Below are 104,425 nucleotides of genomic sequence, written 5' to 3' on the forward strand. Positions count from 1 at the left end.
ATCACCCTCACCTTGACCTCCCTCCACCTATCGCATTTCCAACGCCCCTCCCCCAAGTTCCTCCTCCCTACCTTTTATCTTAGCCTGCTGGACACACTTTCCTCATTCCTGAAGAAGGGTTTATGCCCGAAATGTCTCTTCTCCTGTTCCTTGGATGCTGCCTGACCTGCTGCGCTTTTCCAGCAACACATTTTCAGCTCTGATCTCCAGCATCTGCAGTCCTCACTTTCTCCTCAAAGAAATATATAGTACACTACATTACTTTGGCACCATAGAGCACAGTGGCTCCTTCAAAGTGTCATTTCTCGCAGAAAGTACTAATCTCCCACACCACTCTTTGTTTGAATTTGTACATTCCACACTATACCAAAACAGCTAGAACAGAAGTATGAATGCTAATCAGATTGAAATGCCTCTTATTGCAAATCTGTAAATCTAATTCACATCAATAACCCAAGAGTTGTAACTTGGGGATTTCAACTTACTTGGAGTCTTTTCCAATTTAGCCAGCTGTGGTCCATCTTCACCTACAATTCTATATTAGCTGTCAAAAGTAGTTAACCAGTACTGTAAATACTAGCATGTTCAATAAGTACAATAGAAGACATTGCAAAAGGTGATGAGAAAACAAAGGTCAATGAATGACTCGTGAGTAAACATAACTACATTTTTATAACCAAAGATATGAATTGCCACCCCGCTTTTAAAGATCTGATGTCAAGCATTCATACATAAAGGCATAAAGTTAAAAAGTGGTTTGTATCCAGTCCAAAAGGAAAATGAAATGTAGTTTACAGTCCTTTGAGCATTGTTGAAGTATAAAGATTTTAACTCAAAACAATTATCAGTAGTCCAGGGAAGAGCATAGTGATTCAATTTAATTTAAACATGGTCAAAAAAATAAGGGGAGTTGACAGGCAAATCTTCATGACTGGCTAGTTCTCACTCCATTTTAAAGGAATAGATAAGGAAATTGATGATTTCTAGATTCAGGAATTGTGCCAAGAATTGGACTAATCGGCAAAAGCCTATTCTCCAGGGCATTACAAATAACAATTCCTACTTAAGTAGATATTTGCAATTTACACATCATTCCAAGCTTAGTCCTCAATAATTCTTGGTCATTTACAGCAGTAAATAGCAGTAGTAGACATGATCGGTATGGACTTGTTGGGCTGATGGGCCTGTTTCCAGACTGTAGGGATTCTATAATTCTACAAAATAGACAATAGTTGGGGGAAGAGGGGTTGTAAGGGGCAGATTTTTTTAAATAAGGGTATTTTTTCAAATCTTAAACATATTGGAAATTAAGGATAAATTAAAACATTCACCTCAAGTTACAACAGATCTGTCAAAAGGAATATGACTACTGAACGAGGCTGCAGTATGGGACATGCATCAAATGGCAACCAGGTAGTCAATGCTTGGCACATTCAATGTAGTTTGAACTACAAAATAAGCTTTTATTCGAAGATGCCTAATTTAGTTAAGTTTACAGCACTTTCTGAAAGCTAAGTAAATTATATTGCATTATTACTAATTAAATCAGTTTAATATGTTAAACACACTTAAGTCACTAGCTTGTATCTCTGAACATAAAAATACAGGTCAATGATTGTCCTTAAATACGAAACCAGTCAGTCAATCAAATGTGCCACGCCTTCCAACATCTAATGACTCAACCATATGAATGCTGGAAAATAGATCACATGCCTATGCTCACAGTTTTTCAATATTTATTTAATAAGGCCATTTTCCAAAGTGTAAAAAAGGCACCATTCCAGCATTGTCAGATGACTTAATTGGCAATAAAATTAATTAATAAGTCAGCATAATGAACTAGAAAAGTTTTTAGTCACAGGATATAGCATTACTGATTAGGCCAGCATCATTGTCCATCCCTAATTTTCCTGGAAAATATGGTAGTGAGCCACATCCTTGAGCTGCTGTGATAATTTTTCAGGGGGACAGTTGCTGATGAGGGGGCACGCACACACACACCTGTTAGGGAGCATCTGGATTTTTTAACCAACTGATCGAATTATAGTGCCATTGCTTCACTAAGTCGGGATGGTGTGTAATTTGGAGGGAAATTTGGAGGTATTGTATTCTCATGAATCTGCATCACTTGTACTTCTAGGTGCTAGGGATCACAGGTTTGGAAGGTGCTGTGGAGACCTGGTGAGTTGTTGCAGTACATCATATTGATAGTGTCAGCACTATCAATCTATTCGTTTTTGAAGGACTGAATTTTTATGGTATAGATTTGGTGACAATCAAGCAGGCTGTTTTGTCCTGAATAGGGTTGAGTTTGATCAGTGTTGTTGGAGTCAGTCAAAAGGTGGAGTGTATCCACCACACTCCTGACTGTTGCCTTTTAAGATGGTGGACAGGCTTTAGGGAGTTTGGAAAGTGAGTTACTCACTGAAAATTCTGAGCCTTTGACATAAATGTTGCTACAAGAGCATGAGTATATATTTTAGTAAAATCTAAACAAAATATTCTGGATTGAAGCTACAAGTTAACAGACTGAGAATTACTTTTCTGCAAAGTTTAAAACAGTTCAACAAACAGCCAATTTCTTTATTTCTTTTATTTAAGTTATTACATGAGCAAAAGGACCCCATTTCAAGGTAGATTAATTACTCAGCATAACAAATGTCAGACCGAATCTTATGAACACTATCCAGAAATTATATAAACTACAAATTTTATGAATCTCTCTCAAGGACTGACACTTTACGATATGTTTTCTGCATATTATAAAACCACATTCTTAATGTGGCCAAGTTGCTTATTAGTGAAGTGCTTATTGCACTTGTATCATGTTTAAGTTATATGTCTATTAATTAAAAATGTAAATGGTAGAATTAAGAAAATCAGAAGATGAGAAACAAACAACAAACCAGAAGTTCTTGCAATTATGTTGAGATACTCTGGTACAGTCTTGCCTTTAATTACCACACTCAAATTTCTCAGAATTCAATGCTCAGAATTATAGTTCAGTTTGGAATGAAAGGATTAGAATTATAATCATAGTAGATAATTATTCACGCTACTTCCAAACACAGGAATAAAATCAAATAAGCATACTTGAAGTACAAACATGGCAATCAGTATAGGTCAAGGGCAAGGATAGGTTAATATTCAATGTGCACATCCTCTGATGTTCTGCCAAACAGCAAAAAATAAAAATCTTAGCCTTTTCTCCTTAAAGATGCGAATTGACGTGCTCTGGATTCCAGCATTTACAATTTATTCTTTTCACATGCACAGTACCTGACTGTGGGACAGAAATTTATGAAAACATCCTCTAGTGTCTTCCTGTATATAAATATTACAACATAAATATAGTGCAAAGTGATACAGTTGAATGATCATACTCTTCCTTACACATATCTAACTGGTGCATCTGATAACTAGTGAGTAGCAAGGAAATTGTTACATCAAGCTTACAAATTATCCCGCACTGTAAACTTCTTCTGCACTGTTTTCTCCAGCTATCTTTTGCAGATTCAACCAACTTTCACCTGAACACATTTATTCTACAGGACAAAATGTACACACTATCAAGTTCTGTAAAATCTGTTCTCAGGATGTGGGTAAATACTGGCCTTGCCAGTGACATTGCCTAATCCTAACTGCCCTTGAAAAAGGTAATGATAAGTTTCTTTCCTAAACTGCTTTTGTTGATGTGATGAAGACAGTACCTCAGTGCTGTTAGTGTATTCCAAGATTCTGACACAACATTTAAATATTATGTGACCAAGAAACGATAAATTTAATTCCTCAAAAGTACATAAATAGATAAACCCAAGGACAAACATACGTTCAGAGGCTACTTTTCTCAATTACATTTTTCCATTATGCAATAATCATTTAATATCCATTCACAACTTATGTAAATCCAGCCTTTTAATTTTCACTTTCCTTCAAGCTTTCAGATTCAAAATTACAAGTGCGAAATAAGTCAGGCATTTAAAAATCAAAATCAGCGGCATATGCACTTAGATTAATAAATAATGCCCATTTATGCATGAACTGTTTAAATATGATCATTTGGTATGCAACAATACAAGTGATAACTCATTGTACCTCAAGGGAAACTCTGCATACATCCTTAAGACAAATACATGTTTTACATAAGAACTTCAAATGACCTAGAGAGGATTTCTAGTTACAAGCATATTTGGAAGCAGGTTAAAAAAAGTAGCATTTTCTCACTTGACAAAAAAATGCTTTCATACAAAAGTAATAGCAAACAATATACTAATGGAAAAAATGTATCCACTAAAGGATTTCTGAAGAAAATATATCTTGTAAAATAAACAGTATAGGTAGAAGATCACCGCTACTTCCAGCGAGAAAGTATTTGAAGCAACTGTTTTTTAAAGCTTCAAGAGAGCAGCTAATTCAGTTTTCAGAATCAAAGATTTTCTGAACGTCAACAAAAACCTGAAAAAAAAAATCAAGCAAAATAAATTCCAACTTAATATCAAACATTTTCAAATATTGGCCATTAAATACATGCAAATCTATGGCACTATAATGTTGGATCACAGATCTTTCAATGCAAAAGGGAAAGAAGAAATTTAGTCAGCTCAAAGAATAAAAATATTTGCTCTATGTCAAAGAGCAAATAAAGAGATTAAAGAGGTTAACTAACTGCTGTACACATTGCATACCTCATCAACACTTTTGGCACCATCGACTCTTCTTACTTTTCCCTCTTTCTCATATTGGTCTATAATGGGCTTAGTAGACTGCATGTATGTCTGAATTCTGAAATAAAAATAAATATCAAAAGCAGAAGACAATTCTTTATAAACAGGATAAAGAATGGTCATTTGTACAAAGTGCTGAATGACCTCCATTTGTGCTGACTGGCTACGATTCCATGAAAGAAAGTTGAATTTCTACCTTTTTAGCAAACTCTGGACATTGTCATCTGTTCTTCCACTGTCTTTTCCTCTTTCAAGGCAACGCTGTATACAGACCTTTGGAAACAAAAACGTTGTAAGAAATTAAGTTTGGTTTACATTAATGTTCAATATTAAATGACAAAAAGGGATATTAAAAAAAAGAGAAAATAAGAAAAACACAGACAAGATGTTCAGGCTTTTGAATACTTTCCAAGCTTTTAATCATAGTTATTCTAATGATTGGAAGATGGAAGGCTAGTGAACACAGAAGCAGAAACCTCTCGCTGCAATGAGAAACAATGCCAAAAAAAATCAATGTGATATAGATTTGAACACAGCTTTAAAAGGTGAACATGGATATTTAAATTGCTTCATTCATGTTTTTCCCAAAATACTTCATTTGATTTAAAGTCTATTACATTACCGTAGTAGCTTAAATATTATGTGAGAATCATTTATTTTACAGTATAATTTTAAATGAAAAATGAAGTATTTTGGACTTTTCACTTCTATTTTGTTGTCTGTGAAAGAACTTGCTGTGTAGTCTGATCGGTGCTATCAATGCATTTGGAATCCTGAAGATTATCTTGACTTAGCACCAGATCATTTTTAAAAATGAAATTTTCATAAGGCATGAGCGTCACTGGCAAGGGCAGCATTGATTACCCATCAAAGATGATGGGAGACAACTGTCTTGAATCATGCAGCTTGTGTGGTTTTGGTACACTAACAGTTGTTAGGGAATTCCAGGATCCAGCCAGCAATGACAGAACAACAATACAATTTCAAGTTAGGATAATGTGACTTTGAGGGGGAGTTGGAGATACTAGTGTTCCTATTCACCTGCTGCCCGTGTTTTTTTAAATGGGAGGGAGTGCAGATGTGGAATATACAGATAAAGATGCACTGAATTGTTGCTGTCCATTTGTGCAAAGTACATCATGCAGCCAGGGTGTGATGGTGATAGAGTGAACAAAAGTTTAATCTGGTAAATAGGGTGTCAGTTAAGCAGACTCGTTTGACTTAAATGGTTTTCAAGCTGTTTGGATATTGTTGAAACTGCTTTTATCTTAGGAAGTGAAGAGTATTCTTTCACACCACTGATTCGTGCCTTGTGGACACCAAACAGGATTTGGGGAGTAAGGAAACATGTTATTTTCTATAGAATTCCAGACTGTGTGTGTGTCTGTCTGTCTGTGTGTAGTTTCTAGTCAATAGCAACCCTAAGATGTTGATGGTGGAAAATTCAGCAATGGGAATTCCAGTAAGCATCAAGAAAGATTATTAATTCTCTCTCGCTAAAGATTGTCATTGCATCATATTTCTATGACACAGATGTTACTTGTCGCATATCAACTTAAGCATGAATGTTGTTCAGGCCTTGTTTCAAGCAGACATTAACTGCTTCAGTATCTGAAGACTGATGCATAGTATAGATCAATCATCAGACAGAAACCTCAGTTCTGATCTGATGATAGAGGAAACATTCTTGATGACAAACAAAAAATGGTTGGGCCTAGGATACTACTGTGGAACTCCTAAAGCTGAGATGATTTGCATCAAAACAAATGAAGAATTGTGCCTCCCCCACCATGGTTGCAATTCACTTTAACTTTACTAAGACTTCCCAACACCACTCGATCTAATGCTGTCTTGAGTCAAGGCAAGTCATGGGCTGGAATGAGATCCAAAGCTGAATAATCCTGGCAGACCTTAAACTGAGCATCAGAGAGTAGGTTACTTTTGAGCAAGTGTCACTCATTAGCATTATTGCCAATACTTCTTTTACATGAGACTGAGGGCAGAGCAATTGGTCAGATAAGATTTGCCCTCTTTCTTTCATGGATAAAGAAGAGATAGGTAATTTTCCACATTGTGGGGGGGGGGGGAAATGTGCAGGTAAAGTTTTGATTAGTTCTGGAATGCATTTCTTCAGTATTATATCTGATATATTGTCCAGTGCCACAGCTTTTGCTGCATCAAGTGAGTATTAACAAAGAGGAATTCATCCAGAAATCATCAGGTTTTTATGGACAGCTTTTCTCAAGAATAGCATCAAGCATTATTGCTTCACTGTTGCCCAATGTGTTTTAGACGATTAGCTCAGGAAAATACTATTAAAACATACAATACACTAAATTTACTTTTCTGACATACTTCTGCCTACTTAGCAACAGCTTTAGAAAACATGCACGAGTGTCACCAGTCCTGCTCAGGATATTTTTCTTCATTCATAGATCTGTTCATTCAATTACCTCATTACTACAGTCAAAAAAAAGGACAAATTTCACATCAGCATGATCATTCATTTGTTTGTTCCACCCATTGAGATTGTCTGTGTTTCTCGGAAATCCATCAATAAGAAATGTATTCTTTGCAGCATCTTGAGCCATTTTCTCATCCATTGCCTGCAAAATATACCAGAAATGTAATGCAAACATTTTGTCAAACTAATTTTGCATAATTTGGAGACGCCGGTGTTGACTGGGGTGTACAAAGTTAAAAATCAAGCAACCCCAGGTTATAGTCCAACAGGTTTAATTGGAAGCACTAGCTTTTGGAGCACTGCTCCTTCATCCACCTGATGAAGGACCAGCATTCCAAAAGCTAGTGTTTCCAATTAAACTTGTTGCACGACAACCTGGTGTTGTGTGATTTTTAAATTTTGCATAAACATTTTAAAAAATACATTCAGTATGACCAAATCAATTGGTCAGAGCTCCAAAATACTTTGCAAATTTCTCTCCTTTTTTAATTTCAAAAGAAAATGTGGCTCTTTAACAGGAATATATCCTGAACATACCCTGAACTAATACAATTCTATCAGTATGGAACAAAGATCATTTAAGCATATAGGATAACTGGTTAATTATGAATATAAAACAAGAAGGGAGTGGTGCTTTTTATATTTAACTTAAACATTCCTGAAAGGTGAAGTCTACAATCATGTATACTTAGTTTGATGAGTAATAAGCAATATCTGGCATGGAAGAAAACTGTTAGTTTAGTACTGATCATACAGCACTGTCAAGATATTAGTGCAAGTAATACGTTTGTACTTAAAATTTAGATCTTTAAAGCCCACTGTACATTTTGTATAATAATTATCCAAGTTACAATTCTTTTAAAAATAAACCTTCCTGGGAAGAGAATGGTTGTAAGTAAATTAGATATTGCATGAAGGGAGAGAGGTTGAGAAGGAGAGTCCTTCATGGTAACCTCAGACAGTGCAGGAATTGAACCATACTGGTGGCATGACATCCAGCCAACTGAGCTAACTAACCTCCACCAATTTAAGAACACTACAAGAGTGAAACAAGTTAGCTGTTGTAAGGCTTATTCTTCCTCCCATGGCAGCTGTTGTAATCAATATCTACAACAAATGTTCCCTTTATCTATTGACAGTAAATTCTGGCCAAATAAGGAAGATTAAGTCCTTGCCAAATAAGTAAGACTGTTGTATATTTTTCATGGCAAGTTCATTACTATTTCATTAGTAATTTTAATACCAAAATCTTCTTACAGAACAATGTATATTGGTAAGTTTTCAAATGGGACCCACTGTAAATATTTAGCAGGTTAACAATATCAATTCGTCGATATTTCAGATTTACCATCGACTTTCATTTCAATTGCAATCTTATTTGAAGATAATCATTACGGTCATAAAGCTGTGGGTAGGAGTCTTTGCAAAAAGAAGCTGTGCTTGCTGACACCATAACTGAAGGAATTAACACCCTCACAAATTTACACTGTCTGTAATGTCAGTGCTGGACTAGGGCAGCTCTCAACAATCCCAGAATGTCTTCAGTGGATTCAGTAAAGAAGATTAAATATAATCTACTGTTTTGAAGCATTACTGTTTTTAGGCTGTAAAAAGTTGTCCTACCTTTTTTATAAGCTTGATAGTTATTTCCACTGGAACAATTTTTCCTTCTTTAATGTAACTGTCAATCAGTTCTCCATACTGAGTACCCTCTTTGCTTTGTTCAGAACGAAGTAGATCACCAGCAGATAAGTGAGTATATCCATATTTCTGGACAATATAAAAAATAATTAATGATTACAAGATTTTAACATATTACATTCAAATAATATAGTGAAAACTTAGGTAAACTTCAATATCACAAAAATTGAAAGCCAAGTGCAAAATACCTTGCAGAGATTTCATGGAGATAGATTTTTAAAACTACTGCATGGGCATAAAATCAAACCAAAGCTACAGCTGTCATTCAATTTTGGCAATATACTGCACTCATGATAAAACGCTATTTGAAAATATTTCTCAGAAGTAATATTACTTAAATATAACATTAGCAGTATGCCATCAAATGGACAGAATTCCTAATTTTATATGAGTAAATCTCCTAAGGTATTGTACCTGGGGAATTGAAATTAAATATAAATTTTGAAGTGAAGAAAGATCAAAAAGAAGGAAATCATTCAAGTGGGATGTTTAGGCATAATTTGATCCCATTATAAAGTTATACTGTATGTCTCTATTTTTGTACTTCTATTCAATTTTCCACTGTCACATTTGATATTCCAACTCAATGAGTGAATCAAATATTTTAGACCCATACTAACTGAGAGACACCAAATTTAACATAATGAAATGCCAAGTAACATGAATTAAATGTTGCAAGCATCATTTCAAGGCAACTGAGAGAACACAATTTCTACCCATACAGTTGCAGGTTTGTGATGCCACTGCTAGGTGAAGACAATAAGCTGAAAGCAGACTGGGACAATGAGAAGTCAGAGGAGTAATGACGTGCCCATAGGCAAAGTAGGCAACAAGGACCAGTTCCTGAGTAGAGTTAACACAGTGTTCCAGATGCACAATGACATCGCCAATGGCACAGACTTTCTGTTTCAATGTGATTTCAAGCAGGCTATACGGTTAATAAAAAATAGTTAGAGTCATAGAGATGTACAGCATGGAAACAGACCCTTCGGTCCAACCTGTCCATGCCGACCAGATATCCCAACCCAATGTAGTCCATCCTGCCAGCACCCGGCCCATATCCCTCCAAACCCTTCCTATTCATATACCCATCCAAATGCCTCTTAAATGTTGCAATTGTACCAGCCTCCACCACATCCTCTGGCAGCTCATTCCATACACGTACCACCCTCTGCATGAAAAAGTTTACCCTTGGGTCTCTTTTATATGTTTCCCCTCTCACCCTAAAACCTATGCCCTCTAGTTCTGGACTCCCCGACCCCAGGGAAAAGACTTTGTCTATTTATCCTATCCATGCCCCTCATAATTTTGTAAAGCTCCACAAGGTCACCCCTCAGCCTCCGACGCTCCAGGGAAAACAGCCCCAGCCTGTTCAGCCTCTCCCTGTAGCTCAGATCCTCCTACCCTGGCAACATCCATGTAAATCTTTTCTGAATCCTTTCAAGTTTCACAACATCTTTCCGATAGGAAGGAGACCAGAATTGCACGCAATATTCCAACAGTGGCCTAACCAATGTCCTGTACAACTGCAACATGACCTCTCAACTCCTGTACTCAATACTCTGACCAATAAAGGAAAGCATACCAAACGCCTTCTTCACTATCCTATCTACCTGCGACTCCACTTTCAAGGAGCTATGAACGTGCACTCCATGGTCTCTTTGTTCAGCAACACTCCCTCGGACCTTATCATTAAGTATATAAGTCCTGCTAAGATTTGCTTTCCCAAAATGCAGCACCTCGCATTTATCTGAATTAAACTCCATCTGCCACTCCTCAGCCCATTGGCCCATCTGGTCAAGATCCTGTTGTAATCGGAGGTAACCCTCTTCGCTGTCCACTACACCTCCAATTTTGGTGTCACCTGCAAACTTACTAACTGTACCTCTTATCCTCACATCCAAATCATTTATGTAAATGACAAAACGTACAGGAGCCAGCACTCCACTGGTCACAGGCCTCCAGTCTGAAAAACAACCCTCCACCACCACCCTCTGTCTTCTACCTTCGAGCCAGTTCTGTATCAAATCGCTAGTTCTCCCTGTATTCCATGAGATCTAACCTTGCTAATCAGTCTCCCATGGGGAACCTTGTCGAACACCTTCTTTTGCATAAGTGAAATTTGACTAGATCATCTCAAACAATACAAATGTATAAGCTCTACTTAAGGCATTGTTGTTTGGTGCTTGAACAAACTAAAAGAAATTAGGTTATTGACTAATTTATATTGCCTGGAATTTACTCTTCTCTCACTTATATGCTACACGTTCAGTCAGAAGCTTCATAACCTATCAATTAAAAATAAATATTGAATGTAGATAACCCTGGCAAGTACAGCATTTATAACCCATCCTTAGCTGCTCTGAATTAGATACAAGGGAGTGGCTTGTTAGGATTGTTCAGAAAGCAGGCAAGTCTACCACAACTGTTGAGTCATATGTAGACTGTACAAGGTAAAAATGACAAGGTTCCTTTCTTAAAGGAAGTCGTGAACCAACTAAGTTTTCAAAATCCAAATGCTTTATGACCACTTTTCACTGACAACAATTTGGACCATACAGCAATATAACATAAAATATCTCATTCACTGGAAAAACAAACAAAATTTGGCATCAAGCCAGATAAGCCAATATTAGGGAATATGATACAAAACTGGGGTGAAGAGGTGGATTTTAAAGAGTGTCTTAAAGTAGTAAAGAGGCAAAGAGATTTAAGGATGGGTCGGTGTGGACCTGTTGGGCCGAAGGGCCTGTTTCCACACTGTAAGTAATCTAATCTAAGTGCTCCTTGTTGGCAGCTGAAGTCATGAATTCCAAAGGTAGAACAATTAAAATCATAACTGTTGACGAGGCCAGAATGATCAATTACCTTGGTGGGTTGAATGGCTGGAGAAGATGAGGGGAGTGAGGTCATAAAGGAATTTGAAAATAAAGAAACAGTTTTAAAAGCTGGGAACCACCTTGGATCAGTGATCAAGAAAGAACACAGGCACTAGTGTTTTGGATGGCTGAAAGGTTAGAAAAAGTGTTGAATATGACAGCACAGTCAGGAATGCACGAGAAGTGCAAGTCTAGAAATAACAAAGGCATAGCTGAGGTTTTCAGGAACACATAAGCTGAGGCAGAGGTAAAGGCGATGACTGAGTGGTAAGAACAGGGAGTCTCAGTGATGGCATGATTGTAAACAAAAGTTCATCTCAAATTGAATGTGAACCATGTTTGTAAACAAGTTGGTTCAATTACAAACAGTTACAAGAAAGATTCATGGAGCTGTACAGCACAGAAACAGACACTTCATGCCAACTGGATATCCTAAATTAATCAAGTCCCATTTAGCAGCATTTGGCCCTTATCCCTTTAAATCCCTTCCTATGCATGTACCCATTCAGATGCCTTTTAAATGTCATAATTGTACCAGCTTCCACCACTTCCTCTGGTAGCTCATTCCATACACGATCCACCATCTGTGTAAAACAATTGCCCCTTAAGTGCCTTTTATGATGTTCCCTTCTCAACTTAAACCTATACCTCTAGTTTTGAATTCCCCGACTCAGGAAAAAAAAAGACTTTGGTTAGTCTCCCCATCCATGCCCTGCATGATTTTATAAATCTCTATCAAGTCACCCCTAAGCCTCCATGATCCTGGGAAAATAGCCACAGCCTTTTCAGCCTCTTACCGTTGCTCAAACCCTCCAACCTTGGTAATATCCTTGTAAATTTTTTCTGCACCTTTTTAAGTTTAACAAAAGGTTCCTATATGCAGGGAGACTAGAACCGAACACAGTATTCCAAAAGTGGCCTAACTAGTGTAATGTACAGCTGCAACATGACATCCCAACTGCTATGCTGCTGCACTGACCAATAAAGGTAAGCTTACCAAATGCCTTATACACTACCATGAGTAGATAAGCAGAAGGCTGGAGGAACACAGCAAGCCAGGCAGTATCCATGCAACCTGGCTTGCTGTGTTCAACTTTGGATTCCAGCATCTGCAGTTTTTATTTTGTCTCTTCTTCACTACCCTGCCTACTTGTGACTCCTCCTTCAAGGAAGGAATGCACCTACATTCCAAGGTCTCATTTTTTGGCAACACTCCTCAGGACTCTACCATTGAGTCTATAAGTCTTGCCCTGATTTGCCTTACCAAAACGTAACACTCCACATTTATCTAAATTAAACTCCATCTGCCACTCCTCGGCCTTTCGGCTCATCTGATCAAGGTCCCGTTGTACTCCGAGATAACCTTTTTCTGTGCCCATTACACCACCAATTTTGGTGTCATCCGCAAACTTACTAATCATTCCTCCTATTTTCACATCCAAATCATTTAAATAAATTACAAAAAGCTGTGGTCCCAGCACCAATCCTTGCAGCACACTGCTGATTACAGGCCTCCATGTGAAAAACAACCTCTACCACCACTGTCTGTCTCATATCTTCAAGGCAATTTTGTATCCAAATTGCTAGCTCTCCCTGGCATGTGATCTAACTTTGCTAACCAATCTACCATGTGAAACCTTGATGAACACTTTGCTGAAGTCCATATAGACACATCCACTGCTCTGCCTTCATAAATTGCCTTTGACACTTCTTCAAACACTCAATCAAGTTACTGAGACACAAAGCATGTTGACTATCCCTAATCAATCCCTGCCTTTCCAAATACATGTAAACCCTGTCCCTCAGAATCCTCTCCAATAATTTACCCATTACTGACATCAGTGAGGGAGTCAGTGACTTGGGAACAAAGCCTATTGTGGGAATGAAAGACAATTACTTCAGACTTCTCAAAATTTAATGAGGATTTTTTATACATTTAGTATTGGAAACTGGACAGTCTGATAATTTAGATACCAATTATTCAGTTCCAAATTTGACAAAAGTTTCTGTCCTTTAAACAGCCAGTATGCAGAAGTAGAAAAATACAGTTGGAAATCCTAAACTACTTTGCAAAAAGCACATTTACTTTTTGGAAGTTAACCGTACATAAATATTTATTAACCTAACCAATGACTCAAAACCTCACAGGTAAACTCCTTTAAAATTTGCAGTCCCACCCAATCTTCTCCTTAAGTTAAGCACTCAATAGAAAAATGCAACCACATATAAAATTAGAATTGCAAAGCAAGTTGGATATGGCTAAATTATTACATGAATCAGTACACTCCTTAATACTTGCTCACAAAATTAAAAGCATGTGTTTTTTTTTAACCAAAATGTTGTTCCCTGAAAGTATTATCAAACTGACAAACAAGCTTTCATTTTTTTGGATGCATCACAATTAAAGTTCGACAATTTCAGATAATAACCTCTGCTTCCTAATGTCCCCCATCACCACTCTGAGACAGCAGGTGAGGGTAATGATTTTATACCTCCTTCAGACTCACTTGTTACTTAAATCTATTTCCACCCACTTCCCTTCTACCATTTAATCGCCCCTATCTTTCACCCAATTACGGTCCCTTTCCGCGTTTTCTGTCCAACCCCTGCTACTTTAATTACTCAAAACCTCTACATCTCCATTTCTAATTCTGATGGAAGTCTGACGTTAGCTACCTCGCCACCTACGCTGCCAGAACTCGAGTAAGGATTCTAAGTTTATTCCAAATTAAATGATGGATCGGATTTATATAATCATTAATTATTTTTACAACTTGCTATTTAAATCATATCCACCCTATTCCATTTGCTTCCGGCTTCGTTCACTTTCCCGGACAAAATATCGAGTTGCTCAAGGCCTCGCCAGTACACTTAGATTAGAAATGTTCATGCGAAATTCTATGACACAATCAAATCACCCCACTCCCCGTTTGAGATCAAAGGGAGTTTTCAAGTGAATGGCAGTTCCACTCCTTTCTGAGTAAATGGTTCCAGGACATGCATTGCTCTGGACCAGGGGCTGCTTTACTACATGATATTTTCAACCCACCTTGACGATTTTGACGCACTGAGTCCCTTTCCCGGCTCCTGGCCCACCGAGGACAAAAACCACTTTGGGCTTCATCATCAGCAATTTCCGAATTAACGCTCCCCAACAAGAAATAACCATGCACCAGCCCGGATCTTCCTCACTTCTCCTGCCGATAAAGCGGAGGTACACTTTTAAAGAAAAGAGTAATATATAATCAGTAGGCTATTGCTTTCTTCCTCTGCAGCATAGACACAAGCGCCTTCTGACTCAAATCGCACGACGGAATGACTGCTTCCGGGAAAGAACTCCACGCAAGCAATAAAGCTTTGTTCAGTTCAATTCAGGCAAAGGGAAGGTTGTATTGAGTACTCGCAAGCAACGACGTCGTTTTAAAACTACAAACATTGCGATTACAACGAAATCGATGTTACTTTCAAAATATACCTATTATAGAGTCGTAAAGATGTATAGCACGGAAACGGACCCTTTGGTCCAACTTGTCCATGCTGACCAGACATCCGAAACTAATCTCGTCCCATTTGCCAGCACTTGGCCCACATCGCTGTAAAACCTTCCTCTGCATATACCCATCCAAATACCTTTTAAATGTAATTGTACCAGCTTCCATCACTTCCTCAGGCAGCTCATTCCATACATACATACACCACCCTCTGCGTGAAAAACCTGGCCCTTAGGTCCCCTTTAAATCTTTCCCTTCTCACCCTAAACCTATGTCCTCTAGTTCTGAACTCCCCCAACCTAGAGGAAAGACCTTGTCTATTTATCTTATCCGTCACTGGCATTGGAAAGATTTTAAAATAATTATTTGGTGGTTCTCCAAGAATTGGGCTGGAATTTGGAGATACTTTAAGTGATTATTACATTATATCAACAGAACAAGATGATTCCTCCATTCACACATAATTGCATGTCATGTTCAATACAATAGATAGTTCCACACTGGGCAAGAAGCCGCATCTCTACAAGGGAGTCACATGAGAAAAAAAGCCTAAAAATCCGACGTCATTAGAAAGAAAAAAAATCTGGGAAATTCCTCTCCAAATGAATCAGTCAGACAGATATCGTCCAAGAGACCTCTCTGATCCTGATTAATGTACATTCTCATTCTCACAGGTGATTTCCGTCCTAGCCAGAAACATCCAACTTGAAGCAGAGAATCAGTATGCAGCAGCCCGCTCCACAGGTCTACTGTTCCACAAGAAACAAAACTGGTAGATGGTCCACACTGAGGGTACTATATGCCAATGCTGGAGGGTGTGAACATTTATCATGGTAGATGGGATACTAATCAAATGGATTGTTTGGGCATAGATAGTGCCAAGCTACTTGTTGGAACTGCGTGCATCCATGTCACTAGGGAGCATTCCATCACACTCCTGACCTGTGCCTTAGAGGTGATGGAAAGACATTGAGAAGTTGGAAAGCAAGTTGTTCGCTTTGGAAATCCTAACATCTGACTTGGCCTTGTAATCAGTTTGTGTGACTGGTCCGAGGTAGTCTCTGGTCAATGATGACTTTCAGGATGGGATTAAACATTGCTAATAACATCAAATATCAAGGAGACTGGAAGTCTGTAATTGGAGATGGTCATTGTCTGGTATTTACGAGGCACAAATAGAATCATAGGAGATGTACAGCACAGAAACAGACCCTTCAGTCCAACTCATCCATGCCGACCAGATACCCTAAACTAATCTAGTCCCATTTGCCAGGATTTGGCTATATCCCCCCAAACCCTTCCTATTCGTATGTCCATCCAAATGTCTTTTAAATGTTGTAATTGTACCAGCCTCCACCACTTCCTCTGGCAGCTCATTCCATACATGCACCACCCTCTGCGTGAAAAAAACTGGCCCAAACCTAAATGTTTCCAGGGCTTACTACACAGACACAGGCTGCAGAGCAATTGTGAATTGAACAGAATGCTGTGCAATAATTAGTGAAAAATCTCTATATCTAACTTTACAATAAATGAAAAGTCATTGATAAAGCTTTTGAAAATAGTTGAGCTTGGTACACAATGACACGGGACAAAGTTGATTGTGGCTGTCAACAGCCACAATCACCTCCTTTTGGGCTGCACATGACTCCAACTAGTGAAGAGATTTCCTGTGATCGCAATTGACTAAAACCTAGTCAGGCCCGTTATGCCATACTAGGACAAATGCCACCTTGACATCAATGGCATCACTCTCATGTCACCTTGGAATTTAGCCCATGTTTTTCATGTAGACCAAGGATCTAAACTGTTCTAACACTTCTGATTGTGACTTTAATCTTCTCTCATCTATTCAGTTGGAACTAACTGTTCACTAATCTACTTCCTTCTCATCTTATAAAGCTTGATCAAATTATTACTTAATCTATTTTTCCTGATTAATGACCAGCTCTTTCTGTATACCTTGCTAACTAAGATGCTTTAAACTGAGAATTTATTTTGTGACTCTCCATTGTATCCTTTCAAAGTCTCATAATTACCCAGCATGTGAGAGGACTGAAAATTGACACATTGTTGCACTGAGGTCTCACCAAGTGTACAAGGACAAAAAGAATACATTCGCTTTATAGTAAAATAATTCTACAAATATATCCAGCACCATATTCACTCCAGCCATTGCTTTATGAAACCGATAATGTTCCTTGCAACAGAATTACTAAAATGCTTCCTCTTTCCACCCGAAAACTCTACATGCATTTAGTTCTTAAGTATAACATTTCAAATTTTTTAAAATGAAAATCAGTCAGCAAAAGGCTAAATCTCTAGGAATCACAGTCCACAAGCAGAAGTATGGTGCACAGAAATCCCATGCTGCCATGGACCAAATTATATTCAATATTTCAAGTCATTATCATGTTTGGAATTAGTAAACTGAACTTAGAAGAGTACTTAGAGGTATATACATCAATCTACAAGTATTATTCTGAGAAATGCACTACAACTTATCAAGAGGAGCCCCTGGCCTTAGGGGCTGAATTTGTTTGCATGTATTTTTTTCCCCTGCAGTTAAATAGGAACTAAATACTTTAAATTAAAAGGTCACTGTTGCCTCTTGAGCTTTTACCAAACCCTAAATGTCTTTTGCCAGCTCTTAACTCTCAGAGCTTATGTGGTGGAATATAGAAAGATTTCCCTTATACAGACCTTTCACATATGACGCATTACATAAAAGACCAATAATCAATACATGAGCTCAATACTGCTAACATGTGATGACTTAATTGTACAAAGTTTATTGAATGAGAATAAATAATTCATTTAAAGAAACGGAGATTGTTTTAACTTGTAAATGACAATTTTTTAATAAAGTATTGCATGAATGTATAATTTATTTGCTAATATATTGGCATAAATTATACACAAACACTTAATTGTGTTATTTGGATTTATGTCAGGTTAAGGTAATTTGCCAGTCTGTGAAGGATCATAGGCATTGTGCTCTATGTTAAACAAAGGCAAGTGGTCATCTAGTGCAAGTGCCACCACCCTGCATCAAATATGAGGCAGGACAAAGATACACACTTACATGAACAACCATAACCAATATAAAGACTGAATCTATGCTGTTAACACCATTCACCACCACACTCTCACCCAAATGATTTAACTGGCAGTCACAGGTAATATAATAAAATAGCTGACTCTTCTACCTTGCCCCTTCTAAAGATTGGTCAATCTTCTTTTTGACATAGACGATTTTGTTTTGCAATTATAAAGACATATTGAGGAATACCAGCAACAGCTCCATTGCTGACATAAGCAGTGAGGTTTGACACAAGCATTAGCATCACCTGTGGTTCTACTCCAAATATAATCTTGAGTGAAAATTAGATTGTCTACCCACCATCCAGAGTTATAAATGTCTAGCATCATGATTTTAGACATGTAAAAATCCGAGGGCAGAAGATACATTTTGTCTACAGTATAGCTATGATTTTCCATTACCAGAAAGAAACAATTCAAATTATTCCTATTGAAGCATGTTATTTTGACAATTTTCTGTCCTACTAGACTTTTACAAACCTTTAATCACCATATTTCGGAACAGATAAATTGGAATTACCCAACTGTGGAGATGAATTTAAAAGCAACTCTCTTCCAATAGGCTGTGGCATTGCCTGTCAAAACTTATCTCAATTTAAGATGCACTTAAAATAACATGCCATTTGTTCGACCATGATTTGGTTTGGAAATATGGGTTACGATTAGTTTACTTAGTGTGGAAACAGGCCCTTCGGCCCAACAAATCCACACCGACTCTCCGAAGAGCAACCCACCCAGACCCATCCCCCTACATTTACCCCTTCACCTAACACTACAGGCAATTTAGCATGGCCAATTCATCTAATCTGCACATCTGGACTGTGGGAGGAAACCGGAGCACCCGGAGGAAACCCACGCAGACACGGGGAGAATGTGCAAACTCCACACAGACAGTTGCCTGAGGCCGGAATTGAACAAGGGTCTCTGGCGCTGTGAGGCGGCACTGCTAACCACTGTGCCACCGTGCTGCTCAAGGTTATATTTAACTACTACTAATCTTCAAGATGAGGAACTATTTATCCTGTGATTGATGGTAACATCAGTAAAGAAAATAATATTAAAATTATATTGATGAAGTGACTAGTAATGAGAAGCAAAGTTTAGCCAAGAATGCTCCCTGAGGGACTCCTACTTTGGTTTTGATAACAAAAATACTCATATCATGACCCAATATTTTAATTATCTCAGGTCACCATGTCGCTCATAGGTACCCAAGGTCTGTCATCTTAATCAGGCTAAAATGTCTTATTTAGAAACCATTTTTAGATTTTGATGATCTCCAGCATAACAGCCCCGAAATGCTGTCCACCAATAACAATACACAAGTCAGGAATGTGATGGACTCCTCATTTGCCTTGAGGTGTGCAGCTCCAACAACACTCAAGAAAGTGGACATTATCCAGGACAAAAAAAAAAGCCCGCTTGATTGACACATGCACAAACATTCACTCCTTTACTGATGCACAGTAGTTGCAGTGTGTACCATCTACAAGATGCACCGCAGAAATTCTCCAAGGCTCTATGTATAGAAGTGTTTCAAGGTGCTATCTGCAAGCCATTTGCTTTCCTGACTTGGAAATATATTGCTGTTCCTTTACCATCATGGGGTTAAAATCCTGGGACTCCCTCCAGAACAGTTTTGTCAGGAGTACCTACACCAAATGGTCTGCAGCAACTCAAGAGGACAACACACTTCCACATTCTCCAAGGCAAGTAGGGATAGGCAAAAATGCTGACCTAGCTAGCAAAGCCCAGGTTACTTAAATTAATTTTTTTTAAAAGTTTAATTTCTGGTATTGAAAATACATTTCTTTCATTTTTACTTTTCTTATTAACATATTCCAAATGAGCATACTTCATGTCACAATTTGAAAACCTCAGTTAAGAACGGTTGTAGCTCTGTAATAGCATTGCTTACATTTTCACCAATTAGATATAAACCTATTATTGTTAGAGATTTAAGTATGTTGCATGCAGAAATAAACAGATTATTTCCTAATGCATTTACAGTAATGATACCTTGTTTAAATTGCAATCTCAAGCAAGAATTGAGAGGATGTTGGGGTTAAAATGCACAGCAATTCACACCATTCCCAAAACAAAATGTTTCCAAAAAGAATAAATAACTTCTGCAAATCAAAACAATGCAATAAATATCTATCCATTTGGCAATTTTAAGTCTGTAATCTAATCTTCTTGAATTTTAAACTCTTGATTAGATAAGTCACTTGTAATCATTCTCAAGTGTTTCACTATTCCACCTATAACTATTTGCAAAACACTCTGACCATGAAAGTGAATGGGGGGGTTCAAGAGGGCAAGAAAAGAATAAATTGCCCCAGGAAGGCATATCTTTCACATACATGAGGTTCTTTGCTGAATTAGAAAAAATGGATGATATAAAGATTGCAATAGAAATTAAAAACTGTTGAACTATTCAGAATGACAGAGAGAATATCAATGTTTTCAATTATTACTGTGTAAATGAAGATCTATGATGATTTTAGACATTTTCTGATCAACCTATTCAGAAATGTATTACACAACTCTGGAGCAAGTGTGATTTGAACCCAGACTTTCTGGTTCAGGAGATAGGGACATGACTACTGTGCTACACGAGTCCTTGAAGTATATTTCAGGAATGGCAATATTATCACTTGGAACTTTTTCACACAGAGGGTGGTGCATCTATGGAATGAGTGGCCAGAGGAAGGGGTAGAGACGGGTACTATTACAATATTTAAAACTCATTTGGATAGGTAAACGAATAGGAAGGTTTTACAGGAATTGGACCAAACGCAGGCAGAAGGGATTAGTTCAGTTTAGGATACCTGGTTGGCATGGATGAGTTTTGCACTGTATGACTCTAAATGCATTATTGTTTCATTATTGACTGACCCATAAACAATTCGTTACTCTTCGATTTTGTTAGCACACAACCACTTAGAATCTGCAGTTCTGAAAGATTGAGAGAGGAGGAGACAAGACAGTCACCAGCCTCTAAAAGAACAGAAGAGATGATGTCCCAGAGATACAGTTCACCAGCATAGTGGGGGTTAGGGGTGACCAAGTATGGGGTGTCCGGGAGATGTTCCCTAAAGCTCTCTGCTAGGAGGCCTGGAAATGTTCCCTACAGCGCTCTCCTACACCCGCTTCAATCAACCCCACCGCCCTGTGGCCCAACATTTCAACTTCCCCTCCCACTCGGCAGAGGACATGCAGGTCCTGGGCCTCCTCCACCTCCGCTCTCTCACCACCCGACGCCTGGAGGAAGAACGCCTCATATTCTGCCTCGGAACACTTCAACCCCATGGCATCAATGTGGATTTCACCAGTTTCCTCATTTCCCCTTCCCCCACCTCACCCCCCCCTCTCATTTATCTCTCCACTCTGCAGGCATCCTGCCTCTATTCATGATGAAGGACTTTTACCCGAAATGTCGATTTTCCTGCAACTAAGTAGAATGCCCATCCCGGGGAGTCACAGACACTTCTCGTAATCTAGAGAAGCCCATGTAAAGCAAATGTCACTGGCTGATCAAACTTGAACTCCAGATTTCTGAGCTCAAGCATTGGCTAGTCACAGAAGTGCTTCCACATGGCAGAGAACTAAGTGGATAACATATTCAGAAAAGTAGTCACTCTGAACATTAGGTGCAAGTGGATAGATAGGGAATGGATAACCACTAGACAGTCAAAGAAGGACAGCATTGTGTGATGGGAGTCACCAGCAGTCCTCTCACTAAGTGGTTTTCCACTTTCAGTATTGGTGAACATGATCAGTTCTTGAAAGAGTGCAGCAAGAGTCAAGCTTGTGGCACCACATGTGGCCTAAATATGCAGGTAGACAGGAAAAAGAGCAGAAGGGCAATACTGATAACAGATTCTTTGGTTAGGGCAATAGAAAGATGTTTCTGTTGTCTTCATATGCCTCAAGGATTCCCTGGTGCTGGGGTCAAGGATGTCACTGAATCACTGCAGGATATCTTCCAGGGGAAGGCAAACAGCTATAGGCTGTAGTCCACATGATGTAAACAACATGGGCTTGAACAGTGATGTAGTCACTAAGTAAAAAATTAGCAAGTAGGAACTCAAAGTAGTTATCTTCAGATTAACCCGAGCAGGCAAGTACAGAAGCAGGAAGATAAGACAGACGAAAGCATGGCTGAAATGTGACAAAGGAGGTAGGGCATTAAATTAGTGGGACTGACTCTGGGGGAAATAGAGTTTTGAATCACAGATCTATACAGCACATACAGTCCAACTTGCCCATGTTGACCAGATGTGAAACTTGAAAGGGTTCAGGAAAGATTTACAAGAATGTTGCCAGGGTTGGAGGGTTTGAGCTATAGGGAGAGGCTGAATAGGCTGGGGCTATTTTCCCTGGCGTGTTCCAGGCTGATGGGTGATCTTATAGAGGTTTATCAAATTATGAGGACATGGATAGGGTAAATAGGCAAGGTCTTTTCCCTGGGGTGGGCAATTCCAAAACTAGAGGTCATAGGTTTAAGGTGAGAAGGAAATATTTAAAAAGGACCAAAAGGGCAACATTTTCATGCAGAGGGTGGTGCATGCGTGGAATGAGCTGCCAGAAGAAGTGATGGAGGCTGATACAATTACAACATTTAAAAGGCATCTGGATGAGTATATGAATGCGATGTGTTGAGAGAGATATGGGCTAAATGATGGCAAATGGGCCTAGATTTATTGAGGATATCTGGTCAGCTTGGACGAGTTGGACCAAAGGGTCTGTTTCCATGCTGTATAGCCCTCTACGTCCTAAATTCCTCTAATCCCATTTACCAGCATTTGGCCCATATCCCACCAAACCCTTCCTATTCATGTACCCTTCCAGGTACCTCTTAAATGTTGTAAATGTACGAGCCTCCACTTCCTCTAGCAGTTCATTCCACACGTGCAACACCTCTGAGGTCCATTTTAAATCTTATCCCTCTCATCTTAAACCTATACTCTCTAGTTTTGGACTCCACAACCCTACCTATGCCCCTCATGATTTTATAAACTTCTATAAGGTCACCCCTCAGCCTCTGACAGTCCAGAAAAATAGCCCCAGCCTATTCAGTCTCTCCATATAGGTCAAACTCGCCAACCCTGGCTTCATCCTTGTAAATCTTTTCTGAACTCTCTCAAAATTTCACAACATCCTATAGCAGGAAGCCAAGAAGTGAATACAGTATTCCAAAATCCTGTACAACCGTAACATGACCTCCCAACTCCTATACTCAATGCATGGACCAATAAAGGCAAGCACACCAAAAGCCTTTTTCAATATCCTGTCTATGTGGGACTCCACTTTCAAAGAACTATGAACCTGCACTCCAAGGTCTCTTTATTCAACAACACTCCCAAAGACCTTACTATTAAATTGTATAAGTTCTGCTGTGACTTGCCTTTCCAAAATACATCATCTCACATTTATCTAAATTAAACTCCACCTGCCACTCCTCTACTCACTGGCCCATCTGATCAAGCTCCTTAGGATTGTCCAGGCTGGACAGGCTGAATCTCAACACAGCTTGGAGTGTATTCAGGGAATTTTGCTGTTTTGTTGTGTATGGAAAACACAAGAAAATAACAGAAAGTAATACACAAAGTGCTGAGAGAGGCAAATAATGCTTAAACAGAAAATGGTAAGTTAATTGGTGGATTCAGGAAAGGAGAAAAATTAATGAAGTCTCCATCAGAGTTTCACTGCATACATGTGAATGCATGGAGCATAGTTAATAAGATTGGCGAGTTACAGGCATAGATTGCCTTGTAGGATTAATGCAACATGGCAATAATGGAGATCTGTTTTAAGGAAAGGTAGGTTATCCTTGGTTACAAGGTTTTCAAAAAAGATAGGAAAAGAGAAAAAAAGAGAGAAGTGGCATTTTAAGGAGACCAATACAGTACTGGAGAAAGAGGATGTTTCAATTGATAAAATGGAATTGATTTGGCCAGAGCTAAGGAATAAGAAGGTGGAAATTACTTAACTTACTGTAAAAGACAAATCATCAAATAATGAGAAGGATTATATAGTGAACCAAATCCCATAGAAATGACAGAGGTGTAAACATCATAGGGCAGTTATAACTTTAATCACCCATATAAAAACTGGGTTGATGATAGTGTAAGGGGTAGCAAGGGATAAGCATCTTGGATTCAACAGAATGTCCCATTGCAGTGTGTGACCAATCCAATAAGAAAGGAGGCATTGCTTGGTCTGGTTCTCAGCAATGAGGTTGGCCAAGTATATCAAATGACAGTGGGGGACTATTTAGGGGAGAGTGATCATTGCATCATAAGGTTAGGATGATGGTAGAAAATGACATAAAAACAGAAAATGCTGGATAAATGCAGTGGATTTGGCAGCATGTGTGGAAAGAGAAGCAGAATTAACATTTCAAGTCTTGTATGACTTTTCTTCAGTCTTATTAGATTTAATGTTAATTATTCCTCCCTCCATAGCTGGTGCCAGACCTGTTATAGAGATGTACAGCATGGAAACAGACCCTTCGGTCCAACCCGTCCACGCCGACCAGATATCCAACCCCATCTAGTCCCACCTGCCAGGACTCGGCCCATATCCCTCCAAACCCTTCCTATTCATATACCCATCCAAATGCCTCTTAAATGTTGAAATTGTACCAGCCTCCACCACACCCTCTGGCAGCTCATTCCATACACATACCACCCTCTGCATGAAAAAGTTGCCCCTTAGGTCTCTCTTATATCTTTCCCCTCTCACCCTAAACCTATGCCCTCTAGTTCTGGACTCCCCGACCGCAAGGAAAAGACTTTGCCTATTCTTCCTATCCATGCCCCTCATAATTTTGTAAACCTCCACAAGGTCACCCCTCAGTCGCCGACGCTCCAGGGAAAACAGCCCCAGCCTGTTCAGCCTCTCCCTGTAGCTCATATCCTCCAACCCTGGCAACATCCTTGTAAATCTTTTCTGAACCCTTTCCAGTTTCACAACATCTTTCCGATAGGAAGGAGACCAGAAATGCACGCAATATTCCAACAGTGGCCTAACCAATGTCCTGTACAGCCGCAACATGACCTCCAAACTCCTGTACTCAATACTCTGACCATGAAAGGAAAGCATACCAAATGCCTTCTTCACTATCCTATCTACCTGCAATTCCATTTTCAAGGAGCTATGAACCTGCACTCCAAGGTCTCTTTGTTCAGCAACACGACCTAGGACCTTACCATTAAATGTATAAGTCCTGTAAAGATTTGCTTTCCAAAAATGCAGCACCTCACATTTATCTGAATTAAACTCCATCTGCCACTTCTCAGCCCATTGGCCCATCTGGTCCGGATCTTGTTGTAATCTGAGCTAATCCATTTCGCTGTCCACTACTCCTCCAACTTTGGTATCATCTGCAAACTTACTAACTGTACCTCTTATGCTTGCATCCAAATCATTTATGTAAATGACAAAACGTAAATGGCCCAGCACCGATCCTTGTGGCACTCCACTGGTCACAGGCCTCCTTCTGAAAAACAACCCTCCACCACCACCCTCTGTCTTCTACCTTTGAGCCAGTTCTGTATCCAAATGGCTAGTTTTTCCTGTATTCCATGAGATCTATCCTTCCTAATCAGTTTCCCATGGGGAATCTTGTCGAACGCCTTACTGAAGTCCATATAGATCATATCTACTGCCGTGCTCTCATCAATCGTCTTTGTTACTTTTTCAAAAAACTCAATCAAGTTTGTGAGACATGATTTCCCACACACAAAGCCATGTTGACTATCCCAAATCAGTCCTTGCCTTTCCAAATACATGTACGTTTGCCAACCTCCAGTCTTCCGGCATCTCATCTGTGACTATCAATGATACAAATATCTTAGCAAGAGGCCCAGTAATCACTTCTCTAGCTTTCCACAGAGTTCTCGGGTACACCTGATCAGGTCCTGGGGATTTATCCACTTTTAACCGTTTCAAGACATCCAGCACTTCCTCCTCTGGAATCTGGACATTTTGCAAGATGTTACCATCTATTTCCCTACGGTCTATATCTTCCACATCCTTTTCCACAGTAAATACCGATGTAAAATATTCATTTAGTATCTCCCCCATTTTCTGTGTCTCCACACAAAGGCCGCCTTGCTGATCTTTGAGGGGCCTTATTCTCTCCCTAGTTACCCTTTGTCCTTAATATATTTGTAAAAACCCTTTGAATTCTCCTTAATTCTATTTGCCAAAGCTATCTCATGTCCTCTTTTTGCCCTCCTGATTTCCCTCTTAGTATACTCCTACTGTCTTTATACTCTTTTAAGGATTCACTCGATCTATCCTGTGTATACCTGACATAAGCTTCCTTCTTTTTCTTAACCAAACCCTCAATTTCTTTAGTCATCCATCATTCCCTATACCTACCAGCCTTCCCTTTCACCCTGACAGGAATATACTTTCTCTGGATTCTTGTTATCTCATTTCTGAAGGCTTCCCATTTTCCAGCCGTCCTTTTACCTGCGAACATCTGCCTACAATCAGCTTTCGAAAGTTCTTGCCTATTACCGTCAAAATTGGCCTTTCTCCAATTTAGGACTTCAACTTTTACATCTGGTCTATCCTTTTCCATCACTATTTTAAAATGAATAGAATTATGGTCACTGGCCCCAAAGTGCTCCCCCACTGACACCTCAGTCACCTGCCCTGCCTTATTTCCCAAGAGTAGGTCAAGTTTTGCACCTTCTCTAGCAGATACATCCACATACAATAAGGTGATCATCCCTTTCTTATTTCTCAGTTCCACTAAAATAACTTCCCTGGATGTGTTTCCGGGAATATCTTCCCTCAGCACAGCTGTAATGCTATCCCTTATCAAAAATGCCACTCCCCCTCCTCTCTTGCCTCCCTTTCTAACCTTCCTATAGCATTTGTATCCTGGGACATAACATTTTTTGTGATTATTTCAGATTTCCAGCATCCACAATATTTTGCTTTTATGAGAGTGAGAAAAGTGACATTTGTCAATCCAGAGCAAGATTAATCAACATTGTGGAAAACGGAGAAGAACAAAGGTGAGTCAGTTACACTGGAACCAAAGGTTGGCAGGAAATACGGTGGCTGAACAGTGAGCTGTGTTCAAAGCGCAAATGATCTGAGCACAGTCAAGGTCCATTCTCAAAACGGTAAGGACAAAGAAGTCCAGAGGTTCCTGGATGGAAATAGAAATTAAACAGAAAAAGTGTGCTTTGTCAGGTGTTAGGTAATAAGTACTTTTCCTGCGACTGTACCAAGCAGACTATGGAAGGTTCAAAAGGGAGCAGAGAAACAAACAAGGATTATGAAAAAGAAACAGGCAGTTAACATAAATAAATCAGAGTCTTCCATAGGCAAATTAGTTTTTAAAGGGAATTACAATGAGGAGTAGGGTTGATTAAGAGGATTTACAGAGACCAGAAACATAGCTGAGGAATTAAATGAATAACTTGCATCTGTCTTTACTTATGAAGCAGATGCTGTCTTGGCCACAGTGACCGAGGAGGAAACTCCATTATTAGAAGGATTTAAAATTGGAAAAACTATATAAGTATCAACACTTAAAGCTGATAAGACATTTGAACTGGATGAGCTGCATCCCAGAATATTTAAGAAAAAGAGGAAATTGCAGCGGCATTGACAATTATTTTTTGATCTTTCCTGTAATCACTGATAATGCCAGAGGATTGGAGATTTGTAAACATAATGTCCTTGTTCAAACATAAATGTAAACTTAGGCTAAGCAATTACAGACCAGTCAATTTAACTTCAGTGGTGGACAAACATATAAAAACAATTACTCAGGACAGAATTGACAGTCACTCGGTAAAAAACAGGGACTGACTTGGATTAATTAGCATGACAGTAAGTTAAAATACTCAAAGCTAGCACAGACCTGTTAAGCTCCAATGTGCATTGTAACAATGCTTTTAATTCTGTTTTTCCAGTGCAATTGGTTGGATAAAAACACTGGTTCCATGGCAAAAATCCTACAATTTACCATTAGCCCTTTTGGACACAGACTACTGAATCAGGAACACACCACATGGCCTCCTTCTTTAGAGACCGCAATTCCCCTTCCCACATGGCTAAAGATGCCCTCCAATGCATCTTGTCCACATCCCGCACCTCCGCCCTCAGACTCCACCCTTCCAACCGTAACAAGGACAGAACACCTGGTGCTCACCTTCCATCCGACAAACCTTCGCATAAACCAAATCATCTGCCGACATTTCCGCCACCTCCAAAAAGACCCGACCACCAGGGATATATTTCCCTCCCCACCCCTTTCCGCCTTCGCAAAGACCGTTCCCTCCGTGACTACCTGGTCAGGTCCATGCCCCCCTACGACCCACCCTCCCATCCTGGCACTTTCCCCTGCCACCGCAGGAACTGTTAGGGCACTTGAAACTTACAAATTAACCAAGAAAGACCTTAAGAGAGAGCTAAGAAGAGTGAGGAGGGGACAAGAGAAGTCTTTGGCAGGTCAGATCAAGGAAAACCCTAAAACGTTCCGTAGGTATGTCAGGAATAAAAAAAATGACTAGAATAAGATTAGGGCCAGTCAAGGACAGTAGTGGGAAGTTGTGCGTGGGGACCTATCCATTCCACCCTTCCCCCCGACCTATCACCTTCATCCCCCCCCCCCCTCACCTATTGTACTCTATGCTTCTTTCTCCCCACCCCCACCTTCCTCTCACTTATCTCTCCACCCTTCAGGCTCTCTGCCTGTATTCCTGATGAAGGGCTTTTGCCCGAAACATCGATTTTACTGCTCCTCGGATGCTGTACTCTTCCAGCACCACTAATCCAGAATCTGGTTTCCAGCATCTGCAGTCATTGTTTTTATCTACTGAATCAGGAAGTCATGCATTTAAGCCCCTTATCCAATGTCTCAAAACAGAGTATATATAGGAAATTACAGAGAAATTGCTGTATACTGCAGATGGGATTAAGGTAGCATCAGGTCTCCCATGTATTATACTCCAAAAAAAAGGCAGGGAAAGATAAGCCCACAGGTATACTGACACCATTGTGAGAATGAGGATGCCTGACTAGCTCTGACCACAGTGTGAGAATGTACCAATTGGAAAAGTTCAGGATTAGGTTGGGCTAAGAGATCCACACTGACCGTCCGAAGAGTAACCCACCCAGCCACCTACCCTATATTTACTCCTAACTATTATACCAAACATAGAGCCAATTCACTTGCACTTCTTTGGATTGTGGGAGGAAACCGGAGCACCCGTATCAGACACGAGAAAAACGTGTAAATTCCACACACATAATCACCCGAGGCGAGAATCGAACCCGGGCCGCTGCCGTTGTAATGCACCAGTGCTAACCACTGATCGACCGTATCACTCTCCTATATTCTTACAACACTCCTATGACATGATTTCTTCTGAATCGGTATTCAAAATAGACATCTCCTATTTCATGCACATAATGAATGTATCTCCGTTCCTCTTATTTCATATCAACTTAATAAAGCTACTATTAAAAACATATAACTTGATTAACCAAAAAAACTAATTAATTTCGTTACCTTTCAACAAAGGCAACAGGCGCATGCGCACTGGCCGATTGCGTTTTATGACGGTTGAATCGAGCGCCACGCGGCGGGAAGGGGGGTTTGTTGATTGGACAGGGCGGGAGGAGTGGCGCGTGATTGGACAGGGCGGGGTGAGAGGCGGGTGATTGGACAGGGCGGGAGGATAGGCGCGAGATTGGACAGGGTCGGGGAGAGACACGTGATTGGACAAGTTCGGGGGAAGAGGCGCGTGATTGGACAGGTCAGGGGAGAGGCACGTGATTGGTGCTCGCGCAGCCTGTCTGGACATTGGCGCCATATTTACTTTTGAATGATGGCTGCAGAAAGTGTTTGTTAACGGTGGCGGAATGGGAGGGGTGATCAAAGTGTCTTGTTGCTGTTGCTGTCGGTGTCGTTGAGAATGGTTAGGAAATATTTTCACTAAGGATCGTGGTATATTGCCGGTGATCGAATTGGTACAAACGAGCAGCAGAGAGTCCGTAGGAAAGCCTTCGGGGTAAGGGGCGGTGGCTGTAGGTGTAGCGGCCTTACGTTAGCCTTTTAGGGCTTTTTAGGAGACGGGAAAACCGATTGTGTTTTCAAGTTAAAAATCACGCAACACCAGGTTACAGACCAACAGATTGGAACTTCAAATGAACCTTTTAGACTAAATCCCAGTGTTGAGTGATTCTTAACTTTGTCCACTCCAGTCCAACACCGGCATCTCTACATCGTGTTTTCAGGTTTTTATTTCTGTCACCGTGAAGGCATTGTACTCGTAACTCAATTTTGCCACAAGTGCTAGTATTGTTGTGATGAACGTCCCTTGTGAGGCTGAACTAAAATTTCCTGGGCAACTAAAATGAAGTTGATAGGTTTAAATTAATCAGATATTTGCGCTGCAGTATCAGCGTGTGGATAACTTCAAACTTGTCAAGTCGCTCTCATTTTGAATGGAATGCTTCCTTTCTGAGTCTGTTAAAAGTGAGGTTTTTTTTGGAAATATTGGTGCTGTTCTAAATCTGAAGTCGATCTCTGCCAAGCAAGTGAAATTTACATGTATTTTTAATTTTGATATACTCGGGTGTTCTATTTAATACCACTACCTGTGTTGTTATGATTTGGAGATGCCGGTGTTAGACTGGGGTGTACAAAGTTAAAAATCCTGTGTAGATTGACTAGGATCAATACTTTTCACATTTCAAAACATATTTGAGTAAAAACTTTTTGTATGAAGTGATTATACTACAGCTTTCTTAATTTTCATTCATTATGAATGGAATTCCAAGTAAGTGGTATACCTGTAGTGGGGTTTTAAACTTAATCTTTGATGTACTTTAAGAAATATTGCAAATCTTAGTGTCATGAATCAGGAAAATTTTGAAGAAAGAATCCTTGAAATTCTGTTATTGCATTAGCCGATTTGGGTGGTGGATTTGTCATTTCAATTCTTAATTCTGTTGGTTTTAAGAAAAGTTTTTCTAGTGTCTCAAACTTTTAAGTTGTTGCACTTCAGTGTGATGTGTGGAAAATAAACTGATTTTTAGATATATGAGAAATTATGAGCTATGTAAAGAAGCTGAAAATCAGAAATCAACTTTTTATTACGATTTCCACAGGGCATGTGACCAACTAGGTACTAATTATGCAACTATTATGAATACTCTGTTACTTTTCTTCTGTTTTGGCAGTGCTATATCCAAAACAAGTATTGTCTTCTGTCCCACCAAATATGCAAAAGGATTTGAACTTTCTATCCAGTAGCCTTAACGGTAGAGACACTGATTTGAGATTCTAATGTTGCTTGAGTTGGGTTTTTATGTTTTTGTTTAGATGTCACAGTAGTGTATGTGTTTGTTCTGAATTTTCTTGTATTCTTCTAAAAGTTTTGAGTGACGTCTTTGCCATTGATTTATGCCTTTGCTATGAAATGCTTTTGTACTTTACATAACATTTGGATTACTTTAGCAATTCAACTATGGTCTGAACTTTATCTTTTTGTTTAAAAGTGCAAATTTGAAATAAATGAAAATGCAATATTGCATTATTTTAAAGTTTGAATTATAAAAGATTGTCAACATAATTTGTATATGTTGGCTGCAAACATTAGCACAGCTGATTTGGACAGATTGATTTTAGTAAACCAGCTGTGTCTACTATGCAAAAATTACTTTTGAAAAATATTGTTTCATTGGACTCAGACTTGTATCTGAGGTACAGTCTATTGCTAACTTAAAGGTATTACATTTTAATGAGTTAGTTTATTGAATGTTGTCTCAATTCTTGTACTGCAAGCTTTGTTTATTTTTAAATTTAAGGTTTTGGCTCAGAGTAAGGATTAATTTTTCTATGTCTCTCACCTTCTGACCTTGTTTTTAACCTTTTTAACCAATGTCGTCTTTTAATATCAGCCTTGACAGTTGCCACTTTAATGACACCAAAAAGATTGAGTTAATTTTGACAATGTAACCCTGCTTTACTAATGTAGTGATTTGCTGATCAAGTTTTGAGCCCACAATCTTCTGACTCTTGTGTAACTGAACAAAGGCTGGTTTGCATGGATTCATAAAGAGCAAGTTATTGTTGAACTCGTACATGACATCTTAAGTAATGCCATACCTGTATTTTCAAAAACATTTAACAAATTGAACTCAGTTGTATACAATATAAGTATTTAGACATGATGAGTAGGGAATAGAAAGCAGGAGTAAGTGTGCTATATGATCTCTAGAGTGGAAAGGGAATCCGCAGTTACCTTTCTTGTTTCTAACTATGCTGAAGCCTGCTGATATGAGAGAATAGCAATCTGAGGGGAAACTGTTAGATTCAGTGATAAGTGAATGCACTTCCTTCTAAAGAAATGTGAACCGGTAAGTTGTGGCCTAGACACTAAGGAATAAGATTAAGAATAGAAGTACAATGATCTATGGCTCAGTTAATATTGAATGCAGATATGTTACTTTTAAAGGATTACTATGTGATATTGAGGGCTAAGCAAGAAAGTGATAAATGTTTATTGAATAGAGTCATTGATTGCAGAAAAGATGCACCACAACAGAAAATCTTGTCATCAGTGGCTCAGCAGCATCACATCTGTGTTCAAGAAAGTTGTGGATGTCGGAGTTCCAATATGCTGTCTGCCTCAACAATGTTTACTTTTTCTCTAATTAACACTGCTGTTTCTTTAACTTTTTGTAAGGTTTATAATGATCATTGAATTCCTTGTTTTTTTTGGTTTACTCTTTTGTAATTATTTTTAAATTTTCTTACGTGTGCTCTTCATTCTATCTGGTAAATGTCTCTATTTTTACTATTATCTTTACTTCCTTTGGGAGGTTGAGCTTTGGATGTTCTATCTTTCCACTTTTGTTTTGAGAGATGCATGTGGTTTCTATCCAAAGTATTTCAACAATAAAGGCCTGCAATTGCTTCATTAACTGTTTCTGTTCATGCATTACTCCAACCATCTGTTTAATTCTGTTTCAAAGCATGGAAATTGATCTCTTTTTTTTTCAGTTGGATGTGTTTTGTTGAACTGCTGTTTGTTCATCAAAGTACCAGGTGAACAAACACTAGTTTGCTTGCTCTTCTGCCTGATTCGTTCCTGTTATTCAACGTTTTTAAATATTTTCTAACCTACCTGCTCAGAGGTGTGATTACATGCTTATGAAGCAGGTGGGACTTAAATTCTGGCCTCTGGCTCAGAGGTGAGTACATTTCCACTGAAAATTCAGCCATTCTTTTTAGAGAAAGATCAGTCATTGAATGTGTTCTCTATTGAGCACAACTGTTCCCTGTATCTCTTGAGCATGTTCTTAAAAGGACCATGGATTTTCTTTTTTTATACATTTTCCGTAACTACATTCAAGCCAAATTATTTTGTGATCACTATTGTCCAGATGTTCTCCCACTTCAATGTGTTCCACATACCCTACACAATTTCTTAGAGTTATAGTCTGTTTCCTTGCTTTGTTGGGCTAAAGCATACTGATGAAGACATTTCTGCAGTAGAAGCTTTAGGAGTTTTTCACATCCCTCTTCTCCCTTTCTGTTTTTCATCTTATCTATTTTGGCATAATTGAAGCACTCACTTTATAAAAGTAAACAGTTTGCTCTTTCTTGGGATATGGGCTGCTTTTGTTGCCCATCCCAAATTGTCCTTTGAAAGATGAACCTTGGCGTGCACTTCACGATTCTGTTGGGCCAGGCTTCTAATGTAATAACAATGTAGGAACAGAGATTTCTAATTCTCTCTCATAGATCCCGCAGGTGGTGTTTCCACGTACCTATTACCTCTTATCCTTCAGGGTGGTAGAATGTGCTGTCAAATGAGCCTTGATAAATTTCTGCTATGAATCTTTCAGGTGGTGCACATTGGCAGGTTGCTTTGTCTTGGGACTTGGGCTTATGCATGAAACATTGATTTCCCCTGCTCCTCAGTTGCTGCCTGATCTGCTGTGCTTTTTCAACAACAAAATTTTCGACAATGATCTCCAAGATCTGCAGTCCTCACTTTCTCCTGGTCTGCTTTATTCTGCATGGTGTTGCACTTCGGGCATTATTGGAGCTGCATTTATCCAGACAAATGAAGAATATTTCATTGTGCTGCTTATTTATACCTTGAAGATAGTGGAAAAGTGGCATGGGATGGGAAGCCTGAGGTAGGATTCTGGCAACAGTATGGCATGGGCTGGGAAGCCTAGAGTGGGACAATCGAGCTGGCATGGCGTGGACAGGTATAACCTAGAGTGGAATTGTAGCAGCAGAGAAGAAGAAGTTGGACTTTTATCTTAAAAATATAAAGATAGATACTTAATGTGAATGGCACCTATGCATGGTGATGGTACATACTTTTTAACTGTTTTATCTTGAATACATGTGTCAATAAGTGAAAATATTTTCTACATTATGTCATAAAGCTGGTTACTATGCCCTTGAGTTTTTTTCAGAGGGAGTAATTGGTTAGGCTCCAACTACGCTGGGTTTGAAAGGATTATTGGGGCCCTTTTTGTTTGCTTCTAATAGATAATGCCTCCGGCCTAAGGCTTTCATGCCGTGAAAAATATTGTTATAATCAAAGGGGAATGGCCAGCTAGGTATGTAGCTAGTCTTTGTTTAGATTTGAGTTAGTTACAGCAAAGGATGTGTGAAACAGGTTGCTGAACTCTCTCTTCTGACTTTGTAATCTGCAAGCTTTTTTGTCTTTTTTACTCTTTGTGCTATGGGGTCTGTTTATTTATTGGGACTGTTGCAAGTATTTTGGAACAGCATCATTTAAGCCTGGAAGGTCTGTCTGGTTTTTGGATCGGATACGTTATTCAGGTATCAGAACTTGTGGCTTTTGCTGTTTCAAGTACATCCAACCATTTCTTAATATCCCATGGAGTGAATGGAGTCTGGAATCTTGAGGTAAACATAGATCATCCACTCAGCACTTCTGGCTGAAGGTTAAGAATGTATCAGCCTTGTCTTTTGTATTGGTTCTCCCATCATTGAGTATGGGGGTATTTGTAGAGCCGCCACCTCCCTGTGAATTGTTTGATTGTCCATCACTATTCATGACTGGATGTGGCAGAACTACAGCGCTTGAACCTGATTCATTGGTTGTGGAATTGCTTGGCTTGTCTATCATTGTGCTACTTATGCTGTTTGCACCAGTAGTCCTGTTTTGTAGCTTCACCAGATTGACACCTTCTTTTAGGCACAATTGGTAGAGCTCATAGCATGCCTTCCTTCTCGTTCCATTTGAACCAGGACTCATCCCCTGACGATGGTAACAAAAGAGTGAGAGTTATGCTAGGCATGAGGCCACAGATTGCATGGAGTACAGATCTGGTGATTAAGGTCCACAGTGCCTTGTAAATGAACAGTCTTGAATGCTTAATCTGTTTGATGTCTATCCCATTTAACATGGTGCCGAACCACAATGGAGGCTATTTCCAACATGAAGATGGAACTTTGCATCTATAAAGGTCACTCTTTTACTGATATTGTTATGGACAGATACACCTATGGTAGGCAGGTTGGTGAGACTCTGGTCAAATGCATTTTGCCCTCTTGGTTTACTTACAACCTGCCATAAATGCAGTCTGGAAACTATGCCCTTTTTGTTGACTAACAGCGGATAGAGTCCATAGTGTCACTAGAGGTTTTGAAATTTCCCTACATAGAGTAGCAAGGATATAAAACTTCCTTCAAGTGATGATCAGCATTTGAGTACTGATTCATCAGCTGAGGAGGCTTAATACATAGTAATTTCCTTGTCTATGTTTGACATGATGCCATGAGAATTCATGGGGACAGAAGTTCATGTTGTTCCAGAAATCCCGAACACCCTCCCAACTGTGTATACTACTGTTCTTTATTTGGGAGAACGTGAGGACTGCAAAGGTAGATGAACCATCCCCCCACCCCCACTTCATCTATCGATCGCATTCCCAGCTACCTTCTTCCCCACTTATCTTGCAGCCCCCTTGGGCCACCCCTTCATTCTTGATGAAGAGCTCATGCTCAAAACATCGACTCTCCTGCTGCTCGGATGCTGCCTGGCCAGCTGTGCTTTTCCAGAACAACACTTTTCGACTCTTTTATTTGGTCCACTTCACTTTGTCTATCCTGCTAATGGGACAGGATATATCAGAGGTGTGGAGTATTGTGTGTAAGGTTTGGTTCTGAGAATGTGGTTGTAGCCTGTTGCTTGACCAGTCTCTAACTCTCCCAATTTTGGTCTTGATCCCCACGTATTAGTGTGGAGTAGCTTGCATGGTTGATAAGGCTGTATTGCCTGGTGTTATAGTTGAAGGCAGGATTTCCACTTGATTTGTTCCTTTCTTTGAGATTTTCTAGTGTTTGACACAACTGAGTGGTTTGCTAGATTATTTGAAGGCAGTTAAGGGTAAACCATACCTCCATGTCTATGGAGTCAGGATGATCATTTCCTATTCTAAATGACATTGGACCTTTATTGAACTAGATGTGTTTGAGAATCAACAATATGTTATTCGACTTCGAATTCTAAATCTGGATTGGTTACAGGAGACCACAATGATACACCAAGAAGACAATGTGCACTCTAATTCCAATGTCAAAGAATGTAGAACTTTTTTTTCTCAATTATATTTGCCTCAAAGGAAAAAAGAATTGAGGTAGGTTTTGCTCACTGAAATGGAAGGTTCACTTTCAGACGTTTTGTCACCATATTAGGTAATATCTTCAGTGAGCCTCTGGACGAAGCACTGCTGATTCCTGCTTTCTATTTATGTTTGGGTTTCCGTTCTGGTTGGAATGCCGTGCTTCTAGGAATTCTCGTGCTTGTCCTAGGATGGATGTGTTACCCCAGTCGATGTGGTGTCCTTCCTTATCTTTATGTAAGGATACTAATGAGAGAGGGGTCATGTCATTTGTGGTTAGTTGATATTTATCTATCCTGGTAACTGGTTTTCTGTCTGTTTGTCCAATGTAGTGTTTGTTACAGTTGCATATTATTTTGTAAATGGCATTAATTTTGTTTGTTGTCTTTCATTAAATGATAACTAAGGCTACTAAAACAATAACTAAAATTTGAAGTGTTGGTCTGAGCCATCTTTGCGTGCCATTGTGGGTTTTCTGCTTTGTAAACAATTGACAATGATATTTAAACTGTGACATGCATTATTGCTTGATTTTAGGTATGAATATTGACGTGAACTTTGAAAACCTTTAGTTGTCATCAAATGGAGTTTTTGAATAATACTGTCGAAAGCCAGTTGGTCCAAAGGTAAATTACTTGTTGAAGAGTTACTATAGTTGATTTAACCGTTTGATTTTGTGAGACATTTTCTGAAAGTTTATGATCTTCACAGACCACTAGAGCGGGGAATAACTCCTTTCAACTTTCCCAAGACAAAGTCAGCATTATGGGATCCAACACCCCTTGATGATTCAATAAGCATACACCTAACTTATTATAGGTATGATTTGCAGATTATTTGCTTGTCCATTTTGAGATTATCTTTTGACTTTTTAAATAATCTGTTTATTAATGAGCTTAATTTCTAACAGTTTGAATTTATATAGCACTGCATTATTTGTAAATGCATTTGAGTGCAAAAACAAAGATGACTTGAACTTTTGAGATGCTAGTTTCTAATAGTTCAAAGTATTTGATCATTTCCGAAATTACGGAGTGTTGACTATGCTTTTTTTTGGTATTGAATTGTTTGGAAGGTAACAGATTGAAATATAATACATCAAAGTAAAAAGATATAGGAAATATAGAAAATAGGAGCAGGAATAGGCATTTTGTTCCTTGAGCCTGCTCCATCAGTCAATATGATCATGACTAAGCATCCAACTCCAGTACATTTGTTCCCACGTCCTCCCATACCCTTTGGTCCATTTTTAGCCCTAAGAACTATATCTAACTCCTCCTTGAAAGCACTTAAAGTTTTGGTCTTTACTGTCTACAGCAGAGAAGTCTACAGTTTTGCCACTCTGGACAGAAAAATAAAAACCACCTCATCTCAAACATACATTTCCGACACTGTATCCTTAAACTGTGACCCCTTGTTTGTACTTCCCAGTCATTAAGAACATCCTTCCTTCTCATAAGATTAAAGCTTTTGGGTTTCCAATTTTTGTTATTTTTGATCTCCAGCATATGTGGTTGCATTTTATTTTGACACCACTGGTGAACAGTTCCTTTTTTTAAAACCAATAAAGACACAAACAAATTAGAATAACTAAGCAAGGCAATGAATAAAAGTGAAAAATGCTGGCTGAGACATTAATTGGTACAGAAGTTTGCTTTTACTTGGAATGAAAGTTAAAAGAAAACGCTTGTAGGAAACCAAAGGTCAGGGTGAGGTTTGCATAAAAATGTGGTTTACTCATCTGCTTTTGGCCTTACCGATGTATTTATCACAACTAGAGCAGTGAGTTTGCAGTAACAGGTTGGAGTGGTTGCACACATTACTGGTTTGTGTCCATTGACTGTTTGTTTGGGATATGGCCAAAATAGTGAGCAATAATGTCTCGAAAGTTTTGTGAATTGTGATCTGGCCCTTACTTTCTAAACAGCCAAGCAAAACCGTATCATACAGCATGGAAACAGACCCTTGGGTTCACCAGTCTACAGCAACCAAAATCCTAAACCAAACTGGTCCTACTGCTAGCACTTGGTCCATATCCCTCCAAATGTTTCTTATGCATCTACTTGTCCAAATGCCTTTTAAATGTTGTAAATGTACCCATATTCACTGCTTCCTCTGGAAGTTCATTATGCACATGAGCCATTGTGTGTTTTTATTTTTAAATTGCTCCTCATGTCTTTTAAATCTTTCTTCTTCACCTGATTTTGAAACTCCACCCTAGGGAAAAGATGCTTGCCATTCACCTTATCTATACCTGTCATAATTTTATAAACTTCTGTATGGTCACCCCTCAACCTTTTGTGCTCCAATCAAAAAGTCCCAGCCTATCCAGCATCGCCTTAAATTCAAACCCTCCATTCCTGGCAACATCAGCTCCTCTGTTCCATGGCTCCTAAATGCATCCACCTTCCTGGCAACAGATGACCTAGATTGTTTGCAACCTTGGTGTTACATTTTAATAACTCACAAGGTGAATGTATTTACACCATCAGTATCCCCTCCTTGCACATCTAGAATCTGGTCATGCCACTGCCTGCCCACTGAGTCATCTTTGACCCTACGCAAGCTTGAGTTCATTCAGGTTTCTATTCCTGTGTTTGCACCTAGTTATCTTTTGACCTATATTGGCTTCTAGTTAAGCAAATCTTGAAATTGTTTTTCTTGTTTTTTTTAAATCATCTTCAACCTTAACCTTCCTAGATATCTGCAGATCTGCCTTTCTCTTGCCTCTTGAGCATCTCCGGTGTGAATCAGATAGAAATGTGAAATATCTTCAGTTGCCAACACCCTAAGTTAAGGGATTGGAGTCCTGGAGATGGACTGCATGGAAACAGACCATTTGGTCCACTCGTCAATGCCAACCAGATATCTTAAATTAATATAGTCCCATTTGGCCCATATCCCTCTCAACTTCTCCCATTCATATATCCATCCAGATGCTTTTTAAAAGTTGTAATTGTACCAACCTCCTCCACTTCTTCTGGCAGTTCATTCCAACCTCTGCACCAACCTCTGTGTGGAAAAAGTTGCCTGTTAGGTCCCTTTTAAATCCTTCCCCCCACCCCCTCACCTCAAACCTATGCCCTCTACTTCTGGTCTCCCCAAACCAGGGAAAAAACCTTGTCCATTTATCCTGCTGATGCTTTCCGTGACTTTTTTAAAAATCTCTATAAGGCCACCCTTCCGCCACTGATGCTCCAAGTAAAATAACCCCAGCCTATTCAGCTCAAATCCTCCAACCCTGGCAACATCCTTGTTGTGAAACTTGAAATCAGAAAAGATTTACATCTTTCCAATAAGCAGGGAGACCAGAATTGAATGTAATATTCCAAAAGTAGCCTAACCTGAAATTTGTTTAAGATGCTCCCTAAAACTTAACTCTTTGTCCAAACGTTTGGTCATCATCTTTAATACAGCAGCTCCTATGTAGTCCAGTACTTAATTTTGTTTATTAAAACTCTAAATCTACATGCAAATCTTTATTTTGAAGGCCTTTTGTAAATAGAGGTCGGTATTTTCTAACATAAGCACTTTTTTAAAAAATGTTGTTATTGTCTTTTCCTTCGTTATTCCATCTTTTATAAACTGTACACATTGCTGTAAGACAACTGAAGTATAGAAAGTTTTTAAAATTATTTCTGAAGAAAAGTTCTGTCACTGCATGTACACTACTGAGAATTATATACCACTCTACAGAAACCCGAAGCTGCTTGTGACAGAAAAGATCTTGCGTTTTGTCCATCGTCATGCCAAACAGAGTGGAAGAAAAGTATTTTCCTGTTTTTTACTAGGGTCATTTGTTGTGGATGATGGTAAGTCCATTATGTTCATTTCTTTAAAGTTTTTGAAGTAACCAGTGAATCTCTTGTATTAAGTCTTGTTTAATGACAGTGTTAGGAAGTTTGTGCTCTGTCTTTAAATTTTAATATTAAATGTTCAATATTTTATATATTTATACTTGTGTGCGCTAATTTTGCCAATGTTTATACATCAAAAGTCTTTATATGTTATTTGTATAGTGCTTTTCATGGCCCCAGTTGCCCCAACCCGCTTGACTGGCACCACATCCATGAATACTCGGAACTTCCACCACCTCTTTTAATGCACGCCTTCTACACATGCGCGCACATGCATGCACTTGCTCTAAATTCCCTTCCCTATATATTAAATCATTTCCTCACTCTGACAAGGGTCTGAAATTAAGTTGGTGTTCATAATTTGTGCAAAGCATGTGAACCCAAGCTGAGTTTCTTGACCTCTGATCCATGTCCTTGCTAAGACCACTAATGTTCTACAGCTTCACTCACATTCATGTCTTTTAGACTTAACTATTTGGATTTGGAGATGCCAGTGTTGGACTAGGGTGTACAAAGTTAAAAATCACACCACACCAGGTTATAGTCCAACAGGTTTAATTGGAAGACTGTTGGACTATAATCTGGTGTTGGATCTTCAACTCTTCAGGGGTAGTCCTAGCTGGTCTCTCTCTCTCATTCTATTCTTAAGCTTGAGGCCATTCAAAACTCGGCCCATCTCTTAACTTGCAACAAGTTTCATTCTCATGTCATACCAGTGCTCATTCACCAACGTTGGCTTACAATCAAGCAGCATCTAGTTTTCAAATTCTCATCCTTGTTTTTGAATCCATATGGTCTGCTTTTTTATCTTTCTGTCAGTCCTTCAACACTCTGGTATCGGGCTTCCTCTTAATTCTGGCTGCTTATGCATCCAAAATGTTACTTACTCTGCCATTGGCTATGCTTTCATTGCTGATTTTTGGGCCTTAAGCTCTGGAATAACTTCTGCTCTCCACTTTCCAACATTTCAACATGTTTCCTTTTTCTTTTGAGATTCTCACTTAAAAGCTTTGATCAAGTTTTTAACTTGGAATTTATTTATATATATTGTTCAGTGAATGTCATAGCCGAACATAGAATAAAAGAGTTTACATTTAAGATCAAATGTGATATTTTCTTCAAAATTAATTGAAATCTGCAGTCAGCTGAGTAAATATAACTTATTCACTTAATACAGATGAGGAAGGTGTTACGTTAATTGTTGATCGTCTTGATCCTGGGCGAGAGGCAGGGCATTCAGATAAGGTACCTACAGCTCCCCTGCCTGAAGATTTCATCATTCCATGTATAATTGATACTCAGGGACTTGTTTCCAGAGACACGAAAGTTTATTCATCTGAGGATTTCAAAACAACGTTTAAGGTAATTTCGACTGAATGAAAACATAATATTGCACTTAAACAAGAGGATGCAAGTGTTCATTCTCCCCCCAGCTCTCCTCGATTCAGCATTGTGACAGTGAGTGAGAAAGCAAGAGTGATTTTCTTAAGAAAAAATGTTCTGTCCTGCTTTTGTTTTTAGCTATCCATACTTGCAAAGCTGAACTTCTACAAATGTTTGATAGTCTAATTTATTTCTAAGTTTGGGAGAAGATTTGTAGCTTGGGTGCTCGTTGTTGTGGTTCTGTTAGCTGAGCTGGGAATTCGTGTTGCAGATGTTTCGTCCCCTGTCTAGGTGACATCCTCAGTGCTTGGGAGCCTCCTGTGAAGCGCTTCTGTGATGTTTCCTCCGGCATTTATAGTGATTTGTACCTGCCGCTCATCCACAGATTCAATCAATAAGCACATCGACCTGGACCCAATATACTGGCCACTGCAGCGGACAGCTGGAACTGACAACTGGAAGTGGCAGGTACAAATCACTATAAATGCCGGAGGAAACATCACAGAAGCGCTTCACAGGAAACATCTGCAACACAAATTCCCAGCTCGGCGAACAGAACTAATTTATTTCTAAAGTGTGGGAATAGAATGTTTAGCATTTTTGATCTGTTATAGATTTCCTCTATTCGGTTTTCCTATTTCTCAAGCTTGAGATTATTATTGTAGGATTTTTGCTGACCTTGGCTAATTTACAGGGGTTTTTTTAAACAAAAAGAGCTCTATCAAGCATAAATGAAAGTATTCTTGTCTATTGATGGCTGTCTGTGCCATCAAAAATTCAGTTAGCTAAAGAGGGGCAAGAAATATGTTTGCTTTAGCTGCCAGCAGCACATGTTATAAGTTGTCAAATTCAGCTCTCTCTTTAATTATTGAATAATATAATAGTATGGCCAGTATTACTGAGCAAACCTTTAATTCTAAATATGAAGTATCATAATGTGTATACTTTTTAACATATGAACGCTAAATGCAAACCTCAATCCAAATTATTTAAATAAGATGGGAAAATTACCATAGTTGAGGGGGAAAATATAAAATCAAAATTAAACCATCTCCTAATAGGTGATTGGAAAGAACTGATGATGGATTTACCTCCGGGTTAGAGATGTTGTCTCACTAAAGATAATAGTGATTGTCAGTGCTATCTGTGCCTAAATCATGATCTGCAAATTTTCAGACTGTTTTCAGTAAAGTAAAATTCTGTCATACAGCAGTATTTTACCCCAGAATCCCATTAATAAAAAAAATCTATAAATTCTGTCCAGTACTATAATGAATTCAATAATCTCCTTGGACCCATGTTAGCATGAATCTGGTATTGCTTGACGTTTTCAGAACAATCTTGCTCCCTAAACCAAGACATGTGTTCTGTTTTATAGTTATTGCTGCATACAACACTATCCACCATAATTATCTGAATGAATTTCTCTTATTTTTGAGCATGGTAGTGGACTGTCCGTTGAGTTATTAGGACAAAGGGGGATGTGAATTTTCCTTGAGGCCTTAGACCTTTTATTTCGTTGTTGTTGCTGTTCTTACTACTGCTACTGGTGACTCTCGCCACACTTAATGACAGCTATTGTAGAGTTGTTGATTCTATCAAAACACTTCCTAAGAAAGCAAGTGAAGGAAATGTTTTCAGGTCTCGATGAATCGCAGGAGTCCAACTTCTAAATATTTCAATTTTATACAAAATTGATGCTGTACAACTGCATAAAAATATACCAGGACAAGCTGCCCTAACATACTCCCTTATGATTATTAAAAGTGTTTTTTAATCCCAATTGGCTAGAATATCTGAAGTTGATTATATTATCTCTATTGATTAAGGCAATCCTTGTTTTGAATTCTGAAAGTGGTAGTCTTGAGGATTTGACATGTACTTGTTTGTGTTCGAATAATAGACGCAATACAGATTTGTCAGTAATTGTTTATGACTTAATTTACCAGATGCTATACCATTATTGCTGTAGCAAGGAAACAATTGACTCTTCCAGACTCATTGTGTTGAGAGGTCGCATTAACTGTACTGAGAACTTGGATAATCTAAGCTTGGAACTCCAATGGGCAGCTGTTACAGTAGCAATCACATTTGATGCCACTCCAATCAACGCAGTTCCCATAATTCCTACAGCTTTGGCAAGAAATTTAACCAGCCCATTAAATATTGCTCAGGTTCAAGGGACGTACAAATTTGGGTAAGTTGGTTATGAGAAGGTAGTTGAAAAGTTTGTAAGAATGTCATTATGAATTTATAAATATTTAAAGATAACTTGGAACAAATTGGGCAATAGATATTGGACAAGAATTTAGAATTAACTTTAAAAATTGGATTGACTGTACGTGTGATTTCAGTATAAAGTATTAATATACCATCTTTACAGTAGGATACACATCTCAAACTTGCAATTTTAAATTTTCTCTGGCATTTGTTACTGGTAACTTTAAAATTTTCATGCAATGATTAACAATATGGTAACTTGAGTTTAACTTGCTTTTGCATCTGACCCAAAGTGTGACAATTTTTGTATTGCTGTTAAACAATTTGTGACCTACAAAATGAAATGGTTATTTATGATATACAGAGAAACCTTGATTATCCAAATACTGAATTATCTGAATGAGATCTTGAGGTGTCGATCGAAACATTACATCAGCGGTGTTTCTTACAGTAATCGCACCTTTTGTGTTACAATGATTAAAATTTCTCTGACTCTCCTCTCCTCCTCAGCTTTCCCTGCAGTTTGACACAAAGGCTGTACCCTAAACCCCCCCTTCCCCAGATAATCTCTCCAACATTGTCCTGTACAGGGCAAAGATGGAACCTGAGGAAAACCTGCAGTAAAAAGTCTGTTTGTTTTGTTATTTGGAGACTCACCCCCTCCCAAACACAACAACAGTCTTACTATTGGTGTTCAGTTTGGCTGCCTCGGTTGGGGAGGTTAGGTGGAGTGCTCTTGCACGCAGTGTGCTGTTGCCTCGTCTCCTGAACGGGTAAGCAGACTTTAGCAAGTGCTCGCTGTGTCAATCCCATTGAACTGTTGAGGGGGTAGGAGACTTCAGCAATGCTGCAGGTCCCTTACACATGAGTGTCTGTGCTCAGAAACAAACCCTGAGACAGTGTGTGTGAGCAAGGATAAAGGAAACTTCTGAAAACTCCTAACCCCAAAGGAGAGGCATTGAATCAATTAACTGAATAATCAATTATCTAAATGGAATAGTGCCCACTCATCTCGTTCGGATAATCAACGTTCCTCTGTATTACTGTTCAATAATTTTGAGTGGAGCCTATACATTTAAGATCAAAAGAGAAAATGCTGGAAAATCTCAGCAGGTCTGGCAGCATCTGTAAGGAGAGAAAAGAGCTGACATTTCGAGTCTAACTGACCCTTTGTCAGAGCTAAAAAGAAAAAGGGGGAGAAATAGGGAGGTATTTATACGAGGCTACTGGTACTCAGCTTACTCAGCCTCTTATAAATACCTCTCTATTTCTCTCCTTTTTGTAGCTTTGACGAAGGGTCAGTTAGACTCGCAACGTCAGCTCTTTTCTCTCCTTACAGATGCTGCTAGACCTGCTGAGATTCTCCAGCATTTTCTCTTTTGATCTTAAATGTATAGGCTCCACTCAAAATTATTGAACAGTAATACAGAGGAACGTTGATTATCCGAACGAGATGAGTGGGCACTATTCCATTTAGATAATTGATTATTCAGTTAATTGATTCAATGCCTCTCCTTTGGGGTTAGGAGTTTTCAGAAGTTTCCTTTATCCTTGCTCACACACTCTGTCTCCGGGTTTGTTTCTGAGCACAGACACTCATGTGTAAGGGACCTGCAGCATTGCTGAAGCCTCCTACCCCCTCAACAGTTCAATGGGATTGACACAGCGAGCACTTGCTAAAGTCTGCTTACCCCATTGAACTGTTGAGGGGGTAGGAGGCTTCAGCAATGCTGCAGGTCCCTTACACATGAGTGTCTGTGCTCAGAAACAAACCCGGAGACAGAGTGTGTGAGCAAGGATAAAGGAAACTTCTGAAAACTCCTAACCCCAAAGGAGAGGCATTGAATCAATTAACTGAATTATCAATTATCTAAATGGAATAGTGCCCACTCATCTCGTTCGGATAATCAACGTTCCTCTGTATTACTGTTCAATAATTTTGAGTGGAGCCTATACATTTAAGATCAAAAGAGAAAATGCTGGAAAATCTCAGCAGGTCTGGCAGCATCTGTAAGGAGAGAAAAGAGCTGACATTTCGAGTCTAACTGACCCTTTGTCAGAGCTAAAAAAAAAAAGGGGAGAAATAGGGAGGTGTTTATACGAGGCTACTGGTACTCGGCTTACTCAGCCTCTTATAAATACCTCTCTATTTCTCTCCTTTTTGTAGCTTTGACAAAGGGTCAGTTAGACTCGCAACGTCAGCTCTTTTCTCTCCTTACAGATGCTGCCAGACCTGCTGAGATGTTTCAGCATTTCCTCTTTTGGTTTCAGGTTCCAGCATCCGCAGTAATTTGCTTCTATATCTTTTTAAGAATTGGATAACTACAGGATTCTTAATCAAGGCAAAAAGCAAATGTCATTTGCAGTTGGTATACAAATTAAGACTTGTCCCAACCACTGACCCATCATCAACCTAGACTATAAAGCATTTTTTTGTGTTTGGCTGAGTCTCATGTGGCGAATAGATGGAAAAATCCATTAGCCATTCTTTGGCTATCCATTTTATGTTCAATTATAGTTGATCGTCCCAATTAACCATTTTTATGGCATTTTTGATTAATGATAAGTTCAGCCTGTATTACTTTTACATATACCTATATTTTACATTTGTGTGCTGTAGCTATTGACAAAAATTAATGCTGTTCAAAAAAGAATTTTTTCCAGCATTGATTAAATGTGTTGCTTCCATGATGTTATGTAAATAATATCATGCAATCTAATTTTTAAGTATTTTTTCACTCATTTGAGTCAATTGAGTTTGCTTTTTTTACTAGGTTGATTGATTTTTATGTACAAGATAATTCTCAAGAAAGTGGTTCGTTTTGTATGTTCAATACTGTTGTAATCATTAGTACAGTTTAAGCCTGTCTTGTGTCAATCTATACCATGAACACGAGAGTCCGTATTGATACCTGCTTATGACTGCTAACAAAAAGGGAATGAAAATTTCAAGATTGAAATCATATCTGTTACAAACTATGATTGCTACTGGGGACAATTTAGAGAACAGGTTCAAGAAATCAGTTCAAGTTTGAAGTGTGCTTTTAGTATAAAATATTTCTGTTACCACCCGAAGCATACAGTAGTAAAACACTCCTTCTTTTTGCTCCCTCATACCTCCCCAGAAACTTGCTATGTAAGATATTCTGTAGAATTAAGAAACCGCCAATATCATTTTACGAGTCACATCAAACTGTGAGTCTATAAAGTTATAATGGCTACATAATTAATTTGTATAGATTAGTTTGAAAGATTGTGGTTAGCTGGATTTTCTTGAGGTCAATGAAAGGAATTATTTTCTTTATGAGGCAGTGCCATTCTTAAATCACATGTGATAACTGCTTATTTGGTTTATGACTGTTGTAGCTTCTGCTTTTCCAGTTGGTAGACAGCTTAGGGAAGGAAAAACATTTTAAGGTCAACTTGATGTGATCGGGAAAGTGTTTTGCAGCCCTGTTCTCCAGTTTTCTGGAAAAAAGAACTGATGGCTTCAAAGTGATACTTGGAGCCCTGATCCATTTTTAAATCCTGATTTATCCTCCTTGAGAACATTGAGGGGAACCATAAATACTGTTTGAGTAATATGTGAGCAATGATTCTAGAGACCTCTTGCTTGTGTTTGAGACTATCAGCCAAGTATGTTTTTTCTCTCAAGTGAATCTCCTGTAGTGACAAATCCTTTTTTTTTCCTTTTTTCTCACCTTTTCTTCCTCTCAATTTTTCCCCACCATCACCCACCCAAAAAAAACCTGGTGTGCAAATATGCATATGTTTTTGTTTGGTTATTTAGAGGAGGAAATACTGATTTTAATGTTGTTTTAAACAAAGTGTGTTAACTAATTTTGAATCTTCATTTTACAAGTTGATTTTTTTATAAAACAATATAATCTTTATCAAAGAAAAGTGGTTTATGGAGCTTTTTAAGTTTTCAAGAGAGAGTTAACTATATTGGGAACAGGGATCCGGGTAAAGCAGTTATAATTATGTTGGGACTTGTGATGCAGTGAAACTAAAGCGAGACTGTGCACCACTCCCATCTTTGTCATAACCGTCAGATCCAAATGCTGGCTTTTGGTTATCAAACAGTAAAAAGACTGGTCATACCTATTGCAAAATGAGGTGTTATCTGAAAAATTGATGTATGATTAATATACTTCATTATTGAATTTTTAATACTTTGCATTTTATAAAGGTAGATGAAGAGGGTCAGAATAAAATGGCCATATTGGATGTAGTCAATTAATAGTGACCATTTTCTCAAGAAAAGTGATCTTTAAATTTTTTTTATTTCCTCTTTTGATTATAAAATGTTGCATTTCAGAAATGGGCAGTCAGAATGAAGGGTAATTCCTTTTTGGGTTGAATAAATAATAAATAGATTAAAATTAAAGCTGTATTAAAGCATTATTTAATAAGATACAGATTTTTATGAACTTTTCAGTATTTCCTAATTTTTTGTATTACTGTAGCTGTCAACTTGTAGCTGAACACAGTACTCGAAAAAGTCATTAATAATTGTATTAACTGATAAATATATATGTTGTACTTATTGAAAGTCATGCTGTATCTGTGGCATGGAATTTATTTTAGTCATCTTAGTTGATTGTGAAGGAATTGTTTTATGTTCCTTTTCTACATTATTTTACCATATATGACAGGAAATGAAATGTTTTCTGCTTTTCTTTTTGTGAATTCACATTTAAAATTTAAAGTGCATCTGTTTTATCTGTTTCTATTAATTACAGGTATCTTACAATGGATCAGACACGCAAGCTTCTATTAATACTTGAATCGGATCCAAAAGTATTCACTTTGCCTTTAGTAGGAATGTAAGTAGAGAATTCAGTGTTTAAAAGTGAGTTCAATTTAAAGCCTTGAGAAACGAGGATTGTAGTGAAAAGTGCAAATGGAAATTTTAAAATTTCAACACCAATGTGTAAAAGATGAAAACTATGGTTTCAGCAGGAACGCTTTGTAACTAAAGGAGTACAAACCACTAAGTTCATAAATATCATCTGTTAGTCATTCATTATGTTTCTAATTTTTATCTAATACAATGTGCAGCAATGTTAAGACAGAGATTAACAATATTGAGCGCCTGAATGTTTGTTTGTTTGTAGTATTTCCTGGGTCATGTAATCAGCAATGTGATGGTTTAGATTAGATTAGATTACTTAGTGTGGAAACAGGCCCTTCGGCCCAACAAGTCCACACCGACCTGCCGAAGCGCAAGCCACCCAGACCCATTCCCCTACATTTACCCCTTCACCTAACACTGGGGGCAATTTAGCATGGCCAATTCACCTAACCCGCACATTTTTGGATTTGTGGGAGGAAACCGGAGCACCTGGAGGAAACCCATGCAGACACTGGGAGAATGTGCAAACTCCACACAGAGAATCACCTGAGATGGGAATTGAACCCAGGTCTCTGGCGCTGTGAGGCAGCAGTGCTGACTACTGTGCCACCGTGCCGCCCGTGATGTTTGCCATTGATTTTTGAAGAAAGCTGGTCACAACATTCTAGTAAATGGTTTTCTTTGTTCTCGGTGTCAACTTGTTGGAGTTGAGGGATCTTTAATACTCCAGCAAAATTGTGATGAACTACTTAATCGCATTTGCAGTCTTGAATCTAACAGCAATCGAGGAACTAAAATGTGCTTGCATGCACGTGGTCTGAAGAAGGGTCACCGGACCTGAAACATTAACTCTGATCTCTCTTCACAGATGCTGCCAGACCTGCTGAATTTTTACCAGCAATTTGGTTTTGCTTTTGATTCACAGCATCTCCAGTTCTTTAGGTTCTTTTAAAAACTAAAATGTGCTGATGTTCTTATCTGATTAGTTTGCTTTCATGTAAAACCTTAAATGAAAGGGACATGCACGTGGGATTTGGAAGAAGTTGATATTAAAGTTTTGAAAATGATCATAAAGGAGTAATTCGTCATCCTGTATTTTTGAATGTGGATATTCCAGAGCTAGAAAGCCTGTTCAGCAATAATTATGAACTCTGGCAGTTAAGTCTTATTCAAAAAGTTGTAATTCCAAAGATTTTTTTTAAACAGACTATTAGCATTAAAAGGCAATGGTTCAATAGTTTCTACTTATTGTAGTTTCATTGAACTTCACCAATACTGCCTGTGTATGAAATTCGCTGATGCTAACTTGTAGATTTCCCAATCAAGCAGGTTATAGAATTCCTGAGTTTCAGAAAACTAATTATGATGAATGCTAACAGTTTCACGTTCAAAATATGCCAAAGCAGGTTATAATGTATGTATGTTTACTTTATTACTGTTTGAAGAGAAAATTATTTATTACTGTTTGGCCTTGTATTGCCTTGTAAATAAGGAAGCAATACCTAGTGTGCTTTTTCAGGTCAGATGAAGTACAAAGATGGCAAGATAATTGATTCAAAGTGGGAGAGAAGACAAGTAGAGAGGGAGGTTGAAAAAGTTACTGATGTGCGAATGGGATGCAGAAGGACAATGGAGATGAGCAAAAGGGCAGTTAGATTGAGGAGTATCTGGTGGCAAGGGGCAGTTTATTAGTGGTATCTGAAGATAGATGCTGTATTGTAATTTTTTTTTCCTGTTTTCTGGTATAAGTTTTGCAGCAGCTCCTAGTTAGAAGGGTTGTATGCTTTTTTTTTGTCCAACAGGTTTATTTGGAAGCATTAGTTTTCGGAGCGCTTCTCTTTCTTTAGGTAGTTGTGGAGCAGGACCATAAGACAGAATTTATAGCAAAAGATGACATTGTCATGCAACTGAAATGATTTATTGAACAAAGCTAGATTGCTGTTAAGTCTTTCATCTTTTAGAATGGGTTGCAAGTTTCAGTTCATTAGTATGTACTACTTTTAAGTAGTACTACTTTTAAGTCAACCTCTCGAGATAACTTAAGGTTTTATAACAAAAGGTGACATCTCAGCTCAGACAATACATGAAAGGTGTAAGATCAGAGCTTGTTTGTGTCCCGATTTTGAGACAGACTAGTTCTATTTCCAAAGAAGAATTTACAAAATATTATATGGATTGTCTGCAGCTTGCTCAAAAATTGCACAAAATAGAATGTATCTGCAAATATTATTCTGCAAATACAAATTCAACCCATAGACTTGTTTATGTGTGTGTGTGCATGGGAGAGGGAGTGTTTGTGTGAGATAGAGTATAAGCCTGTAAGAGAGTGTGGAATGGGGTCACTTGTAGTGTGACATGAACCCAAGGTCCTGGTTGAGGCCATCCACATGGGTACCGAACTTGGCTATTAGCCTCAGCCTGGCCCTTTTCTGTTGTTGCCTATCCTGAAGTCCGCCTTGGAGAGATGGTCACCCAAAGATGGTCCGAGGCAGAATGTCCCTGACTGATGAGATCTGTGACTGGGAGAGAACACCCCTGTCTGTTATTTGTTGTGCGGTGTCCATTCATCCATTGTTGTAGCCTCTGCTTGGTCTCGCCAGTGTACCATGCCTCTGGGCATCTTTGTCTCTCTCATATGCTCCAGACCATGTTAGCTGAGCCACATGGGTGGCATCCCCACATGTAATGGCAGTATCAGTGTTGACACTTTAACATGTCTTGCAGTGGTTGCCATGACAGGGTTGTGTGGTGTAGTGGTCCATGTTGTCCTGAAGGCTGGGGAGTTCGCTGCAAACAATGGTCTGTTTAAGGTTTGGCGGTTTTTAAAGGCGAAAGGGGAGGCATAAGTAATGTCTTGGCAAGGTGCCCATCTTTATCAATTAATACATTGTAGGCTAGGGCGAACATGGCGTAATTTTTTTGGCTCCCAGGAAGTAGTGTACTATTTATTCACTATCAGTTGCATCCCATATCTCCTGAGGAGGTCATTCCAGTCTCTCGCTGATCGAGTTGAGCATCGTACTCTGTTTTTTCGCTCTCGCGCTCTCTCTCATTCACATGCTTCCACCCCCTCTTGCTCTCGCTCTCATTCACATGCTTCCTCTCTCTCTCTCTCTCTCCCTCTCTCTCTCTCCTCCCCACACCCTCCCCCAAAAAAAAGCTGTCCAGCTTCAATATATCATTTCACTTGCTTGACACTGTAATTTATTGCTATAAATTCTGTGTCTTATGATCCTGCTGCACAACTACCTGATGAAGGAGCAGTGCTCCAAAAGCTAGTGTTTCCAAATAAACCTATTGGACTAAAACCTGGTGGTGGTGTTTTAAATTTTGTCGACCCCAGTTCAACACCAGCTCTTCCACAAAATGACTTTTTGTTTTGAATTGTAGCGGAGGGGTGCAGTCTGGGCTCGTACTTTGCGTAGAGTGGTGCGATCAACCGTGCTGCAGTTCATATATTGATTTCTGTGCTGTTGTAAGTTCAGGGCCTCCTCCACTAGTGCAACTTCAACACTTTTTTTTTCTGGCTTGCTACTTTAAAGTCTAATTTTCACATAAGTTTAATTGAACTGATCAAAAAACTAATTCTATGTACCAACATTTTGCAGGCTAGAATTTGCCCTAGCTGCCTTTTAAATCCCTGCTGATGTGTTTTTGGCTTTTTTAAAGTTCCTGTTTCCAACGGTAGTTTCTTCTTTCCCTTTTTGAAAATTCTCTTATCAACTTTGGAACATATGTTCAGTGTCACTGCATGTTAGTTTGTTGAGAACACAGCATTTCTCCACACAAACTTGCAATTGTGAAAAATATTTTTCAAGTCTTTTTTTTTGTAACTTTGATTCACATTTTTGATATTCCAGTTGGTTGAGCGGTGCAACACACGTTCGTAGTCCACAAGTCTGGGCCTGTTGCTTACGCTATCTATTCAGTTCTTCAATTCAAGAGAGGTGAGATATGAAGAGATCCTTTTCTGGTAAATAATTCTTAACAGATGAATATTTTCAACCTTCCGAAGAATTGAACCATTTATGTCTCATTAAAATAAGTACTCGTGCTCTCCAATTTTGTATCTAATAACCTATCACTGTTTGGCTGGAATAGGTATAAAGTCCATTTCAGTTTATTAGTGCCAATGTTAAATGTGTCCAATATCTGACTTTAATTAAATGTTGCACATAGCTTTGAAACTTGAAGTTACGAATTTTAAAAATAGCTATATTAGAACTTTTACAAGAGCTTTAAAACTTCATATTTTTGCTGTTTTTATTCTGCAAAGAACCCACATGTTAATGCTATTTATGAGCTTTAGGAAGCAAAATATCAAAGTTTCTTTCACAAAAAATTAGTGGTTCCATTTCTATTAGAGAACTCGCTAATACTGGAATTGCAAAAGCCAAAACAGTATGCAAGCTTCAGCATTCCAAAGCTGCTTTTGTGCTGGAATACACTTGTATTAACAAAGCTATACTCTTTGCCTAATCCTCATTGCCTCAATAAGGTAGCAGGAAACTGTTGCTCAAATTATAGTAATTGCTTTTGGATGAGTTGCATACTTCACTCTGTTATTCAGTCACCTGATGTGGGACAGCAGTAAGTTGGAATCATGTAGCTCCGTGGTTGTCTGTCTGTCATCCATTTTGCCTGTGCCAGCTGTTTTGTAAGAGATCCATTTCTCTGCAACTTCTGCACAAGCATACGTTTTGCTCCTTTTCAACAATTCAATCTGCTTGCAACATCCTTTTCAGGCAATGCATTCCAGGTCATAGCAAGTTGCATTTACTTTTTTAAAAAAACTCAAACTCATCCCTCCAAACCTAATCCCTCCTCTTTTACCAATTATCTTGGATCTGTTACCTTGCGTTACCAATCCTCCTGCCAAATGAATGTTTCTCCATGTGCTTTCAAAAAGTCATTGCAATATTGATTATTAAATCTTCAGTTAAATATCTCTGCTAAATCTCCTTCAAACCTGTGCTCTAAGGAAAAAGATCCCAGATTCTCCTCTATTTCTTAACTGAAATCCCTCTTCACTAGTACTAGTTTAATAACCACCTTTGTAAAGGATGTCAGTCCTTGGCAAGACTACAAAGTGTGGTGCTCAGAGTTGAAGATACTAAAAACTGACTTATAGGGGCTTAGTGTAACTTCCTTGCTTTTGTACTCATCCCAAGTGAGGCATATAGAGGCAAATTCTTGAACCATTTTGACCATCAATTTGACAATTCAGTTTAATTTTTTTTGGTGCCCGCTAATGGATGATAAGGCTTATCAACTTCAATTTCATAGCCGAATTTGAATTCCTGACCTCTGCACTGCTAACTTTTTCTTTTTCAAATTGATTTCCTTTATTTGAAGGGCTATAATTCAGTTGGTATTGGTGATGGAATTGCGAAACTTTTCTTCATCTGAGGGCTCGAGCCCCTTCTTAATCAAAGGATTCAGAATGCTGCTTTCAACATTCTGGAAGCTACCATTGATGAGATTTCAAAATGAACCAGCCATGACTGCACACATTGGTCAAATGCTGAATAATTTCCAGAGTGTTTTAATCTGATGCCTCAACCTATTGTCCAATATTACAACATAACTCCTGGTTCTTTTTTTTTTGTTTAGAGTTTTCTCGACTGAACAGAAACGTTTTCTTCTAGTTCTCTATTCAGTTACGCACAGACAGCCAGAATTCTATGAATGCCATCCTTGCGGTGAGCATCAGAAACTAGATTTCCAGCTGCTTACTAGTACAGAAGTGCTGAATATTTGCACCGTAAGTATATGGGCTTATTCAAGGAAAGAATCACATTCTTTAAGTTACTGGAAACATTTTTCAAAAAGTCAATTTGCTAACTTTTTTCTAAATTTCTGTGCACCATCTATAAGACACCAGTGGGGAGAGTATGATGGAAATACTCTCCTCTTATCTAGATAATTGCAGTTCCAATTTTGCTCGTCATTTCCAATATCCATTTGATCAGCACCCCATCTAAACATTCTTTCCCTCCATTACCAGCACATCAATGGCAACAAGATGCACTGAAGTATTCTAAGACTCTCTCTTTTAATCACACCTTCCAAGCTGCCAACCTACCACTTTAAAAGGATAAGTGTAATAGAGACAAGGGGACATGACTACCTGTGCAATCTGCTCCAAGTTCCGCATCTGACTTGGAACTTCCCTCACTATTCACAAATACTGGAGATACCTTTCCAGCATTAGATGTACCTTTACCACATGGATTGCAATGGTTCCAGAAGGCAGCTTTTTACCGCCATCTTCTCAATGGTAATTAGGGATGATCACTAGATGATTACTTTGCCATGAAAGAATACATTTATAAACGTGTACCATGTTATCCTAACTCATATGATGGATAAATGGTTGATAATATGACTTAGTTTTGCATATAGTCCAGTTTTACCTTCTATTAGTCAGCCACATGTTTCACAGGCAAATTTAAGAGTTCTGGGAATGCTGATCTGCTGCTCCCTACAAGAACATGCAGCTATTGAGCAGCTTATTGCATTGGGATTTCAGAGGTTGCGTTCCTCTGGTTGGAACAAGTAGATTTCTGGTTTTATATAACTTGTTGCTCTAGTAAAGCATCCTTTTACTGAAAACAGGACCCTCTATATGGTTGTATTGATGTTCTGACCATAAAACTACCTTTACCTGATTCCATTCTTAGAGTCTAGCTAAAATTGGTTAACTAACAAAGGCATCTCTTCCCAATCCAATAGTCACTTCTGAAGTCCTTTAAAAATCAATTCTCAACTCTGTGACTCAACGGCATTCACTGACCTAGAATTTGTCTATATATGTAGATGTTATGTTTCCTGTATGGTATCAGTCTTTTTAGTCAAAGTCTCATGCTGGACCAATTATTTTTTTCAATCGGGTGCTAGGAAGTGAAGCAATCACCTTGATCTTAATTATTTCAAAGGGAATTGAGTATAAGTTAGGGAGGCCTTGTTAAAATTATACAAGGCATTAATCAGAACTCAGCCATAATACTATGAACAATTTTGGGCCCCTTATCTAAGGAAAGATGTATTGCCATTGGGAGCAGTCCAGCTCCTTTCTGTTTTGGTGTCAGCCTTTATGAAGGAAGGTTAAGTAGATTGTGCCTGTATATGTTGGAATATAGAAGTGTGAGAGGCAATATTATTGAAGCTTACAAGCTTCTTGTGGAGCGTGATAGGGTCAATGAAGAAAAGTTATTTCCTTCTTTGGGAGAGTCAAGGACCAGAGGGCATAATCTCAAAATAAGGGGGACCACATTTAAGGCAGATGAGGTATTTCTTTTGAGGGTAGTAAATTGATGGCATTCTTTACTGCAGATGGCTAGGTTATTAGGTATATTCAGAGCTGGGGTAGACTGACTTTTAATTAGTAACGGAATCCAGGATTATTGGAGGCACGGGGAAGAAAGCAGGAAAATGGAGTTGAAGATTCCAATCTGCCATGATCTCATTGAACGGAGGAGTAGACTCAATGGGATGAATGGTTACTACTGCTTATGATCTTCCAGTTAGCTCAGCTTTTTTGGTGCTATCTGTTCAGATATTTCATAATATTTTTGTAAGAGCTTTCACTTTCTTCTCTGGTTTTCCAGGAGGAAAACCACCATTTTCCAGCTCCTTTCTGTTCTGAAACAGTCATTTGGGTCTCAGCATTGGCTCTTTTTCTCTTCACAAATGCTACCAGATCTGTTGTTTCTCCAACATTTTTAATTTTAACACATTGCTTGTTGATCTTGCTTCATGCTGTCTTCTCTGTCAAGACTGCTCGCTTTTGTTTTTGGCAACACCACTAGCCTTTGCCCACGCTAATCCACACTTTCAGATACCCAAGTCTCTACCTTCATCCTACATCTTCGTTCGTTTTAAAAATTCAACTCTTCAGTTACCTTCCTTATCAGCCCTACTCTTTTCTTGGCAATAATCTTTCAAGGGCTCTTTGTTATTAGTAATATTCTACAATTATATCTAAATAGTCGAACAGCACAGAAACAGGCCATTTGATCCAACTCATCCATGCTGACCAAGTCCCACTTGCCTGCATTTGGCCCATATCCCTCTAACCCTTTCCTATTCATGTATCTGTCCAAATGTCTTAAATAATGTAACTGTACAACATTTACCACTTCCTCGGGCAGTGCATTCCACACCATCCGTGTGGAAAAACTTGCTCCTCATCCCTTTTAACTATTTCTCCTGTTACCTTTATAATTATGTCCTCTAGTATTGAACTCCCCTGTCCTAGGGAAAAGTCCTTCGTTACTTACCTTATCTATGCCCTTGTGATTTCATAAACCTGTGTAAGCTCACACCTAAATCTTTTATTCTCTAGTGAAAGTCGCAGCCTGTCCTGCCTCTCGTTAACTCAAACCCTCCAGTTCCAACAATATTCTTGTACATCTTCTCTACCCCCTTTCCAGTTTTAATAATATCATTCCTATAGCAGGGTAACCAGAACTGTGGCCTCATCAATTTTCAAACTCCTACATTCAATGGTCTGAGCAGCAAAGGCAAACATGCTAAATGCCGCCTTAACCACCCTGTCTACCTATGACCACAATTTTCAAAGAACTATGAGCCTTTGCCCTTGTACCTCTTCGACAACACTCCCCAACTGACGGTTTAACTCTGTTTGTAATCTTTTCAGAGCATAGAGCCTTCAGGAAAACAACTCACTGAATTTGAACTAAGTGATGAAAATAAAAATCCAAACAGTGATTTCTTTCAGGAAGTGGTTAGCAATATTATGGGCATTCCGTAAGTATTGTTGAACATAGTGCATTTCTGATGATATTTGAAGTGCATTTGAAAAACTGTTACATATTAACAGGAAGAAATGCACCTCTATTTGCCAATCTAAATCTTTGTTACATTGTAAGTTGAGAATATCTTTTGATGTTGGTGCATTATCTTGAAATGGAATTTTTTTTGGGGGCACTGTGATGCATTCAGGCATGTTGTAGGTGGCACCACAGAACCCAGTGAATTATCATCACCCTTAAAGGGTAATGAGTGCCTGGTCACCTTCTAGCAGTATCTGAGAATACATTATTAAGGCTCCCTTGTTGTTTGAACACATGCATCCAATGTCCAAAAGCAGAATGTAGTCCGCCTCATCTTAATTTGTTCTCTTTGATTTATAAGCAGTTTTATTCCATAATAAAGATCATGCTTCCATAATGAAAAAAATACAGAACTAAGAAAGATGAGAAAACAGTACAATCTTCAGAACCTCCTGTTTGTGTATTGTTCCAACTGCTTTAAAAAACAAACATTCTTGGATGTGGATATCTCCAAGATCAACATTTACCTATCCACAGTTGAATAGATTTCTTGAACTGTAATTTTTACAGATCCATATATTAAAGGTACTCTGACAGTCATGTTTGATAGGGCATAAACTGAATGTTTGAACTAATGATAGTTGGGCGGCACAGTGGCTCAGTGGTTAGCACTGCTGCCTCACAGCGCCAGGGACCCGAGTTCGATTCCAGCCTTGGGCGACTATCTGTGTGGGGTTTGCACATTCTCCCACTGTCTGTCTGGATTTCCTCCAGATGCTCTGGTTTCCTCCCCCAGTCCTATGATGTGCAGATCATGTGAATTGGCCATGCTGAATTGCCCATAGTGTTAGGTGCATTAGTCAGAGGGAAATGAGTCTGGGTGGCTTACTCTTCGGAGGGTTGATGTGGACTTGTTGGGCTGAAGGGCCTAATTCCACACTAGGGAACCGAATCTGAAGGAATGGCAATTAAACATCCAAGTTAGGATGGTGTCAAATTGAAGATTATGATCCTCCCAGTTATGATTGTTCCCTTGTCTGTCAAGTGATACAGTTGGTGTATTTGATAGGCTTTTGCAGCACAACAACTCACTGGTTGTTGCATGCATCCTTCAGATGGTGTACGTTGTAGTTATGTTGCACCAATAGTGGATGATTAACTATGTTTAAAGTGACTTATTTTCCACATTTCTGGACGGATGTCTGTATTCTAGCTATGCTGCTACAGTATTTGCTCAGGAGTAACTCAAGTTATCCAAACTTGATGTTACTGTTATTTATGTCTTCCAAATAAGACACATTTAGTCTTCTGTTAGTTTCATTATCTTGTATTCCAGAACTGAGAAGTAAATTTGTACTATGGACTTTTAAGTATAGACAGGATGTTTTAAATGTTGTGACAGCCGATATTAAAAAAAAAATATTATCGTATATGGAGATGACTGGTTTGATACAAAATGTTCAGGTGATAGAAGGGATTCCTGATCAGAGCTGAGCAATTTTTTTTTCCCCCTTAGGTTGTATTTTCTTAATTTTCCTGTTGAACTACAACTAGACTAAAAGCATATAAGCTAAAATTTAAGCAGGATTATTAGCAAAATTTCAAATTCAACTCTCCATTCTGCTTCAGGTAGAGTGTATGGGCTGAGACTGGAAATCTGTTACTTTGTCAGTGTCAGTCGAGATTGCATGATATTATTAAAAATTGAATAATCAGATTAACTTGTATAATGGGTCTTTCTTTCCAACAGGATGTCAGTTGGTGACAATGATTCTGGTGTGGAGGAAGACGACCTATCTCCAAGACCAACACCAAGTCCGCACCCAGTTGTACAAAAGGTTATTAGTTACTAATACTTTTAAAAAGTAATTACATGGACTATTTTAAATGTGTTTCTGGGAGGGGGTTGGATATTATCATGGTCAGTAGTCCATATTTAAAGATTAACTTACTAAAGATAGAATGAGAGAAGACCTTTTATTCCAGTAAACGTGCTGGGAGATTAGATTAATCAAGTTCCAGTTTTCTGGATCTTATCCTGAGCACAACTTACTTGGTATATCTTCACATAATTAGGTGATTCTTTTCACTCATTTCTTATTTTTTAAACCAGGCTGTCTTTTGTCACATGACGCTCGTCGTCATGTAAAATTTTGATTAACTCACTTGCAACTTAATCCTTTAACCTGTTCTTATCTTCAACGATTTAAGTTTACAGCTTAAGAATATCATTATGAATATATCATGTGCACAGGAAGCATTTTGAGGCACACTTCAATCTACAATTCTTGTGCTCACGTTTGGAAATTTGACTCCTTTCCAGTATTTTTCAATCCCTGGCACTATTTGTCATGCAAATGAGATGCATGGTTAAAATAAAGTGTTGTAATGTCATATGAATTGAACTCCGATTTTAAGTGACATGATGTGACAAGAGCCTAGCACACACTATGGATGTTAAAATGGTCAAACTGTCATAAGCTTAGTTTCCATTTTGAAAATTGTTACCTGCATTAAATACCTTTTTTAATTTCTAGAATGAAATAAGTTTGAATAATCAATCTTTCTTTCTATTAACAGTTTCCTAGAGTCTATCCTTCTGTACCTGAGCTGTCACTTGTATTTGATGGAAGTTTTATAGAATCAAAGTATACTCCAACAAGATTACAACAAAATAAATTGCAACAGACAATGAAAACCCGTGAAGCATCTGGACCTTTTAATGGAAACAAACAACCTTCTGAAAATGGGCAGCAGGGAGTGACCTCCAAAATGATAACACCTCCATTAAAACACAATCTGATTCTTTCACATGGATCAGTAGCATCTGTTAAGTCTTGTAAAGAAAAAATAACAAAGTCGCAATCAAAAAGTAGTCATTTTGCCAGTAAGAGTTCTGGATCGTCATCATCATCCTGCTCTACTCCTCCAAGTGGGCCTTCACCTGATGCTTCTGTAGATCAGCCAAAGTTAGTTATGTCTACTGATGCAGCTGATACAATAAAGAATGTTATTTTGAATAAAGGAGGGATTTCTCCCGGACTCTGGCAATCTATGTCTGATACACAGCTTCCACAAAGGCCTCCATCTCCAAACAAATCCAATCGGCATTCATTACAGTGCATTCCTCCCCTTCCATCTCATTCTCCTGAAATGCAGCATTTAGGATTTTCACCATATTTTCACATGCCATACCCAACTAGTTACTGTAATTGCTGCCAACGTCATGGACCCTGTTGTGGACCTTCATTGAATTCTAATTGGCAAGGAAACACTCCAGCATATGGCGCAAAAGGAGTCCATTCACTATCTTGTCATGAATGTAGTTCTACACCATGCCCACAAACTCTGACTTGTTTACCAAATTCTCACTGTAGTATTGTGTGTGTGAATAACAATTCAATAAACCAGAGTTTACCTGGACAAGTAGGAAGCACATCACCTTCAAACAGCAGTTTGATGAAATCACCTGGCGGCTCTTACATTCCACCACTAAATCAGTGTAAGATAGGCACAGTGCCTTCTGCGTGTTTACATTTGCCCATTGGAAGTCTAGAACATGATCAAGAAGGAAATGGAACAATGGGATTGCCTGTTAATGCTTACAAGATTCTTGTGGAACAGGATAGACAACTAAAGCTCCTTCAAGCTCAGGTACGGTGATTCTAATAATTTTTTTCCATCGGTCCTTGACTTTTCCCTTTGTCTTTTTTAATTCCACTCCCAAAAAAAAGGAAACATTAGTATACTAGAAACTTGTGTATTTGAATGACATTTTTGAGTACACTGTATTTTGATAATTTCTATGATAGTGATTTATGTAGTATATCTCTCTAAATATAAAATGTCTCAAGGGTATCTGGGGAGCATAAAGAAAGCATGGTGCTGAACACTGGATACAAAGTTGGCTTGATAGTAGGAGATTTGTTTTTTTTTTTGGACTGGCGGTGTGTGACCTGCAGTGTTCCATAAGGATTGGTGCTGGGTCCACTGTTGTTTGTCATTTGTATCAACGATTTGGGTGAGAATATACAAAACATGGTTAGTAAGTTTTCAGATGACGCCAAAATAGGTAGTATAGGAGACAGTGAAGAAGGTTATCTAAGAATGCACCAGGATCTTGATCAACTGGGCCGATGGGTTGATGAGTGCCTGATGGAGTTTAGTTTAGATAAAAGCGAGGTGTTGTGTTTAGTAAGATGAACACGGCTGGACTTATACAATAATGGTAGGGCCCCAGGGAGTGTTGTCGAACAGGGGGACCTCTGGGTACAGGTACACTGTTCCTTCAAAGTCCCATCACAGTTGGCAAGGAGGTGAAGAAAGCGTTTAGCATACTTGCCTTCGTTGCTCAAACCATTAAGTGAATATCAGTTGGGAGGTCATGTTGTGGTTGTACAAGACATTGGTGAGGCCACTTTTGGAGTACTGCGTACTGTTCTAGTCATCCTGCTATAGAAAGGATATTATTAAATTGGAAGCAGGGAGCAGAGAAGGTTTACAAAGATTTTGTTGGGACAGGAGGGTTTGAGTTCTGAGGAGATGCTGGGAAGTTTTTTCACTAGCGTATAGGAGGTTGAGGAGTGACCTTGTAGATGTTCATAAAATCATGAGGGATACAGATAAAGTAAATAGCAAAGGCCTTTTCACTAGGATAGGGGAGTTCAAAACTAAAGGGCATAATTTTTAAGGTTGGTGGAGAAAGATTTAAAAGGCTAGTTCGTATGTGGAACTACTACCAAAGGAAGTGGTAAATGCTGATACAGATACAACATTTGCAAGACATTTGGGCAAGTACATGAATAGGAAAGGCTTTGAGCAAATGGGGTTAGTTGAGTTGAGGAAACCTGATTGGTGTGGATGAGTTGGACTGAAGGTTCTGTTTCTATGCTGTATGATTCCATGGCTGTATGAGTGAGAAGGTAAACTTTGACAAGAAAGTAACTTCTGAAGAATATCTTTGAATAAGAAAGCAAGGTAGAAAAGCAGAGATATGTAAAGCAGGTGATTAGAACTTGGGATCGAACCATGGCTTGTTGTTTGTTGTCCAAGTTTCCACAGTGTATTAGATTGCAGGGATTGCTGCCTGGAGAATCAAGACCAAGGAATCAGGCAAGTTCAGGGAGAGGTTTGGAAACATGGTGAGAATTTGAAAATCAATGTTGCTTGTTTCTGAGATGTTGTAAATCACTAAGCACAGATGTTAGGTGAAGAAAACAAAGTTGAATCTTGGGCAGCAGGTTTTGATTTCAACAGTCAAATCAAAATATATAATAAATAATTAAATTGAGGTTAAGTATTGAGGGCTCACTAAAATAGGCAACCTTGTAGTCGAGAAAGTAAGGTAAGGAAATATCTGCTCAATTAACCTGATTTGTTAATATTTTGTCGTTCGTAACACTAAGGCCATTAATTCAAATCTTTTAAATTCCATAAAACTTAACAAGTTGACAGATCTTCAGAATCGGGAACAGGTTTTACAGTTCACGTGGCTCCATAAAGATCTAAATGTGCCAGCAGTTTGCCTGTTATTATGCAGCAAATTTACTCCATAACCTACATGTGCAACAAGATTAAAAATACTACGCATTACTACTGGAATTGAAAATGCAGATTTCCGTTATATTGAGCGTTGACATTGCAGAGATTTTTAAATGTCTAGTATATTCACACCACTCCCCTCCTCCAAATCCCACAGCTTCATTGATTTTGTCCTGATTGCATATTAAAATACTCTATTTTCCCGTTGTGAAGGTGTCTTTTATTTGTTCTTCCTGTCTACTCCTGTAACCATAACAGTACAAAGGATTATCTTTTTAATCTTGCTTCCAACTTCCCAACCCAATGGTCGATTTATATTTCTTAGCATCATAAAATGCTGCACCAGAGTTTTTTGTTTTGTCCTCTGTCAAGTTACTGGTGATCACCTTGTCATTGGCTATGTAAATAATAGAAGATTTCTGTCAATGTCCTGGACAACATTGTCTCCAAGAAAAGTACTGAAACTGATTAGCTCGTCATGTATTTGTTTTTTTTTTGGAGGACCATATTTAACTGTCTGTTTCCCTACAGTATGACAGTGACTACAACTGTGTTTCAACTAAATATTTTGGGACACAGAGGCTGTGTACATTTGGTCTTTACGTGCACTTTTCCTTTCCCTGTCTTTACTATTCAGCTCAGGCAGTGAGAACATTGAAGTAACTGGAACATTGTGAGCATATATTCTTCCACAATAGTGTTGTTATATTATACAGTAAGAAAAAAAACAAAGTCCTGGTTAAAACATGCTCCTCTGTTCATGGGTCATTGCCCATTTTTGATTACATTAGAAAGATTGTGTAGCACCAAATCAGTAAACTATCCATAGGACTTCAAATAATAGCAATGTGCACTGGTTATCATACTACTTGAATAGTTTCAGAGTACGGTAGAAGTCAATTAACTGAGGTGTAGGTGATTGCAAGTACACCAGTTCAACTTTGTTACTGGCTGTGGTGATTCAGAGGCCCACCTCTTTGTCTTGCCATACTTGATTTTCAAATTAAATCTCTCAAGCTGTATAACCACTTGGGTGTATCTCTCCCCATTGGAGAGACACCTGATCTCATGTGCTGTAGCTAATTACTATCTTGATTTGCAGTGTTGTTAACTGCTTAGCATGAGCTCTAATTCAGAATTTTGAGTTGCCTCCCCTAATGCTGACTCTGCTCCCTTTTTGAAGGGGAGAAGTTAGAGCAAAACCAAATCAACTCAATCCCTCCAAGGTGATTTAGCTGAGACAGTAACAGCTGTTTCTGTTCTGTATAACAGTAGCTACAAACAACTGCATATTTTAAGTGTTATTGACTTGCTAGCTTAGCTCCATGATGTTAAATGAATTTGCAGATTGGATTGGAGGCGTTCTTATGCTCCAAATAATGTTGCAAGCCACTGGTTCTGAGAGATCTCAGCTGCACCAGCATTTTAACTTGGCTAAATTCGAGTTTTTGTTTGTCTAGGACGTGAGATTCCTGATGTACTCTTTGGTCTAATTTGGAACCTTCTCTTCCTTACAGACATGTTACTCACTTAATGCCCTAGACCAATGAGTTCAGTCCATCGTACCCCATGACAAAATAAACTGACCCCCAAGGGCTTCAATCTTTAATCTAATTATAGATCAAAATGTTGAGGTATTGTGACTATCAAATCATTTGTTCTTCAGCTAACATTCATTTGCTTTGCTCAGATTCAGCGACTCTTGGGCACGCAAAGTGGTGTTACAACTCCTGTGACACATTGTTCTTCTAAGAATATTGGTATTTCTGACTGCTCACCACAGCCAGAGAGACAAATGGAATTTGTTGCTATAGAAACCCAGACATCTCCTGGAATCCACATGAAGAAAAGTGTTAGCATTGCAGTAAGCACAGGTAAAACAACATATTTAGCATATGGATTGAATAATTCTTTTTTAATTTTGTATGTTTTGTACACTGGGGAAATATAAAAGCTATTTCATTCATTCTCTTGAGAGCTGCTATATCATTTATCTACCGAAAGATATTTTAATTGTTCTCTGAGCAATTTTGTGTAAATTTTAAAATGCAGATAGTCCACCAGACTTGCAACAAGTTTATGTATCCCCTGTTTGTTGGGTGGTATCAAGTGAAAGAAATTTGTTTTATTTTCTGTTTTTATTTCAGAATACTGAGGTCTAGTAGCCTCTGTGGAAAGAGGGACTGTTAGCATTTCAGATCAGATCTTTCACTGGACTGAGTAAAGTTGAAATGTAATAAGTCTCTTGAGAAAGTGAAAGGGGGCTGCTGTGAAGAAGAGGGTCAATGAGTGAAAGGTGAGGATTAATTGACACAGGGTTTATGTGCAAGGCTGAAGGGAGTGGTAACAAGGTTAAGAAACAATGTGTCAAGAAGAGGTACAAATGATAGGATTCTGAACAGCTGCTTTCAAAAAGCAAAGCTAAAGAAATAAACGAGATGGGGAAGGAGTGGGGAGCTATTACCATCTAAAGTCACAATCGGTTCAAAACGCTGCACAAAGGCTCAGTTAAAGGTCAGATGCTATCCCAGGAACTTAGTCATTGAATGAAGTTCAATGCATCAGGCCAAGGACAAAGTTCAAAGCAGGAATGCGATAGAGAATTAAAATGACCAGCCCAAAAACTTTGGAATCATGCTTTCAGACTGCATTGCAAATCAGTCACTTGCTTTATGGTCAGTCTCCCTAATGTGGAGAGACTACATAGTAAGTAATATGTGCAGTCTACTAAATTTCAATAAGTACAAATAAATCGACTGGAAGGTGTGTTCAGAATCTTGGATTTTGTAATGGAAAAAGGTAAAAGAAACTCGTATCTCATTTCCTGTACTTGAATTTAAAAATATCCAAGGGAGGTTAGGAGTGGCTCATAATGGACCAGGGTATTATCGAGGGAACCATCCCTTTAGATGCTGAGAGAAAAAGTATGCTTTGTGGCATCATGGAGGGTGCAGAATGGGGTGAGAACAGAAATGCAAGAAATAAGTGATGCGGGTGTGGGCCTCAGTAACTAGGTGGAAGGGGAATTCTCAGTTGAAGACATAAACATAATTTTTAGAAGCAATAGTGTGAAAACTTCCATCTTCCAAACAGATGTGATAGCATCTGAGAAACTCTACCAATGTAATGGGTTCCTTGTGGTGAGCGCTCTTGGGAGAGGAGCAAACTCCTCTGTCCTTAAAGGGCAACTTTAATTTTTTAAGCATTGCCATCTAATTCTGAACCCACCCATGAGAAGAAACATCATTTCTGCATACCACCTTAGCAAGACTGTTCAAGATTTTTTATTTCAAGTAAGCCACCCTTTGCTTTTCTAAACTTGAGTGGAAACCAGCCTGGTCTATCCAAAGTTTTCCTCTTGGACCAGCCTGCTCTTTCCAAATATCAATTTATAAACCTCCTTTCAATTCTGTCCAATGCATTGGACGTACTTCCTTTAAGTAAGGGGGCCAAGACTGTGTGCACAATATTTGAAATGTGACCTCACCAATGCCCTGTGTAACTGAAGCATAACATCCTCTTATGTTCAATTTTCCTTAGAATAAAGGGCAGCATTCCATTCATCGTTATAATCACTAAGAGTACTGGCATAGTCACTTTTTTGTGACACTTGCACTCGAACGCATACATCTGTCTGTACCTTAGAATTCTGCACTGGTTCTGTCCTAAGTAGTACTCTACTCTTTTATTTTATGCCAAAATAGAAACTTCACATTTTTGTTGCATTCTAGTCCATCTGTCAGATTTCTGCACACTTAGTCAACTTACCACCTCCTATCTGCAAGCTCCTTATATCTTTTTTTCACAAGATAAAGTTCCTACCTATCATTGTAGCTAAAGTCACATCCTATAATGGATGAGAGGAGAGAAGGCCAGAGCTGGAGACTTAAGGAAGGGAAGATTGTCAGTTTGGCCAGGTGAGAGTAAGCAAATACTTTAGTGAAAATTAAATGGTTGTTTATAATTACTGTTTATGTAGGAAAGGTTCTAAAGTGAGAGCAATGTCACTTATGATAAAACAAAAGAACTGAGTATCAGCGCCTTTGGAAAGCTCCTTATGACAGCTTTGCCTACTTAGATATAAAGGTTCAGGTTTAAATGGTCTGTTACTTTAAGTCTGTGAAGTTTACATACTGTCATATTTGTAAACTGTCGACCTATCAACTGAAATGAGTGGTCCTTCACTATTAAAACATGTGACCTCATATCTCCATGTTACTAAATATTCCTTTGTGTGCCCAAAGAGTATGATGTTTCGAAAATACCCATGTAGCTTGGTACATACAGTTCTAGCTGCTATTCCACAAGGATCCGAAAGTGCACTTTAATTCAACAAGATTATGTATTATGATTGCGAGAAAGACCGAATAATATTTAAGAAAATAGTTTTCAGTGTTGGACTGGAGGAATCATATGAAATTAAGTTCTAAAATTAAGTTTCACTAATTTTGAAATGAGAAACTAAAAATAATATTGATTAAAGCTATTTTTGAAAATAGCTTTCATTCTTTACTTTTAGGACATTAAAAATATTTTCCCTCCCTTTTAACTTTTAAACGTCACTAAAAATCCTTGTCATGATTATGTTTTGGTGTTCCTTACATGGACGCGTTTTATACTCTGGGAATCAATCCACAACTATTCTCCACTTCTGATGGCCTGCTGTCTTTTTCCTTTCTTATTTGGATAAATTCTAATTCCAGTACTAACTTTTCATGGTTTGGGTGACCCTGGAGATCTCTTCTTCTAGCCAAAACTGTGCAACTCATCCAACCATTTTATAAAGTTTTTCAGGTCATCTGGTTGACTTTAAGTGAATATTTCTCTTTTTAACCAGCACAATATTTCATTAAAAGAAACACACACAACTTCAACAGTTCTATATTTTTAAAATTTACTTATTTTCTGTTTTTGACATGGTATAATTTACTGGTACTGCAATAAAGTAATTTGCTATTGTGGTTTTACCTGTTATCTAATCTGTTCTAAGGCGCATTCCTGGTAGAACATATTTGCACCAATAATCTGGTAATTGCAACAGTTCTCAGTATATTTCAGTGTAGAGGTTGGCAATTAACTAGTTAATGCACTGGTACCCTCTGTACAAACCATACAATGTACACTATTTTCTGTAGGTCTTGTATCTATAGTAGTAGCTTTTGACAGACAACTGCTATCTGAAGTCCTGGCATGTTGCATTTCCAGTGTGATATTAGTGTGACCTTAATGCTGAGCATGGTTGAATAGTAGCACTGGAGGCTGTTGCATTGTCTGCCTCTTTATGTGTTCTAATCTGGAGATCCAAAGTCTCAAATGCAGTATGCAAAGTCACCTGACACTTTGAATATGCTCAATTGCTCATGAAAAGTACTGTTAAATCTACTCCATGTCTGCTTAGTCTACTAATTCCGATCTTTAATGGCTCCTATAGCATTGTTGAAAGGAGGATAATCCTGTACTATATTGCTTAGTTGCAGCTTCTTTCTTAGGTGCTAGTTTGTTCTTGGTTCCATCTGAGGAACATGAGGCACATCAAACTGTACAGAATCTCGAACTGAATGACTCTGAATTATCCAATGAAGAAATGGGGGTCTCTGTTAAAACTGACAATACCAGCCACACCAGTGTTGTATCTTCAATGAATGAAGTGGACATACATAACTTTGTGGAGAACAGTCAGAATACAACAGATTCATCAGATCAAGCTATTAGTGTTCAAAGGTAAGACTGTAATAAATTAGAGAATTATTTAAGAAGTTTTCAAGCATGGCAAAACATTTTGTATTGGGAGACAACTAAGCAATTTAAAGTTTGTGTGCATGCCCATTTAATTTTTATATTTAAAGCTGCAATTGTACTAAAACTGCACCAATGACCTGGACTTTGGAATAGATCTCCAGTTAAGCCGAGAACATCAAAAAGGTAGAAAGACTTTAAAACAACAGTAATGAGGGATTGCCTTGATTTGTTTCACTGTAAATTGTAGTGGAGAATGGTAAGGTGGTGAGAGAAGAGACGTCGGGTTAGGTTAGCGGATGGGGCATCTGCGAATGAAACAAGGATAATTTTAAGCTTGTGGTCATTGATATGCATCTGCATTTTCTGTATTGTGCAACTATTTTAATGAAACTAACTGCTTGTATATTATGTAGCTTTGTAAACATGATGCCAATTTTTGTCCTGGAACAATTTTGAAATCTGTTAGAAACCAGAGTTTCTCTATTTCCAATTTCAGTTTTATCTTCTGTCACTTTGAGCTCTTGAATTGTTCTTGCTTGTTTCTATTTATATTTTACATACATTTAAAATCTTTCTATTGCATGGGCTTATAACTTCTAATTTTGGTTATATTTAGCTGTACACCTGAAGGTACAAAAAGCAGCTGGGACCTTCATGTTGATTTTCAGAGCCCAGTGCTTGGGGAGAGTGCAAGTACTTGTCTGAAAAATAGCCCAACAGAAGTACCACATGTGAATAATAGCAAAACAGAAAAGTATGATCTTATCACAGAATCACACAATAGCTCTCCATTACAAGATGAGAGAAGATTTTACCAAAACTTAATGGTGAGCGTTCTGTTATTAAGATTTCATTTGCCTTAGGATAATTTTGTAAGTGAAGTGTATGGACATCTTTCCCTTTTTTCCTTTTCTTTTCATGTTCACCAATATTTGAAAATCTAAAAATGCTAGTAACATATGTAAATATTCACCAATACCTAATATTTGTGTGTTCTTAGTGTTTGTCAGGCAGTTATTGAGTTTTTTCCCAATAACTGCAAGCACTTTCAGTATTATGTTAATCTGTCAGGAATGCAAAACCTGATTTTGTTTTTTTTTGTCCCTTCCTTTTCTATTCCCTCTCCTCAGTATAAGTGAAATTTGAAACCATATAGCACCTTTTATCTGTTGTTCGAACCTGGGATGTTTAACTCAGTGTAGATGAAGGTTCATTCTGCAGACTTTGGATCTGCACATTTTATTCTGCGTGGTCACATCTTTTGCTTACTGACTTAGTGCTAGTTAGATTTACCACCCGATGTTCTCTGATTCCCTCAGGTGAGGGTGGTTGTGATCACATGCTAAGCAAAATCCTTAAATGTGGTACAGAAGGCATTGTGCTTGATTTTGTTTTGACAATCTGAAGATATTTAGGGTCAAGTTTAATTTTGCTTGCTTGACATTTTCCAGACCAAATAATTTTTGAAAATAGGCCTGTTTCAAATTTTAAAATCTGCCTGTTAAACAAGTGATGGCCTGAGAGAATTCTTTTTTTTTCCAGAGGATATTTTTATGGTACTAAGATGATAATTCATTATGTTAGCTTGAGTTATTATTTTAGCAATTGTTTTTCCTGTTGTTAAAATATCATCTGCATGGTAAACAATTGTAGCTCAATTAGTGTAAAGATCACCACAAATGTGCATTCAATATGTAAAAATACAAGCACGAGCCAAGTTTAAATACATTTAATGTTTATTTTCTGTAAGGGCCAGGTCAACCAACTATTGGAATCATCTTCTGAAAAACAAAATGAAGCAGAAAATAAAGATGCTGAATCAGAAGTCTCGGTGCAGAACACTGAGACTCTGAACAAACAATCTGAACCCCAGACCTTTCAAAAGGAAGATAATGATGTGTTGAGTGCAACTGTGAAACAGCTGAAGAAAATGGGAGTGAAATTTGATCTTGACTGTACAAGCATGACCAAGAGCAAAGTTGAAAATGCAAGGTAATGTAACAGTTAAGGCATCTGTGCTTAGAATATGATACTGATGCTTAGAATATGCAGATGCTGAAAATCTGAAATAAACAAAATGCTGGAGAGATTCGGGTCTGTGGAGAGAGAAAGTTAACTTTAAGTCTGATATCTTATGAAGAAGAGTCCAATTGCATTCAACATTAACTTCTTCTCCCCATAAATGATACCACATCTGCTGAATATTTCTGACATTTTTCTATTTTTAATAGATAATTGGCGAAACTTAAAGCCATCAGAGGAAATTGAGCACGTCAATGAAGGAAAAGCCTATTCAGTTGAAGTGCAGTTGTCTAAAAGGCTAATGCTTTACATTTTTGTTTACTGGTGATACAGTTAAAGGTCACTGGGCTTTTTCTAGTTGGAATTGGACATTGATTTTGGAGCCACAGAACCCCAGCAAAGTCTGACTAATATCAGGTCCCTGTTGAAGACTGACATGTTTCGTCATGTGATGAATTCTATATTGTGTACGACCCGATATCAGACTATATAGGCTGAAAATGAGAATCTCTACTGCACTCACCACTCTAAGGCAGATGAAGGCCTAGTGCTGTTATCATTCCACAGACCTATGTTCTGGATATCAGGTTTGAATCCCACTATGAAAGTTGATGGGATGTGAATTCTGTATAAAAAATGTGGAATTAGTCATAAAGTCGGAGAGATGTACAGCACGGAAACAGACCCTTCAGTCCAACTTGTCCATGCCGACCAGATATCCCAACCCAATCTAGTCCCACCTGACAGCACCTGGCCCATATCCCTCGAAACCCTTCCTACTCATACACCCATCCAGATGCACTTTTAAATGTTGCAGTTGTACTAGCCTCCACCACTTCCTCTGGCAGCTCATTCCATACACCTACCACCCTCTGAAAAAGTTGCCCCTTAGGTCTCTTTTATATCTTTCACCTCCACACTCTAAACCGATGCCCTCTAGTTCTGGACTCCCCCACCCCAGGGAAAAGATTTTGTCTATTTATCCTATCCATGCTCCTCATGATTTTATAAACCTCTATAAGGTCACCCCTCGGCCTCAGACACTCCAGGGAAAACAGCCGAGCCTTTTCAACTTCTCCCTATTGCTCAAATCCTCCAACCCTGGCAATATCCTTGTAAATCTTTTCTGAGCCCTTTCAAATTTCACAACATCTTTCCGATAGGAAGGAGACCAGAATTACATGCAGTATTCCAACAGTGGCCTTGTACAGCCGCAATATGACCTCCCAACTCCTGTACTCAATATTCTGACCGATAAAGGAAAGCATACCAAATGCCGCCTTCATTATCGTATCTACCTGCGATTACTTTCAAGGAGCTATGAACCTGCACTCCAAGGCCTCTTTATTCAGCAACATGCCCTAGGACCTTTACCATTCAGTGTATAAGTGCTGCTAAGATTTGCTTTCTCAAAATGCAGCACCTTGCATTTATCTGAATTAAACTCCATCTGCCACTTCTCAACCCAATGGCCCATCTGATCAGGATCCTGTTGTAACCTGAGATAACCTTCGCTGTCCACTACACCTCCAATTTTGGTGTCATCAGCAAACATACTAACTATACTCCTTATGCTCACATCCAAACCATTTATATAAATGATGAAACGCAGTGGTCCCAGCACTGATTCTCATGGCACTCCACTAGTCAGTCCTCCAGTCCGAAAAACAACCCTCCACCACCACTCTGTCTAACCTTGCTCACCAGTCTCCCATGGGGAACTTTATCGAATGCCTTACTGAAGTCCATATAGATCACATTTACCGCTCTGCCCTCGTCAATCCTTTTTGTTACTTCTTCAAAAAACTCAATCAAGTTTCTGAGACATGATTTCCCATGCGCAAAGCCATGTTGACTATCCCTAATTAGTCCTTGCCTTTCCAACTACATGTACATCCTGTCCCTCAGGATTCCCTCCAACAACTTGCCCACCACCGACGTCAGGCTCACTGGTCTGTAGTTCCCTGGCTTGAGATGCAACCACATACTGAATCAGAAAATGTTCTTGTACACACTTAACAAATTCCTCTCCATCTAAGCCCTTAACACTGTGGCAGTCCCAGTCTATGTTTGGAAAGGTAAATTCCCCAACCATAACCACCCTATTATTCTTACAGGTAAGTGAGATCTCCTTACACATTTGTTTCTCAATTTCCCTCTGACCATTAGGTAGTCTATAATGCAATTCCAATAAGGTGATCATCCCTTTCTTATTTCTCTGTTCCACCCAAATAACTTCCCTGGATGTATTTCCAGTAATATCCTCCTTCAGCACAACTGTATTGCTATCCCTTATCAAAAACGCCACACCCCTCCTCTGTCGCCTCACATTCTCTTCTTCCTATAGCATTTGTATCCTGGAACATTAAGCCGCCAGTCCTGTCCACCCCTGAGCCATGTTTCTGTAATTGCTATGATATCCCATCTTCCTAACCATGCCCTGAGTTCATCTGCCTTCCCTGTTAGGCCCCTTGCATTGAAATAAATGCAGTTTAATTTATTAGTCGTACCTTGTCCCTTCCTGCCAGCTCCTCAGCCATGCATTCATCTGCTCTGTCTTCCTATTCCTGCCCTCACTAGCTCGTAGCACCCGGAGTAATCCAGATAATACTACTCTCGAGGACCTCCTTTTTAAATTCCTGCCTAAGTCTGTAATCTCCCTTCAGAATGTCAACCTTTTCCCTTCCTATGTCATTGTACACATGGGAACTAATGACCTCCTACTGGCCCCTCTCAGCCTTGAACATTCTGCACCCTCTCTGAAATATCTTTGATCCTGGCATCAGGGAAGCAACACACCATTCTGATTTTTCACTATTGGCCACAGAAACATCTACCTCGGACTAGAGAGTCCCCTAACGCAATCGATCGCTTGGAACCCGACGTACCTCTCATTACATTAGAGCCAATCTCAATACGAGGAACTTGGCTGTTAGTGCTACATTCCCCTAAGAATCAATCACCCCCTGCATTTTCTAAAACAGCATACGTGTTTTAAATGGGGATAGCCACAGAAGACTCCTGCACTACCTGCTACCCCTCTATCTTTCCAGGAGTTAACCCCTTCTATGTAAACTTCAATAAATGTTATTATCCTTGATGATTTTAAAAAACCATTTCCTGGTTGTTTTGCTGATAGCTTTCTGATCTGTGGATTGTTTTTCTTTGAATGTTCAAACCTCAGCACTCTTGTGAACTTAGCCTGAGTTATGAATGAGAGTGCTGAATGTTAAAAGTGCTAACGTTCAGGTTGGCTATCAAAAGATAGGGAGTCTTTTCTACTGAGCATTCCTTCATTAATAGGTTAAGTTTGTGAAATGTTGCTGGTGAGAAATAGATTTTGTATTTGCTTACATAATGATTAGTAAAAACTTTGAAGTTATTTTATTAATTCACAATGTGGATGTTGGCTAAGCATTACTATCTCTTAACATTGAGTAGATCATGGTGATCTGCTGCCTTGTTCCAATGATACAAAAAAAGCATCACATCCCTAACGTATATCTAGCTGATGTGCATGGTAGTGCCAGACAAAAACTTTTATAATATGCATGTTTGCATTTGTAATATGATTTTCTTGTTTTCAGCACATTGGCTCGCATAAACCCTGAAGCCGTTATCCCAAGGTTGAACTATACTTCTTTTGTCAACGTTGGTGCAGTTGACCTTGGAGCTGCTGGGGTTGACCTTAGCATGGAGGCCAATGCTATTGCTCTGAAGTACCTGAATGATGCTCAGCTCTCCCAGATATCTCTCAGACGTAGTGGTAACTGCGAATCACCATCTCTAAATAACTTACTGGAAATGAACAGAGATGGAAGCATGGTTGGCCTGAGCTTAATTTCACCCAATAACATGTCATTTGCCACACGCAAATACATGAGGAGGTATGGACTCGTAGAAGAAACATATAGCAGTGAAGAGGAGGATGTTTTGTCAGATTCTGCCATACGGTCTATAAAATCTCAATCAGAAATTCCTTCTGCTAAAAAAACAAGTTCTGAAAAAGTGGTTGAAGCCCAGCTTAAAAACTGTTGTACACCGGAGTCTTTCCCAAAGGCAGATGGGAACATTCTAAGAAACATTACTAATGAAATTTCTCCCACAAAACCACAGAATGTGGATACACAGGACTGTCATTGTCAGCAGATTCGAAATAATCCAAAACCTAAAACGAATAAGTTTGCCGAAGAAATCGGTTACACCAAAAACCCTGAAAAAGAAAATGGAATTGAAAGAATTTCAGACTTTTCCAAGAAAGTAAGGCCAACTGTCTTAGAGACACACAAGTCTACAAAAAGCAGTGATGCAGTGGGCAACATTCTGGATGTAAATCGGCTCCGACAACTACCCAAACTCTTCTAATTAACTGGATTGATGTAACTCCAATTGGAAAAACCAAGACACTTCCCAAGAAACAAGCTATTTTGTAGACACCATTTTTTTCATACCAAAAATGGTCAAGATCACAAATTTAATGTATTATAACATAGGTCAGTTAAATATGCAACATTTAGTAAAGGATTGCTAATGTAAAATTACAATTATCAACTGTCAACTACAGTATAGTGGAAAGTCCATTGTAAATATTCTATTCTGCTCATACTGTAATTTGTTTATATAATTTATGGGGTTTTTATACTTGGTAGAAACTTGTGTAGTACAACTGTCTCCGGATTATAATCCGTGGATAAATATAGTTGTGTAGTTTCATACCGGTTGTGGTCAGTGTCAAGCGAACAATCAACTACAACAATAAATATGGAGACCTGGAGTTCATACTTGAAGTTCGTTTCCTCAGTGGGTAATTCTAATTTCATGTTCCAATAAGCATTTTTGTTCTACATTGTGACCAGTGGAGAACAAAATGAGAAATAAGTAGTCTCCCTTTTGTGTGCATGCCTCCAGAATTTCATAAAATTTTGCCTGTACTTAACAATTTATTTTGACTTATTGCTGGATTGAAAACTAATGATTTGTTATATACAAAACTAATGTGAAAGATCATGAATGATTGCTAATGCAAGACAAACTATACCATAAAGAGAAGGTATCTCTAATCTGGTATAAATGCAAAACCTTTCAGGTGGATTAAAATTTGACTTGGTAGGGTAGTTGAAAACTTGATGCTAACACAAATATCATTATTCGAGAAGGCTACGGCTTTGACCATCCAATTTTTCCTAAGTACTTATGCTCCCCTCCACTCAATTGAAAGTGCCAGTGAATGAATTCTTAATAGTTTTGGCTAAACCTTTGTAGCTAAAATTTACAGAAATTTAGGGATGTTCATGTGTTTTTTTTTACATTACTGTGTAAGGTGTTTATCAATGTTTCAATCTGATATTTGTGCTTTTGGTCAGTTTGTCATACAGCCATTGGATCAATTCTTACCTTTCTGTGACTTCTGCAAGTTACTTTGTTCAATCACTGGATTTTGTGGACAATTTATAAATAAAACATTGCATAATTTCTGCATGTAGTGTTTCTTCACCATCTAAACTATCATATTTCCTAATATTTTGTTTGTAATTGCACTGTTCACGTTTGACTAGCCGAATAGCTGTCTTTTAAGCATAATGTGAAATGTGGGTCATTAATTTAAGAGGCATATTGAGTTTTACTTTAAATAATGTCTGACTTGCTGTGATCTCCAGCATCCATGGGGAGAGAGCAAGCTAAAGTTTTGAGTCTAGATGACTCTTCGGAGCTGAAGTGAAATATGGAGGGGACAGCAATAATGCTGTAGTTTTGGGGGAGAGGGGTATGGGGCTAGTGGTGGAGGATGCTGGTTGAGAAAGGGCCCACCATTGTTTTGCCATTCTCACGTTCCGATCACTATCTGAACTCAACATCTTTTCTCCACTTGCACCCTACAGCCATCACACTCTCTCACACCCTCCCCACCCCAAAACTGCAGCATAAATGCTAAGCCTTCCACAATTTACTTCAGCTCTGAAGAGTCATCTAGACTCAAAACATTAGATTAGATTAGATTCCCTACAGTGTGGAAACAGGCCCTTCGACACAACTAGTCCACACTGAATAACCCACCCAGGTGCTCCCTCTCCGTGGATGCTGTCTGACCTGCTGTGATTGCAGCATTTGTTGTTTTTCAGTACAGATTACAGCATCTGCAGTAAATTGCCCCTACATATTGAGTTTTAGTCGTACAAAGAATAGTCCTAGAGATGTGCAGCACGGAAACAGACCCTTCAGTCCAACTCATCCATGCTGACCAGGTATCCTAAATTAATCTAGTCCCATTTTCCAGCCTTTTGCCCATATCCCTCTAAACCCTTCCTATTCATATACCCATCCAAATGCCTTTTTAAATGTTGTTGTACCAGCCTGCACCACTTCCTCTGGCAGCTCATTCCATACATACACCACCCTCTGCGTGAAAAAGTTGCCCTTTAGGTCCCTTTCAAATATATCCCCCTTCACCCTAAACCGATGCCCTCTAGTAATGGACTGTTATTTAAATTAACCTCCATCTGCCACTTCCCAGCCCATCTGATCAAGATCCCTTTGTACTGAGATAACCATCTTCACTGTCATTGCATCTCTAATTTTGGTGCCATCTGCAAACTTATTAACTGTACCTCCTATGTTCGCATCCAAATCATTTATATAAATGATGAAAAGTAATGGACCCACCACCGATCCTTGTGGCACTCCACTGGTCACAGGCCTCCAGTCTGAAAAGCAACTCTCCACCACCCTCTGTCTTCTACCTTTTGAGCCAGTTCTGTATCCAAATGGTTAGTTCTCTCTGTATTCCATGAGATCCAACCTTGCTAACCAGTTTGCCATGAGGAACCTTCTCAAAAGCCTTAACCGAAGTCCATATAGATCACGTTCATTGCTGTTCCCTCATCAATCCTCTTGATACTACTTTTAAAAACTTCAAGTTCGTGAGACATGATTTCCCTCTGACAAAGCCATGTGGACTATCCTTAATCAGTCCTTGTCTTTCCAAATGCATTAAGTCCTATCCCTCAGTATTCTCTCCAACAACTTGCCCCAGTGATCCATAGTTCCCTGACTTTTCCTTACCAGTTTTCTAAAGTAGTGGTACCACGTTAACCAACCTCCAGTGTTTCAGCACCCCACCTGTGACCATCGCTGATACAAATGTCTCAGGAAGGGGCCCAGCAATCACTTCCCTAGCTTCCTGCATAGTTTTAGGGTAACCCAATCAAGTCCTGGGGGTTTATCCACTTTCATGTGTTTTAAGGCATCCAGCACCACCACCTCTGCAATATGGACTTTTTTTTTTAAGATGTCCCCATCTATTTCCTCACATTCGATATCTTCCATGTCCTTCTCCACAGTAAATACTAATGCAAAATACTCATTTAGTGTCTCCCCCATCTCCTGCGGTTTCACACATGGGCTGTCTTGCTGATCTTTGAGGGGCCCTATTTTTTCCCTTCATCTGCCTTCCCTGTTAACTTAAATTGAACTGCATTTATTTCAATACATCAGTCCTTCCTCCATTCTCTGCTTTGTTCCTGCCTCCCCTGACTTTTGACTTGTTCCTTTTCCCAACTGTACAAGTCTCAGATTGATCTCTTTGCTCACTATCTTCTTAGGTCCTAATCCTCCACCTTACTAGTTTAAATCTTCCTAAGCAGCTCTAGCAAATCTCCCTGCCAGTATATTAGTCCATAAGACATAGAAGCAGCAATAAGGCCATTCGGCCCATGAAGTTCACTCTGTCAATTATTCATGGCTGATCGGCATTTCAACTCCACTTTCCTGCACTCTCCCTGTAGCTATTAAATTCTTGATCTCGAAAGGAATTGTCAATCTCTGTCTTGAAGGCATTTAATGTTCCGGCCTCCACCGAGCTCCATAGCAATGAATTCCACAGACCCACCACTCTCTGGCTGAAGAAATGTCTCCTCACTTCCATTCCAAATTGACTCCCTCTAATTCTAAGGCTGTGCCCACAGGTCCTAGTCTCCCCGCCTAACGGAAACAACTTCCCACCCTTTCTAAGCCATGCATTATCTTGTGAGTTTCTATTAGATCTTTGGGGCCAGGACCTTCAGCTGTTTATCATATGTTAGGCCTACCATTCCAGGGATCATTTATGTGAATCTCCACTGGACATGCTCCAGTGCCTGTATGACCTTCCAGAGGTGTGGGGCCTAAACTTGTACACTGTATTCTAAATGGGGCCGAGCTAGAGCTTTATAAAGTCTCAGAAGCACATCACTGCTTTTATATTCCAAACCTCTTGAGACAAATGACAACATTTGGTTTCTTAATCACGGACTCAATCTGCAAGTTAACCTTTAGAGAATCCTGGACTAGCGCTCCCACATCCCTTTGTACTTTGGCTTTATGAATTTTCTTACAATTTAGAAAACATTCCATGCCTGTATTCTTTTTTTTTTCCCCAAAGTGCAAGACCTTGCGTTTGTTAATATGGATTTCATCAGCCATTTCCTGGACCACTCTCCTAAACTGTAAATCTTTCTGCATACTCTTCACCACCTCGGTACTACCTGTCTGTCCACCTAAATTCATATCATCAGCAAACTTTGCCAGAATGCCCTCAGTCCCTTCATCCAGATCATTACAAAGTGAACAATTGCGGCTCCACTACTGAACCCTGTGGGACATCACTTGTCACTGTCTGCCATCCAAAAAACGAACCTTTTATCCCAACTCCGGCAGTCTGATCGAAGGCAATCCTCAATCCATGCCAGTAGCTCACCTTGAACACCATGGGCTTCACCTTACTTGGCAGCCTCCCGTGAGGCACCTTATTAAAGGCTTTTTGGAAGTCTGGATAGATAACATCCTCTGGGTTTCCCTGATCTAACCTACTTGTTACCCCTTCATAGAATTTGAACAGGTTTGTCAGGCACGACCTTCCCTTACTAAATCTATGCTGACCTGTTCTAATCCGACCCCCCACTTGCAAGAAATTAGAAATCTCATCTTTAAACCATGGATTCTATAATTTTACCAACAACAGAGTTTAGGCTAATCGGCCTATAATTTTCTCTTTGTCTTGATCGTTTCTTGAACAAGGGGGTTACAACAGTGATTTTTTTTTTTTTGTTCTCCCCCAATCATCTGAGACAATCCCTGACTCCAGTGACTTTTGAAAGATCACAACCAACGCCTCTGCTATTTCCTCAACCACCTCCCTCAGAACTCTAGGATGCAGCCCTTCAGGGCCAGGAGATCTATCACATTTTAGACCCTTTAGCTTTTCTAGCACTTTCTCTTTTGCAATGCCTACCATACTCAACTCTGCCCCCAATTCTCCATAATTGTTGGGATATTACTCCTGTCTTGCACTGTGAAGACTGACGCAAAGTACTTACGTTTTTCAGCTATTTCCTTATCTCCCATCACTAACCTTCCAGCATTAATTTGGAGTGGCCCAGTGTCTACTTTTGTCTCTTGTTTGTTTCTTTGTATTGAAAGAAACTTTTACTATCATTTCTAGGGCGGCATAGTGGCTCAGTGGTTAGTACTGCTGTCTCAGTGCCAGGGACCCAGGTTCGATTCCAGCCTCAGGTGACTGTGTGGAGTTTGCACATTCTCCCCTCGCTCCCCTCTGCGTGGGTTTTCTCTGGGTGCTCTGGTTTCCTCCCACAGTCCAAAGATGTGCAGGTCAGGTGAATTGACCATGCTAAATTGCCCATGGTATTAGGTGCAATAGGCAGAGGGAAATGGGTCTCGGTGGGTTACTCTTTGGAGGGTCGGTGTGGACTTGTTGTGTCGAAGGGCCTGTTTCCATATCATAGGGAATCTAATCTAATATTACTGGCTAGCCTACCTTCATATTTGATCCTCTCCTTCCTTATTTCTCTTTGTTATCCTGTTTGTTTTTGTAGTCTTTCCAATCTTCTGATTTCCCAGTACTCTTAGCCACTTTATAGGTTGTCTCTTTTTCTTTGATACATTTCCTCACTTCCTTTGTCAGCTATGACTGTCTAATTCCAGCACCCCCCACAACCGGATAATCTTTCTTTGAGACGACCCTCAATACTGTGACCACAATTACACCCAAAAACACCTGCCATTTGTTGCTCTACTGTCTTCCCCCTAGGCTCTGCTTCCAGTCGATTTTCATCAGTTCCTCTCTCATGCTCCTGTAATTACCTTTTATTTAACACTAACACCATTACATCCGACTTTGCCTTCTCTCTTTCAAACTGCAGACTGAACTCATTATGATCGCTGCCTCTTAAGTGTTCTCTTCTTTTAAGATCTTTTATAAAGTCCAGAATAGCCTGCTCCCTTGTGGGCTCCATCACAAGCTGTTCCAAAAAACCATCCTGTAAGCATTCCATGAATTCTCTTTCCTTGGATCCACCAGCAATATTATTCACCTAGTCCACCTGCATATTGAAGTCTCCCATGATCACAGTGACCTTACCTTTCTGACGTGTCCTATCTACTTCCTGGTATATCTTGCCCCCTGGTCCTGACCACTGTTAGGAAGTCTGTACAAAATTCCTTTTGTGGTTCCTCAACACCCCCCACACAGACTCCAACATCATCTGACCCTATGTCATTTGGTGCCACAGGTTTAATTTCATTCTTAGCTAACAAGGCAACCCTGCCCCCTCTGCCTACCTCCCTACCTCTTTTCCATAAGTTGTAAATCTTTGGATGTTTAACTACCAGTCCTGAACCCCCTGGAACCATGTCTCTGTGATGCCCACCACCTGTTAATTCATCTACTTTGTTACGAATACTATGAGCATTCAGGTAAATACCCTAATGCTACCTTTCTTATCATTATTAGAGATATTGGAAATTGTAAGGTGTCCTAAGTTATCCTTCATTTTTGCTGCATGCCTCAAGCTTAAACCCACCTGCACACATGCTATCCTGCTGCTTATCTTTTCATTTAACTCCATACTCTGTCACTTTTGCTTTCCCTTCCCCCGACTCAGGTTTAAAGTCCTACTGACCACCCTATTTATCTTTTTCTCTAGAACACGGTTCCAGATCAGTTCAGGTGGATACTGTCCCAACGATACAGATTCTGCCCACCCTGCCCCCCAACCAGTTCCAAAACTGATGCCAATGCCCCATGAAATGGAATCCCTCTTTCCCACACCAATCCCTTAGCCACATGTTTACTTCCCTAACTTTTTTATCCCTGTGCCAATTGGCACATGGCTCGGGTAGCAATCCAGAGATTATGATCCTTGAGAACCTGTATTTCTATTTCCTTCCTCGTGCTTGATAATCCCTAAAACAGATTTTCTACCCTAGCTTTGCCTATGTTGTTAGTTCCAGTGTGGACCACAACAATTGGATCCTCCCCCTCCCACTCCAATATCCTTTCAAGCTGGTCGGAGATGTCCTGCACCCTGGCACCAGGCAGGTATTGCACCATACAGGACTCCCGATCTGGCCCCCTAATTATAGAATCCCCTATAACAATTATTTGTCTTTTTGCTCCCCCTTCTTGAGTGGTAAGCTGGCTCATCCTGTCCACAGCCCTTTCCCTCATCCATGCAGGGAACAAGAATCTCATATCTGTTGGGCAAGGTCAAGGGCTGAGGAGAAAGTGAGGTCTGCATTGTAGAGAGAGGCAGAGAGCTTCTTCAAGGAAGGCATCCTTGTAAGAGGATTCGCTGAGGGTCCTCCACTCCTGAACTCAGAATCCCCCTACCTGCCTCACTTACAGTCACGCCCTGTTGTCCCTGATCACTGACTGAATTTGAATTACTTAATCTATTGGGTGTGACTGCCTCCTAAAACAAAGTGTCCAGGTAACTCTCCCCTCCTGGACGTTCCACAGAGTTTAAAGCTCCGATTCCAGAGCATCAATTTTGATTTGGAGTTCTTCCAGCAACCAACACTTGCTGCAGATGTGGTCACTTCCGTTCGCAATGGGATCAGCCAGCTCCCACATCACATAGCTACAGCACATCACCTGTCCAGCCATAACTATTTATTTAATAAATTGTAAAAGTTAATGTATTAAATAATTTCTAGTACTTTCTGCTCCAGTCTTATTCAATTAACCAATTAAACTTTTAATCGATCACATGATACACAAGAAATACGAATTGAAAAGCCTTACCTTAACAACACACAAGAGTCCTTCTTGGTTACAGCTCCCGCTGTTCCTGCCTCAAGAACAGAACAGTCCACTTCCAAATCGGGTGTGCAATCTGTCCATCCTTATACAGGTCACTTGTACCCCAAAAGAGATTCCAACTATCCAAAAGTGTGAACCCTTCTCCCCTGCACCAGTTCCTCAGCCACGCATTCATCTGTTCTATCTTCCTATTCTTACCGTCACTATCTTGTAGCAACTAGCTTGTAGCACTGGGAGTAATCCACATATTACTAGCTTCAAGGACTTCTTTTTAAATTCCTGCCTTCTTTCTTCATGCTCCCTTCAGAATCTCATCCTTTTCCTTCCCTATTTCATTAGTTCTAAAGTGTACAATGACCTCCTGCTGGTCCCTCACCCCTTTGAGAGCATTCTGCACCTTCTCCAAGATATCCTTGACCCTGGCACCAGGGAGGCAACACACCATTCTGATTTTTTGTTGCCAGCTGCAGAAACATATGTATGTGCTTCTGACAGGAGAGTTCCCTATTACAGTTGATCACTAGGAACCGACATACCCCTCATTAAATTAGAGCCATTCTCAGTACCAGAAACGTGTCTGGTTGTGCTATGTTTCCCGGAGAGTCCATCTCGCCCTACGTTTTCCAAAACAGCATACTTGTTTGAGGTAGGGATAGCCACAGGAGAATACTGACTCATTTGCCTATCCCTCCTACCTTTCCTGGAGTTAACCCATCTACCTTTCTGTAACTGCCACCTGTCACATCCCAAGCTCCTGTAAATCCCTTATTACCTCTAACTGCCACTCCAACTGATCCATGCAATCTGATAGGATTTGTAACCAGACACTTCCTGCAGACATAATCATCAGTAATATGGAAAGTCTCCCTAAACTCCCACATCCGACAGGAAGAGCAAGTCACTCTACTAAAGGCCATCTTTGCTCTTCCACAATTTACAGACCCAGAAAATAGCATTCTCTTGTTGCTCTGAAAAAAAAAGCCCTGCTCCAGGCTAACTTAATACTCATGGCTTATATTTTAAATTTAATCGAGGCGGATCTTCATACAACATATAGTCCAGAAACAATCCACTCTACTCACTATTGCAGATTTACAGCAAGACTACAATTAAAAACTATATACTTGTCTGTTTCTGTGCTGTGAGCTCTCCCACACAGGTTCCTCCAAGGTCAGCTGTGAATTTCACTGTTTATTAAGTTTTCCTCGATACACTGATGTCCAGAGATACTTGAAGTCAAACAGCAAAGGCTGTAACTGCAGATTCACTGCTGTGCCAGGTTTCTTTCTCTGACCATGTGGTCACTACCTTTGTCTGTCTTATTCTTTTTTTTAAACAAAATTGTTCCAAACTCCAGACACCGTGTCAAAGAATAGACCAACTTCAAGCACCAAAGACTGTTTAGTGACTGGTGAATGCAATTATTTTCATTTTAAAAACTTAGAGCAAGGAAAGGTGTTTCTATTTGGTTCACTTAGCATTCCCATCATCTGAGTTAGCAAGAGGTATAATCTAAGTTAACATATCAAAGCAATACTGAGTAAGTACCATACGTATGGCTCAATGGTACCCTTACCTTTTCAGGCACATCAGAAGCTTGATTACAATTTAGCTTGTACTCCATTAGATATTTAGGGAATGCTGCACAGTAACGTGATATCTTAAAAAGGAGATTCATTAACATTTTTGCTGGCAATAAAGTATACCGCAATAATATTCTGAAAAGCAGTGCTTTGCCTTGCCAACATTTAGACCTTGATCAACACTTGTATTTTAATTGGCCATGTTACTGTCATATTGCTGTTAGTGGAATCTTGCTGTGTAATTTAGTTGCTGCATTTCCTACTTGATAGTGACTATAAAATATGTAGATGTAATGAGGTAGTGACATAAGACTTACTTTTTCTTTCTGATTAAAAAATATGCCAGTGAATGAAATAAAAACCAAGATCACTATTACATATGAGAAATTCATCTAATGCTTTCTCAAACATTTCGCCTTCTCTCACCACTAAAACATGTTTTATGGTCCTTAATTCATTTGCTATATGTAGGACCACATTATGTACAAACTCATTGCCACAGTCACTCATGTGACAATAGTTACAGCAATTCAGAGGTAAGAATGGAAGATGGTTTTGTAAGTCCTGAGGAAATTTTTTTTCTTTTAAAAAAAGCTATTTTAACACCAGTCCTTGCATGATGAAAGAGAGGCTATTTTAAGCAAATAATAGTTCATGAAAAAACTTCATATTTCTAGAGGAAAGGACTGAAAACTAAAAAGAAACAGGACTTGGATCTCATCAAATGTTGCAGTTGTATAAATTTATAAAATGTTCTCATAGATTTTAGGAATTAATACTTATTTCTTTAACTTGCAGGTGCAATCTTTTACAGTGTAGAGATACAAAAAATGTGATAGAGCTTTGGCATCTTTTAATATTGAGGAACTTGAGTAATTTTAGCATTTGGACTTTGTTTAATGCGACAGCTCATACATCATACTTAATCCTGTTTGTGGGCAGTTTGGCAGGACGACTACGATTTCCTATATTTGCAAAGGCAATGGTCGGCAACTAGATAACCAGTAATGTTCATCTTCAATTGCTTTAGCATCCACAACGTTTTGAAGTAAGTTCTTGATTTTCACTATCTTTACAAGGGAAAAAGTGTTTCTTGATTCCATTCCTAAATGCTCTAGGCCTACTCTCTTCTGAATTCATGGTATTGTGGTACCATGACACCACAGAGGACTGTTTAGCTAACAGGAAACAGTAGATGCAAATGGGTCATTCTCTGATTGACAGGATGTGATGAGTACTATGGATCACTGTTTGGGCCTCAACTAATCATAATTTATACCAATGACTTGGATGAAGGAATTGAATGTATGATTGCAACATTTGCTGATAGGAAAGTAAGTTGTAAAGGAAACGTGAGGAATTTGCAAAGGTTATAAACTGGTCCACCAGTGAGTGGACAAAAGTTTGGTAAATGGTGTATCATGCAGGGAAAGGTGAACGTATCCAATTTGGCAGAAAGAATTGAAAAACCGTGTATTATTTAAAATGATTGATTTCATGACTTCAAGGGATCCAAATGTTATGTCCCATACAACAAGTCTGTGTTCAGATATGGAAGGTGATTAGGAAGGAAAAAATAATATTGTCATTTATTGTAAGGAGGATAGAATATTTTAAAAAGGCATGTTTGCTACTGTGTGGAGTGTTTTAGGCCACATCTGGAGTTCTGTTTAGTTTCCTTTTATTTATGAAGGGATGTAAATGCATTAGAGCAATTCAAAAAAGGTTAACTAGACTGATGCTTAAGATAATCCCCTCATTCCAGGTTAAGCTGGGCATGCTGAGCCTATTTTGGAGTTTAAAAAAATAAGTTGATGTTACACAAGATCCTGAGAGATATTGACAAGGTGGATGCCAAAGGAACTTTCTCTTTTGTGGGAGAAATAGGAATTAGAGGACACAATTTGAAAATCAGAGGTCTTCTATTTTAAGATTTGAGAATTTTCGTCTGAGCATCTTGAGTTACAGAAGATAGAACAGTACAGCACAGGAAATAGCCCTTTGGCCCACCATTTTGGTGCCAATCATGATGGCATTTTAAACTAATCCCATCTGCTTGCACATGGAATATATCCCTCTATTCCCTGCCTGTTCACATGTCTGTCTAAATGCCTCTTAAATGTTGCTCCGTATCTGCTTCTACAATCTCCCCTGCCATTGTGTCCTAGGCACCACTGTTTGTTTTAAAGAAAAACCTTGCATTGCATATCTCCTTTAAACTTACACCCTCACTTTAAACCTATGTCCTCTAGTATTTGACATTTGCACCCTGGGAAAAAGACTCTGACCGTGCATCCGATCCACACCTCATATATTTCTATCAGGCTGCCTCTCAGCCATCAACACTCGAGCAAGAACAATCCAAGTTCATCAAACTCCTTATAGCTACTACACTTCAACACAGGCAACATCCTGGTAAAGGTCTTTCATACCCTATCTAAAGCCTTCACATTCTTCCTGTAGTGTGGTAACCAGGACGGTACACAATATTCCAAATATGGCCTAGCTAAAGTTTTGTATAACTGCAACATGGCTTGCCAAATCTTATACTTAATGCTCCAACCACTGAAGCCTTCCTTATCATGTTTATCATCTTGTGTTATCACTTTGAGGGAGCTATGGATTTGCACTGTAAGATTCCTCTTTAGCAATGTTCCCCAGGGTCCTGCCATTTACTGTATACTTTCCACTTGCATTTCACCTCCCTTTACAGCAGAGTTCTTGTAATGATTCTTATGAACCACCACTGGTTACAGACCTCCAATCAGAAAAACACTCCTTCACAACTACCCTCCATCTTCTATGACCAAGCCAATTTTGTATCTAACTTACCAACTCATTATGGATCCCATATGATTTAATCTTCTAAACCAGTTGATCATGAGGGACCTTGTCAAATGCTTTAGTAAAATCCATGTACAGTATCCACTGCTCTACCCTTAATAGTCATCTTCTTCATGTCCTGCAAAAGCTCAATCAGGTTTGTGAGACAAGACATCCCTGATAAAGCCATGCTGACTATCCCAATAAATCCATTCTTCTCCAAATATGAAAAAGTCCTCTCTCTAATAGTTTTCTCCAATAATTTCCCTGCTACTAATGTAGGTTCACCAGCCCATAATTTCCTGGATTATCCCTGTTGCCATTCTAAAACAAAAGATCAACACTGGCTATTCTCCCAGTCTTCTCGAACCTTGCCCATGGAGGGCATCAATCTCTATCAAAACTGCAAAGATTCCCACCCTTACCTTATTCGGTATCCACGGATAGATCCCATCAGGCCCTGAGAACTTATCTACTTTACTGTTTTTCATGGCACCCAACACAGCTATCTTAAAACCAACATGCCCTAGAATATTAACATATCCCTTCGTAATCTACCATCATCCATAACCTTCTTGGCGAATGCTGGTGTGATGTACTCATTAAGGACCTCACCTACGTCTTCTGGCTCCATACATAAGTTCCCTCCTTTGTCCTTTGATTAGATCTACTTATTCCCTAGCTACTCACTTGCTCCTAATATATATATAAAATGCCTTGGGATTCTCCTAAATCCTACTTGCCTAAGGATGTTTTGTTATCCCTACTAACTCTCCAAATTTCTTGTTGCAGTTCTTTTCTACTTCCTTTATACTCTGGTCTTTCTTGATATCTAGAGAGCAGTTGAGGTAGATTCATTAAGTATTTTTAAAGCAAAACTACATAGTCCCTCTTTAATCAAGAGTTTGGAAGGTTATTGGAGGTGAATAGGAACGTGGGTTTGAGAGCACAATCTGATTAGCCATAATTATTGAATAGCGTGAGACAAATTCAAGGAGTCAAATAGCCTACAGGCCCTACAATTTGAATGTTTGCCATACATACCCAAGATTCATGCAACATTACTCAATCAGAACATAATCTTTCATTTTCTAGTTTCACTAAGTGTTCAGCCAGTTTTACAAACTTCACCTGATTCCATGAATGTTATCAACCCTTTGACATTATTTTTATATTAGACCTATAATAACTCTTGTTACTGAATCAGTTTTTTTTAATGAAACAATCCAGTTTAAAAGATGAAAATGAACCTGTGTGAGCAAACTACATTTATAGATTGGCAAAGAAGAAATAAAACCTTTCCTTGGCAAAATATGAACTTTGGAAATCCAGATCTTAGATCACAGAATCCCTACAGTGTGGAAACAGGCCCTTTGGCCCAACAAGTCTACACCGGCCCTCCGAATCCCACCCAAACTCATTTCCCTGCCCTATTACTCTGCATTTACTCCTGACTAATGCATCTAACCTACACATCTCTGAACACTATGGGCAATTTAGCATGGCCAATTCACCTGACCTGCACTTGGATTGTGGGAGGCAACCGGAGGAACCCCATGCAGACACAGGGAAAATGTACAAACTCCACACAGACAGTCGCTCAAGGCTGGAATTGAACCTGGGTCCCTGGCAATATGAGGCAGCAGTGCTAACGACTGAGATTCCTACCTTTAAACATGAGTAAATAAAATGATTATATTTGCATCTTGAATTTTTAATCAACTTTCAGCTTAATGAATTTACTTCAGATTTTGGTGTGATATATAGAATTAATCGCTTGTCTAAATGAAGTATAGCAGCCATTATCAAATACTTGGATACTCATCTAGGTTATCTTATCTATTTGAGGGAACTTTAAGCATTGTGAGGTTGTGAAGTTTTTTGGCCTGTAAAAACTGGGACAAAAGTATGAATTGTTTACAAATTACTGTAATAGCAATGAAATTCCAAGTTTAACCACCAGATGGCAATCCCTATCTCTTCATTGCAGCAGAAATAAGTTTTTGGGATTTCAATTTTGTTATTTTTATCCTGGCCATCATTTATCAAATCTAATACATAGGTTAACAGTGCAAGTTGCAATGGTGTCATCTTCAGTGCTCAGTAAATTTTACTGCGATTTAAGAACTCTGACATCCTCAGTTACTTGCTATTTCAATAAACCACCGAGCTCTCATGCTATTGTTTGTCTTGGGCTTGCTGCAACGTTTCGATGAAGCACAATGCAAATGTGAAGAACAACAATTCTATTTAGACACTTTACAGCCAAAATGTCTCTATTGAATTCCATCAGTTCAGAGACTGACTGCATGGTGTCTGTCCTCCATTTTTCTAGTGTTCTTCTTTTCTCTTTCTTCTCCCCACTTTCCCCTACCCCTCCCCACAGCCTCCACCTCACCAGAAGCTTTCTTTGTATCTTGTTTACTGTGCTCTTAATGGAGCAGACCCATTCTCTCCCTTTCACTCCTTAATTTGCATCCATTTTACAACTCTTTCTACTTCAGCTCCGTTAACAACCTGTTTGTCTTTTGCAGCTGGACCTCTACACCATCTGCCCGCTTGGTCCTCTTCCTCTCTGTCAAAAATAGAAAAACCCACTTTCCAACCTCTTTCTGTTCTAAAGAAGAATTATACCCAACTTGAAATGTTAACTCTGTTTCTCCATCCACAGATGCTGCAAAACAAATGAATTTCTTCTGCACAGTTTGTTTCAAATGTTATTGGAAACCTTGATAAGGCTTTTCAACAACATAAGACACTTGGGCAAAAACAATTTTCTGTATCCATTTTACATTTGAAAATTTCTGGTCACTTTGGTCAATTCTTTAGGCAATTTAAATGGAATTATTAAATTTTGACCTATTCATTTTATTTTGTAAATAAATAATTACTGCTTAAAGTTTGAATGTTTAAGAAGTCTTACAAAAACTATGCTTCAGTTACTTTTAAATGGAGTTCAAGTTTTTTAAAAAATGTACCAATTAAAATTTTGCTTTCTTTGCTTAGTAACATTATACTATGATTTGAAACCAAAGTCTGCTTTTTATTTTAAAACAAATCTGCTAAATTGATCCTTTTGATCCCGATTGTGACCCTTTTATGGATGGTCATGCATTGAAGCAACTGAAGATTGGTAAGGCTAGGACACTACCCTGAGGAGGTTCTGCTAAGCTGAGACCATTGACCCCAGTGACCACCATCTTTGTACTAAGTACTACACAAGTCGATGTACAGTTTTCTCTTTGAGTTTCAATCCCTGAATTGAGGGAGGAAAGAAAGTGGAAATTCACAAGATGTCACCTCATCTGTTCTTGGTTGGATGTCAGAAAACGTCCTAGGGCCTGAAGTGAATGTTGAATACTCCCAAGGCCATTCATTCTTGACTGTCTATAATTGTGGTGCCACCACCTCTGGTGGGCATTTCCTGCCAATCAGAGTATACCCTGGAATGATGATGGAAGATTTTGAGGTATAAACACAAACACCAAATCATGCCTTGCAGTCAGTCAATGTAATCTCTGGGATAACTCTCCCAATTTTGGCACACAATCCCTGATGTTAGTGTGGATTTTACAGCTTCAACTGAGCTGGATATGTTGTTTTAATGTCTTGTTTTCAGATTGATGCTTGGTGACTTGTCCAGTTTCATTCTTGAGTTTTTCTGTAGTGATATGATGCATTTGAGTGGCCTTCTTTGCCATTTCAGAGGGCCATTAAGAGTCAATAGCATTGCTGTAAGCCTATAGTCATGTAGGTCATCTGGATGAGGACAGCAGATTTCCTATCTTAATGACTTTATGAACCAATTGGATTTTTAACAACTCTGTTGTTTGGCAACCCTTACTTGATACTTTTTTTTCATATTTGTTTGTTTAGTTGAATTGAGGGTCCCAGCTGCCATAGTGGGATTTGAATTTATGGTACTGAACCATTGATCCAATTTTTGTATTACTAATTCCATAGCCTAAACATTATGTTCTGTTGTAGAAATCTACAAGATTTATCGGTCTCTCCATGCAACAGCTATAGGGAATTAAATTCAACCTTGTGGTCTGTCAATTCAATCCTGCTGCTACTTTCAGCACTCTTTCTAGATGTTGCTGTTTTGAACAGTGACTGCTACTTCCTTTTGACTCTTGCTTCCATTAAATGCACCTCTGTTTCTCCCCCAAACTTAATTGTGTTTTTGTTTTGCTATTCAATTATCTTTAAGAATATTTTTAGTAACCCTTCCATTATTTCTATTTTAATATCATTTCAGCACACTTTCTTTTCCAAAGACTTTAAGTATGTTTAGTCTTACTCCCTCCCTGAATGTTTTTAACTCCCACATCGTGTTATATTTTTACAATTCACTATATCAGTGTATGTTTTCTAAACATTGCTGCTTTCTTTTGAAACCAAGTTTTTTTTTAAGTTTTGTGCATTTCTAAGTGTATTCACCACTACATCTCCTATAATTCCTGCCCTCTATAAACAAATTGATTTGAAAATCCCTCCTCTCTTTTGTTTCTGTAGAATCTTGTACTGAAGTGCAGTCATTGTAATGGAAAGGATAAGGTGAGAGAAACTCAACTTGAGATTGAATGATGTGGTGCACAGTCAGGGTTATTTTAAGACCAACAGCAGAAAGAGGATTGAAGACCATGGTGGAAATGTGGAATATATAATGGGGGTTGAAGATGATGTTTCCTGTTTTACAATGTTTATTAGGCTAAAATGGACTTCATCCAAGATTATTGTTTGTGAATCAGCTCAATGGTACAGAGATAGTGAAATAATTGAGAGAAAAGAAGAGACAGGCGGATATCGTTACCATGCATTAAGCTGCAGATGAAGAAATTAAGTGAACCAAGGGTGTAACCTTGGGATTTCTGTGTAGTAAAATTTCAGGAGTCTAAAGTGAAACAAAATGGTCTGATAATGAATGACGTTAGGACGGCTCTCGGTTGGTTCCAAAAATAGATAAGGTATTGGAGGATGTTATAGAGTCAAAGAGATCTGCAGCACAGAAAGCCATCGGGTCTGCACCAGGCAAAACCAACTATCTGACTATTCTAAACCCATTTCAAGCATAGCGCATATCTAAATATTTCCTAAATGTTATGAGCAATACCCTAACAGGCGAGTTCCAGATACCTATCACTCTCTGGGTAAAAATATTTTTCCACGTATCCCCTCTACACCTCCCATCCTTTACCTTAAATACAATGCCCAAGGTCACTGATCCCTCTGCTAAGGGGAAACAGTCTTCCTATCTATCCTATCTATGCCGCTCATCATTTTATACATCTCAGTCATGACACTTTCCTCTGTTTCCTCCTCTCTAAGGTAAACAACTGTCCAATCTCTTTTTATAACTAAAATTTCCTGCCCAGGCAATATTCTGTTAAATCTCCTCTGCACTATCTCCAGTGTTATCACATCCCTCCTATAATGTGGATTCCAGAACTGCACACAATACTTTTGCTGTGATGTAACCAACTTTCTATACAGTTCCTGTATAACCTCTTTGTTTTTAAACTCAGTGCTTCAGCATGTAGGTTATGTAGGTTAATTTGAAAATGTCACCTTCATCCATACACACCTGGTCACCTCTTTGAAAAATTTGATCAGACTTCTTAACAAAACGGTACTGACTATTCTTGATTAATCCTTGCCTATCCAAGTACAGATTAATTCAATCCCTCAGAATTTCTTCCAGTAGTTTCCTCACAATGATAGTTCAACTGATTGGATTTGTAGATTACTTGTTTACCCTTTGCTTCATTCTTGAATAATGGTATTACATTGGTGTCCTCCAGTCTTCCAGTACCTCTCCTGTGACCAGAGTGGGATGAAGATTTTGTGCCACCCCAACCCTGCTATTTCCTCTCTTGTTTCAATCAACAGCTTCAGATACATTTCATCTGCAGTCGGTTCCGCTATAATGTGCATTTCTTCAACTTGAATTGGCTACATCATGATTCTGGTCCATTTCACTTAAATGGTGCTACTATTACCCAATTCTCCTATAACATGGGATTGCATGGGAACGGCACTATCGTGTTATATCCAAACAGACTGTATTTCCTATTTTATTTATTTTCACGCCTGGCAGACCTGTCAGATCCTCTTCTGCCTATGCTAATTTCTTTATGTATGTCACAGTTTTCTCCCTAATTTCTAGATCCTCACTGTCCCTATCACTAATGAACATCAACACAGCATTCATTTAGAATCCAGCCTAGGGTTCCTCTGGTTTCATTCAGATTACTCACAGTGGTACTTAATGGGCGCAGGCTTTCTCTAGTTATCCTTAATGTACTTGTAAAATAATTTAGGATTTTACTTTAATTTACCTGCCATTATTCTTTCATGCCTTTTTTGTTGAATTCCTAATTTCCTTTCCAAGTTTCCCCTTGAGTATTCTGTATTCCTCTAGAGCTTCTGCTGTTTTGAGCCCTCGGTACCTTTGTGTTAAACCGTGTTGCCGGCTGCAAAGAGAAAATAAAGGAGAATACACTATGTTTAATTGCAGCTTATGCCTTTCATATCTTTGGTAATATCAGTACCGTGGAAGACATGGAAACACGATTGGTGAGATTCAAACTAAGATTTGCATGAAGGAAGACAGCTGGAAACTGACCGTGAAACCTACTTTGAAGAGGAAAGGGAGATGGGACAGTAGTTTGAAAGGATGGGATGCTTGAGGGTTTTATTTTAGAAGTTTGGTACTTTTGAAAAGGGAGAAGATAACCATTTAAGCATAAATTAATCAGTGTTGAGGCTTATGGAAACCCAAGTCTGCACAAAAATTGCAAGTGTCATCTGACAAAATAATGCATCTTATGAGCATGCACTACTTTCGTTCTTGCGAATTCTCCTGCTATTTGTCTTTATTGGTGATGCAGTGATCAATTTTCTAGAGTTAACTGGGGAGAATAACAATTCTACATTTCAGTTTGATTGGTCAGGTAAACTATTCCAGTGATTCTTTTACCCATCTTACTTTTTTCTCATCTCTTTAGGATGCTCATAGAATCCTAAAATAGTTGCAGCCTAGAAGGGGTCATTCTGCCCACCATGTCTGTGTCAGCTCTCTGCATAAGTCATTCATCTGGTGCCAATTTCCTCCTGTGCCTCTCCTGTAACCTTGCAAATTGTCCTAAGCAGGTAATCCACTTTAGTCAACACCATCGTCTAAACTTACCTACTGTAAGACTATCTGTTAGTCTTTAAGATTGAAGAAGCCTGCCAGATGATTGATTATCCAGGAACTTTCAAATCAAAAGCTGTCCTCATTGCCCCTAATTCTTTTCAGTTTGTTTTTGCAATCACCCTACTTGGGAGGAGTTTGTTGCAAAGTTGATAAGATGGAGGTAAACCATAGTGCACCAGAATGAGAACCTTGGAATGAGAGAATGTTGCTCCACCATCAACAAGAGATAAGCAACACCTCTTGGCAACGAGAGGAAACTTACAACAACATCTGAACTAAGTAATGGACTCTTTCCACTTTCTTGAATTTCAATCATATATGTAGAAATCGTCTCCATTACATTACATGAGACTGATCCTCTTTAAACATAATTCTGTGGAAGATTGTGCTTCTGAGATCCAGGATCCTTAGCTGAATGCAACAATAGTTGTGCCCTTTGCAAAGAAATGGCTGTCTACCTTTTTCACTTCCAAGTTAGCTTTCCCCAAGTACATAACTTGGAAGTCTATTTAGATGCATACATTGATCAAGTGAAATTCAGAACAAGTACCTGCCAAAAAAAAATGAAGTATCCTTCAGTTTTATCCTTTCTGAATGCAAAGTGTGAAGCTATGATCTTTTATTGATTATAGTAATTGACAATTCTGGTTTCTTATTTAATGATTAAGTAATTTTACATCTGCCAATGTCCATGTTGTGATTTGATTGATAGCTGATTAAATCAATTGGGTTGCAATTAATGGGTTGTGAAAATTTCCAGTATGTTGTACAATATCTCTTCCTTCTTAAAGTTTCCTGAAATCAGACCCTTCTCAAAAATAACAGGAACTGGCTTTACATGGGTTACAAAATAGAGTACAACCACTTTGGCAGTTATTTCAAATACTATCTCAGGGAAAGTCTATTACACAATGAACAACAGTGCAAATAAAAACTCTGAAGAAAAAAGGGAAGATTAAGTCAATGCCTTTAGAGGTGCAAAGATAAAGCTTGTAACTAAGAGACAAGTGATAGTCAATACTATTTTTCTGATGTCTAAATTAGGATTAAGGCCTAAATGATGGAAAGTACTCAAATTCTAAGCAATGATTTTAAAGACAAAATCCTTACTTATAAAGTTTTCCCATGTATTTAAGATTTATGTACAGAGGTGCAGTAACCTGCTCTTGTAGCTATTGTAATTATATGGTGATAACAGTTATAGTTTCTTGTCAATGGTAATACCTAAGATGTTGATAATGGGGCATTCAGTGATGGTAACATCATTGAATAGTCAATGAGTGGTAGCTGGATTTTCTCTTTTGGAGATGGTCATCGTCTGGCATTTGTGCGGTGTGAATGTTACTTGCCACTTTTCAGCCCAATCCTGGATATTGTCCAGGCCTTGTTTCATTTGGACATGGACTGCTTCAGTATCTGAAGAATTGCAAATGGTACTGAACATTGTGCAATCATCAAACATTCCCATCTTATCATGGAGGGAAGGTCATTGATGAAGCTGCTGAAGATGGTTGGGCTTAGGACTCCTGCAGAGATGTCCTGAAGTTGAGATGACTGCAGCAACCATCTTCCTATGTAGTAGGTATGACTTCAACCAGTGGAGAATTTTCTCCTGATTTCCATTGACTCCAGTTCGATAGAGCTTCTTGATGTTGCACTTGGTCAACTCTTGCTGTGATGTCTTTCACATTTTTCTTTCTTGTGGAATTCAGCTCTTTTGCCCATGTTTGAAACAAGGATATAATGAGATATGGAGCTAAGTGTCTCTGGCAGAACTCAAATTACATGTCAGTGTGCATGTTATTGTTAAGAAATTGCGGCTGACATAACTGGTAATAATACATTTTCCATAATTTTACTGTTGATTAAGAGTAGATTGTTGGGGTGGTAATTAGTCAGGTTAGATTTTTCCTGGATTTTTGGATTTTTTTACATATGACATACCTGGGGATTTTTCCACATTGTCAGGTAGATGACTCAGGGTCGGCCATTTCTACAGCACAAGTCTTCAGAACCAATATCGGAATATTGTCAGGGCTCATAGCCTTTGCAGTATTCAGTGCCTCCAAATGTATTTTGGTATCAAGTGGAATGAATAAAATTGGGTAAAGACTGGTATCTGTAATGTTTGGGGGCCACTGGAGGAGACTAAGATGGATCATCAATTGAGCACTTCTGGTTGAAGATTGTTATAAATGCTTCAGTCTTATATTTTGCACTGATGTGTGCTGGGCTCTTCCATCATAGAGGATGGGGATATTTGTGGGGCTTCCTCCTACAGTGAGTTGTTTGATTATTCACCACTATTCATGATTGGATTTGGCAAGACTGCAATGTTTAGATCTGATTCGTTATTTGTGGAATCATTTAGTTCTGTCTATGATATGCTGCATATGGTGGTTGGCATGTAAATAGTTCTGTTTGGTAACTTCACCAGTTTGATATCTCATTTTAAGATATGCCTGGCTCTGGTGCTGCTCCTGGCAGGAACTTCTGCACTCTCCATTGAACCAGGATTAATTCCCTGGCTTGATGGTCATGGAAAAGTGGACATATGCCAGATCATGAGGTTGCAGATTGTGTTGGAACTACAAATCTGCTGCATTGATGGCCCACCTCATGGATGTTCAGTCTTAAGTTGCTAGAATAGTTTGAAGATTGTCCCATTTAGCATAGTGATAGTGTTGTGTGGCATTATATGAGGTATTATCAACATGAAGGTAGGACTTCATCTCCACAAGGACTGTGCGGTGGTTTCTCTTATTGATACTGTCATGAATGGATGCATCTGCAGCTGGCAGATTGGTAAGGAAAGGATTAGGTCAGATATGTTTTTCTCTCTCTTTGGTTCCCTCACCACCTGCCACAGACCCAATCTAGCCCGTTTTATACTTTAGGACTCGACAAGCTCAATTAGTAGTGCTTCTGCCAAGCCACTCTTGGTGGTGAACATTGAAATCCCCCATCCTGAGTAAATTCTGGTCCCTTGCCACCCTCAGTGTTTCCTCTGAGTGTTGTTCAACACAGAATAGCACAAAGTCATCAGCTGAGGGAGGACGGTACATGGTAATAGTAGGAAGTTTCCTTACCCATGTTTGATCTGAAGGCATGAAACCTCATGGTTTCCAGAATCAATGTTGAAGGCTTCCATGGTAACTTGCTCTGAACTGGATACCACTGTGCCATCACCTCTGCTGGTCCGGTCCTGGCATTGGGACAGGATATACTCATAGATGATAGCATCTGGGTATAGTCATACTCATGGAAACATACTTTTATGAAAATTTCCAGCTGTTGCTTGACACTTCAGTGCGACAGCTCTCCCAGTTTTGGTACTTGCCCTCAGATTAACATCACAGGGCTGGTTCTATTGTTGTCATTACTGGTGCCGAGGTCAATGCCAGCTGGTCTATCCAATTTCTTTAATTTTAAGAGTTAGTAGTGATTGTTAAAACTTAGTGACTTTATAGGGAATTTCAGAGAGCAGTTGAGAGAAAATCACATTGCTGTGGATCTGGAATCATATGTAGACCAGACCAGGTAAGATTAGCAGTTTTCGTTCTCTGAAAGACATTGGTAATTTTTTACTAATAATTACCAATAATTACCAGTGGTTTCATGGTCATCATTAAACACTTTATTTTAGCTATCTTTTGAAGTAAAATTCCACCATCTGCATGGGGCATAGGTACTGTTCAAGTGTTGCCTATCTATAATGGCGCTTGAGAAGATAATCATCAGCTGTTTCTTTCAACCACTACAGACTGTGCAGTGTAGATACAATCCACAGTGTTCTTAGAAAAGGAGTTGAAAATGTTTGACCCAATGACAGTGAAGGGGCAGTGATATATTTCCAAATCAGTATCATATGTTACTTGGAAGGAAACTAGTGCTGTTCCCATGCACCTCCTGTCATTTAGTAGAGGTCACAGGTTAGATGGTGGTATCAAATGAACTCTGGCAAGCTGGTGCTGTGCAACTTGTAGATAGCACACATCAACCATAGTGCACAGGTAGTGGAGGATGTGAATATTTAAAGTAATGAATAGTGTGCCAATCTAGAATTTTATCAGCTCAAACCTGAACACTGCTTTTTGGTTTAACCTGCTCATTATCTGAGGAGTTGAGAAATGAAACTGAACATTATGCAATCCTCAGTGAGCATCCCCTCTAACTTTATGATGAAAGGAAAGTCATTGATGAATCAGCAAAATGTTTGGGCATAATACTTTGTCCTGAAGAACTTCTGCAGTGTCCTGGGGCTGAAATGAATGTCATAAAATAACCACAAACATCCTTCTTTGTGCTATGTTATCACTCCAGCCAGTGACAGCCTTGATTTCAATTTTACCAGGAGCAGTGATCAGTCAAATGCTGCTTTGATGTCAACGGTAGTTACTCTCACTTTGCCTCTGGAATTCTCTTTTTCAATAATAGAAATGACTACATTATAAATAAAATGTTTGGTCACATACATAAGCATCACACACAAGTCGTTACATTTTAAAGGTGTACATCACATTTAATTGATCAATTCAAAAACCATTATGTTTAACTAACTTAGCTGATTTAGTCAAATCGCTATTTTGCTAAATGACAACTGTAATGTGTTCAATTTCCTGTTTCAGAATAGACCTTGCTGAATTATATAATCCCAACACTAAATTATGTCTTTGGTCTCATGGTGTATGCTGTAATCTGAAACCACTTCATTCACAATGTACTTCTTGCTCCAGGAAAGAGAAATCCTAAATTGTCATTTTGTTTTGTGCTAATGAAGGGTAGGGACATGAGTTTTGGTGAATTTCCCCACTTCCAGGGTCAATTAACATCACCTTTGTGGAATTTCTGAGAGGATTCTCCTAAACTATTTAATCCTGAAACAAGATTCCAACTCCATATCCCTTACATTGCAAACACCATCTGCCTCCATCTTCTAAACATTCCATGTGACTGTTCCTATCTCCATTTATCTGCTATTGAAGAATAATCTACACTTCTGTTATGAACAGACTCATTTATTTCAGTGCTCTAGTTGGCCTCCCACCTTTCACCTCCATGAGCTTGATTTCATCCCAAACTGTCAACATCTAAACTCTTACCAAGTTGTGTTCTCCCATCATCATCCCTGTACTTGCAGAGCTACATTGGTTCCCAATTCCCCTCTTGCTTAAATTTAAAAGTCTTATTTTTGTGGTCACACCCCTCCATGATCTCACCCCTCATTCTCAGTGATCTTTAAAGTATATGCACTAAGGAAGTAGCTCAGCCACTATATCTACAGTATCCAGGCCTAGCCTGAATAACTTTGCTTCAGACTATCTGATATAATCTTGACCACAACATAACATTTGATGACTGAATTAAACAGCAGGAACATCACAATGCAGTTCAACTTAACTGTTATTGATCAGAGACAATATAAACTCAATGGGACAAAGATGGATTGCTGACATAATCTGATTATTCTATCTCACGAAGTGAGATAGAATAACTAGTCTTTTCTCTTTTCCCCATTTGCAATAGATTTATTAAGTTCTAAGAAAGCATGGTCTATTGACAATTAAATATGTGTTTAGCTGAATGCAATTTGTAAGAGTTAAGCCACACAAACATTCTTGAGTTAAAGACAATAAGAGTTAGTTTTATTGTACTAAAGCCAACTCAGCTAAAAGTATTAAAAATGTTAAAAGTGTGCAAATATGTCCTTTTTCCCATTAGCACATCTAAATACATTGCAAACATCACAACTGTATACCTACAAACCACATATAAGTAGATAAATGAACCAATTAAATAGGAAATCATGTAAACCATGAAATGGAAAAATTTTCCAACTTACTTTATATAAGCCCTTGTTCACTTGAACTCAGATTTCTCCAGTTTCCTCATCTCCCCTCCCGCCACCTTGTCTCAGTCAAATCCCTTGAACTCAGCACCGCCTTCCTAACCTGCAATCTTCTTCCTGACCTCTCCACCCCCACCCCACTCCAGCCTATCACCCTCACCTTGACCTCCTTCCACCTATCGCATTTCCAACGCCCCTCCCCCAAGTCCCTCCTCCCTACCTTTTATCTTAGCCTGCTGGACACACTTTCCTCATTCCTGAAGAAGGGCTTATGCCCAAAACGTCGATTCTCCTGTTCCTTGGATGCTGCCTGACCTGCTGCGCCTTTCCAGCAACACATTTTCAGTCTTGTTCACTTGTGTATACTTTGTATTTCAAAGAATAACATGGATTGAGTTGCAGGTGATTTTGGGATTTGATTGTAGAACACTTTCATTTAAAACCTAAAACAGATTTTCTAAAGCATTGTGAAATTGGTTGTATTTGAGAAATGCGGAGGATACAGTAAGAATTTGGCTGAGGCAATCACATCAGAAAAATGAGTCTCACTCAAAGAGTGAGTAAAAATGCAACTGGTGAGATATAGAAAGTCCATAGTTGCACGATTTCTCCAACAGGGTTTTACCAGGTATAACTTATGATACACATTGGATATTGCACTTGCCTTTCAGAAAGGTTGAAAGGTGTTTGAGAAAAATTAATGTGTTCAAACATTGCACTTGAGAAGATGAAACAGTGAGCATAATCATGGAGGGAGACAGTGAGTGATTGTGATAGGGAGACAGAGAGAAATGAGGAGAAGAGATTGGCTGGAGAGGAAACAAAGGATGGAAACCGAAGCAGGTTAGGGGAATAATGTAGAGCATAAGAGGGTGAGAAAGGAGGGATGACAGGAAAGGATGGCAAACTCCCTCTAACAGGAGAACTGAAATGCCTTCTGGATGGACATTTTCCAATACTCAATGCTTCACAGTGACAATGGTTTTAATGTTTCTGTTCAGAAAAAAAGCCTTTATGAAATATTAATTGTGATCCTGTGACAAGTGGCGACATAATAATTTGCTCTCAAATGGTGTCTTTGTACATGAGCTCAAAATTGAAACATAGAAGTAGGAAACTTATAGAGAATGAGCTGAGGAGTGAAGATGTTTAGATGACAAAGAAGAGAGAACGAGATGAAGGAGGTTGTGAGATGCTGCTTGGCAGACTGTCTTCTTGCTGGATTTGGAAAATCCTTTTGGTAAGTGGGTAACACTTGAACAATCTATCCTTGAATTGCAACAGTGCAAGTCTCCACAAATCTGCTGATTGTCAAACCAAGAGGTGGCTAAAAGGAACCTTGACAAATCCAAAGTATGAGGAGGAGAATATGTGGTTCTTGACAGTTCATTCTGAATAATTACTGCTGTTGAGGAACTTGTGGAAGAATGGGTGCTGAGGAATCCATTGAAGAAGCAAATGAGAATTTTAAGATGCAGGCTTCATGTGTAACATGACAGAGTGCATACTGAATGTCAGCAATAATAGTTCATTGTCAGAATGCATTTGGAGAGGTGGCTGCACTTCAGCGAGGAGAAGAGCTTTAATTGAATAAAATCAAAACTTGCATTGTTGTAGCTCATCTCAGTTTACTAACAGCCTCATTAGACACAGACAACAATGGATTAGTGGTATAGAATCAGGGTCAAGATGATGAGAGACAAAGGCACAACAGAGTACCATTTTTGACTTTGATTAAGATCATTCCAGTGCTGTGACAGAATGTAAATCTGATTGGAAGAATTGAAACATACTGTTATGAGAGATGTGGTAGATTTATAAGGTGGCAGTATGATGGAAGGAAGGTTAACATTTAGAAAGGAAGATTAACATCTGATAACAGATTTAAGGACAGATGAATCAATTGTGTGAGGCAAAGGCAATGACAATAATTCTAGGTTGGAGGGCAACAGTATTTAATAATACAATTATTAATAATGTAAGATAATATAGGAAGGAAGGTTGTATGTTAAATACTTGAGTGGGAATACATTCTAGAAAACAGTAGGGGGGGTGGCAATGACATGTTATTTCAGACATCAAAATACATAAATTTTAACATAGGCATTACAGCAGCAGCGCAACTAATTTCTGTGTGTTCAGCTCTAGTCAGCATAATTGGTAAGTGGAGTCATGGCATTGTATATACACGGCACTTCAAGTCTGTAAATGTAAATATTCTGAAAGGCAAGGTACACATACCAACATCCCCCTTCTTTCCAGAAGAATATTTAATTGCTCACAAAAACAAATGAGTCTCTGAGCCTTTATAAAGTGTCAGTAATTCTCTATAATATCCAGATTGCCTGTATGTGTCATTGATTTCCCAAAGTCATTGAGGATATTATCTGCCATTCCTGTTTGTGTTTGGTATCTTATTTAGGACTGGGAAGTGATTGGGAAGCTTGAATCCATCTGATTGGTCCTTGTTTCCAACTCATGGTTGAGCCATAATTTGTAGGAAACTCTGGATCTTGGTTCTGAGCACACTATTTTCACCATGACCGGTGGTGATGCACCTTAAATGGCTTCTTGAGTATGAGTTTGATGTCCTGCCTGTGTGTATAATGAAATTGTTGAAGAGCATCATGCTGCAAAGATTCTGGTACAATAACCTGCATTCCTTTAAAAATGACTCCAAAGGAGGTTGTTAGTTCATTCTCAAAAAGGCCAGTATGGTCTCATATATTCATTGATATGCTGAACTCAATGATCCATCCTTCAACAAAGAGAAATTACATTGTTTCTGTAGTGTGGAATCCTTTGCTGTTTCTTCTTGCAGCTACTGCTGCATTGTGTGAAATATATCAGGTCAGTTTGGCAAATATCTTCAAGTTCAATGGCAATAAACCGAACTTGCGGGTGCAACTTCTGTTTTCACTGGGTTGAGTAGCCTGTTGAGTGTATTTGATGTGACCATCAGGTTGCCTAGCTTGTATTCAAACTCATAGTCATAGCCTTGGGTTTTATCAAGAGATGCTGGAATCCTGATGGTGTATCTCCTCCGACTGCCCCCTTGACCATGACCCCATATCCCACCACCAAACCATCATCTCCCAGACCATCCATAACCTCATCACCTCAGGAGATCTTCCATCCACCGCCTCCAACCTCATAGTCCCACAACCCCGCACCGCCCGTTTCTACCCGCTGAAGCTAGAGGCCAACTTGCAGACACCTCCTCCTACTGCCCCCTTGACCATGACCCCACCTCCCACCACCAAACCATCATCTCTCAGACCATCCATAACCTCATCACCTCAGGAGATCTCCCATCCATTGCCTCCAACCTCATAGTCCCACAACCCCACACCGCCTGTTTCTACACCCCTTCTCCCACCTCCAACACACCCCATCAACCTGGACACCCCGTGCTGGCCTCTTACCCGCCC

General features: G+C 38.9%; 2 protein-coding genes and 1 long non-coding RNA gene across 8 annotated transcripts in view; 2 read left to right on the top strand and 1 right to left on the bottom strand.

Annotated features, from left to right (window-relative positions):
* Positions 1-2,578: 2,578 nt before the first annotated feature.
* cmpk (cytidylate kinase) lies at positions 2,579-15,103 on the bottom strand. The gene is made up of 6 exons (XM_043699247.1): positions 14,818-15,103; positions 8,812-8,958; positions 7,178-7,330; positions 4,921-4,997; positions 4,686-4,782; positions 2,579-4,455 (listed from the first exon to the last, which is right to left on the bottom strand). Exons 1-6 carry the CDS (start codon positions 14,935-14,937, stop codon positions 4,414-4,416), a joined length of 636 nt encoding a protein of 211 aa, XP_043555182.1. The 5' UTR covers positions 14,938-15,103; the 3' UTR covers positions 2,579-4,413.
* Positions 15,104-30,203: 15,100 nt separating this feature from the next.
* On the top strand, positions 30,204-76,923 carry stil (STIL centriolar assembly protein). Of its 6 annotated transcripts, none has more exons than XM_043699249.1 (17): positions 30,204-30,321; positions 37,565-37,653; positions 37,739-37,846; positions 40,724-40,839; positions 42,062-42,246; positions 44,217-44,464; positions 49,233-49,316; positions 53,206-53,292; positions 54,959-55,109; positions 58,008-58,117; positions 59,894-59,981; positions 60,724-61,797; positions 65,375-65,558; positions 69,156-69,405; positions 70,040-70,250; positions 71,174-71,415; positions 75,033-76,923. In XM_043699249.1, the coding sequence occupies exons 2-17, from the start codon at positions 37,610-37,612 to the stop codon at positions 75,808-75,810; spliced, it is 3,960 nt and encodes a 1,319-aa protein (XP_043555184.1). In that variant the 5' UTR covers positions 30,204-30,321; positions 37,565-37,609; the 3' UTR covers positions 75,811-76,923. The 6 variants fall into 6 exon arrangements, with proteins under 6 accessions (XP_043555184.1, XP_043555183.1, XP_043555188.1 ...); XM_043699248.1 differs by lacking the exon at positions 30,204-30,321 and adding an exon at positions 30,329-30,414; XM_043699253.1 differs by lacking the exon at positions 30,204-30,321 and adding an exon at positions 30,329-30,414 and having other exon boundaries at positions 71,180-71,415.
* A 9,186-nt stretch (positions 76,924-86,109) lies between these two features.
* Positions 86,110-104,425, top strand: part of LOC122554365 — a 29,585-nt gene continuing 11,269 nt past the window's right edge. The window contains exon 1 of the long non-coding RNA XR_006312977.1: positions 86,110-86,170. This is a non-coding gene — a long non-coding RNA (uncharacterized LOC122554365). The remainder of the gene's footprint in view (positions 86,171-104,425) is intronic.

This window comes from Chiloscyllium plagiosum, chromosome 11 (assembly GCF_004010195.1).
Source record: "Chiloscyllium plagiosum isolate BGI_BamShark_2017 chromosome 11, ASM401019v2, whole genome shotgun sequence".
Lineage (NCBI taxonomy): Eukaryota > Metazoa > Chordata > Chondrichthyes > Orectolobiformes > Hemiscylliidae > Chiloscyllium > Chiloscyllium plagiosum.

Coding starts and splice junctions, on each gene's coding strand:
- stil (XM_043699249.1), top strand. CDS start 37,610: ATGGAGTTTTTGAATAATACTGTCGAAAGCCAGTTGGTCCAAAG. Junction 37,847..40,723: donor ATACACCTAACTTATTATAG/GTATGATTTGCA, acceptor ACCACTCTACAG/AAACCCGAAGCTGCTTGTGA. Junction 61,798..65,374: donor TAAAGCTCCTTCAAGCTCAG/GTACGGTGATTC, acceptor TGCTTTGCTCAG/ATTCAGCGACTCTTGGGCAC.
- cmpk (XM_043699247.1), bottom strand. CDS start 14,937: ATGGTTATTTCTTGTTGGGGAGCGTTAATTCGGAAATTGCTGATGATG. Junction 4,998..7,177: donor TTTTTGACTGTAGTAATGAG/GTAATTGAATGA, acceptor TTGTTTCCAAAG/GTCTGTATACAGCGTTGCCT. Junction 4,783..4,920: donor GTCCAGAGTTTGCTAAAAAG/GTAGAAATTCAA, acceptor TTTTTATTTCAG/AATTCAGACATACATGCAGT.